Source organism: Carcharhinus amblyrhynchos, chromosome 30, assembly GCF_965287045.1.
Source record: "Carcharhinus amblyrhynchos chromosome 30, sCarAmb.v2.hapA, whole genome shotgun sequence".
Lineage (NCBI taxonomy): Eukaryota > Metazoa > Chordata > Chondrichthyes > Carcharhiniformes > Carcharhinidae > Carcharhinus > Carcharhinus amblyrhynchos.
Window position 1 is genome coordinate 20943411 of NC_137353.1, and position 130506 is coordinate 21073916.

At 40.6% G+C, this 130506-nt stretch overlaps 1 protein-coding gene across 2 annotated transcripts; it reads left to right on the plus strand.

The window, feature by feature from the left end:
• Positions 1-13436: 13436 nt before the first annotated feature.
• Positions 13437-121386, plus strand: capzb (capping actin protein of muscle Z-line subunit beta). 2 transcript variants are annotated; one of them, XM_080214897.1, is made up of 10 exons: positions 13437-13510; positions 36177-36266; positions 66389-66510; positions 81498-81611; positions 86984-87125; positions 89381-89497; positions 106870-106935; positions 112110-112186; positions 114305-114415; positions 120661-121386. In XM_080214897.1, the coding sequence occupies exons 1-9, from the start codon at positions 13508-13510 to the stop codon at positions 114405-114407; spliced, it is 834 nt and encodes a 277-aa protein (XP_080071023.1). In that variant the 5' UTR covers positions 13437-13507; the 3' UTR covers positions 114408-114415; positions 120661-121386. The 2 variants fall into 2 exon arrangements, with proteins under 2 accessions (XP_080071023.1, XP_080071024.1); XM_080214898.1 differs by lacking the exon at positions 114305-114415.
• Positions 121387-130506: the final 9120 nt, after the last annotated feature.

Here is a 130506-nt window from a genome sequence, read left to right on the forward strand (position 1 = left end):
TACTCCTGCTCCTATTTCTTATGTTCTTATGTTCTTATGTCCCTTCTAAATTCAAACGGTAGCCATCCAAACAGAAAATGCAACCTTAAATTCACTAGGAAGGAAAAAAAACTCTCCAAAACATATGACCTGTCAACCACTTTTCCTCCTAACAATGCAGGGTCATAAAATATCCCAGAGTAAAAATAAACAAACCCCCATTTAAACCACTGAAGGAGCAAAAAAGAATTCCTACAAAAAAGAATTCTCAACAAATAGGTTGAGGTTGTGAGGGCTTCAGAAAACATGATTTTCAAAAATTCTTAAAGGTACACTAATGTCACACATGACACCGTTTAACTCCTAACAGCTAGCTATCTCTGTGGTCCCAAGGTAAAGCAACATCCCACAGACATATACCCTTCTTCAAAATTAGGTAGCAGAAAAACAAGTATGTTCACATGATGCTGGATTTTCAGCTTGGTAACACCTATGGACAGATATCCAAGCCAGCTATTTTCAGAGAAAGATAGATCGTCAAAACAGCCAAAGTTCAGAGAGGTAAATTCAGTCTCTGGCAGCTTCCAAACAAAAACCACCCAGACAACAGAATCTTCAACTCTGGAAAAATCACGACTATCTCTCTCAGCTTCAAGCAACTTCTGAAAAACAAAACTAAAACTGGACTTCTCTGTTAAAATAGCTGTCCCTAACCATATGACCTGAATTGTCAATCACTCCCAACCAAGCTCTACTCTACCATCCCAAGGCAACACTGAAACAACAGAACACTACATGAGTAACGATAAAGAACACTGGCTACAGACAACATGGCACCGACAAAATCCCAGGGACTGCTAAAGCATCCTGCAGAGAAACATGATTAAAATATATTTCTTAAAGGAACAGTACTGTCACATATTTTGGGTATAAATTTCAAGTACAAGCCCAGACTCTTAAGAGATGCTAAGAGCTTCAGGTAAATATGTTAATTAAAGCATTGAAAGGCATAACATTCATTGTGCACATTTTATCATGTTATTAGAAATGTATGTAATTTCTGAATCTTTTTATTTTATTTGACCTCTTAGCTGAAGAAATTTTACCTGCTGGGGAAAAAGTGCCTTGTCAAAAGCTTTCAAATGGATAATTTTCAGAAAACAATTTGAGTGTTTTTTGGGAACCCAGAAGTCAGAGTACACAATCAGAGTGACAAATTTATATAGACAAAATCCGTTGTAAATGTGAATATGGGAATTTGTGGTAGGGAAATGCTGACTCAAAAAGCATGACAACAAGAAATCAACTTCTGCAGACAGGAAACACAAGGTACTTGTTATGGGTCAAATTAGTCATAGTGCAATAGAGGAGGAATTTCTGATGCATACTAGATGATTTACTGGAGCAATACATTAAGGAACCAACAAGGGAGCAGGCCACCTTGGGCTGGGTGTTGTTCAAAGAGAAAGGATTAGTTGGCAATCTAGTTGTGGGAGAATCCCTGGGGACGAGTGACCACAATATGGTAGAATTCTTTGTTGAGGGTGGATAGTGATGTCTTTGATTCTGAAACTCAATAAAGGTAACTATGATGGTATGCAGCATGAATTGGCCATGCTGGACTGGGAAACATTAGTGAAAGGAAAGACAGTGGACAGGCAATGGCAGGCATTTAAAGAATGAATACGGGAACTCCAGAAGTTGTTTATTCCTGTTTGGCATAAGAGCAGTAAGGGAATTATGGCCCAAACCATGGCTTACAAGGGAAATTAGAGATAGTACCAGATTCAAGGAAGAAGCAAACAAATTGGCAAGAAAAAGCAATAAGCCTGAGGATTGGGGGCAGTTTAAGATTCAACAAAGAAGGACCAAGAGATTGATTAAGAAGGGAGAAATAGAGTTTGAAAGTAAGCTAGCAGAAAACATAAAAACTGATTGTAAAATTTCTACAGGTGTGTAAAGAGAAAAAGATTGACAAAAATGAATGTAGGCCACTTACAGTCAGAAACAGGAGAATTCATAATGGGGAATAAAGAAATGGCGGAGGAATTACATTTGTGCTTTGCTTCATTCTTCACAAAGGAAGACATGAATAATGTATCAGAAATGCTCAGAGAAACATGTTTTAGTGAAGAGCTGAAGAAAATCAGCATTAGTAGAGAAATGGTTTTGGGGAAATTGATGGGATTGAAGGTGGCTAAATCATCATGTCCTGATAATCTTCATCCCAGAGTACTTAAGGAAATGGCCCTGGAAATAGTAAGTCCATTCATTTCTTTGTTGGTGACCAAAGAAAACTAGTGGATGTGGTTTATTTAGACTTTCAGAAGGCTTTCAACAGGGTCTCACAAACAGACAACTATGTAAAGTTACAGCACATGGGATTGCAGGTAATGTCTTGAGATGGATAGAAAGCTGGTTCCCAGATAGGAAGCAAAGAATTGGCATAATGGGTCTTTTTCTGATTGGCAGTCAGTGATTAGTGGGGTTCTGCAGGGATCTGTGCTAGGACCCCAATTGTTCACATTCTATGTTAATGATTTGGAAGAGGGAACTGGATGTATTGTCTCCAAATTTGCAGATGATACAAAGTTGGATGGGAGGCTGAGCTATGAGGAGGACGCAGCAAGAAGTTTGACAACACCAGGTTTAAGTCCAACCGATTTATCTGATAGTAAACTCACAAGCATATAACAGCACAGACAGTTTACAGATCACAGACAGTTTACAGATTCTAATGAGTAATCTGTAAACTGTCTGTGCTGTTATATGCTCTGTCTGAGGCCAGTACTCTCCATTCACCTGACGAAAAGGCAAACCTCGACATCTTGTGAGTTTACTATCAACTAAATCGGTTGGACTTAAACCTGGTGTTGTCAGACTTTTTACTGTGTTTACCCCAGTCCAACGTCGGCATCTCCACACTGTGAGGAGGATGCAGAGATGCTTTAGTGTAATTTGGACAGGCTGAGTGTGTGGGCATGTGCATGGCAGATGTAGCATAATGTGGATAAATGTAAGGTTATCCACCTTGGTAGCAATAATAGGAAGAGAGATTATTACTTGAGTGGGTGTAAATTGAGAGAGGTGGATACTCAACAAGGTCTTGGAATTCTCGTGCATCAGTCTCTGAAAGTAAGCACACAGATACAGAATGCAGTAAAGAAGGCAAATGGTATGTTGGCCTTCATAGCAAGAGGATTTGATTATAGGGATAGGGATGTTTTGCTGCAATTGTATAGGGCATTGATGAGGCCACACATGGAATATTGTGCGCAGTTTTGGTGTCCTTATCTGAGGAAGGATATACTTGCTATAGAGAGAGTGCAGCAAAGGCTTACCAAGCTGATTCCTGGAATGGCAGGTCTGTCATATGAGGAGAGACTAAGTCAGTTAGGATTATATTCATTGGAGATTAGAAGAGTGAGAGGGGATTTCACAGAAACTTTAAAAAATCTAACAGGGTAGAAAGGGTAGATTCAGAAGGAATGTTCCCTATGGTGCAGGAGTCCAGAACTAGGGGTCATAGTTTGAGGATAAGGGGTAAATCTTTTATAACTGATTTGAGGAGAAATTTCTTCACCCAGAGGGTGGTGAATGTATAGAATTCACTACCACATAATGTAGTTGAGGCCAAAACCTTGTCTGATTTGAAGAAGAAATTAGATATAACTCTTGGGGCTAAAGGGATCAAAGGAAATGGGGCAAGGGGGGGAATCAGGATATTGAATTTGATGATCAGCCATGATCACAATGAATGGTGGAAAAGGCTGGAAGGGCCAAATGGCCTACTCCTGCTTCTAGTTTCTACGTTTCTATGGAAATCGTCAATAGGTCTCCCTATGGGCCTTGTAATGTAACAAGCTCCCCTATTAGGCAAGTGGAGGCTTGTCCAAAAGGCAAGGAGCAGCAGGGGGTTTAAAACCAGCTGGCTCTACTCAAACCAGGAGCTGAAGTACTCTGGGCCTGACCTGGGTACTGTAGGTGCAGAAGGAGCACCTAATCCGCACTGTAAATAAAGGGGATTAATGATGGAAGATTGGCCTTGGTGAGATATCTGCAGTATTTTGTGTTTATAGAAAAATGTCTGAACCATCTGAAATATTAACAAAGGTGGATTGACAAACAGTGGAATAGATTAACTTAATTTCTCTGTTTGTTGAACCATTAAAAAAGGAAGTTTTTGGTGGAGGATGGTAATAAATAATCCAGAATACCCCACTTTACTAAATGCATGAGCTGCTGTGCTTCCAGGTTTGCTTGTTAACTGAGAAGGAATAGCTATAAGAGGGAAGAATTCACACCACATCAATCAAAGTGCAAGCTGTTCCTAACTAGTTCTGACTAGATGTCTGAGCTTTGAGTGTGCTGCAATGGCATATACATACGTACTACATCACACCATGAAGTTACATACAAACATATAAATTACAATAAACAGAAGATCATTTCATCTAAAGCTCATGTGCCTTGTAACTGCATTACAAGAAATAGACACTAAAAATAGTCAGCCAGAACACTCTTTCTTAGTGATACTTAGCAATCAGGCAGAGTCCTCCTTGAGAACAAAAAGAAAAACTAACATGGAAAATCAGTCGCCAAAGACAGAATGGTCAGGGTATGATGTCCAAACTTCACGCATTTTCCCCCGCAGCTATACTTCTGTCACGTTAAAGTTAGTCAATGCAAATTTCCCACTGCCTCAGGAGTTTCTGCATCGGTTACTAAAGCTTTCTGAATTACAAGAAACCTCCGACTGTCTCAAAATGGGGACAAGCTAAGGAACCCTGCGAGTTTCAACAGTGAGTCTACCCTCATCATCTTTGCCGTAGCAGGGTCTTTGCAGGAACTTGCCAGCTGAGTGGTCTGCTGGTCCAGATCTGTGAAAGATTTGAACTTACTAATTCAATTGTCTGCAAGTAAGTTCAAATCTTTCATACATCCAATGCAAAAGAACTAACACATAATTGATATAAAGGCAAAAGACTGCGGATATTGGAAATCAGAAATAAAAGCAGAAAGTTTGGAAAAACCCAACAGGTCTGACAACTTCTGTGGAGGAACAGAGTTAACATTTTAAGTCCAATATGACTCTTCTACAGATTCCAAATGATTGACTTAACTGTTAGAACAGAAATATCATACATCCACAAGTTCCAGCATTGAGTCCCCATCCTGACGAAAGCTAAAGGTGGGTATACATCACACCTAATATTATTGGGAAGTTGATATTTTTTCCCCAATGCTTGTCAGAGAATAAATGAGAGATGAAGTTGGCTAGATAGATGGTGGCGCGGTGGCACAGTGTTTAGCATTGCTGCCTCACAGCACCACGGACCCAAGTTCAATTCTTGGCTTGGGTCACTGTCAGTGTGGAGTTTGCACGTTTTCCCCATGTCCGTGTGGGTTTCCTCCGGTTTCCTCCCACATTCTGAAAGACATGCTGGTTAGGTGCATTGACCCTAACAGGTGCCGGAGTGTGGCGACCAGATGAATTTCACAGTATCTTCATGTTAATGCAAGCCTTACTTGTGACTAATAAATAAACTTTAACTTTAGAAATTCCCCAGACAGAAGGGATTAAATGAGATCGGTCTTTGAAACAAGAGAGTTCTCATTCTATAAAAACTGTTAAATGATGGCATCAGTGGGGATGCGTCCGTTACATGGTGGGCCTCTGGATATGATGGGATCATAATGAATTTTGTCATCTATTGGAAATCTGGTCACCGTTCCCAGAAGTGAACTGATTCATGTTGGCATCATCTCCACAAAAAAGCTCAGTTGTAAGGCTGACTATCCACAAACTAATGAGTATCATGTCGTAGCACTGAATGGAGTTGTTAACAACAGACAAACATTTTCCCCACCCTTGTTTAATTGTGTCTTGAGTGGAGTTCTATGGGCAATCCCTTATTTAAGCCTTCATTGGAGGTAGACAAGAATAGAATGAAAAGGATAGGAGAAAGGCAGGATAAGGCAGCATGAAATAAGATACCAGCTAAGAAGTACCTTTTTCGCCAGAGCTTACAGAACAAGTTGGTCTTTACAGATTTATCAGAAGGGATCTTCATAAAGAGGTTGTAGTTTAGTAAGATGGCCTTCCATAACTCTGGGGTTGATTTTCAAGTTGATGCCTAAGACTGATGTTACAGATTGGTTGCTTGATATTTTCATTTTCAAGTTTTAAAATAAAGAGGAAGAGAGGTGACCCATATGCTGACAAGCACCTTTATAATTATTTGCCAATTAAAGAATCTGGATTCTCCTTTTAATTGTTTCAAAGTGCATTGAAACACAAAACCCAATCAAAGATCAACACACTTCCAAACACTTGACGTCATCAAATGTTCTTACTGTGCACATTTATATTTATGACAAATGCTTCCAGTTTCCTCATGCCTGTATCTGAAGATTCCTGACAGGGAGTGTGTGTGTGGAAATTTTGATTTGGTTTGATTTATTATTGTCACATGTAATAGCATTCAGTGAAAAGTGTTGTTTCTTGCGTGCTATATAGACAGAGCATACTGTTCATAAAGAAGGAAACAAGAGAGTGCAGAATGTCATGTTACAGTCACAGCTAGGGAGTAGAGAAAGATCAACTTAATGCCAAGTAAATCCATTCAGAAGTCTGACAGCAGCAGGGAAGAAGATGTCACTGAATTGGTTGGTACATGATCTCAGACTTTTGGATCTTTTTCCCGATGGAAGAAGGTGGAAAAGAGAATGTTTGGGGTGCATGGGGTCCCTAATTATACTGGCTGCTTTGCCAAGGAAGTGGGAAGTGTGGACAGTGTCAATGGATGGGAGGCTAGTTTGCATGATGGATTGGGCTACATTCACAAACTTTTGTAGTTTCTTACAGTCTTGGGCAGAGCAGGAGCCATACCAAACTGTGATACAAGCAGAAAGAATGCTTTCTATGGCGCATTTGTAAGAATTGTAAAAATAAATGTTGAGCGAGGACTGCACCAGGATAAAGTCCTTGTGGTACCCTGTATCATCTCGTTCATTTGGAATAGGATTCACCCAGTTTGATTTAGAAACATAATATTACTGCAAAGAATGAACAAATCTTTGTGTGTTCGAGTGGGTTTGCAATCTCTTTGCTCTTATTGATAATAAATTGAATCAACACTTCACTGGTACCTGTCTGAATTTAACTTACTTGTAGAAAAGAAAACACTCCTGTTTTGAAGCCTAACTACTAAATTCAGATTCTAGAATCATGCAACGTCAACATGCAAAACTTAAAACACATTTAATTCAAAATCAAAGAGACATAGAGATTTGCAGCATGGAAACAGGCCCTTCAACCCAACTTGTCCATGCTGCTCTTTTTCTTAAACCCATAGGCTAGTCTCAATTGCCTGCATTTGGCCCATATCCCTCCACACCCATCTTACCATGTAACTGTCTAAATACTTTTTAAAAGATAGAAATTGTACTCACCTCTACTACTACCTCTGGCAGCTTGTTCCAGACACTCACCATCCTCTACGTGAAAAAATTGCCCCTCTGGACCTTTTGTATCTCTCCCCTCTCACCTTAAACCTATGCCCGCTCGTTTTAGACTCCCCTACCTTTGGGAAAAAATATTGACTATCTAATTGATCTATCCCTCATTATCTTATAGACTTCTATAAGATCACCCCTCAACCTTCTATGCTGCAGAGAAAAGCATCCCAGTGTATCCAGCCTCTCCTTGTAACTCAAACAACAAATCCCAGTCGCATCCTAATAAACCTTTTCTGCACTCTTTCTAGTTTAATAATATCCTTTCTATAATAGGGTGACCAGAACTTTACAGAGTATTCCAATTGTGGCCTTACCAATGTCTTGTACAACTTCAACAAGACGTCCTGACTCCTGTATTCAATGTTCTGATCAATGAAACCAACCATGCTGAATGCCTTCTTCACCACTCTGTCCACGTGTGACTCCACTTTCAAGGAGCTATGAATCTGTACCCCCAGATCTCTTTGCTCTGTAATTCTCCCCAACGCCCTACCATTAATTGAGTAAGTCCTGCCCTGGTTCAATCTACCATAATGCATCATGTCACATTTATCCAAATTAAATTCCATCTGCCATTGATTGAGATCCTGTTGCAATCCGAGATAATCTTTCTCGCTGTCCATTACGCCACCAATCTTGGTGTCATCTGCAAACTTACTAACCCTGCCTCCTATATTTTCATCCAAATCATTAATATAAATGACAGTGGACACAGCACTCTATGAAGCCAGTGAAGCCACTACCCTGATGGCATAATCAGAGTGATGGCTTCCTGTGATTGCCTTAGCCCCCTCGGATGTTATGGGCAAATTAAACTATGTTGCGTTGTCATACATAGAAATATAGAAGATAAGAGCAGGAGGAGGTCATTCATTATGATCATGGCTGCTCATCCAACTCAATAGTCTAATCCTGCTTTTTCCCCATAATGTTCAATCCTATTCGCTCCAAGTGCTATGTCCAGCCACCTCTTGAATACATTCAATGTTCTGGCATCATCTACATCGGTGGTAATGAATTCTACACACTCACCACTCTTTGGTAAAGAAACGTCTCCCCACCTCTGTCCTAAATAGTCTATCCTGAATCCTCAGACTGTGACCCCTGGTTCTGGACTCCCTCCACCATTGGGAATATCCTTCCTGCATCTACCCTGTCTTGTTCTGTTAGAATTTTATATGCCTCTATGAAATTCTCCCTCATTTGCCAGAAGTTCAATAAAGCAATCTTGATCTCGTCAATCTCTCATACATCAGTCCCGCCATCCCCGCAATCAGCCTGATAAACCTTCGCTGCACTCCCTCGAGAGCAAGAACATCCTTCCTCAAAAAAGAAGAACTGCTCACAATACTTTAGGTGTGGCCTCAGCAAGGCCCTGTATAATTGCAATAACACATTCCTGTTCCTGAACTTGAAACCTCTGGGAATGAAGGCCAACGTGTCATTTTCCTTCCTTACGGCCTGCTGCACCTGCATGCTTACCTTCAGTGGTGCACAAGGACACCCAGGTCCTGCTGCACATTCCCCTCTCCCAATTTATAGCCATTCAGATAGTAATCTGCCTTCTTGCTTTTGCTTCCAAAGTGTATAACGTCACATTTATCCAAATTATACTGCATATGCCATTGGTTTACCCCACAAACATACAAACCAAAGGTTCCCAAATTTGATTCCTGGTCTGGGCTGAATTACTTCTCTCAATCACCAAAGTCTTCCCATTAGGTCTAGTGTCCCAGGGAAGAACATTGCCATTAAGAGCACACTTACAAGTTGGGAAAACATGAAGTACTGTGCTCTCGGTAACAGAGAATGCAGCTTGTGGCTATCGGCCAGATCTTTGATGCTTCTGGAGAAATTGTGCAACCTGTAGGGAGAAACTCTATAAATAACTATTGGAGGGAAAACATCAATTTGGGTGTGTCAACAGACTCAAGAACAGGGGAGAGGGAATAACTTACATAAATGAAGTCTTTGTACCAATGATAAAGGTGTTGAATGTATACAGTACAGCAGCGTATATGATGAAACGTGGAACTTGAAAACATTGTAAAAAGAAATGCATGTGTCATAAAACAAGATATAGAATGCAGTCAAAAGTATGAATATGGAAGAGAGAGGTTATTGACAAGGCTGCAGACAGCCTTGGGGAAAATAGGGAGGATATTTACAGAGTAATGGATATGTGAGTATAGGGAACATTGGAGGATATTTTCATTACAGCAGGCAGTGTGTACGGGGGATTTATACTGCTGGTGGGTGGGTATATGGGGTTATAGGATGTATATTTACAGAGCTGCTGATTGGGTATATAGGGTGTATATTTACAGTGCTGCTGGTTGGATACATGGGGTGTATATTTACAGTGCTGCTGGGTGGGTATATGGGGTTTTAGGGTATATGGGCTTATAGGATTATATTTACTATGTAGTAGGGTGGGTGTATGGGGTTATAGTGTTATATATACAGCACTGCAAGGTGGATACATGGTATTATAGGGTGTATATTTACAGTGCTGCAATGTGGGTACATGGTGTCACAGTGTATATGGGGTGCATATTTAGTGCTGCTGGGTAGTTATATGGGGCTTTAGAATATATGGGGTATATTGGGTTTTTGGAATTATAGAATCTACAGTGCAGAAGAAGGCCATTTGGCCCATTGAGCCTGCACCAACAATCCCATCCAGATCTTATCCCTGTTACCCTACCTATTTACCCTCTTAATCCCCCTGACATTAAGAGGCAAGTTAGCACGGCCAATCAACCTAACCTGCACATCTTTGGAGTGTGGGAGGAAATCGGAGCACTCGGAGGAAACACATGCAGACACGGGGAGAACATGCAAACTCCACACAGACAGTGACCCAAGGATGGATATTGAACCCAGGTCCCTGGCACTGTGAGGCAGCAGTGCTAATTATGCCACCACGTATTTACAGTGTTACTGGGTGGTGTATCAGGATTATATATATATATGCTATTTATTTTCACTGCTGCCTGGGTATATGGGGTTACAGTGTACATGGGAGTATATTGAGTGTATGTTTACAGTGCTGAGGGGTGTGTATATGGGGTCTCAGGATAAATGGGTGTATATGAGGTGTATATTTGCAGTGCTGCTGTGTGGGTATATAGTATTTTATTGTATATCATAGAATTTCTACAGTGCAGAAAGAGGCCATTCAGCCCATCAAGCCTGCACAGACCATAATCCCACCCAGGCCCTTTCCCATCACCTCACATATTTACCCTGCTAATCCCCCTGACACTAGGATCAATTTAGCATGGCCAATCAATCTAATCCGCACATCTTTGGACTGTGGGAAGAAACCGGAGCACCTGGAGGAAACTCCACACAGACAGTGACCTGAGACCGGAATTAAACTTGGGTCCCTGGCACTGCAAGGCAGCAGTACATTTACAGTGCTGCTGGGTGGGTACATGGGAATAGATGGGGTGTATATTAATAGTGCTGCTGGATGGGTATATGGGTTTTTAGGTTATGTGTGGTGTATATTTACAGTGCTGCTGGATGGTATATGGGGTTATAGTTATATGGGGGTATTTATGGTGTGTATTTCAAGTGCTGTTCGGTAGATATATGGGGTTTTAGGGTATTCATGGTTTATACTTACAGTGCAGCAGGGTGAGTATGTGGGTTTTTGTACATTTAAAGTGTTGCTGGGTGGGTAGAGATAGAGTTATAGCATATATGAGGGCATATTGTATATCTACAGTGCTGCTGGATGGGTATATGGGGTTATAGGGTATATGGGTGGTATATTAGTCTATATGCTGGGTGGGTACATGGTGGATATATGGGGTTATAGTTTATATGAGGTATATTGGTTTATATTTACAGTGCTACTGGGTTGGTATATGGGGCTTTAGGGTATATGAGATGTATATTTACAGTGCTGCTGGGCAGGTATGTGGGGTTTACAGTATATGTGGTGAATATTCACACTGCTGCTGTGTGGGTATATGGCGTTTATGGTAATATCAGGTTTATGCTTACAGTGCTGCTGCATAGGTATATGGGTTATAGTGTATGTGGGGGTAATTTGGTGTATATCATTGCAGTGCTGCTGGGTGGGTATATGGGGATTTAGGGTATATTGGTGCATATGCTGAGTGGATAAATTGGATTTTAAGGTATATGGGGGTATATTGATGTATATGATGGGTGGATATATGGAGTTATCGTGTATATGGGTTATATTGGTGTATATGTTGGGTGGGTATATGGGGTTTTAGGGCACATTTGTGTATATGCTGAGTGGGTGTATGGCGTTATACTGTGTACGGGGGTATATTAATGTATAAGCTGGGTGGGTATATGGGATTTAGGGTATATTGATGTATATGCTGGGTGGGTATAGTTGTGTATATACTAGGTTGGTATATGGTTTTTTTGATTTGTTGCTATATATACTGGCAGGTACATGGGGTTATAGTGTGTATGGGGATATATTGGTGTATAGGCTGGGTGAGTATATGGAGTTTTATGGTAATTTGGTGTATAAGATGGGTGGGTATATGGGGTTTTAGGGGATATTGGTGCATATGCTGATTGGGTATATGGGGTTTTAAGGTATATTGGTGCATATGCTGTGTGGGTATTTGGGGTTTAGGATATACTGGTATATATGCTGGGTGGGTATATGGGTTTTTAGGGTGTATAGGTGTACATGCTGTCTGGGTATTTGGGGTTTCAGTGAATATTGATGAAAATGCTGGTTGGTTATATGTAGTTTCAGGGTATATTGGCATATATGCTGCATGGGTATATGGAGTTTTAGGGTATATTGGTGTATATTTTGGGTGGGTAAATGGGGTTTCAGGGTATATTGGTGTATATGCTGGTTGGGTATATGTGGTTTTAGGGTATAGTTGTGTAAATGCTGGGTGGGTATATGGGCTTTTAGGGTATATTTGTGTATATGTTGGGTGGGTATATGGAGTTTTAGGTATGTTGGTGTACATGCTGCATGGAAAATGGGGTTTTAGGATACATTGGTATATTTACTGGGTGGGTATCGGGGTTTTAGGGTATATTGGTGTATATGCTGGGTAGGCATATGGGATTATAGGATATATTGGTGTAAATGCTGGGTGGGTATATGGTGTTTTAGGGTATATTGGTGTATATGCTGGATAGGTTTATGAGGTTTTAGAGTATATTGCTATATATTTATATATGCTGGGAAGCTTTATGTGGTTTTAGGGCATATTGGTTCATATGCTGGGAGGGTATAAGGGGTTTTAGGGTATGTTGGTGTACATGCTGGGTGGGTTTATGGGGTTTTAGGTTTTATTGGTTTATATGCTGGGTGGATATATGGAGTCTTAGGGTAATTTGGTGTATATGCTGGGTGCGTATATGGGGTTTTAGGGTAATTTGCTGTACATGCTGGGAGGGTATATGAGGTTTTAGGGTATATTGGTGCATATACTGGGTGGGTATATGGGGTTTTAGGATATATTGGTGTATATGCTGGGTGGGTATATATGGTTTTAGGGCATATTAGTGTCTATGCTTGGTGGGTATATGGGGTTTAGAGTATATTGGTGTATATGCTGGGTGGGTATATGGGGTTTTAGGGTATATTAATGTATATGTTGGTTGGGTATATGGGGGTTTAGGGTATATTGGTGTATATGCTCGGTGGGTACATGGGGTTTTAGGGGAAATTTAGTGTATATGCTGTGTGGGTATATGGGGTTTTAGGGTATATTGGTGTACATGCTGGGTAGGTATATGGGGTTTTAGAGTATATTGGCGTACGTCCTGGGTCGGTATATGGGGTTTAGGGTATATTGGTGTAAGATGCTGTGTGGCTTTCTGCTGAGCTGCCACTTCCGCATTGTGAGGCCCATACTTGGGCAAGCTGGAGGCTCGGCCGCCGATTGGCTGAGCGCGGGGTTGGCTGCGTGACCCGGATGATCACTCGGGCCCGAGGAAGGAGCCGTCCGCGAGAGCGCCGCCGCCAACCGTCACCGCCGCCATGGTGAGTACGGGGCCGGGGGTGAGAGAGCGAGAGAGAGAGGCACCGGGGGCAGCTTGTCCGGTTGTGCCCCCTCAACCTCGGGGGCGGGGATGTCCGTGTTAGAAACCGCCTCCTTTATTTGTGAGAGAGGAGCGGAAATCGGGGCGGAGAGCCGGCCCGACCTCCATTCTGCTGCGCTCCTGCCTTCCCCGGTCTCTGCTTCACCTTCCTTCCCCGAGCCCGGCCACCCTTTTCGAGACTGTGGTCAACCTCCTTCCCCCCGCTGCCACCCCGTCAGCCCTCCTCTCCCACCCCACCCCCACATTGCGCCTCCCTGTACCAGTGGAGGTAAACTTCCTGCCCCAATGCTGTTCCTCATTCACACCATGTCTGACTGGGGGCCTTGCCTGCAGTCTTCTCTTCTCTGGGAGTGTCAACAAGCCCGCTCTCTGCCAGCAGCCCAGCCTCCTTCAGGGGGCCCCTTCAGCTATTTTGTCGCACCCTATGTTCTGTGGTGTTATGAACGTCCCAACCGCTGAAAGCGAACTTGCGAAAAGGGCAGTTGGGTTCCTGTCTAATTCCTGTCAGGTTATTGTGATCTCTCCAAGTTTCCCATTGTGCATCTTCAAGAAAATGTGGCTCAACACGGGACGAAGCTGCTCAGTCTCCTTCCAGGGCTACTAGATGGGGTTCAGGCAGCTTTCTCTTTAACTGCTCAGTCCTCACCAGTATAATTAGATGATTATCTAATTCATTAGTTTGCAACTTGTGGACAGTCAGATTGTATTGCATCTTGCTCAGGTACTATGTTTCTGGAGTTTATGATCCAGTGGATTCTGATCTTTGTCCTTATTCAATGAATGATATCAACATACTCAAACCATCCACGTTTTGGGGAGGTGATGGCCTAGTGGTGTTATCACTAGACCATTAATCCAGAAAATCAGCTAATGTCCTGGGGACTTGGGTTTGAATCCCACCATAGCAGATGATGGCATTTGAATTCAATAAAATATATCTGGAATTAAGAATCTACTGATGACCGTGAATCTGTTGTCGATTATCGGAAAAACCCATCTGGTTGACTAGTGTCCTTTAGGGAAGGAAATTGCTGCCCTTTCATGTGACTCCATAGCCACAGCAATGTGATTGGAGGGCCGTTGAGAGTCAATGGCAACTAGGGATGGGCAATAAATGCTGGCCAGCCAGTGAAGTCCATGTTCCACAAATGAATAAAAAAAATCCTTGTCTGCAGGATGTTTCATCAGAGAGTTGGATGTGTACATCCTCTGGACACGTGAATGTTTATAATTTGCCTCCTTGTACGTATTATTAAGTATTTTGGCCTCCATTCCCCCTCCTTTAGAGGAGATTTACCAGGATGTTGCCTGGTATGGTGGGAAGGTCTTGTGAGGAAAGGCTGAGGAATTTGAGGCTGTTTTCATTAGAGAGAAGAAGGTTAAAAGATGACTTAATAGAGGCATACAAGATGATCAGAGGATTAGATTGGGTGGATAGTGAGAGCCTTTTTCCTTGGATGATGATGGTCACTGTGAGGGGACAGCTTTAAATTGAGGGGTGATAGATATAGGATAGATGTCAGAGGTAGGCTCTTTACTCAGAGAGTAGTAAGGGTGTGGACTGCCCTCCCTGCAACAGTAGTGGACTCACCAACATTAAGAGCATTTAAATGGTCGTTGGATAAACACATGGATGATACTGGAATAATGTAGGTTAGATGGGCTTTAGATTGGTTTCACAGGTCGGCGCAACATCGAGGGCCAAAGGGCCTGTACTTCGCTGTTATGTTCTATGTTCTTTCATTTCTATCATTGGCACATCAGAGATGCTTGACTGTAAAATGAGGAAGTTATCTGGATGACAGATTGGGTTCATGATTTGCTGGTGATTAACCTATACATATCTTGTAATGTTGAAGATTGTTTCTGCAGGATCTTTTTTCTGAAATCTTTGAATGGCTTGCATTGGGGAAATTCACACTTTTGTTCACTTTTCACCAATTAAATTTTCCAAGATGTCATTTCGTGTCTGCAGTTCCTAGTCTGAAAAAGATCCCTTTGTTGATCAAATGCTTGCGGCAACAGGTTTGTAACTGCTGATGAGTCTTTTAGTCAGGAAGAGGATGGTGGGGGTATTATCCAGGTCATAGCTCAATCTAAACTGTTGGCAGTATTTTTGTCTTTACATGACTGGAATGCATGTAAGGTTATTTACAATAGACCGACATTCCACTTCTGCCTTGATATTTGTCATGCCGTTGTTCTCATTTCTTGCTAGTTTGAATTGAAAGGAATGCTGAAAGCTTTGAATTCAAATAATCCCTTATTCTTAACACCTTTTACACAGACTGAAAGACTCTTCTTGTCATGCTCTTAATATTTTGTTACTAACAGGACTTCAGAAAAACATGATGGGTTTTTGAATCTTTTAATGCCTTTTGCAGTTGAATTCCAAAGTCAGTATAGTGAGAATATAGATTTTGTTTTCTTCAAACTTGGTCTATGTTGGAAGAGTTTTGCAGATTATGACGCTTGTTTGAAGTATTGTTGGTTGTAAATCTCATTTCATGGCGGGAACAGTTTCACATGATGACTCACAACATTGAAGCTTGTAGTGTTTCCTCTATTGTAAGTAAGCCTTGCGACAACACCTCTTCTAATGGATCCTTTTAACTTATTAATCTTGAAGCATTTTTGAGATACTTCATGATGCTTTTTCATCACCTGATTGTTCTTAATGTTCCTCTATCAAATGCTATATATGGATGAGCAGTTTTCATTTTGGTCTTTTAAAATACTCCCTTGAACCCCTTCATCAGGTGTGTGTGTGGCCTAAGAATTATTCACAGTTGCCCAAGCCCTTACTGTGCAGAACCTGGGATGCCTCATCTCTCATTCAGAAAGATCAGTAACTTGGAGGGTGAGGGAAGAACAGACTGAATAAAGGAATTCGAATTTAAGAGTATCTTGCGTGACCATGGGATATCCCAAAGTGCTTTAGAGTCGATGAAAAAGTTTTGCATAGCAGGAATTGTTACAGTGTAGTAAATATGGCAGCGAGTATGCGCACAAAGGTCCCACGAATAGCAGTGAGATAATTGTTTTTTTGTGATTTAGTCTTGACATCAAGTGAACTCCCTGCTTGTTGAAAATGTTGCATGGGATCTTATCCATCTGCTCCAGAGAGCAGAAATGAGCTCTGTTTAACATACAGTTAAAAGTCTGTGTCAGTATTGCGTTGGAACCTAAATTATGTTGTCAAATCCATGGGAAGGGACTTGGACCTACAGTCTTCTGACTCAGGCATAAGTAGTGTCACTGACCCTGTTTGTTTCTATACCTTTTTGAAAAGTCTAGGATGCATACCCTTTTTAAGTGTATATGGTCTGCCTGCCCTTGAATTTCCCTCTAGCATACTCATTTTTTGTGTGGCGCATAATATTTGCGACTTGGACATGAGACTGTTCCACATTTTTTTTGTTGTGTGTGAGGTTGCAGCTGTCCTTCCACCATGAACATGCTTCTCTACAGCCTCTGGCTTCACATCAGTCCCTCAATTAAGGTATTTGAGCACCAAGTGTGGCGGGTGATGGGATTGTCAGAGAAACTTTTTGTGGATTTGCTCCTGGACCTAGCCATTAATGGCTATTCACATGAATAAACCTGTTGGACTTTAACCTGGTGTTGTGATTGTGCCCATCCCAGTCCAATGCTGGCATATCCACGTGTCCAGGTTGGATGTTGTTTTTCGGGGGTGGGTGGTGCTGAAGGGGGGGATTGGCAGTTTTTGCTGCAGCTACCTACCTTTCTGTGCCAGAATAGACCTGGAGAAGCAGTATATGGTGTAAGCTTGAAATTATCTCAAGTGGTGGGTATCTCTAGGATTGTAGAGTGTACTGGAAAATAGATGTATTAATTTTATATTCTTTTGTTTTGTCACTTGATTCATTATTAGTTCTACCCTCCAAAGGTGTGTAGGTTAGGTGGATTAGCCATAGTAAATGTGAGGGGATAAGATGGGAGCAGGTGTAGGCCTGGTTAAGATGATAAAATGCTCCTTTGGAGTGTCAGACAGATTTGATGGTATAAGTGGGCTCCTTTGGCACTGTAGGGATTCTATGATTTGATGGGCTGTCGGGAGAAGGAGTAGACTAATTTTCTTTACTACTTGTTTAACTCTTCTGAAATGTATGTCACTTAAAGTTTGAAAGAGGGAGGAAGGGGAAGATTAATATGGAGTTGGTGGCTGTTTCTGAGCCTCAGAGTTCCTGTTGCTTGACCTTTTGTCAATGACAGAAATTGATTTCTGATGTGCCGGTAACTTTATTGAAAAGACATTGAACTTTTTGTGCAGGTTGACTCACTACTAGTTTGATAATGTAAACTATCTCACTTAACTATTCACATTATATATTAATGATTTGGAAGAGGGAAGTGAATGCATTATCTCCAAATTTGCAGATGATGCATAGTTGGGTGGGACAGTGAGCTGTGAGGAGTGTACAGAGATGCTTCAGCGTGCTTTAGCTAGGCTGTGTATGTGGACGTGGGCATGGCAGATGCAGTATAATGTGGATAAATGTGCAGTTATTCACTTTGGTAGCAATAATAGGGAGACAGATTACTACTTGAATGGGTGTCAATTGAGAAAGATGGGTACTCAATGAGACCTTGGAGTCCTTGTCCATCAGCCGCTGAAAGTAAGTGCACAGACAGCAGGCAGTAAAGGCGGCAAATGATATGTTGGCCTTCATAGCAAGAGGATTTGAATATAGGGATAAGGATGTTTTGCTGCAATTGTATAGGGCATTGGTAAGGCCACACCTGGATTATTGTGTGCAGTTTTGGTGTCCTTATTGGAGGAAGGATGTCCTTGCTATAGAGGGAGTACAACAAAGGTTTACCGGGCTGATTCCTGGGTTGACAGGTCTGTTGGGGAGAGACTAAGTCGTTTAAGATTATATCCACTGGAGTTTAGAAGAGTGAGTTGTGATCACATAGAAACTTAAAAAATTCTAACAGGGCTAGAAATGGTAGATTCAAAAAGAGTGTTCCCAATGGTGGGGGAGTCCAGAACTAGGGGTCATTGTTTGCGGATAACAGGGTAAACCTTTTAGAACTGAGGTGAGGAAATAAATTCGCCAGAGGGTGATGAATGTGTGGAATTCACTACCACAGAATGCAGTTGAAGCCAAAATGTTGTCTGATTTCAAGAAATTGGATATAGCTCTTGGGGTTAAAGGGATCAAGGCATATGGGAGGAATGGGGGAGGGTCAGGATATTGAATTCAATGATCAACCATGATCAAAATGAATGACAGAACTGGCACAAAGGGCCTATTAATGCTTTTAATATCTATTTAACGTCCCAGACCAAGAAAAATGTTTATTTTCTTTCATGCTATACTGCTCTTTGATTTTATTATCCACCCCAGATAATGGCAGTTCTATTATGCTCAAAGCACTTTTATCTGTGTAATTGTGATAAAGCAGACAGCTTTGATTAGATTCAAGAAATTTACCAACTCTTAATTTACATGGAGGTTGTGTTTTGATGTTATGAGAATGTCCTAGGATAGTTTGAGGGTGAGTCAGCCTATTTAACACTATGCTCCAAGAGTGTTTGGATTGTTGTTTAATATTTGTTCAAGACCTGACTAATGCATTCGGATTCTCAATCCCTTATCTCAGTTACGGAATATCGTTTTCTTTTCCAGATCATAATTTTTCCATTATACTTCACCTTTTAGCTTGGTCATTAAACAGCATGTTGCTTCAGACAGCAGGCCTGAATATTTGGTGTTAAAACAAGTGATTTTCTGAATTTATGTTTGGAGCAGCCAGATCTGGTCCAAAGAATGAATTGGAGAACTGAGAGCACCATGAATAGTGCCACTTTTCTTACTGTGTTGTTCCACTGAGATTACTTTATGCATAAAAGGTTAATAGTCATTGAGTTCTAGCATGCTTAAAAGGAACAGATTTGGACCAATGGTTTCCAAAGCTTTACACTTTACTTTGACTTAACTGTTTACTCAAATTCAGGGCCGTGGCAGTTGGAGCCTATCCCAACAAACACTGGCCTTGAGCGAGGTATACCGAGGACAGGACTCCAGTCCGTCACAGGGCACACGCACGTGCACATGCATGCACACACATGCAATTTACCGTGGCCAACCCCAAAAGCTTTACACCATTAAGTTTCCTCACCTCGTATCAGGTCTATTGAAGACCATTTGATAGAAAATGATTCCCATGATTAGTTAGTAACTCCATTATTGTTGTATAATTTGACCACCAGATTGGTTAAGGGCAAACTAGATGGACCTTGGTATACTTCGCCTAGCAATTCTTCTGTTCCTAGTGTGTCCAGGGCTTGAGAACAAAAATCCAGGCTGACATTCTAGTGCAATACTGATGCAGTGCTGCATTGTCAAGGATGCCATCTTTTGGAGGGGACATTAAACCAAGGCCCCATCTGCCTGCTTGAGTGAAAGTAAAAGATCCCATTGGCACTATTTTGAAAACTTGCTGTCTTTTAGCCAATATTTATCCCTGAATAACATCGCAGAAGTAAATTATTTGGTCATATCATATTGCTGTTTCTACAAGTGTCTGTGCATAAACTGGCTGCTGCATTTCCTAGTATCTGTGCTTGAGAAAGTACCTTGTTGGTTACAAAGCACTTTGAAATATCCAGTAAGTTTGACTTTTTTTGTAGGAGGAAATGGGTGCAAGAGTGTTAAGCTAACTTCTGCACACATGCTGTTTGACTGATATTGCTATTTAATACCATAGCAGTAGCAATACGGTTGAGACCACGTATAAAGTTGTGTGTAACCAGCTGTTCAGATCTGTTGGCATGAGGCTGATATAATTGGCCTCCTCTTGGTGAATCTGCTTATGTGGATGTAATGCTAGGAGCAAGCTCTTGCTCTGGCACTGTAAGTAGAACATATTAAGTGATAACTGTTTGCATCCCGCTTTCCTTCCTTCTATCCAATGCTATATACTACATTGGCGTGTAGGTATTATTTTAATTTTCCTTTGGACTTATTACACATTAATTACGCTCTGAAAACCTAGGAGATTTAATGATTCAGACAGGATAGTGTATTTAGTAACTTAATTAAAAATACTGTGGGAACACAAAACAACTGAGGCAGACAGAACGTATTGTATGCTGCCATGAAACCTCAGGAGAAAGCTCAAGATTTGGTTTATTTCCTTTTTCTCTAATAGTGTGCAGTCTCCAGTTTTTAGTTGTCCTAGCATAACCACATTTAACATAGGGAAAATATTTTTCAAAGGCTTTTAACTGTCAGGAAACTACCTTGCATGAAGTGTAAACCCTCTTTACTGGCTACAAATTTGTGTTATTGCCATGAATTGAATTAATCAGAGGTTCATCAGCAAAGATTTGGTATTGTGTGCTGAATATTGCAAGGAATTTTCTTTTTGCCGTATTGTAGATTCTTATGTACATCGTTCAGTATATATTTTAACCAGTTTCGGCATCTCTTTGAGGTCCACGCAGTTCAGCCTTCAGGCCACCTTTTGGAGCCTGTGGGCTGCAAACAATATGTGGTAAAAAAGCTACCTTGTAGGAACTGGCAACACTCTGTAGTTGCATTAATCAATCAGTTAATGGTTGTATTGAAAGTTCCTGGCCTATGTATTTTTTTGCTGGAATACAAGATCCCAAACTGATGTTGAAAACAATTGGCAGTACCTCATGTTTCAATTTGCATTGTGACAATTCCAGTTTAAAAACTTCTGGAACGTGTCTTGCAACTAAAATGGTATAACCAGAAATGTTGCAAGCATTTTGCTGTTTTGAGGAAGTTGCTGTGCAAGATTTTTTTGTGAAGCTTGAGCATACTGCTCTCCTGAAATGTCACGCCTGACGTTCCAGACAGTAGTGAAGGAATGCTGCACTCTGAGGTGGTATCGTTCAGTTGAGATTAAAAACTGAAGTTCTTTCAAGTGGACATAAAGGATCATCACTGTGCTATTTGGCCCTGGTGTTCTGACTAGTATTTATCCCTCAATCTACATAATTAAAATAGATGAATTGATTTACTCAATTGCTGTTTTGTGGGACTTGATGTACAAATTGACTGGTGCATTTCCAATTTATTACATCAGTGCTTTAATAGAATCATAGAATCCCGACAGTGCAGTAGGAGACCATTTGGCTCATTGAGCCTGCACCGACAACAGTCCCACCCAGGCCCTATTCCCTTAACTCCACATATTTATCCTGCTAGTCCCTCTGACATTAAGGGACAATTTAGCATGGCCAATAACCTACACATGTTTGGAGATGTTTAGTTTAAAAGCAATTAATTTAATGTAAAGTCCTTTGGGACACTGAGGGACTGAAAGATACTATGTGAATACATTTCCTTATTTCTGTTGTGAATAGTTAAGCTTATGAAAAGCAATTGGTTTGAATTTTGTGTTCGTTGATCAGGAGATTGCTTGTGAAATGAAATTGAAAAAAATCGCTTTGCACATGCTGTCAATTTCTTGTTCTCCATGTTAATCTTTTGCTTGTTTCACTTTCTTTTCCCAATTTGATTTTGCTAGTGAAAAGTGTAAGGTTAGTGCTATTGAATCTTCATATGTGTAAGTGATTCCAGTAAGTTTAGTTAGGTATCTGCATATTTGCAGTGAAGAGGGAAGCAGAAAGACAAGCAATGGTGAATGGTCAAAATTGAGACTTAACATGGTGAGGAAGTGGATCATATTGTAGCCACGAACTTTAAGGGAGGTGGAAAGCAAATCGATGGTTATCTTGAAAGGTTCTTGGTTTAGTAAGTTCTGGAAATTTTAAACACTAATTAGGAACAGGAGTAGGCCACTTAGCTTTGAGTCTTCTCTGTCATTTAATGGGATGGCTGATCTGATTGTAATCTCAACTTCATATTCCAATCTGTGACCCACCAACCCCCTCCCGGTAACTTTCATCCCCTTGCTTATCAAGAATCTATCTACCTCTGCCTTCAAATATTCAAAGACTCTGCTTCGACCACCTGTTGATGAAGAGCATGCCAAAGATTCAAAACCCCCTGAAAGAGAAAAAAAACTCATCTCTGTCCTAAATGGGCAACCCCTAATTTTTAAACAGTAGCTTCCAGTACTAGATTTTCCCACAAGAGGCAACATCCTCTCCACATCCACCCTGTCAAGACCCCTCAGGATCTTTTACCTGAGGAAATATGCTAATCAAGCTAGATTTTGATTTTAAATTATGGCAGTTTTTTTGGTGCAGCTGATATCTATTTTGTGTTTTCCATTGAGACTCTAGTCAAACTATGTAGTCTATATTTATTGGTCGGACCTGTGGTAGGGAATGAATGCATAAATAACATTGAATAAGTGCTGTACAAAATGCACAGTATATATATTCCTGAGTTGTTTTGCTCCACAATTATGTGGAGGTTGTAAAGGTATTTCTAGTCAGAAATGTAATTATTCCTAATGAATGTACTCAACACACACAAAATGAAACTCTGGGGAAAAAGAAGACTTGGCTTTTAATATTGGGTGTGCCATGATCATCTTTACATTTTCTGGAAAATTTCCTGTAAGCCTTGTATGGTTAATTTTGGACTTGCCCTTTAGTCCTAACAATTCATCATGTATCAAACAGAAAACGCTGGAAACATACAGCAAGTCAGTGAGTGAGACCAGGGGAGTTCACGTTTTAGATAAGTCAATTTTCAGGACACAAATGCAATCGAATTATAAACTTGTATATTATTTGAATGGATGCTGACTGACCTGTATGTTCCAGCATATTTTTTTTATGGATATTTCTCATGTCAGCTGTGAAATTAAAGCCACGACAACTTGAATTAATTCTCAGGAGCAACTATCCATTTTATTGTGTAAAGATCTTGTTATGAATTGCACTTCAGTTTATTTTTCTTTTTAATTCTTTGTCACTGCAGTACAAATGTTAAAGTCTTTCAGCCAGCATTTTATTGTGGGTTACTGATGCCTAGTCTTTTGTGAAAATAATTATCACAAATGTTCTGCAGCTTTAACATTTGTCTTACTGACTTTTCAATTTGCAGTAAGTCTTGAACTTCCTCTTGGAATTCATGCTTGGTAACGCAGCTGATTTTTAAGTTGGTTGATAAAATCTTGTGAATATGCAATTTCTTCAATGATCTGCGAACTCCACAGGAAGTGCTTGAGCTTCTATGCTTTGGTTGTCAACTGCAGACATGCAATTTCCTTGTAAATTGAGGAGTGTTAACAAAATGGTTGTCTTTAGTGGCAGCATTTCTTGGATCCATAACTGGGTTGTTGGCACCCCTTTTCAGACAACTGTCATGTTAGTTGGGGTTTGATTTGTTGTGACTGGAGAAGCTGCAGCGATTGCTAATTGAGGATCTGCCTGCTAGGTAGTTTTTTGAGAAAATGCTTTAGCTCTAGATAAGAGGAAATATTCTGCTAGTGGTAGTATGCTGATTTGGGATTGCACATCACCAGGACATGCGTGCTGATCCCATCCCAGAGGTTTGGTTTAATCGGAGGTAACTAAAATATTGTGGTTTCCAGAGTGGAGCCAGCAATGTATTATGTCATTTACCTGGCGACTGCTTCCTTTTGAATACTTATGAAGTGTGCAGTGTGACTGTCATGTACTCATGAAACATTTGTAAAATTTGATGGATTTTAAGAAATGTATTGAAGAATGCAATATCTACATAACACCGTATAATGTTGCAAATAATGTGTACAGCTCCAGCAATTCAAACGAGTAAGAGTAAAGAAGATAAGCTGGTTTAAAATTTTAGTTTTGAAAACTTCTAAAAAAATATATATAGGATAAGAATATTTCCAGGGACTCAGGCTCAGTTCTAGCCTTGGATGACTGTCTGTATGAGGTTTTTACGTTCTCCCCAGGTCTGTGTGGGTTTCTTCTGGGTGCTCCAGTTTCCTCCCACAGTTCAAAGATGTGCAGGTTAGGTGGATTGGCCATACTAAATTGCCCCATAATGTCTAAGGATGTGTAGATTAGGTGGATTAGCCATGGAAAATGTGTGGCTTCCAGTGATAGGGTGGAGGGAAGAAGCTGGTTGGGATGCTCTTTCAGAGAATTGATGTAGACTCAATGGGCTGAATGGCCCTCCTTCTGCACTGTAGGGATTCTATGGTTTTATTTGTTTTTGGGTGCAATTGGTAGTCTGCGCATACATTTTGAGACTTTAGTTTACCTTGAGTTTCTGCTCAAACTGGTTTCTTGGTAAAGTTTGCTTCATACATTTGGTAAGCTATCTACCATCTACAAGGTACAAGTCAGGAGTGTGGTGGAATTTTAAAATCTTGCTTACCATCACCCTCATCCCCCACTCTACTAAGGCTACCAGTTACGTGTCATAGGTTATCTTTTGACACTGCTTAGCTTTGCTGTGCCATTTACACATTCTGATCTCTCAATGGGCCGCTATTAGCACCCTTCTTAGCCATGTTCACCACTGTTTACATTCCCTTTGTCTTTTTGTCTGGCATCTTTATCAATTCCTACCCCTCTCACATTAACAATATAAATATCACCCTATTTTGTACTGCCTTCAGTTCTGACGAAGGGTCACCCAGACTCAGATACTGTCAGACCTGTGATTTTTTTTCCAGCATTTTCTGTTTCAGGTTGCAGTGTCTGCTTTTGTGTCAGTGTAATGGAATACCCTTCACCTGCCTGGTGAGTGCAGTTCTAACAACACTGAAGCAGTCTGACACCACCAGGACAAAGTTGTATGATTAGCACCTCTTGCATAAACTGTCACTCTCTCCACCCTGGTGCACAGTGGCAGCAGTGTGTACCATCTATATGATGCACACAGGAAACTCACTAAGGCTCCTTAGACAATACCTCCTAAAGCCTCAACCATTTAGAAGGTCAGTAGATACAATGGAATACTGCTGTCTGGAAATTCCCCTCTAAGCCATTCACCATCAAGATTTGGGAAAATATTATCATTCCTTCATTGTTACTGGATCAAAATCCTGGAACTCCCTCCCTAACAGCACTGTGGATTTACCTACAGCACATGGAGTGTTTCGAGAAGACAGCTCATCACCACCTTCTCGAGAGCAGTTAGGGTTGGGCAATAAATGCTGGCCTAGTCAGTGATGCCCACGTTGTATGGATTACCAATGCAAAATCTGAAAGTGGGTTTGGTAAGAAGTCTCACAACAGCAGGTTAAAGTGTAACAGGTTTATTTAGAATCATGAGTTTTTGGAGTGCTGCTCCTTAATCAGGTGAGTGGAGATGTAGGTTCATAAACATGGCATATATGGGCAAAGACACAATTGCAAGATAATATTTGGAATGCAAGTCTTTCCAGGTACACACAATGAGTGCAGAGAGGGATAATTGTAGGTTAGAGGTGTGAATTGTCTCAAGCCAGGACAGTTAGTAGGATTTTGCAAGCCCAGGCCAAATGGTGGGGATTATAAGTAGTGTGACAGAACCCAAGTCCCAGTTGAGACCATCCTCATGCGTGTGGAACTTGGCTATCGATTTCTGCTCAGTGATTCTGCATTGTCATGTGTCTTGAAGGCCACCTTGGAGAATGCTTACCTGAAGATCGGAGACTGAATGTCCTTGACTGCTGAGGTGTTCCCTGACTGAAGGGAATACTCCTGCCTGGTGATTGTCGCGCAACATCCATTCACCCGTTGTTGTGGTGTCTGCATGGTCTCGCCAATGTATCATGCCTCGGGACATCCTTTCCGGCAGCATATGAGGTAGACAATGTTGGCTGAGTCACAAGAGTACGTACCATGTTCAAACATTATCAAGGAAACAAATTACTCCTTTCCACCCGGTACAGTGATGCGAATAGCGGGTCCCTAGGCACAGGACTCAATGAAACTTTACTGCAAAATAGATGGCTGCATCCGTGTTTTTAACTGTTCTGTATTTCAGTGGGCTCCATTCTTCATATTTAGTTGGTAACAGTCTAATAATTTCAGGCAATGTATATGATAAATTTCAATTGAAATTAATGTGATATTTGAGCAGTTAGAATTTTGGCTGATCTGGGTGCTGGTATTCTATCTGGAATCTAGCATTGTGGGATGTTTTCACTCAATTTTTAAAAATATAACATTGCCTAAATGTTAAACTATTCAAAGAGCAAGGTTTAAAAATACATATAGGAGTTGTTCTCTCTCTGAGGATAGGTACACTGCTTGATTTGGTACCAAGCTTTATAGATGAGGATGGCATAAATTCAAGTCTTCATTTGCACTGGAGGGATGGTGTTAGGCAGGATTTAAGGCCATTTCTGTATTATTACACCCAATATGTCACAAAGCTATGTGCTTTTTTTTTCCACCTGTGGTGAAGTCAGCCTATTGTGATATCAGTATTTCATAACAGGCTTAAAGATATTACCATACTGCATTTGTGGGATACGTGCTCTGGAATCATACCAGATCCATGTACTTTCCAGGGACCTCTGTATGATAGCTTCTGATTCCTTAGAATTTGTGTTTGAGCAGGGGAGCTGTGACAATTTGATTTAATTTTTAAAAAAATTAGTCTGGCTAAGAAAACGCATCAATCAGTTGGAGCATTTCATGCTTTTCACTCCAAAATATTTGAACTGGTGAGAAGGTTAGTATGATTTAATTCCTCATTTAACTTAGATTTTTAATTTCTGCCAACATCATAAATTCTGTATAGTTGCAATGTTTGCGTAAAAGATAGCTTGTGAAATTGAGGTCACAGATGTATCAATCTTTTACATAGATTTGGTTTCACTACTGGTAGGAAGAATAGCTGTAGATTTTTTTGTTACCTGCCCCAAACCTCCTCAAAGGAATGCTAGTCTCAGTAAGAAGCAAGAAAAACACTTCATTACTCAAGTTTCACATCTATTATAATTCCTCCACTCTGACAGTTTATTATTAAATGCAGTATGCTGTGTGAAGCAAGAATGGATTTGGCCTCACCTGTAGAATATTTGCAGCCCTATTCCAGGAGACCCAGTTATCCAAGGGGTTGCTAAAATATATCTCTGATCTTTCATCAGGTAATTAGACTGTCAGAATTGGGCAGGTGTTAACTTGCATTTATAAAACGCCTTCTGTGTAGTAGAAATTCTTGAGGCCCTTAACAAGAGTATTCTATCTGACATTGGGCTGCATGAGGAGGCTTCAGCAGATGACCATGTGCTTGATCAGAGAGAGGTTTTCAGGGGCATTTTAAAGGAGGAAATCGATTTGGAGAGATGGTGAGGTTTATGGATGGAATTCCAGAGTTTAGGACTGAGACGACAGCTAAAAGTACGGCCATAAAGGTGGTGCCAAGGGAATGTTAGAGAACCACACAAAGATGGAAGTGGAGGAATGTAGACTTCAGTGACGGTTGTAATCATAGAATCCTATAGTGCAGAAGGATGCCTTTCGGTTCATTGAACCCGCACTGCCTACAATCTCACCCAAGCCCTATCCCCATAATCCCAGGTATCTACCTTGGCTAGTCCCCCTGACATTAAGGAGCAATTTAGCGCAGCCAATCGACCTAACCCGCACATCTTTGGATTGTGGGAGGAAAACGGAGCCCCCAGAGCAAACTCACGCAGACACAAAGAGAATATGCAAACTCCAACAGACAGTGACCCAAGGCGGGAATCCAAGTCCTAGCTGCTGTGAGGCAGCATTGTGCCACCGTTCCACCCTCGTAATGCTGGAGGAGGTTATACAGTTGAAAAGGGTGAGGGCATAGAACCATTTGGGCATTAGAATGAGAATTTTAAATTTGAGGAGTTGGTGGATTGGGAGCCAATCTTTGTTGCCAATCACATGATGGCTGAACAGGACCTTTACAGGTTGGGATGCGTCAGCAAAACTTTGGGTGAACTCAAGATTTATGTAGCTGGGGAGCCAGCAAGGAAAGCAAGCGGGTGGTATTGAGATAAAATCTTGAATGAGGGTTTCAACAGCGGATAGACTCAGGAAAGATTGGAAATGGATGTTATGATATTGTAAACTTGTTCAGCAAGTGAATATCTTGGGTTGCTTCTTCTCAGTTTACTTCATTCCTCCTCCAGGTTGTGTTGCTTATATTGTGGTACAGCTTCATAACTGAAGTGACCCTTGCTCTTTTATCAAAGTGGCCTATCTTTGACCTTGAGTGTTGTGTTAGGTTCTGGAGATGTTGTAATATTGTAGAAGAAGGGTTCATAATTTTGTGTGGACTTTACAGCAGCAGTCAGTGGTAAACCCACTCTTAATCAAGATCCTTTTTGGTCAAGAGTCCCAACAGGTGTAAATCTTTGCCTTTGAAGGGTGCAGTTGTTTAGAGATAATGTTTCCACATCAGAGCTATACGAACAAGGATGGTCCAGTTTCACTGTGCAATCTTGCTAAATTAGTAAATCTCAGTTTGGGTAGAAGCAGAAGTAATATTGTTGGCAGCAGCAATTATTCTTGTCTGCCTGTTTAGTGTGTGTTTGTATTATGTTATATGTGTGCAGATGTGATGTCACAGGGATGTAATTTTAGATTTGTCTGGTCACAAATAATGGAAATATCGGATCCCAGTCTATTTAATTATCATATGTATCTGCATCCTTTGAAGGATTACAGACGAGAGCGATACCAGGTCAGTTTACTTCTGGACGAGGTGTTCTTCATTCCAGCATTGATAGCAGTCGTCTTCCAATCCACGTTCTTTTCTAGATGTTCACGGCTCTAATTCTGGATTTAGTACTGCATTTTCCTAATTTTCGATTCCAGCAGCTTCATACATCTTTTTCTGCTGGTTGTGTGCATCTGATTTGGCCTCTGGGTTATGGTTCTAATAATATAATTGCTATGCTACCATTTTCTTGTAAAGAAGGTAATAAGCATACAGAAACACAAAATACTGGAAATATCAGCAGGTCTGACAGCACCTGTCGGGAGAGAATAGAGCTAACGTTTTGAGCCTGGATGACTCTTCGTCAGAGCTTGTAACAAGCATGCAGATAGGTTTGAATTCTTAGCTTGTGCTGATCTTGTTCTCAGCCATGGTAGCAATTACAATATTAGAACTTGCTGCAGCATGTTTGGGTTAGGGTTTAGCTCCACTTGGATGGCATATTGCATAGAAATGTCAGGAGTAGCTGACCTTCAGAAAAATAAATGGGAAGATGAGAAAACTTAATCAAAGGAAGAGAAAGGAAAAAGCAAGTAACCAGCAATTTGTTGTTTTAGGGCAGGGCAGAAAATAATTGTGTAAAAGAGTGAGTTGTTGTTGCTTAATGCAAATATAAATAGCAGTTTTGTTGCTATCGTTTTTCACCAATGAGAATTTTGAAAATCCTGCAACAGGGCAGTAGACATAAAACTATACTCAACAAACATCAAGAAATTCAAAGTTCATTCTTTATCATCTTGTTCTTAAAGTGCAGCTAATTACCATTCAAAAACTACACCTGGACTTTTCAAGTACTGCAGTAAAAACAATGCAGGAGGGAGATGAAGATCTGAGCATGAAAAAGAGAGATTATGGTAATAGCAGTGAAACCACATGTGAGGTAATGAGCTGCACAATGTGAACAATATACAGTTAAACTGAGCTGAAGCAATGTTCCCTCTCAGAATGTATAGCAACTGAGAAGTTCCCCCATAAGCCATATAAAGATGGAACCCTTTAAGTCACTACCATGTGCAGCTATACAGATATATAAAGGGGCTACACATTTAAACAAATTGCCCACGTACTCCCTAGAAAAATTAGAGGGCCATTGGTTGCTTGTACATGATTTATTCAGCTGGCACTAGAATGATAGGTTGACTGACCTCATTGGCTATACATTTTCTTTGTTAACTAGACCAGCCACGCGCACAATATGGTAACAGCAGCCCAGAAGCTGGGTATTTTGCGGTGACTGGCTTACCTCCTCTTTCTCCAGAGCTTTTCCACTGTTTACAAGACCAAAGTCAGCAGTATGGTGGAATGCTGTCCACTTGCCCAGGTGAATATGGTGCCAACAAGATGCTCAGTACCATCTGAGACAAAAGAGCCCACGTGATAGGCATCCAACTGGCTACTTTCAATATGACCTCCCTTCACCGACATCATTGCATTGTGTGCCATCTATAATATGCACTGCAGCAACTTGCAAGGCTTTTTTGACATCGAAACCCAAGCCTTTACAGTCTAGAACGACACGAGCAGGAGGGATGTAGTAACACCACCACTTGGAATTTGCCCTCTCAGTCTCTCACTATCCTGACTTGAAAATATGTTGCTGTTGGGATCAAGTTCCTAGAAATCGCTCCCTAGCAGCACTGAGAGTACATTCGCCCTAGAAACTGCACTGGTTCATGAAGGTGGCTTACCGCCACCTCCACAAGGGAATTAGTGATGCGCAATAGCAACACCCACATTCTGGGAATGAATAATTGATTATATATATTCATTTGTATGCACTCCATTCTGAGTTGAAGCACACAATTTTTCCATAGCTTCTCGCTTACTGCTATAAATGGCTTCATTGTCCCTTTGATGCTTCTCCATAATTTCTACCTGCAGAAAATCAGAAGGTGAATTGCTTTGCTTTAGTGTTGCTATTTTAGGATTTGTACTTGTACTAATGCAGTCCTTCCAATTCCCATGTTATTGTTAGTTTTGCTGAGTTTTTAAAACTGCTCCACTAAAGTTAGAATTTTTAAAATGATTTTTGTGGTTGTAATTTACTTAATTGTGCTGGCTAAAATTCAATGGAGAAAATACTTTTAATGCAACTGCAAAAGATTTAATACCAAATGCATTTGAGTCAATTCTTGAGTTATTTATCTGAAGTGTGTGTTCAGTTTCTGAGACGGCAATAAGAATTTAAAGGTGGAGGCTGAGATGTTGCTGATACAATTATAGATTTCGTGGTTGTTTGACATTGTGCTGTGATCTTCTCAGAAGAGCAGATTTACTGAGTTCATTTTTTTGTCCTTGTTTGGTTAAGGATCATGCTTCAATTGGCCTATTGATTTATTTGAAATGCTCTTTATGCATTGTTCAGTCTTGGCTAATATGGCTTTCTGCAGGCCTACTTAAACCATACTGGAGGTTTGTGCCAGTATTGTGATTGGCTTTATGAGAGACATTGTGGTTAGAATTCAAAACTTCGTTGTTTTGATAATCCACAACATCGTTTGAATCTCTGGAAAAGTAGCAAATGTCTACATATTTAAAATCTAGGTGCAATTTCTAGGCCAAATAATGGTTGAGTGATTGCTCTGGTGTAATGGTGCCTTGTACTTAGACTTGTTCTGCGGAAAATGCCACCTGCGACAAACTGGAGAGGATGTGACTGCTGGTTGTGACTCAGAATAGGACGTTCGGCAAGTCAAAGTCTCAAAATGGTTTTGCAAATTTGTCAGAATAGTTTTGAGCAAAATTCAGTTGGTAATGCTGCAAAACAGCTGCTGAGTCCTGCATATGAAATGGGTTAAGGAAAATGCACAGAGTTAAGCTTGAAAAACTGCACGTTGTTTTGCATGTGTAAGCAAGTCTTGACTATATTTCTTTCCCTCGGGCATGAATCTAGGTTTAAGATTTCCTTTCAAAGTCTTGTGGTTGATGCTGCTTTCTAGCTGCAACAATGGCAGCAGTTGTGTAAGCTAGTGCAGTTTTTGAAGTTGATCTTAATTTGTTTAAATTGATTATTTCAAAGTTTATATATGGCTATTTAGTACACTTAGGCAAAGCAGTTTACCGCAAGCTTTCTGATTTTGGTATACATAGCAACTATGTCACAATTCAGTAGATTTTGTTCTGTGACCTAGTCTGCTGATTTGTATCAGTTCACATCAAACATTATGAATTGCCAGCTGCAGTATATTTAATTGGGACTCAGGCTAATTACTTTTCATTAACTACATTATCAGTTTACTGATCAATATTTTGTTATATATGTAGCAGCTAGGCTGATCTCCAGGTAACCAGAAGTGACTGCGACTCCCACCTGTCTTTCATGTAATTGCTTGAAATGTTTGCTTCATACTTTTCCACATAAATAAAAAATCAGATTATTGGGAAACATATTGTGTGGATTTTGATTAATCCTCATAGTCCACGGGCATGGTTCAGTCTGCATTCATACTTTTTCCTGATGAAAGATTCCGCTGAAGTTTGTTTGGAAAGGGAATATAATGGGATTTATGTATGAAATTACTTTGTGGGACAGGAAATGAATTAGATAACTGCAGCTATGCCTCAGGACAGTTATTATCCATTACGTTTTTCAATTTGGCTCAATTCAGGGCTCAACTTAAAGAGCATGGAATGTCCTAAATAATTATGTTTATCTAAATGATCCACTTTTTCTGTTGGGATCAAGATTCAGTCGCACACCTGGAACAGATCATGTGTGCGTCATTGCTGTAGTACAGGCCATAGCATGTTTAGCATTCCAGAGATTGTGTTCACTGCTCAATCAGTTTTTAAGTTGCTTTTGAAGCCTCACATGCAAAGTTTTTTGACAGACAATGTATTGCCATTTATTGTAATCTGAACCATTAGATGCAGTACTCTGATATGAGTCTATCCTTGTGGCATCCTTTCAGCTTATGTCTTTTGACAATGCTGGGAGCAGGAGTAGCAATTTTGTGGAGTGTGTACAAAATATGTTATATTTCTATAATATGCGTTGAAATAATACCAATACTTCAGATCATGTGATTCTGTTCAATAATTTTGTGGTATCACTGCCTATATTCTGACTCCTATCATAACAAAAATAACTGAAAATTAAATAATTATTTTATTAAAGAATCGTTTATTTTCCTTCCAAAATGTGTTACATGGTCATAGTCTTTGCAGTCTTTAGTTGGCCTGAGATTTTCTATCTTCATCAGCACAGTTTGACATTATGCTTCCTATGCCCAGTGCTGAATCATCTGTTTATACTTTAAGCAAAATGGACCCAGCACTTATTCCTAAGGTATACCGTTTTTTGACTCTTAAAATTAAGCAACAGCCAGTGATACTTTGCTTCCTGTCAGTTAACCAACTTGTTATCCACGCCATTGCATTTTTTATATGCTTCCTGTATGACATCATCATTCCTGTAACAACCTTTAAAATAGATATGAATTTCACAGTGACCGATTTGAAGGATCACATAAATTAAGTTTTAAGACTTCTACTGTAACACAAACACTTAAATTAATTTAGATTAAACATTATTTAGCTGGCCACTGATGTACAAAATTGCAGCAGTAACTTCCTAACACTACTGAAATATTCATGGTTTGTTTATTCATTATACTGCACTCTCTGTAGAGATGCTGCATTGTGATTAAAGGCCAAAGCTGGTCTCACCTTTTAACAGGATCTCTCCTCCCTGTTTCACCAGGGTGAATCTTCAAAAATCCTGTTAAACAAAGACCCCTTCATTCAACTCTGAGCATTATCAAATGGATTTCCTGTTGCAAGGTGCCTTCTGACGATTATGTGGTCTTTAACCCCTTGTTCCCTCAAGTTACATCCTCATCAGCCTTCCACTAGGTGATTAATCGAAAAGCAGTGTTTTCCTTCTGCCTCGTAAAGCAGTCCCTGTTTATGAATCGTCTTCTCAAAAGTTTTGGTCTGACAGCCTCTAGAGAGCCAAGGCAGCAATAAGGCCAGTGCTGTCTTTTTTTGTGTCCAGGTGTTAAAATGGGCCCCTTCTTTTTCATAAGCTTTGACTTGGGCCCTGTCCCCATGGCAATCAGCTCATATGGGCTTGTCTCTGGGCAGACTTACTATGAGGTCACATGGACATGTTTTGGGCAAATCCTTTTGGGAGGTCCCTTTTTTTTCCTTCCTTCGCCTTCCAAACTACACCATTCCATCTTGAATTGAAACATAACTGTCTTATAAAGGCCATTTGTAACAATAATATCTTACTGAACTCCTTCTGAAATTATATTGTACTTTAAAAAATATATATTATTGTGATATAGAAGTGGCTAGCAAGGCCAGCGTTTATTGCCTGTCTCGCATTGCCTTTGTGTAGTTGGTGATGGGGGAGTTCAGGTGATCGAGGTGCTCGCACAATGATATTGGGTATTGAGATCCAGGATTTTGACCTTGCAATTATATAGGAACAGTTTATATATTATATGTCCAGGTCTGGATGGTGTGTGATTTAAAGGGAACTTGCAGGTGCTGATGTTCCCATGCACGTGTTGCCCTTGTCCTTCTGGGCAATTGAAGCCGCAGATATGGGAGGTGCTGTGGAAGAAAACTTAATAAATTGTTGCAATGTGTGCTATACTTGGTGTACACTGCAGCCATGGTGTACCAGTAGGGACACTGCAGCCATGGTGTGCCATGGAGGGAATTAACTTGGATCTTTATGCTTTGTGTGGGCTATCGATTAAGGGGACTGCTTTGTTTTGGATGGTGTTAATATTCTTGCATGCAGTTGCTGCACCCATTGCAGCAAGTGGAAAATGTTCCACTGCACTTTGGATTTGTGCCTTGAGAGTGATGGGGTGGCTTTGTGGAGTCAGAAAGTGGATCATTCATCCACAGTATTTACTCCATCTATTGCATTTCCTTTATCTGTATCATTTACATCTTTTTAAAAATATCTGCCAAACATTTTGCCTAAGACAAATCCATGGGGACAGTAAAAGCTCTCTTGATGTCAGATTAGACATTTGAAGAGCTTGGTCACATCTGACATTCTTGTCTGTCGTCACTCAGTTTAATCTTACCTCCCTACTTTTGTGTTGCGTTTGTCACTACATAATTATAGATTTGTCTACATTGCTATGACCATGGCCACACATATGGAAAGAGAGAAATTAAAATCATTCAAAGCATTTATGATCCTTTCTTCTCTTGAAATATTGAATTAATATTTAATATTAATTACTCATATTGAAATAGTATCAGTGCACTCGTGTTTCTGTGATTTTTATTATTCATTCTTGGAATGTGAGCTGGCCAACATTTGTTGCCCATCTATAATTGCCTTCAAAGAAGGTGAGCTGTCTTCTTGAGCTACTGCAGTCCCTGTAATGTGGTTACGCTGCCAGTGCTGTTAAGGAGGAAGTTCCAGTTTTTCACCTTGTGACATTGAAGGAGCACTTTATTGATTAGTTAATAATTATGACCATTTGATTGTATTGAGAGCTATAAGGATAGGTACAGGTGATAGCAGAACAATCTACAGAAATGTTATGAAAATGGATATCTATCTGTGGAATGGAATTGTTCAGATTGTTTTATTGATTCGTGGGACATGGGTGTCCCTGGCTGGTCAGTATTTATTGCCCATCCCTAGTTTGAGGGCAGTTGAGAGTCAACCACATTGCTGTGGCTCTGGAGTCGCATGCAGGCCAGACTAGGTAAGGATGGCAGATTTCCTTCCCTAAAAGGTATTAGTGAACCGATGGGATTTTCCAACAATCGACAATGGTTTCATGGTCATCAGTGGATTCTTAATTCTAGATATTTTTTATTGAATTCAAATTCCACCATCTGCTATGGTGGAATTCAAACCCGGGTCCCCTCAGCTGAGTTTCTGGATGAATAGTCTAGCGATAATACCGCTTGGACAGTTTGAACTTGCAGGGCAACTAATTGTTTTTTTGTTCCATGTTTTGCAGCATAAATGCAGATTTCATTATTATTGACATTATCTCATCCTTTCCCTAGACTGAACAACAACTGGATTGTGCCTTGGATTTGATGAGGCGCCTTCCTCCTCAGCAAATTGAGAAGAACCTCAGTGATCTGATTGATTTGGTAAGTCCTGTTTGAAAATATTGACCACTTGATTTGGGTTCAGTAATGCCAGTTCCTACCTTGTGCGCTTTGCACGGCCAGCAGGTAGTCAATGTTAAATAAGAAAAGAACTTCAGATGCAGGTGAAATAAAAGCAGATACACAACATGCCTGTCAGCATCTCTAGTTGGAGGCAGGGAGGGTAGGAAGGGGAAGAACAGCAAGTTATGACAGGTAACTTTGGATCTGGGTTCTTCATTCAAATTTTAAAGGTGTTGACTAACCTGTGTGTCTCTGTTTTGTATGCCGAAATAAACTTGCCAGATTTGGCAGCCATAATAAAATCTAATCTGCACGTTTACTTGTGCTCCAACATTGTGTGGTGTTTTGATTTATAAACAGCTTTATTGCAATGCTTATTCAAACTTTCATTTTCCAGAAATTGGTATAATTAATCTGGTGTCATCACATTCGCTGTAACTTGTTTAAACAGTAACCCAGTTTTCCACACATCAGATTAAAACAATCTTGCTTTCTGTTGCCTAATTGCCACTATAATGTCCAACTGCTTGTTTTCCAAACATGATACTGAATCAAGAATTCTGTTTTCACACTTGATATGATCAGAAACTAATTGTAGCGCTGGAACTAGATGCCATAATTAATTGGTCAGTAAAGCAGAAATACCTTTTCCTGTTTTGAGTCCTCCCCATTTTTAGTTTCATTTTATTCTGCAGTGGTTTATGTTAGTATTAATATTCAACTCATTTTCATTTGGAGTGTCTTAAAATATTTTCTTTTGTTTGCTTGCCACTGAATTGAATTGTATCTGTTTTGAAATCCCTGTTTTTCTTAATCGTTGTTCGTGTATCAACTTTTCAAAGGTTCCGTTTCATTTTAAAAGGCTTTACAAGAACTTTTATGAAAACCCATTCATCTGTGTTTCATCAAGTTGTAACTTCAGGATAAAATAACCCAAATACTTTTGATTTTTCATATCTAGGATAATCTGTCATCTTCATGCACATTATATCAAAGGTAATTGCAACCCAGAAAAATGACCCTCCTCCACTTAGCTCTGTGCCAGATCTTTGCTTTTGTTGGAATCTTTATAGTTTTTCTCCTGTTATCAGTAGGCCTGTGACAATTATAGTCCTGCTACAGTTATTAGTCAATAGCCATGTGTGATATTGTAGTCCAGAGAGGCACAGTGGTTAGCACTGCTGCCTCATAGCGCCAGGGACCAGGGTTCAATTCTCATCTTGGGTCACTGTCTGTGTGGAATTTGCACGTTCTCCCCATGTCTATGTGGATTTCCTCTGGGTGCTCCCATTTCCTCCCACAGTCTAGTTAGGTGCATTGACCCAAACAGGCGCTGGAATGTGGCGACTATGGGAATTTCACAGTAACTTCATTGCAGTGTTAATGTAAGCCTTACTTGCGACTAATAAGTAAACTTTAAAAATACTAATAAAAATTAATAAAGAATAATAAAAATGGCTAATGGAATGTTGCCTTCATCACGGGGGGGGGGGGGGTTTAGAATTTGAGTGAGGAACTGATAGTAGGGACTTGGGCACCACCTAGTGTACTGGGTTCAGTTTGGACAGAGAACTTCAGGAATGATGCATGAAGCAGAAGCAGTATGATGCATGTGCTTGAAGGGCAGTGTTTGAGGACAGGTTGCATAAAATTGTTTCATAGTCCCTTGAGTTTAAAAGGTTGGGTGGTGAGCTAACAGACTTATCAAAATAAAGAGCAAAAGAAAGGTACAGGTACAGAAAAACTATTTTCTCTATTGGAAGAATCCAGAACCTGATACATAATCTTAAAGTTACAGCTTGATGATTTGGGAGTAATTCAGAAACACATTTTCACACACGGTGGCAGAAGTCTAGATTGGCCTTGTCACTTTTGGCCTATCAAGATTTTTTTTGAAGTTTTCTTTATTCTTTAATGGGATGTGGGCAATGCTGGCAATTGCCCTTGAGGTGAATGGCTTGCTAAGCTTTTTCAGAGGGCAGTTAAAATACTGTGGATCTGGACTCGCATCAAGTAAGAATGACAGATTTCTATTGCTAAAGAACATTTGTAAACTGGATATGTTTTTACAACAATCAGTAATATTTCATGGACACCATTACAAATTAGTTTTCAATTCTGGATTTCATTATGAATTTTAAATCCCACCAGCTGATATGAGGAGATTTGAACTCTTGTCCCCAGAACGTTAGCCTGGCTCCTGGATTACTAGTCCAGTGACGATATCACTTCATTACCATCTCCCCTGAGATGATTGTGACGGTCTTTCCATGGTCCATGCCAATTTACAGTTAAGATCTGTACAAGGCTTGGATTTAATCTAGATGATGGGTGACTTGTCAGTCAGTTGCTAAATCAATGGAAACCCCCTCATCACTTCTGTGAGAGAGGCCCAGCAAAACTACTCAGCCTTCAGCCTTCCCTAGGATTTAGGCTGGCAGTACCACTGGAAACAGTGGCTGGTGCCAGTAATCCTCCTGGAACCTCACCAGGATCACTGCTCGATTCCTGGATGCGGGTCACAGGGGTGAATTGGGGGTTGTTGGACAGGATGAGGTGTTTGGAGAGGGAGATGTTGACTTTCAATGTGTCCTTCCTCCCCTTTCCATTGTCCCCCAGTTGGTCACTGTGCACCTCAGTAAGGAGATGGCATTCCCCACCCTCACCTCCACCTCCACCACCACCACCACCTGCACACAAACCTACAGGCTGTTGGGCAGCCTTTTGGAGGCATGCAAGTGTTGTATAACTCCCATTTAATCCTTGAACCATCAGTGAATTCCAGTGACCTCAGGGAAATTGGTGTCAAATGGCTTGTCAGTGGGCCTAATAGACATCCCAGGCCCAAGCAGGTGAGTTGCATGCATCCGCCCCTAACTGCTGTCAACTTGATTGTGGGTGACTTTCTTAGCATTGGCAACGAATGTGCAGCCTCCTGCGTCATTTAGTGGGTATGGCTGCCATGCATTCCACTACAACAGGTGGATTAAATTCCACCCTAAATGTCAGGATCCTTCCTGGTGACATGTTCACAGCAAGGCTTTTAGCACAACTGAAGAATTTTGAAGTTTGTTCAGCCTTTTAGGATTTGAATAATCAATTTTAGGACTTGGAAGGCTAAGCTTACTACAAAAGCATAGATTTGTCATAGCATCTTTAACATAAATCTCCCAAAGTACTTTACAACAGGGTTACATATTACAATGGACATTGAAACACCAAGGGAGTGATTAAAAAGGGTGACTGAGCTTGGTATGAAAGGCAGTTTTACAAAAGTTTTTAAAACTGAATGAAGTAGATAGGTTTCATTAGGTTGTTACAGAGAACAAGTCTTGGCAGCTTAACGCTTTGCCATGAATCAGGTAAAGGGAGAAGAAGCAGATATAAGATCAGAGTATGCACACCAGATGAGATGGGATGAGGTTGAGGGATTTTTAGACAAGAATGAGGGTATAAGTTTCATGAGTTTGACACAGGCTTTCTAACCTTGAGTTTAGAAAGAGATGAAGTTTCAGTCACAAAAAGAAGCACTATTCTAACCCAGACCAAGGAGCAGATACTACTTGAAGAATAACTGCTCGCAGTTAGTGCATTGATGCAATAAAATCCTGGCTGCAGAAGTTGGAGTTGTGGCAGCTTGGTGGAGTTGGAGTACTTAGGAGGCATTTTGTAAAGTTCTTAAATAGGAAACATATTCAAATGATTTCTACTCGCCCATAAAACTGGCTGATTATACTGTTTGATATGTAAACCGTTTGCACTCAGAGTACAAAGGAATCATATACCTGTGGTAGGTAATTTTTTGGTGCTTTGTGCAATACACACGAGCAAGATCAAAAGAATTTGATTGTCACAAATACCAGATCAGGAAGATCTCTACCTTTTTATTGTGAATTCCATATGGTGATTTGCGTAACTAATCTAGTTACAAAACATAGCTCAGTACTAGTCCGTTGATAGTCCTAACATTCACTACTTTGGTTTATAGAAGATGACCTAAAGCTTTTGTTTAATTAAACATGTAATCAGAACAGTCGCTTAATATTCATTTTCATGCCAGTAACAGTTCAGTAAACAAAGTAACTAAACGATCCATAAGTGTGCAGGTTAGGTTGATTAGCCATGCTAAAATGTTGCCCCTTAGTGTTGGGGGATTAGCAGGGTAAATATGTGGATTACGGGGATTGGGCCTGGATAGGTTTTTATTGGTGCAGACTCAGTCGGCTAAATGGCCTCCTTCTGTAATGTAGGGATTCTCTGACTCAAGTCCATGAAATTATATATTTGACTTCTATTTGAATAATCTGTGTTTTAGGCACATGACAATTTATGTGCATTATCCATTGGATGATTTTGGTGCCATCTCTTTAATATGACATTTGTTAATTAATCCTTTTTAAAGAAGATGGCAAGATGGAGGGGATAATACATGGAGAACCAAAGAGCAGTTGTGTCAAGACTACACTCATGCTTTATCCAAGAAATTCACAGAGGAACTCAAAACTTTATTGAAAGAGAATGTTCGGTGTATGGCACCCTACAGTGCTGAATGCTTGTGTGGTAAACATATATGTAATATAAGATTTATCTGCACTGGGTTTGTTTTCTGGTAGAATTAGAGTATGCGGCAAAGACAGTGTTACTATTGTCATGTCTGTGACAAGCCCATGCTCCCTTTTGGATAAAATGGGGTTAATAGAACCAATATGGAAAGGAGAGGAGGTAAGAATTGATTGAGAGATGGGATCTAGTAGGAAAGAGGGTATTTGAGTTGGTGGGTGATAGTGGAGGAAGTTAATATTTGGTGACATTCTCCAGATTGTAGATGTGGCTCCTTTGCGGTTATGTTAGATCCAAGCTAACTGAATGGGTCACAGTGATGGCAAGGATTGGAGTAACTATCTTTGGCAGCATGCATCAGTTATACGGACATGAATTAGCGAGAAGGCAAAAGAGAAATGACAATTCGGATTCTTAAAAATCAGCTATGGACGATCCTTATTTCCTAGCACTTAACCATTATAATAACATGCTAGCAGTTAATGGTGGGTAATAATGGAATTTGACACCACAGCTATGATTTAATGAGGTGATAATTGCTTGCACGTAGCTGTGGATTTTTTTTTGTTTTTAGAAAATCAACCACAGAATTACAACAAATCGTACTGGCTTCATAGACACATATATGGGTATTCTGTCTTGGTTTACAAGTATATTTGTACACTACTGCAATAGACACTTGGCAGACTGCAATACCTCTGACCCACAGAAACTAGGACACCACATGCCTTGCACCAGAAGTCTGGCTAGGAAAGGAACAGCTGCTATGAACAGACTCAATCACCCATAAAGGCACAAGGAACTCAGCCATATTACATTATTAGAAATGTCAAGCAGTTGCTACTTGATCAAATGCTGCGAGTATCTTAGCAGCAGTGGCAATGACATTCTATTGCATTCAAGCTGATTAAAAGCTCTTGAATATTTGTATCTGCAAACTTGCATCACCAGCAAAGGAGCAGCCAGGTCGTTAGCAAATTTAGGTAAATAACTTCCTCCTTGGGGCTCCTTGGAGCAAATGGGCAGTGCTGAGCTAATGCATGTTCAGCTCATTCTGTGCTGCTGAGGGCTATTCAGAATGAGTTATATTGTGCCTCTTGAGTCTCAACAGTTTGTATGATGATTTTGTTAAATTCCAACTATTGTAAATTGAATATGGCTCAATTTAGAGACTAGAACTAGGGGGCTCAGTTTAAGAGTAAGAGTTCTCTCTTTTGAGACAGAGATGAGGATTAATGTTTTCCCTTGGGTCTTTAGTAGTTTTTTTTCCAGAAAGCAGTGAGGGGCTGTGTCAGAGTTAGATTTGTGATGGACAGGGGGAATCGGTGATTATGGGTGGCGGAGAGGAAAGTGAAGTTAAGATCACAACCGAATCAGCCATGATCTTATCGAAGGATGGAATAGGCTTGAAGGGCTGAATGGCCTACTGCTCCCAAATCCTACATTCACAGGAATCATTGAATCCCTACTGTGCAGAAAGAGGCCATTTGGCCCATTGAGTCTGCACTGACCACAATTCCGTTCAAGCCCTATTCCCACAGCCCCACGTATTTACTCTGCTAATCCCCAGACACTGAGATCAATTTAGCATAACCAGTCAACCTGATCTGCACATCTTTGGACTGTCGGGGGAAACCAGAGCACCCAGAGGAAATCCAGACAGATACGGAGAGAACATGCAGACTCCACACAGACAGTGACATAAAGAACATAAGAACATAAGAAATAGGAGCAGGAGTAGGCCATCTAGCCCTTCGAGCCTGCCCCGCCATTCAATAAGATCATGGCTGATCTGTTGTGGCTCAGTTCCACTTTCCCGCCCTCTCCCCATAACCCTTAATCCCCTCTCTTATCAAGAACCCATCAACCCGCTTCTTAAAAATATTTAGCGAGGCAGCCTCCACCACTTCAACGGGCAGAGAATTCCAGAGATTCACCACCCTTTGAGTGAAGAAGTTCCTCCTCAACTCTGTTCTAAACCGCCTCCCCTTTATCTTGAGGCTGTGCCCCCTAGTCCTACTGTCTTTTTTGAGCGGGAAGAGTCTCTCCACCTCTATCCTATCCATCCCATTCATCATCTTATACGTCTCAATGAGATCTCCCCTCATTCTTCTAAACTCTAACGAGTACAAGCCTAGTTTATTCAGCCTCTCCTCATAGCTCAATCCCCTCAACTCCGGTATCAGCCTAGTAAACCTCCTCTGCACTCCCTCCAGGGCCAAAATATCCTTGCGCAGGTGCGGCGCCCAAAACTGCACACAGTACTCCAGCTGCGGCCTCACCAATGCCCTATACAGCTGCAGCAAGACCTCCCTACTTTTATATTCAATCCCCCTCGCTATGAAGGCCAGCATCCCATTTGCCTTCCTGACCACCTGCTGCACCTGCAAGCTGGGTTTTTGCGACTCATGCACAAGGACCCCGAGGTCCCTCTGCACCGTCGCCGCCTGCTGCAGTTTTTCGCCACATAAGTAATAGTCCTTCCTACCATTCTTCCTACCAAAGTGGACCACCTCACACTTGCCAACATTAAATTCCATTTGCCATTTCCTGGCCCATTCGCCCAGCCTATCTAGATCCTTCTGCAGACTCTCCACACCCTCCGCACAATTTGCCTTTCCCCCAATCTTGGTGTCATCAGCAAATTTCGACACCCTGCACTCGGTTCCCTCCTCCAGATCATCTATATAAATGGTAAATAGCTGAGGCCCCAGCACCGACCCCTGGGGCACCCCACTAGTCACCAACCGCCAATCCGAATAGCACCCGTTGACCCCCACTCTCTGCCTCCTATTTGACAACCAATCCTCTATCCACGCTAACACCCTACCCCCAACTCCATGTCCCCTGACCTTCTGCAATAACCTCTTGTGAGGTACCTTGTCAAACGCCTTCTGAAAATCCAGAAAGACCACATCCACCGGCTCTCCTCTATCCACTGCCCTAGACACATCCTCATAGAACTCCAGTAAATTTGTCAGACTCCCGAGGCTGAAATTGAGCTGGGTCTGTGGCACAGTAAAATACCCATTTTGCATTTGGAGGATAGTCAATCAAATTGAATTTTAGCAGCAACTTTTTCCAGAAATTAGAATTTTTCTTTTACAAAGCTTATGGGAGCCCTTTGTCCAATGCTGCTTTTAGAAATATTCCATTATGGTGAAACATAGATTGTAGAATCAATGAATCCTACAGTGTATAAGGAGGCAATTTGGTCCATTGAGTCTGCACCGACTACAATCCCACCCAGGCCCTATCCCCGTTATCCCTTTGCATTTACCCTAGCTAGTCCCCCTGACATCATAAACAAAGTTTAGAGGTTTTTTGATGACTGTGTTAAAAAAAAAATTGTTTTCTGCCTGAGGAACATTTCCAACTTGCTGTTCCCCAAATTTGTTTAAAGCACACAGATGCTTGTGTTGTTTAATTAAACCTCACCTGTGTCTGGCTGGCTGTACACCCATCTGGTTTTTCAGGGAACTATGCTGGTGATTTTGAAAACTTAATCCTTGTACCTTCACTCTAAATATCCTCTGTGTTGCTAAGTGATCCTTGGATGTTGATTGCATGCCTAAATCTAAATTCTCTCGAAGGAATAATATGTGTAAGTTGAATATCTTATTGGATGTTGGACTCTACAGTTGGCAACGTTCCAAAACCATGACTTGGTGGGATTGCCATCATTTTCCTCTGATTTGTGCCCAGTGCACACTAAGTTGTGTAATAATGCCAAGAACTCTCTGCTTATGAACCATTTCTTGTAATCCAATGTTTCTGCCGCTAAGTGAATTGCATCCATATGGATCTTGAAGTTGTGGATGGCTGGTCAGTCAAAAATGATGAGGATTTAACTCTTCTGATTTCTTGCAGTACTTTTGCTAGTACATCCTCCTAATCAAGAGCAGCTGCTGTTTGCACACAGTGAACTAGCTTCCTGTGGCTGTCCGATGCCCTTCAATTCTCCAGGTGGTTTTGGGAGCTTTGTTGATCTTCCTGGACTGTTCTGTGATGCCGTAGATTATTTCTATTCAAAGTCTGTGGAGAAATGAAAGGGCTTGATTAGTTTGTGTGTTTTCTACAACTTTTACTTGTGCCCTATAGGTGCTGATTCATTAAATGATCATTGTCCATTCATGCAACATCTGGCCACTCAGACACATTTTCTTAAGTTAAAATTAGTGGCACTTTACAATACTGGTTGCATTGTTAGACTCTGATTAGTCATTGGTGTGAATATGACTGTTGAAATATTTAATAGAGAATTTAAAAATGGCTATTATTTTTCTCACATGGCAAATAATGTGTACATTTTTTCCTATGGCATAGTCCCTCACAAACACTCACTGTTTTCATTAAGAAGTTGATTTACAATCCAGGATTTAGCACATCTGTTGCTGTTTTTCTATGACTGCAGTCCTACCAATTATAGCTCATTAAAAATGTCAGTCCTGTTGAGGTAAAATGTTCTTGAGAATACGTTCTAATTATTGAAGTATTAGCCTCCAAATATTATGCAGTGCAGTGCTACTAATTCCAGTATGAATGTGGAAAGTAAAAACTGCCTCTAGCACGATATCTTTTAAAATTGCTCTAAAGTACTTTGACCCTGGGACTAAATTGTGACTTATCAACTTGAAGTAAATGTTTGTGTGCAACACACAGAAATATTTGGTACCTGTTATGATTGCGTATGTGTGGAGCCATTAAAGTATTTTTGACAGCTCAGGATGATGGCATGATAGCTCCTATATCATTTAAAGCAGTAAACTAATTGGAGCATTGTTTCCAAACAGTGGTTTCTGGATCCCAAGGCAACCATGAAAGACGTGTTTTTGTAATTTTCAGTTTGCATGCTGACTATTCTTTGTTTAACTTAGTGAAAATCTTATCTGCATGGTTTCTTGCACTTTTTTTTCCTGTTATAAATACCTATGTCTACATTTGCAATGGAAACTGCCAATGCAGACTACTTGCATCATATTTATACCATCAGCAATGTTACTGTGATTTATCAGAGGATGCAGCACACCTAGTAGCTATAGTATCATGAAAATTGGTTTATTTCCCAACCCACACTCACACCATTTTACAGTTTCTCATTCTTGAGGATCCGTGAAGTTTTCCACCTAGAATAACATCAGTTCCTTAGATTCCAACTCCTTATACCAGCTTCCTTTCCCCAGCATATCCTTTATTTCTTTCAGAAATGTTGTTCATCAATTCTCTTACCCTCAAAAAAAAAAGTTCTCTCCATCCCTGTTCTCTCCAGTTTCATCCCTATCTCTAGCCTCCTCTTCCTTTCAGTTTAAAGTTCACGAAAGTCATTGTTACAATTATGATCACATCATTACATGTTCGATGCCCTTAAGTGAAGATTCTGCCATGCTTGCAATACCAACACTTGTTAGTCACAAACATTGTGGTGTGTTACTCCTTTCCTCATCTTTCGTGACCTCTGTGGAGCCTAAATGCTGGCAACCATTCCATCCTGTTTGAAATCCCACCTCCTCCACAAGCACTATTTGCTCATGATTCGTCCCCTACCTGTAGTTTAGTAGATACTTTATTGTCATTAGTGATTTCTTTTTCCACTCCTGCATAGTTTGTAGCATAAGCTTTCCACCTTTAGGCCCTTTCTTTTCATTAATCACGTGCTACAGTTAACATTTTTATATCTATTCCACCTTTAGTCTAGATTGTTTCATCTCTTGTATCTTGCATCACTCTCGGACAAGTTCTTTAAGAGTGCTATCTTAGTCTTGAGATCTAGATAAGCAGTCAGAAACATTTCTCTCAATCTAGACACATTTTTAGTTTGAAGCCAGCTGTGTGATGGTGAATTTTAAGGGAATGGGTGAGATAGTGGCCTGGAAGGAGCAAGCCCTATTCCAGATGAATTCAACAAAATTAGTTTGAAATATTGAAACACAGAAAATAGATGCAGGAGTAGGCCGTTCAGCTCTTGGAACCTGCTCCACCATTCATTATAATCATGGCTGTTCATCTAACTCAGTCGCCTGAAGCTGTACCCCGCACCCACCCCACCTTTGCCCCAAGGGCTATATCTAGGTTCTTCTTGAAAACGTACAATGCTTTAGCCTGTTCCTGTGGTAGCAAATTCCACAGGCTTACCATTCTCTGGGTGAAGAAATTTCTCCTCATCTCAGTCCTAAAACATTTCCCTGTATCCTTTGACTGACACCTGGTTCTGGATACACCTATCATCGGGAACATCCCTTCTGCATCTACACTATCTATCTAGTCTTGGTTTCTATGATATCCCCCATCATTCTTCTGACCTCCAACAAATAGAAGCCTAACCAACTCAACCTCTCTTCATATGTCTGCCACACCATCCCAGGAATCGGTCTGGTAAACCTTCCCTCTCGAGAAAGAATATCCTTTGTCAGATGGACACCAAAGCTACGCACAGTATTCTAGGTGTGGCCTCACCAAGACCCTGTAAAATTGCAGCAAGACATCCCTGCTCCTGCATATCATTTGCTATCTTACCACCTGCATGTTTTCATCAGCAACTGACGTATGAGGACGCCTAGGTCTCATTTCACATTCCCCTCTCTTAATTTATAGCCATTTAGGTAATTATCTGCCTTTATTTTTACTACTAAAGTGGATAACGTTAGATTTATCCCCATTATAATGCATCTGCCATGCATTTACCCACCCGCTGAGCTTGTCCAAATCACACTGATTCTCTGCATCCTCCTCGCAGTTCACCCTCCCAACTGGCTTTATGTAATCCACATTTTTAGAGATATTACATTTAGTTCCCTCATCTAAATCATTAATATATATTGTGCATAACTGGGGCCCATCACCCATCTCTGTGATCACTCACTGCCATTTGGAAAATGACTTGTATATTCCTACTCTTTGTTTCCTGCCTGCCAACCAGTTTCAAATCACACTGATTCTCTGCATCCTCCTCGCAGTTCACCCTCCCAACTGGCTTTATGTAATCCACATTTTTAGAGATATTACATTTAGTTCCCTCATCTAAATCATTAATATATATTGTGCATAACTGGGGCCCATCACCCATCTCTGTGATCACTCACTGCCATTTGGAAAATGACTTGTATATTCCTACTCTTTGTTTCCTGCCTGCCAACCAGTTTCCTATCTGTCTCAATACACCACCCCAATCCCTAATCTCATGTGCTTTAAACTTATAATGCTAATCTCTTATGTGGGATTTTGGATTTTCAGAAGGCTTTTGATGAACAAGCCACATCCATCGGTTCCCCCTCATCAAGTCTACTAGTTACATCCTCAAAGAATAGATTTGTTAAGCACGATTTCCCTTTTGTAAATCCATGCTGACTCTGTCTGATTCTACCACTGTTTACCAAGTGTTTAGTTAAGAAATCTTTGATAATCGACTCTAGAATTTTCTTCACTATCAACATCAGACTGACTGATCTATAATTCACTACCTCCTCTCTACCTCCCTTTTTAAATAGTGGAGCCACATTAGCTACCTGCCAATCTGTAGGTATTGTTTGAGTCTATAAAATCTTGGAAGATGACTACTAATGCATCCACTATTTCTAGGGCCCCTTCCTTAAGTACACTGGGATTAGATTATTACACCTGAGGATTTATTAACCTTCAACTCCATCGATTTCCCCAACACCGCTTCTGTACTGATAATACTAATGATTTCCTTCAGTTTCTCCCTCTCTCTAAACTCAACATTTCTGATATGTTATTTGGTTTTCCAACTCTAGGCTTGAAGGAAAGGAATGGAGCTACTTTTGAACAAATAGAAATGGTACAGAAAAGACTTATGCAAATGGTTCCAGAGATGTAGAAGTCCAGTTATGTTGAGAAATGGGGGATAGCTGTGATTAGAGGTGTTCAAAATAGAATGGTTTGGGAAAAACTGTTCCAGTTGGCAGAAGGACTGAGAATCTTAAGATGCTTGATTAGCAAAAGAGGCAATGGCCGATATGAGGAAAAACTTTTTTATGCAGAGTGATTTGGGTCTGGAATGCACTGCCTGATACTTTGATGTTGGCAGATTCAATTGTGACTTTCCAAAGTGAATTTGATAACTACCTGAAGAGAGAGCATTTGCAGATTCTTGGGGTGTTGGGGATGAAGTGAATTACTCTTGCATAGGGCTGGCAAGAACAATGAACAAGAAGGACCAGATAGCATCTTTCTCTGCCCTAATTGTCTGATTCCATTCTGTAACCTGTCTATGGGAATGTGAAGTTGCTGAAGTAGGAAATAATCACATCAATTGGAATCTTCACACTTGGCTGAGTGAGATAAGATATTAACATCTATGGTTCAAGAAATACAAGGAAAAAGATGTACAATTGTAATTTTTTTTAAAAAGCTAACATTAGATTTGGACTGTGGTTGAATTTCCCAGCCAAGAAGTTTGACCATAGGTTTTCCATATTATGCATTATATCACTATTAAATTGCTTATTTGTTAATGTATTCACTTAAATATTAATTTTTAAAATTAGATATGATTTGACATCCTACACTTTATTGAAGACCAATGTAAGTTTCTGTAGTGACATTGGATAAATAGTAAATTAAAAATAACTAAATTATAAGTTTGTTGTCATGATTGCAGATTTCAAGGCTGGGGGAAAATCACTTGAAGGTAGAGGGAGCTGGATTTCACCCATGAGATCTAAATTGTGACTGCCAACATAATTTGGAATATGGGTAGAAAAGATCTAAAAGTGTAACAACGCTTTCTTTTTACTTTTCCATTTCTAATTTTGTGTTTTTAGTGTCAGTTTCCTTTTTAATGAGATTTGGATTTGGGAGTCAGTTTACTGATTGACATGTTCCAAAGATTCAATCCAATCAGCGATGGGCACTGAATCAAACTGGTCACTTAGTCTGGAACTATTGCTAAATGCAATACAGGAAGGAACATTAAATAGCATCTGGTATGTGTGATATATATTCAAGACAACAGTCACTTTCTCAGACTCAAACTAAATGTAATCAAAAATGTTCTTTGTACACCGATGCTTGTGTAGGCAAGGGAGGATAAATATTGCCTATATAGGGAAGGTAAAGAGGTGAATAACTCTGTTATGGTTTGACCATTCAAGCCATTCCCAATGTAATGAGAGTCTCAACTCCTGGGAGTGAAGTTCCCAATGCATCTCCTGTGTGCTTGCTGCTCAGTTATTGCTTTGAATGTTAGAGGAAACTGAGTGGTTTGCATACCACACAGCTGTGATCTAATTTATTCTTGTCACTGCTCCCTACTTATCTTCAAGTGGAAAAATACTCCCCACATATGCTTCACTGTTTCAACTGATGTTGTGTTTGTGTTCACTGGATTTCCCAGCCTATATTATGCACTAAGTTTGGTTTTGAGGTATACAACGTATTCCCCCGTGCCTTGGCAGGGTCTTTGCGAATTTTGAAGCTGATTTCTTTGCTGTTAATGAAGATGTTGCACAAGGTGAAAAGTACAATGAGCTCCAGCAATAAAAATATCTTCAGTTTAAATGTAATTTTATTAGCAGATTCTTAAGTCACTGGTTTACTAAACTGGATAGTTTAACATACTTTTAAGTGCTGAACAAATTATTATTCAATGTCATTCATTTTGGACTGTAACAGAAATGTTATTTTGGAAGGGAGTTGGGACCCCTCGGCTCAATAATATGTCTTAAAGACTCTGCTTAATCTTGCTGGAATATGCCAAGGTCTACTTTGTGATTTATGATTTTCTTAAGGCCATCTAATTCCTCAAGCCCCCAGAGTTATCGTATAAACACCTGCATCTTGTAGAATCTATTGGAAAGGGCAGTGATTTTGAATGCACAGAGACTTTTCATGGTCTAATGGCTTTGGAAATCCAATCAACCTGCTGTTAATAAGAGCCTAACCAGTTTCTTCTCTTATTAGCAGAAGTCCTTAGGTGAGTTGCGCATGACCTTATGTAGCTCTGGAAATTAACCCAAACCTTTTGTGTTGGATTGACTGCTGTGAGGAGCCTGCAGAACTGATGTATCCAAAAAAACTCCTGAAGAATGAAGTCAGACTAAAAGCGTAACAGCTGCATTCTTTTGAAATAATTAAAGATTTCAGTGTTTGTTATTTGTACCGCTTATACTTTTATTTGGATAACATGTTGAGAGTTTCTTCCTCCCAAATGCTGAAGAAGTTCAAAACAAAATTCAGATAGTGGTAACTTCTTTAAACTTGGACTCAAAGGCTGCATATCCCATAAACTCTCAAGTACAGCCTCCTTAATTATACTGACCGGTACAGTGGTACCGTAAGTAATGAGAACCGTACCATAATATATTACTTGTTCTTTCTCCCCTTTCTAAAAGGTTGCTTGTTTTAATGAAATGCAAATTGATTGTGTGCATTGGTTTCAAGTATTTCTAATAAAGGATCAATCTGAGTAAAAGTAGTTTGTTTTTATTTCTGATATAGTTAGGCTAACAACAAACGTAATCTAATAATGTGCTATTAAACATGCTAAATATAAGCAATTTGTAGTGAATATAACACAAGTTTTGTTCTAAAACATTGACCAATAGTGGAATCATATCTAATATTGGGCACTGTTTTGCATCTTGCAAGCGCAGACTGGTTGGCTACATTTGTTGAGGGTTAGTCACCATCAACTGGTGCGTTTTCCATGACACCGCCTCTACCAATCACAGCCCATTTGTAAACCAATCAGCACATCTTATGCAGTATAAAGTTGTTGTTTCCTCTGACATTGACATTCTTGTAATTGTTCTGATGACTGGAAGGCAAAAGGCTTTGACAAAATGTTTTCTTTCCAGCAATACTGAAGTTCTGTACAACAAGTGATGGAGGACAGGAGAAGGTTAACCCAAGTGTCTTGGCCAATATTTACCCTTCAACTGACCAGATTATTTGGCCATTTTTATGTTGCTATTTGTGGGTGTTTGCTGTGTGCAAATTGGTTACTGTATGGCTCCAGATGTACTTCATTAGCTGTAAAGTGCTTTGATGTATCTGGTGATTGTGAAGGGCACTATAAATGCAAGTTTTTTTTAAACCATTTTTCAGGTTTTTAAACATTCACTTATTTATCAGCCCTGATTTCTTCCTGTTATCTTTAGTGAGTAAGTGTCCCAGTGTCAAGCCATTTGGCACTGAAATCAATGCATTGTTGAAGATGGTTGCACCATAACCCTGTGGTGGGAGGGGCTATCTCTGACAGCAACTTCTTGATTTTGGTGTGATTTCTGTGTTCAACTATACATGTGTACTCTAGAAATCATTGTCCAATTTACTTTGTAATAATGGTGAAGACCATTGCAGTTTATCACTCTAAAATCAGGACCAATTGATTCTTGTTACTTTTTTAAAAATACAGCCCTCTATATATGTTGACAGTAAAGTCTACTTTAAAATTCTGTGGCCAGGTTTTGCAAATTTTCTGTAAGGTGATTCAGGACAGGAAAATTTTCAATTGTTTAGTTCTATTCAACAGAAAAAAGGAATGAAGTGCAAAATTTCAACAGTCAGTAAGCTTGTCTTGTTTTGCTGCTTAATTTACAAAACCTGAGTAAGTCTTTTGATATATTGTGTTACTACTTTTGCATTCTTTAAAGAAAGAAATCCCGACAGGAACAGTTGACTGTAAGATGTTGAATCATTGCATCCTGTTGTAGTTCATTTTTGTTATTGGCTTTTGCCCTGAAAATGCCTCCTAATTATGTTTGGTCAGTACAAATAGAAAGCATATTTAGGCTGTTTGGAGTTTGGGGTCATGGAAGTATTTTGAATATTATTCCAGTTTAAATCTTCACAAAGTTGTGGCTTGTTGAGTGGCCAATAATAACGTCAGTTTTTTACGTATGAATGTATTAGGGTGCAATACTTTTAAGGGTGTCGGGTTTTTTGTGCATTTGTGTTCAGAAGGAGCAAGACAAAGGAGGAAGAATGCATCCTGCTAAGTAAAGGGTAATTAAGTGTAGCCAGCCTTTCAGGCCTGAGAGCCATAGAAATAAGAACAATAAAGCTTGCAAATATTCCAACCTTTTTGTGCTGCAGCTTAAGTTCTGCCACTGTTATTACCTCTGCAGAAGTTGAGCCATTCAACTTTAGCAACAGCACTTTCAGTATAAAAAGCATTTGATAATATAAAATATTAGTGCAATCTTTAGTACACTTTTGTGGCAACAAAAGTTTCTTCTATTATTAATTTGAAGCTTTTGATTGAGTGCTGCAAAAATTAGAAATACCATAATTTATTAAATAATGAAAACATTATTAGCAATACTAATAATAAATAACATGATTAATTGTAAAACAACTACACTGGCCTTGCACAAAAGTTAGCGGGACGTCCAATGTGTTTTGGAATTTAAGCTGAAGCAAAAATTCCAACCATCACATTTTTGAAACAGGTCTTCAGTTTCCAAAAATTCTAACACTAAGAATTAACAATGAAGCAAAATCCAATCATTTCTAACAGCCAAGGTAATTGTTAAACATTTTTTGTAAAATAAAAGGCCATATATGTCGGTTTGCAATGTGCCTTTGCTTTGGCCAAGTAATATTGCAGCCCTGAAATGTCATGGTTAGTTCCCACCAGTTGTTTCCCTTGTGGTCACCTTTGCTTTTAGCAGAAGTTGCATGTAGCAAACACAGCCTTTCAAACTGAGTTTCTAATGAAGGGTCACACATGGAGAGTTGCCTTTTGTTTGTTTCAGATGATGACTGGTTTTCTTTCCAGCGCCCAGCATTCACGTGTTCTTAATTCTAAGATGGGCAATCTGACTTCTTGATTTTTTGCAATGATGCATGATCTGCCTTATCTGTGAATTGCCAGTTTAAAGTTCTGAAATGAGCTGTGAACACTTCAAGCACATTTTTAAGGTTTATGCCCAGTTGAACTTTTACATTATATAACCTAGTGCAAGGAATTCTGCATTTGTGTTTCAACTGGAAACCGTGTAATGCACAAAGAGGTCTGGGTATTTTTAATAGCTTTTGGTTCCACCAAGTGCAAGGCAATTTACATATCGTATAAACTGCATTGATGAAAGTTTGGTATCAACAGCTTCAGCAAAAAACAAATACTGCCAAGTTGAAACTTTTAAAGTTTTTGAGTCAGTGATGCAGATTTGATGAAAAGTGGAAAGGAAATTTGACTAACTTGCTTCCCTACAGAGGTGAAATAAATCTGAGTGGAATATCCTGAGGTAGACTGTGTAGCCAGCTGGTAGACAAGTCTGGAAGAATGGAGCTATTGTTAGCTGACTCTTGTTAGCTGAATAAAGTTTTTTTGTATTTCTGTTGCTGCTTTGTAATTACATTAAAAGTAAATACAATTTGCTTTTTCTTTGCATGGCAAAGGAGCCATGATAAGACATCCTTTTGGGGAAGCTGGAATCATCCCTCGTCTAAGAACAAAGAAGAATACAGAACAGGAACAGGCCCTTTGGCCCTCCAAGCCTGCACCGATCATGTGTTCCTAACTAGACCATCCGTTTGTATCCCTGTATTCCCAGTCTGTTCATGTGCCTATCTAGATAAGTCTTAAATGATCCTAGCATGTATGCCTCAACTACCTTGCTTGGTAGTGCATTCCAGGCTCCCACCACCCTCTATGTAAAAAAAAAGTCCCCGCCTATCTGTATTGAACCTTGTCCCCCCTTACCTTGAACTTGTGACCCCTTGTGTTTGTCATTTCTGACCTGGGAAAAAGCGTTCAATTGTTCACCCTATCTATGCCTTTCATAATTTTATAAACTTCTATTAGGTCACCCCTCAACCTCTGTCTTTCCAGGGAGAAGAACCCTAGTTTAATCAACCTCACCTCATAGCTAATACCCTCCATACCAGGCAACATCCCAGTAAACCTTTTCTGCACATCCTTCTGGTAGTGTGGTGACCAGAACTGGATGCAGTATTCCAAATGTGGCCTAACCAATGTTCAAAAAACTGCAACATCATATGCCAGCTTTTATACTCTCTGCCCTGTCCAATAAAGGCACGCATGCCATATGCGGCCTTCACTACCGTTTCCACCTGTGCTGCCATCTTTAGGATCTGTGGACTTGCACACCCAGATCCCTCTGTATCTATACTCCTGATGGTTCTGCCATTTATTGTATAGCTCCCCCCCCGCATTAGATTTACCAAAATGCATCCCTTCACATTTATCTAGATTAAATTCCATCTGCCATTTCTCCACCCAATTCTATATCCTGTTGTAATCTCTAACAATGTTCATCATTATCCACAACTCCAGCAATCCTTGTGTTGTCCGCAAACTTAATCAGACCAGCTACATCTTCTTCCAAATTGTTTATATATCTCACAATCAACAGACGTCCCAATACAGATACCTGTAGAACACCACTAGTCACAGACGTCCAATCGGAAAAAGACCCCTCCACTGCTACCCTCTGTCTTCTATGGCCAAGCCAGTTCTGTAGCCATCTAGCTAGTTCACCTTTGATCCCGTGAGATTTAACCTTTTGCACCAGCCTGCCACAAGGGACCTTGTCAAATGCTTTACTAAAATCCACATGAATGACATCCACAGCCCTTCCCTCAATCATTTTTGTCACCTCTTCAAAAAACTCAACCAAATTTGTGAGATATGACCTCCCTCGTACAAAACCATGTTGTCCATTGCTAATGAGACTGTTCAGTTCTAAATGTGTATAGATCCTATCTCTAAGAATCTTCTCCAACAATTTCCCTACCACGGACGTCAACTCACTGGCCTACAATTACCCGGGTTATCCTTGCTACCTTTCTTAAATATCGGGGCCACATTTGCTATCCTCCAATCCCCTGGGACCTCACCTGTGTCCAAAGATTTGGACACAGAAACAAAAATTTCTGTTAGAGGCCCAGCAATTTCATCTCGTCTCTCTCAGTAATCTAGGACAGATGCCATCGGGCCCTGGGGATCTGTCTACCTTAATGCTTCCTAAAACACCTAACACTTCCTCCCTTGTAATTGCGATTTGTTCTAACGAGTCTATACATCCCTCTGAGACACTACCAATTAGCGTGTCCCCCTCCTTTGCTCCATGAATGTGCACCTCCAACTTGCTACATAATCTGAATGGTGTCTTCCCAAACCCTAGCTAAACCAGTCTTAGACTTTGACAAGCCTATTACAGGAGTTATTCAGGTAGGAAGCCAGGCAAGAATACTGATGAGATGGCTCCAACTCCCCCGCACGTAGCTGGTGGCTTGAGTTTCCCAAACTTTAAACAGTATAAGGCAGCCCAATTCCAAGGCATTATTGCTTGGATCAGGCTTCCAAAACTTTTGTCTTTGCTTGGAGGTATTCAAGTTTACAATACTGATGCAAAGTATTCATTTAGGATCTTATCTACTTCCTTGGGTTCTAAGGATCCTAGGGACCTGTGAAAGATAGATGAAGTGCTGAAATAGGCTATAGTAGAATGGAATTGGTTTAGGTTGTTAGATGTATTTTAAAGAGCAGAGTCTTGTATTACGCAGTAGTTGTCATGTTGGATGATATAAAATTTGTCAGCCAAATTCTGGAAGAATGTAATCCAGCCCTGGGGAGAAGTATGTCAAAACCAGAGGTGGCATCTTACCTTATCTTGAACCTGCTTCTAGGGGGGGTTCTCATTGCAGGTTACTAATATATCACAGTGAGAATGGAAATCTGAAAACCATTGCCACCTTCAGTGTGATGCAGACTTCTCTCCAATGCCAGGGATATAATTGGGTGCTTCTCTGTATACACTCACTCAAGAAATTCACATGCTGTAGCAAAGAGATAGCTCTATTACATCAGCAAGGTAGATTTTAAGCATGGTGATTATGGCCAAGCTCCTAGCCTTCCCCAGGTAAAACCTTTTCTTCGTATATACAGCTTACCCAAGTTCCGCTTTTGATCATACAACCCGAACTTATGACCTGCCACCCCATCTTCCTTGTGGACAGAATGGGCTTCTGAAATAAATAAACCATAAGGACGTCTCTGTGCTCCGTGAATGTGCGCCTCCAACTCCCTACATAAGCTAAATGTTGCCTTCCCAAACCCTAGCTAAACCAGTCTTAGACTTTGACAAGCCTATTACAGGAGTTATTCAGGCAGGGAGCCAGGCAAGAATACTGATGAGATGGCTCCAACTCCCCCCAAATAGCTGGTGGCTTGAGTTTCCCAAACTTTAAGCAGTATTAGGCAGCCCAATTCCAAGGCACCATTGCTTGGATCGGGCTTCCAAAACTTTTGTCTTGGCGTGGAGGTAATTAAGTTTACAAACTCATAAGAATCTATCCACACAAACTCCTCTTCTTTGTGTACTTTTTGTAATGACAAATTGAAGAAACTGAGATTGACTTTTTTTAGTATGTGAAGACTGAATTTACAGTACTTGGAATAAATCCATCTTTCCTGTGAATGGGTTTGTTCATAATTTTTTGAAGTTTATAAGAATACATGCTGACGGGTTTTGCCTTGTAAATAAATATTATTGCTGTTAGGCACCAGCAGGTTGATCCGTACTGTTTGCAAACTAGATGTTGATCCTGTTGATTTAGTTATTTAGTAAAAACCATCATGTTTTAAACCAAAGCTTCAGGGAGAGAATGTATTTGCATGTTTCACGGTAGTTGCCCAAGGGGTTAGAAAAAAAACCTCACATTTATAAAGCATCTTTCATAGCTGTACGGTGTCACAAAACACTTTTAAGCCTAATAAAGTTATTTTGAAGTATAATCATTATAATAATATAGGAACCATCACAGCTGATTAACGCACAGCATGCTCCCACAAACAGCAATGTGATAATTAATAGGTGATCTGTTTTGTAATTGAAGAAGAATTGTTGGCCCATGATACCAGGGATATCTCCTCCTGCCCTTTGCTTGGTAATGCCAGGGGATCCTAAAGGGTTAACACATTCAGCAGTACAGCACTCCCTCAGTACTGCACTGGAGTATTGACCCTGTGCCCTAGTCTCAGAAAGGGACTTGAACTCCTTATGACCCAGAGGTGAGAGTACAACTGACTGAACCGTGGCTGACGATTTAAAGGCTGGCCTAGGTAATTTTGTGAATCAAGCTTGAATGCATTGTAGAGTCAACAATCATATTTATACTTTTATTAATGATAAATGCTGGATATTCCACAGCACAATTTAATATCTGTAAAATAATTTAAGACTAGAAAATGCATTGCTAAGCTTGCCTTTTAAATGAACCTTGTAATAAAGCATTCTTTGAATGTGTTAAGTGTTTTAAAAACTGCTGAGTGCAATTTCTGAAGTATTGCACAAATATCAATCCTGTGATCTTTCCAAATATAATTCAGCTAGTGGTGGTTATCTAATTTAAGCATCGCAGAAATTGAATCTTGCTGGGATAGATTGCTGGGTTACTAGCTGGCATTAATAGTTCCTCATGGTCACTGATGGGGTCAATCGAAGAATCAGGTTTAAATTATTAAAGGCTGTAACACAACTTTGTGTGTAGAAACGTATAAGGTCCATAGCCTCCATGAGGAACAGTCAGTCAGCAGTCTTTACCATCTGTTGGTGTAATAGTTAGGCTTTTAATTCTGATTGCCATTTACAAATTTGTACCCTTTAAAAACAAGATGCTATTTGTTTATCTTCATAAATCTGAAATATTTTAGCAGAGTGAAGAGCTGTTACCCACAATGACTTGTCAGTTGTTTAAAGTCTTAGTCTGCAAAGTACTCCAAAATTTAAAACTGCTCATTTATTAATCTTTGCCACTGGCTGGCATAATCTAGATTGTGAGTAACCAGAAAAGGCTAAAACGGTCTGATTTTTGTTATGCCGATCACCAGAAAGGGTTGCTCTTCCATGCATCTTCATACCTGTTGGTGATCTAATGGTGCCTTGTAAAAATACTGCTCCAACAATGGGTATTTTAGGCTGGCCTCTGACGTCAACATTTATACGTCCTCTCCCATCGATGTTTTACATGTTGTGATGTTACAAGTTCATGACAACATGACAGTTGCTTTTATCTATTTGGACCAATTTGCTGGCTGTTATGCCGCTGGGTCCCCCTTGTCAACAGTTTCCAGAAACTAGCAGTGCAATTTTAAAGCAAATTGGCATTCTTTTCTCACCAAACTGAACCAAAAAGGTCAAAGGTTAAAGTTTATTAGTGGCACAAGTAGGCTTTTTTAACACTGCAATGAAGTTATTGTGAAAATCCCCTAGTTGCCACACTAGTTGCCTGTTATGGTATACTGAGGGAGAATTTAGCATAGCCAATGCACCTAACCAGCACGCTTTTTAGACTGTGGGAAGAAACTGGAGCACCTGGAGGAAACCCACGCAGAACGTCTGTGCAAACTCTGCAGTATGAACCAATATGGGAATCGAACCCGGGTCATTGGTGCTGTGAGGCAGCATTGTTAACCACTGCACCACCATGCTGCCCAGGCGAAATAGTGGCAACATCATCTGAACTGGTAGTAATCCTGTGATGCAGACTAATGCTTTGGGGACCTTGGTTCAAATCCTACCATGGCAACTGGTGGGATTTAAATGCCATAAATAAATCTGGAATATAAACCCCATCTCAGTGAAATGAGAACGATCACCAATTGTTGTAAAAACCCATCTACTTCACGAATAAACTGGGCTTGTACTCATTAGAGTTTAGAAGAATGAGGGGAGATCTCATTGAGACTTAAGATGATGAATGGGATGGATAGGATAGAGGTGGAGAGACTCTTCCCGCTCAAAAAAGACAGTAGGACTAGGGGGCACAGCCTCAAGATAAAAGGGGGGCGGTTTAGAACGGAGTTGAGGAGGAACTTCTTCACTCAAAGGGTGGTGAATCTCTGGAATTCTCTGTCCGTTGAAGTGGTGGAGGCTGCCTCGCTAAATATTTTTAAGACGCGGGTTGATGGGTTTTTGATAAGAGAGGGGATTAAGGGTTATGGGGAGAAAGCGGGAAAGTGGAACTGAGCAGCGACAGATCAGCCATGATCTTATTGAATGGCGGGGCAGGCTCGAAGGGCTGGATGGCCTACTCCTGCTCCTATTTCTTATGTTCTTATGTTCTAATGCCCTGTGGGGAAGGAAGTTTGCCATCCTTGCCTGACCTACATGTAACTCCAGATCCACAGTAATGTGATTGACTGTTTACTGCTTGTTCTCTGAAGTGGCCAAGCAAGCCATTTGGAATGGGCAACAAGTGCAGGCCTTGCCAGCTATATCCACATTCCATAAAAGAATAAATTTTTATAAAAATGGCCCAAGAAAGATGTAGCAAAATCTGATTGACATTTTTAAAAACAGCTTCAATCTTTCTCCAGTGTAGAAGAATGTTTTCGTAAAAGTCCTCCTGGACTTGCCTTTCTCTTAAAATGTGGTGTACTCTTGAGATTACACAGCAGTCAGGTGGTTAATATTAATTAAAGTGGCATTATTAGGGTAACTAACTGCCCTGAAGGGCTTTCTTACAAGGCAAATAATAGAAGCATTGTCCAGAAATTTTTTTAAGAGGATGGTCGCCTTTTCTTTTCCTTATGGTTTTCTTTATGCTGCTTCTGTCATCTTGCTTTTTGCTCAATGAATACAGCATTACCTTTCCCAGCTGCATATGTCCCAGTGCTATTGGATTTGTACCACACAATTTGAACAGCTGAAGCTCGCCCCGGATAACCCTGGATTTGTTTTTTGTTGCAATGTGGTCCGGATATAAAACTGCAGAGCAGGTCACCCTGTATTTCTGCTGGCTTTCAGCAGCAGAGATATTCAGGTGAACAGTTAAGGAAAATATCCAAAGCTTTACAAATGCAAATGAATTGTGCCAGATTTTTGCATATCTTCATTACCTTGGTTTATCTAGAATGGAGTTTGATACTTGAGACAAACTGCTCTTTTGTCAAGACAGTGCTATTTTATCAAATTAAACCATTTTCTGTTCATTAAAATCTGCTGGATGGAAGATAATTTATTTCTTCTCATATATCACTATACTGGAGTCTTTGGAGCAGTTTCTAGCTCTCTGTCTCATGGCTCAATGAGCTTGTAGTATTCTTTATGCAGCATCTTCTGTGCTCTTTGGCAATCATTGGATTGGGGGGGAGGAACATGGGGTAGTTGCATTGGATCAAGGGTGTGATTTGAAGTATGATGGAGGGCACGTGGGGGAGTGGGTAGTAACTAGTTACACTGAGTTGCAGTTGAGATTAAACAGTTTAACAATCCTAGGTTAAGTATCTGGGTGAACACACATCCAGCCAAAATCTTCCACAGAGATCCATGTAAGAGATATTCTTGGAGTGTCCAACCAGTGCAAATCAGCCTGTTGGAAGTTCAAAGTTCCAGGCATTTGCAGCACTTGTGCATGTTTTAAGACTTAGGTTGGCTTTGGAAGTTCTGCCCCTTTAATTCTGTTTCTTGCTTCCCAGATGCCGCTAGCCCTGATGAATATTTCCAGTGTTTTTTGTTTTTATGTTAATGTGTTCTAATTTTTCCATAAATCCATTTATCAATGTTTCCGTTTAGAAGTGAATCAGAGTGCCATTATGCTGTGCTGGAAATAGCTATCCATAAACTGCTTGAAAGACAGCAGTATTGATAATCTGTATTGAAGGTTCATGATCTTTATTTCCTTAATAGGGTAGAAGCATCATGAGAAACTTGTCAGCATCAATGTATTAATGTATTTTTTAACTGAATCAACTGGAACAGCTCATGCCTTTTGAGTTTGACCCCTTATTTTTGACTAATTATTGGGGACCTATTTAGTGAACGTATTTCACAAGGTTGATTAAGTAATTGAGAGGTTGCATTTGTAAACAGCAAAACTGTTTATACCAGTCTACCTTTGTTTAAAACTGCATGCAGGCTCAGCTAATCTACTTCATGTTTTGTGCCCATGCCTCTTTATTTCAGAAGGGCTGCACTGAAAAATGCTGATGGTTCCTGGGGATAGCAGTAAGATTAATGTTATTTTGGAGAATGATATTTTGAATTGAACCGTAAATGCTGGCCTTGCCAGTGATGCCCAGATCACATGAATGAATCCAGTTTAAATGAAGTTGGAAATGTCGTTATGATTTTCTCAGCGGGGTCTTAGTGCAAAGAAATATTAAAGGAGGACTACGGGCAGCAATACTGCAGAACCAATCCACGTTTCAGAATAAATTACATGTAAGAGGTATACTCATTTAAGAGAATTGCATGCAGAATAAGCCCTATGATTCTAAATACATACTGATCACATACAGTACAGTTTAATCCTAAATCTATACAGATTTTATACAATATGAACCATGTATTCTTAAATGAATTGTATCCAGTGCAAATTCTGATCCTAAATGCATACAGATTGCGTGTAATAAGACCAGTGTGGTCCCAAATACATAGATTGCATCCAGTACAAACTCTGATCCTAAATACTTTACTTTGGTAACATTCCTTCTCAGCTTGATTCCAGCTTTATGACTCCATTCAGAAATCTGGAATACATACTCTAAATCCCTAGGTGTATTTTAAATGGCTTTTCAAACAGCTCTGTACACTGTAGCAGCTCACGATGAGACCATTCAAGGGCACAATAAAAAATATAATGGGATAAATTTATAAAACACTTGTTTGAATGTCCGGTTCTACTTGTATCAGATATTAAAACCCCACGCAGCTGTTGGAGGTCCGCATTGAATTTGAAGTCTGCTAGTGTGTTGTTCGATGTAGTTTTCTCTCAAACCCTTTTATGTGTTATCTCATTGTCAGCCATATTGTTGTGCAAAGGTGACCAGGGATATGTGACAGGACGTTGGTGGTTTTGCTGTTAGCAGGTCATTACCCCTCTCCCATGGAGATGATTTGCTCTGTGGGAAACGATGAGGCTGTGTGTGAGAAATATAATGGAGGATAATTGTTGGAAGGAATTACTATAAAACTTTGTGCCAGATGTATTTTTCCCTTTCTAGTTGTATTTAATTGATTTTTAAGTATTTGATAGAAAGCACGGTGAGAAGGTGAGCTGCGAGGAAGACTTGGAAGCTGCAAAGTGATGGAGACAAATTAAGTGGGAACAAGGTGGCAGATTGAGTATCCTATGGAGAAATGTGAGATTATTCATTTTGGTAGTAAGAACAGAAAAGCAGAATATTTTTTAAGAGGGATTGAAAATTCGAATGGTTATATTCTGCGAGATTTGGGTGTTTTTATGCAAGGAACACAAAGCTGACATGCAGGTGCAGCTAGCAATTATGCATGCAAATGGCATATTGACCTTTATTGTAAGTGGGTTGAAAATCTTGCTACATTTGAACAAGACTATGGTGAGACCACATCTGGAGTACTGTGTGCAGTTTTGGACTCTATTTAAGGAAGGATTCTCCTTGCACTGGAGGCAGTATGTCAGAGGTCCGCTGGGATGAGAGGTTTGTCCAATGATGAGAGGCTGATGATGGTTACCCTTTTGTTTTGTAGTTTAACCTTCTTATTTTCAGATACTATAATTGTTCATTCCATGTACAAAATGTTTCTACATGTTAAACTGCCCCTTGGTATCCAAAATGTGTTAGGTTTGGTGGATTAACCAGATAAAATGCGCAGGGTAACAGGGATAGGGTGGGGGATAGATGCTCTTTTAAAGAGTTAACACAGAGTTGATGGGCCAAATGGCCCCTTGCTGCACTGTAGGGATTTTATGGTTCTATTATCAGCAGTAAATTTACATTCGGCTGAAACGTAGGCAGTCAGATAATTGAGTAGGGAGACATCTGCTGAAGAGTTGGTGCAACTACAAGAGTGAAATCCTTGGACGAATGCTTTGATATTTCACAAGATTTATTTGGAATTTTTTTTGGTGCAAAACAAAGTGACACAATCTAATTGAAATTTAAATCTTTTTAATTAGAGCTTGCAGTATAAAGGATATGGGGGTGTGATTATTGTGAAAAATGCTTTGGCATTGCTGAAGTTCTTGGCTGTTGCCTTTTGCAGTTGACTTTAATCTTCTATCTACTAATTACATAATGTGTATAGACACACAAAAAAGTACTCTGCAACACAATTTTCATCTCCCCCTTGAACCTTTTTCCCAGAACAGCTGGAGCAGACTGCTTAATTTTTTTGTTAACCACCACTTCAAATATTTCCTGTTTAAATTAATATGTTGCATTTTACTTTTTTCCAATTCCGTTCTGCTTCATGTTGCTGCCTCTATCATTTCACAGCTTCACCAAATTCTCGCCAGTAAATCAAGCCAAAAGTTGGCAAGTAATTATAAATTGAATCCTGAAATTGTGAGAGTACAGCACATGCCTGGGGCTGGTGATTTACAGAGCATAAATCATTCGCGTTGTGTTTGCTGTGACTTGGCAGTATGGCAGATAGTCCTTTGGGTTGTTTTTCCACAGTGCCAGGCTGTTGCCCTACTTAAGGGGGAGTTTGGGTATGTGGTACATAATTAATTATGATGGTATGTAAAGTAATTGTTGTTCAGGCAAGTGTGAGATTCACACCAACCTTGAGTTTGGATCATGTATGGCAAAATAAGTTACAATTTCATATAAGGGAACATTACTGGCAAATCTGATTCAGAAAGAACAATAACACATGAAAATAATTAGAATTTTAAAATGTCACACAGATGCGATGATTTTGGGGTATTGCATACATACTAGTTCTGACACATCCTTGATCATGGAAACAGAGTGAGCCCATAGCTGTTATAACAGAAGTACCACATTCTGATGAGAAGTGTAGAGACAATACATTACAGCAGAGATTGAAAACATTCACATGAGTCACAGGTTTTTTTATTCTAAGCAATACCAATCTAATTTCAAACTTGCATGTAATTTTTATTTCCATACATAAATGCAGCAAAAAGTAGGCTGATATAAGTCCATGCAGCGATGATTAAGATTTTGTGAAGCACTGCAGTTTCAAGTGTATTGAATTGAAAGGACAAATTAAAACCACCCTCAGGAAAGAAAAAGAACTTGGGTAGCAACTTATGTCCTGAGGATGTTCCAAAGTACTTCACAGCTACTTAGTTCCTCCTTCCTTGTTATGTAGGTCAATATTCCAAGCAGGTAACATACTGCAAAGTCAGATGAACAGAAATTAGGTTGAATGACCAGCTAAACCTTTTAACAATATTGTTTGAGGGACTTTGCTGCATTTCTTTTGTACTTCACTGAAATGACAGCCAAGATCGAGCTCCCCATTCCTGGTCTGTTGGCTGTTCAGCAGGTCAATAGACATTTCCACATCAGATGCACATCTTGCACACAGCACCTTGTCCAGTTAAGGTGACTTCAGTAGCCATCAATATCTGCTGACTGCCCCTGTAAATACATTCTGGAGAATTGTCCATAAAACCAGTCATGTAGTTTGAAAGTTTATTTATTAGTGTCACAAGTAGGCTTACATTAACATTGCAATGAAGTTACTGTGAAAATCCCCTAGTCGCCACACTCCGGTGCCTGTATGGGTACACTGAGGGAGAATTTAGCATGGCCAATGCACCTAACCAGAATGTGGGGGAAAATTGATGCACCCGGAGGAAAATATGCAGACATGGGGAGAATGTGCAGAATCCGCACAGACAGTGACCCAAGCCAGGAATCGAATCAAGATCCCTGGTGCTGTGAGGCAACAGCACTAAGCACTGTGACACTGTACTGCCCTATTAAAGCTTGCTGGCGATGAAAGTGTAACATGTAGACTTCATACGATATAACGTGTGCCAACGAGAAATTGCAGCAGGGGAAATATGTTTCAATTTCTCTGGAAAGTGAAAATGGAGCAATTGATGCATTATTGTGATTTGTGTTTGGGATAGAGGAAGTGTATCCTTCCAGCAGCACATCTCTGATATACTGTTGGTGCCTATTAAGAGTGGTGAATGCAAAGTTAAAGAAATAACTAATGAACATGCAATTTTCTTCACGTTTTGACATCTTTAATTATAAATGCATGTGATTTTTGCAGATGTTGACTGCCAGGTGGTAGTTAAGTATTTAAACTTTGCTAAATATAATGCATTAAATAATTTGAAGAATGTTAAATGGAAAATGGTGTTTATAATATGACTTTAAATAAAGTTTGGAGTCCAATGTTTTAATTGGTCTTAAAATAAAGCAGGAAAGTGTCTTATGGCTGGGGTACAGTGATTCCACCTATGCGCTATTTGGTGTTCTTCTTGTTCCCAGTAGATTATCATACTCAAAGCAGGGACCTGATGTGTCTGCACAACCCTGAAAGCATGATATCTTAATCTGTGGAGTTGCAGCAAGAGCCTGAGATCCAGCTGTGGTGTTCATTGAAATACATGAGCAAAATTTTTATTTTAAATTGTTAGGTGATTCGAGTGGGACCATTCTGAAAATATGAGCATAGGTATTTCTATTTTGTATTTTTATTTGTTTTCCTGATATATCTGTATTTCTCATTACTTGTGACATTTAAAGGTGATGATGATGTGTCTTAAACTGTCACCAATCCTATTAAGATTATGAAACGGAAAATTCCAAATTACAATTGTTTCTAATGTGTTCTTCTTGATCTTTTGGCAAACAGGTTCCAACTCTCTGTGAAGATCTATTATCATCAGTAGATCAGCCGCTGAAGATCGCCAGGGATAAAGTAGTAGGAAAGGATTACTTACTTTGTGACTATAATAGAGATGGTGACTCATACAGGTGAGTAAACTGAAATGGAAAAAGTCTTGCCAACCTTTTTAAAATCCAAATACATAATGCAGATGTAAAACTTGTATCTGTTGCTCCCCTAGCTATGGCCCAGATAATCCAACCCTTGAAGCCCTGACAATTCAGCTACTAATTGCACTTGCACTCCTCTTTCAATAATTCATCCTGTTTGAATTTGATGAATCTGGAAGTTTAGAATCATTTTAGTACAGCTGTGTAAGAGAAGTTTTGAAAGCAATGTTGCCTCATTGGTGGTTGAATTCTGAATCAAAATACCAGATACTTTGGCATCAGTAGCTTGAGACATAAACAAATTAATGGCTGCATTGATTTAAACTTCATTTGTAGGGGTCACATTATGAGAGTGCAAGAATAGCTGTTTCTGTGAGCTGTGGCACCACTCATCTTTTATTCCTTTCAATTATTGTGCTGCACAGCCCATAATTGCGTAATCCTGGAGTGAAAACTCTGTAGTATGTCCCTGGAAAATTTCTGGTTAAGTATTGGTAACAAAACACCAATAAGTATCGGGAAAATCCTTGATAAAGGAGCAGTTGGAGACAACTGTGGTGGAGCCGAATTCTCAACATGACAACTTGGTTAGTGAGCAGGCTCCTAATCATCACCTTTTGAAGCCATTGCAGATGGTGACTGCCAATATTATTAAAGTTATCGAGACAAACTCGGCTGTTTGGCACAGAATATCAGCACTCAACTGCAGGGTACCCCTAACAGGCTTAATGAAGTAGAAGAAAGAATCTTTACTGTCGAGGATGCAGCTTCCTTGATTGAGGCCTGCTTATAATCCTCGGAAAATCGGCTACATGATATCAGATATCTTGATTGATCCCAAGAACTGGGGTCAGAGAGAGAATATCCGTGTGATCGGTTTTCCAGAAGGAGCTGAGGATAGCTCGCACACAGTTAAATCTTTTGAGAGCTGGCTGCCAGGTTTTCTTAATCTCAACATGAATGCTGAGCGTATTAAACTCGAAGGGGAACATTGCATCCTGTCTCGAGGCCTAGGGTCAGTCAACGACTCTGGGTTATTACCATGCATTTTCATAAATTCATAGATCGCCAGAGCATTGGAAGTGGCCAGACTTCATGGGGCCTTGCTCTATTATGAAACGACGTCTCAGTCTTCCAAGATTTCCCAGCAGTGCTACAACAAAGGTTTTGATGAAGCTAGAAAATGCCTTAAAGCTATTGGGATGCAGAATGCCCTGCAATATTCTACTACTAGGGGTATATAATATAGATCCTTCTTGACAATCCTACTGAGGCTTTGGCCTTTCTAAACTTTGTGGAAAGCAACAATTTAGAATTACAATCGTTAGCCCTGCACTTCAGCTGTTGTTACTTACTAATCATGTGTTACTTATATTGACAGGGATGATTGAGTAAATGAGCACTGAGGCACAAACTTCGCCTGTTACTCTCTCAAAACCATGGATGTCCATTTATCTTTAATGGATTGCATTTCTCAGCTTACTCCTTTTGTTTGAGAAGTGCGCTTTGTGGGCTGTATGGCACTATGTTACTTATCTACTGTTATAATGTTTGCATTTATGATGGTGGAAAATGTTATACAGTGTTTTTTACTCTAATCATGCTAATATGAGTGGTGCAGTTACAGGGAGGTGGATTAAAATAGAGGGTATGAGCATAGCCCTCAAGTCTTTAGAGTTGATGAGGAAAATCCCTCTTAGAACTAACGGCGTGTCACATTTTTTTGTATTTCAGTTATTTTGGGGACAAAAAAATCTCTGACAATCCTGTAAAGGTACAGACAGGGAAAAGACATGTTTTGCTTCAATGGCACTTCCAGTGTAGTTGGAGATGAAGAACTACGTTCTAGTGCATATCCAAGTGTGGTGTGAGAATCTCCAGCTGACCAGTCTTTCTTTTACCTGTGTCAATCTCCTGTGTTCTCTTTGGCTGAATAAGCAATGGCAGTAGCTACTTCAAAATTTTGCACCCAGAATGTGCAGGGAATACATCACCCTATTAAAAGAAAGAAGATTTTATCTCTTCTTAAAAAAGAGAAAGTTGACATAGCTTTATTACATGAAACTTGTCTGGACGACTGAGAGCACCTCACATTGAAGCAGGACTGGGTGGGACAGGTGTTCTTTGCTTCTTTCTCGAACAGTAGTTGAGGGATAGCAATGTTAATAAGAATGTGCCTTTTAGCTTAGAGAATTGAGTGAAGGACAAGAGGGGAACATATGTCATAGTCAAGGGGTGGTATATGGGGAAATGTCTTGTTAATAAATGTATTCCAAATTATTTCCCTGATTTTTGTCACTAAATTCTACATGCACTTATGGAGCATTATTTCTCTTCCTTTAAACTCCCCACTCTGTTGGGGGACTTGAGTTCAACACTTGAGTGCACTGATTTTGAAAGAGGAAGTGGCTTCCACCCTGTGGAAGCTTCAATCCTGTAAGGCTCAGTCTGAGGGTTTTGAATGTAAATTTTACAAGGAATTGAAAGACTTGGTAAGGGATCCTTTAAAGCAGGTCTGCTGCCACAGTCGCTTTGTAAAGCAAATATTTCCTTAGTCCAGAAATCAGGCAAGAATCCTGAGCAGTGTACTCCTAAAGGCCTATTTCTCTTTTGAATATTGATTTGAAGTTGTCTAAGGTCCTGGCAATGCACCTGGAGTCCCCTCCCCACCCCCTGATGATTATCCAGGAAGACATACACACACACACACACACACCCCGCCACCGCCAGGAGTACCAGATGGGGCTTATAAAGGGCCGAACGTTGTGTCATAATGTTAGAAGACTACTTAATGCTGCAGGAACCCTTCCTCCATATGGCTTGATATTGAAGCCATCCAGTCTTTAGACTTCTTGCAGCCTCTCTTGTTTAGAGATTCCAAAACTGTCTCGGTTAAGTGTGAGCCTTTATTATTAATATTAAGAAAGTATAGGGGTGCGGTCCAAAGCTAGAGGGAACGTATCTTCAGCTCTTTTTCTCTCATTCTGGGGAACACGTATTTCCTGACAGGTCTCATGGGCCATGGTTTCAATATCTGGAGAGATTAGAGGTCTCTGGAGGTTGGGATACATGTTTGATGGTGCCTTACTGTTATCTTTTGTGCAGCCATCCCAGCAGTTTAATATCCTGAAAAACTACTCCTCTAGATATTTGCAACTCGGGGACTTTATCTCTAATAAGACAGCTCTTCTCCTTGATACTAAAATTTCCCCAGTGGAAAAAATACTGTCTTAATCAGCAGGTTTTATGATGCTTTATGCTCGAGATTCGATAAGAATACGTTGAATACTCTGCAGTCTTGGGGGGAAAAGACCCAGCAGTGAATATTGATGAGACATGGGGTAATATTTGGGAATGTGCCAATAAAATCTTTGTAATAGAACAAAGGAGACTCGGCTTAAAATATTACACTGGCTGCATATTACTCCAAGATGGGCAGCACAGTGGCACAGTAGTTAGCACTGCTGCCTCACAGAGCCAGGGAACCGGGTGTCTGTGCGGAGTTTGCATGTTCTTCCTGTGTCTGCGTGGGTTTCCTCCCACATTCTGAAAGACATGCTGGTTGGGTGCACTGGCCTGAATAGACACCGGAGTGTGGCAACTAGGGGAGTTTCACAGTAACTTAATTGCAGTGTTAATGTCAGCCTTACTTGTGACTAATAAATAAGCTTTAACTTTAGATTCCTAGGAAGACATCTGAAAAGCTTTAGGGATGTCCACAAACCCTGACAAGGTCAAACATTCCCACCAAGGAATCATGAGCCCCTGACTTGTAGCCAACCCAAATGGAAAAGGTTCACCCAGCGAGGTACCAAAGACAGGCACATACTGAGGTTGAATTGAGGCACCGGAGATGATTTACAAACTTCCCAACAACTCATCTAGCCAACCCTCCGATCACCAACTGTCCTGCATGCAGATCATGCATTGGAATTAACAGCAATCCCACAACCCGTGGAACTAGAGTGGAAGCAAGTCATCCTTGATTCCAAAGGACTGCCTGAGAAGAATGTTAGAGTTACTTGTTGCTATTACATTGTGATGCTTTACATGCAGGTTTTAAGAGAATGAGATAAGAGTGTTGCCACTCAGCTGAGACTGATACCGAGTTAAGACATGTTGCCCATCCAGGCGAAAAACATACATATTCGGTGTCTGGGGAATGGGTTATTTACCACCAGGCCGACACATGATGAGATTTGCAACTTGTCATATATTTGCGTAAGTTTGGGTTTCAACAAACTATTCGGCTCCTGACCTCACTACACCCTTATTAGAGGCATGGACAAGAGTTGAACTCCAGAGGTCGGGTGAGAGTGACTGCCCGCCCTTGACATGAAGGCTGCATTTGACTGAGTATGGCATCAAGGAGCCTGAGAAAAACTGGTGTCAATGGGTATCGGGATGGAAAAACTCTCCACTGATTGGAGTCATACCTAGCACAGAGGAAGCCAGTTGTGTTTGTTGGAGGCTGCTTCTAAGTACCCACCAGGGCTCTTTGGATAGCACCTTCTAAACATGAGTGGTGTGCTCGCAGTCAGCATTACAGTGAAGCAGTCTGGGAATGGTGTCCTGCAATCAGTGTTATGGTGAAGCAGTCTGGGAGGGGTGTCCTCGCAGTCAGCGCTGCAGTCAAGCAGTCTGGGAGGGGTGTCCTCGCAGTCAGCGCCGCAGTCTGGGAGGGGTGTCCTCGCAGTCGAGCAGTCTTGGTGGAGGGGGTCCTCACAGTCGAGCAGTCTTGCGGGGAGGGGGGTGTCCTCGCAGTCGAGCAGTCTTGCGGGGAGGGGGGTGTCCTCGCAGTCGAGCAGTCTTGCGGGGAGGGGGGTGTCCTCGCAGTCGAGCAGTCTTGCGGGGAGGGGGGTGTCCTCGCAGTCGAGCAGTCTTGCGGGGAGGGGGGTGTCCTCGCAGTCGAGCAGTCTTGGGGGGGGGGGGTGGTGTCCTCGCAGTCGAGCAGTCTTCTGGGGGAGGGAGTGTCCTCGCAGTGGAGCAGTCTTCTGGGGGAGGGAGTGTCCTCGCAGTGGAGCAGTCTTCTGGGGGAGGGAGTGTCCTCGCAGTGGAGCAGTCTTCTGGGGGAGGGAGTGTCCTCGCAGTGGAGCAGTCTTGGGGGTGGGGGGTGATGTCCTCGCAGTCGAGCTGTCTGGTGGGGGGGGGGGGGGGGGGGGGGTGTCCTAGCAGTCGAGCTATCGGGGGGGGGGTGTCCTCGCAGTCGAGCAGTCTTGGGGGGGCGGGGGAGGGTGTACTCGCAGTCAGTTCTAGTTGAAAAAAGTTAACTGAGAAGCACCAGGGATAAGTAAAAGTCAGGCCCTGTGTAGTAAAGTGAAAAGTAATTATAATAAGTGATGCAAGGATGTATATGTCAAAGTAGAAGTCAACAAGGAGACTAAGTTAAGATAAGAGGAGAAACTTTTTAGACTAAATATGATTATGTTTAAGACTTGGCAGGTGAGCTCAGCAGGGTGGAATGAGTGGCCTGTCATATGTGGGAAGTAATGGGCCATAACAAGTATCCTAGATGATTACATGTGCACGAAGTGCTCCCAACTGCAGAAACATGAGCTCTGTGTTTTGGAGCTCGGGCTTCAGCTGGAGACATTGTAGCACATTCAGGAGGCTGAGAGTTATATGGATAGTGCATTTAGAGAGGTGATCATGTCATAGATCAAGGGACTGGAGGCAAGAAGGGTGACGACCAGTCAGGCCAAGGGAAGCAGGTAGCAGTGCTAACCACCATGCCACCCCTGTAGGTGTAGTACAAAAGGCATTCAATAAGATGTCACGCAAAAAGTTAATACACAAGGCAACGACTTGTGGAGTTGAGGATATACATTCGCATGGATAGAGGATTAGTTCACCAATAGGAAGCAAAGGTTATGGATTAATGGAACCCTTCACATTGGCAAGCTAACTAGTGGAATGCCACAGAGATCAGTGTCAGGGTCTCAGTTATTTGCAATCTACATAAGTGATTCACACACAGCTTGGTAGGAATACAAGCTATGATGACAAAGGTGCAAAAAATTTATCTAGATTGACTGAAAAACAGAGTGGCAGATGGAGTATAATGTAGAGAAGTGTGAGGTTATTCAATTGGGTAATAAGGATAGAAAAGTAGAATTTTCCTGAAAATGTGTGAAACTTGTAAATGTTGATATTCAGAGCATCAAGGCAAAGGCTCCCTGATTGGCCCATCAATTGGATCTTAATCAGGGAGTTCATACTCCCATAAGCCAATTTATGGCTGGACTGACTGGAATATTGCAGACTGCAATAATGCTTGTCAAAGTAAGCCACAGCCAATAACTCATATCAAATTATACTCTACACTTAATCCATTTGAGGCTTGGCTAGTAACTCTGGGGATAGTTTGTTTTTTCTCCACTCAAAATTAGTATTGCTCATGTTGTTTATGCCCATTCCCACTACACGGTCCACATCAGTTACCCAGCCTCCAGTTATGGTTAAGCTGAGCTGGTACTATTAACAAGTGACTGACTTAAACTGTTATCTGAGCACAGATTCAGAAAAGGTGACACCCAAGCTTGCAGATTGCTCAATTCTTCATTTTAAAACTAAAATTCCATCCTCTATTTTAAACTGCAATGGTGTTGATCAGCTATATTCTAGAATGACTATGAATTAAAAGTCTATTGTTTAATTACTTACCTTGGCTATTGCAAATGTTAATTTTAATTTTGGCTTTCATTTCTTTTTACCTTTTATAAAATTGTCGATTGGCCTGATTGCAGTCATTATAGTTATCATGTAGGTATAGCAAGAAATTAGACAAATGGCATGTTTGGCCTTTATTGTGAAAGCATTGCAATTCAACAATAAGGAAGTATTCTTGTAGGTGTACAGGATTTTGGTGAGATCTGGAGTGCTGTGTGCAGTTTTGGTCTCCATTTTGAGGAGGGAGATGCTTGCATTGGTAGCTGTACAGTGAAGTTCACTAGATTGGTTCTTGGGATGAGAGGATTGTCCGATGATGAGGGGCTGAGTTAAAACCTTCTGATCTGCAGGAACTATCCAGCATCTATACAATTGGAAAAGGACCTCCAATGCGTCCATTATTTCTATAGCAGCCTCTTTCAGCACTCTGGGATGTAGATCATCAGATCAAGAAAATTTATCAACTTTTTCAATCCCATTAATTTCTCCAGCATTATTTTTTACTAATTTATTTCAGTTCCTTTTTCCCATTAGCTCATTTGTTCTTATTTCTGGAGATTTTGTTGGCATCCTCCTCCATGAAGTCAGACACAAAATATTTGTTCAGTTTCTCTGCTATTTCCTTATTCCTCATTATAAATTCTCCTGTCTCTGTCTGTTGTGGGCCCACATTTGGCTTTGCTAGTCTTTTCCTTTGTACATATCTATGGAGGCTTTTACAGTTTTTGTTTCTCGTTAGTTTATTTCATCCTATATATTTCTTTCAGTTTCTTAGTCCTCTTTTGCTGAATTCTAAAAAGCTTGCAATCCTTGGGCTTTTTTTTGGCAACTTTATAAGCCTTTTCTTTGATCTAAGAAAATCTTTTAACTTCTCTTGTTAGCCATGGTTGAGTCACTTTCCTGTTGGGTTTTTGTGCCTTCTGGGAATGTATATATTTGCTGTTGTAAACTGTGTATTCTTTAAACGCTGGTCATTCCTAATCTATCACAGCCAAATTTCCCCTCAAATCTTCGTGGTTTCCTTTGGTTATTTAAGACCCTAATTTCAGATTCAACTACATAACTCTCAAAATTTGATGAAACATTCTGTCATATCGCATTTGCTTTTCCTAAAGTCTCCTTACAAGATTCACAATTTGCCCCAATTCCATTTCACAGTGGGGTTGTGAATTGTTGGAATTCTAAAGTTTAAAGTTTGTTTATTAGTCGCAAGTAAGGCTTACATTAACACTGCAATGAAGTTATTCTGAAATTCCCCTAGTCGCCACACTGGCGCCTGTTCGGGTACACTGAGGGAGAATTTAGCGTGGCCAATGCATTTAACTGGCATGGCTTTCAGACTGTGGGAGGAAACCGGAGCACCTGGAGGAAACCCACACAGACACAGGGAGAGCATGCAAACTCCACACAGACAGTGGCCCAAGCCGGGAATTGAACCTGGGTCCTGGCACTGTGAGGCAGCAGTGCTAACTACTATGCTGCCATTCTCTACGCCAAAGATCTGTGGATGTTCCATCATTGAATATTTAAGGTTGAAGTGGATATATTTTTGGTCTTGCGGGGAGATGGGAGAGAATGGAAAAGTGACATTGAAGCTAAAGATCGACCGTAGTATTGAATGGTAGAGTAGACTTGATGGATCATTTTGTTGATTCCTGGAACATAGAACCCCTACAGTGCAGAAGGAGGCCATTTGGCCCATAGAATCTGCACTAACCGCAATCCCACCCAGGCTCAAACCTCATAACCCCCTGTTTATTTGCCCTATTCACCCCCTGACACAAGGAGCAATTTACCATGGCCAATCAACCTAACCCACACATCTTTGGACTGGGGAGGAAGCTGAAGAACTCAGAGGAAACCCACACAGGCATAGAGAAAACGTGCAAACTCCTCACAGACAGTGACCCAAGCCAGGAATCAAACCTGGGTCCCTGGTACTGAGAGGCAGCAGTGCTAACCACTGTGCTGCCTATTTGTGTTCTTGCGTTTCTTACTCCCTGGGCATATCAGTTTTAAATTTCTGGTATTCCATGCAGTTTGTGGGTAACACTCTTGAAGATCCCCTTGACAGCGACATTTTTGTCTTTGTTTATACATGATCAGGCTTGCAACTCTGTATCTTTGATCCAGCAGATGGCATGATTCTTTGTCACAGGAAGGAAGGCTTAACACTTGGGTTTAGAAAAAATGGCTTCATTGTTTTTCTGATGAAAGGATCCTGGTCCCTTTGGCAATGGTAAAAATCAATCACGCACAAGATTCTTGCTTGTTCCACTTAAAACTCAAGTAACAGGTGGTTTAATTTACACATTTAATGGAACAGGCGTATACTGCTTTTAGTTTTCTGATAGCCTGGTGAGCTTTATGATGTGTGGATGAAACTGGGAATTTTAAGTATCTTGTATATTTCACTTCTTTAAAAGCTTGCGCTAGTTGTAATGGCTTTTGAAAATGTTAATTTCAATTTTGGCTTTCGTTTCTTTTTACCTTTAATAAAATTATCGATTTTTGAATTAAAATGGATTGTCCATAATGTGCAACAAAATGATTAAATCAGGAACTCTGGCATTTAATCCTTTTTTTTAGGAAGCAATGGATTTTTCACTCTTAGCTGTATTCCCAAATATTCCTTGGTGAAAGGAACATGTTTGAATATTAAAGCAATCTTTTCAATTCTATTAATTATATTCAATACTGATGTACCATCTATCACAATATCTAAACTCTGAAAAAATATTGCTTTGGGTTTTAGATTGCTTGTGTTTTTTTTAAGTTTTACACAAGCTTTCTTCCCTGAATCTCTCTTAAATGAAATCCTTATGGAGACACTGGTGCCAGTTACACAGTTTGAAATCGTTAGTTTCAACAAAAAACATTCTCTGAAAATAATACATTTTCCTTATAGTCACAGTGACTAGGGCCATGTGGCCTTCTGCTGCGCACATAAAATGCTCTTTAACTTGTTAACCTAGTTTTTAATCCCTTACCAGTTCTCTATATATAAAATGTTTGTGGAGGGTTTTTTGAGGTTGAATGGCTCCAGATCAGCTCAGGCTGGACTGAAAATTGTATTTCCTGTTAAAATGTATGGACACGTTCCAGGAGGCAGGCATCTCTTCCCTATTGGCAGCATCCCTGGAGTGATGGAGGCCTGAAATATTGGGGTCTCTGCATTGCCAATTAAATACCCTCTTTTAAATGTCTGTTTATGCAACAGAAAGCCATATCGTCCAAGCCACAGTATTCTGGGGGAGGAAAGCAGAATTTGGTCAGTCAGAAATCTATTTTTCCTGCATAGAGAAATGTGGAAGGATATTGAATATAAAGAGCTCCCCCTCAATTTTCCATATCCTTCGAGTTGAAACCTGCACACAATCTGATTTGCATTTGTAAGTTCTGTTTTGAATGGTGTTGTGTTGAGATAGAGGCAAATAGACATTATTTGTGACCTGACTCTAATGTAGCTCTTTCTGTAGAGCTGATCTAATTCTAATTATTAAATGCAGAATGCTTGGCATTTGTTGTTACCATGGCAATTACAGCTCTTGATATAGTTTGCAAATTAAGATGTGCACCATATGCCTACATAATATGCTGGCAGTTTGAAGATTGTATGCTCTTAATCTAAAAGAACATTTGCCAGAATTTAGTGTCTATAAATTTTAATGCTCACTGCAATTTGTGGTATATGCAAGCACTAATGTTTACCAAATGGCTTCAGTCAGATTCACAATTTTCAAAGGAAAAATGTGTATTTGTTTGGAAATTAGAAAAATGTAAAACTTGAGTTTATTTGAAAGCAATTTTATTTTGGTTTTAAAATCTTATGTCAACTGTACCACAGAGCACTCTCCGGGGAGAGGGCAGCTGGTTTTATGTTCTACTTTTGTAGCAGTGTTGTTCTGTAATCACCTACTCGGCGTGAATCTGAGCCTAGATTCTGTTGCCCTCGCTCCCCTCTGCCTGGCCAAATCCAGCTCTTAGAGCTTCACTTTCAGTAAAACTTAATGGAAGTATCTTTTAAGGTGCTTTTGAAAGTGCACTTCCCAAGAAATCAATACCCCGCATTTGTCACCACTTAGAATATTTACTTATTGCACGTGTCTTGATGGTTTAAAGAAAAAATGTGCCCACACCCTCAAAACAAAATTCTTCTCTTGGCAGTTTAAATATTTTGTACCAATATAATGTCAGTTATTTCTTTACAATATCTATGCAATGAATGTTGGGGAAAAAGTCATAGAATTCCTTCAGTGCAGAAGGAGGCCATTTGGCCCATCAAGTCTGCACCAACTCTCCATAGGAGCATCCCACCAAGGCCCTTTCCCATAATCCCTTGTATTTACTATTTTCTCTAAACTACACATCTTTGATTTGATTTATTATTGTCACATGAATTACTGTGCAGTCAAAAGTATTGTTTCTTGTGCACCATACAGACAAAGCATACTGTTCATAGAGACGGAAAAGAGATAATGCAGAATGTAGTGTTACAGTCATGGTTAGGGTATAGGGAAAGATCAACCAAATGCGAGGCAGGTCCATTCAAAAGTCTGAATTAAAGCATTGTTAGAGAGTTTAAAAAGAGTTGGAATGAAGTTTTTGGAATGAAGTTTTAGGAATGCTGGGCACAGCTTGCAAGAAGTAGCCACATTCTGGTGCCATATTGGAACTGCTTTTATTAAAGAGCATCTCGGGATACTAAGGGTAATTTACCATAGCCAGTCCACTTAACCTGCACATCTTTGGACTGTGGGAGGAATCTGGAGCATCCAGACATGAGGATGTGTAAACTCCACAGAGTCACCCAGGTCCTGGCGCTGCAGTGCTGACTAACCACTCTGCCACTGAAATGTAAGAATTCAAAATTAATAATGATCTTTTCAAAACTTTATGGTCAGAGACCGGATCTGTTTTCTGAGTAACACTAACTCGCCATGCTTGACACTCGAGATATCTAAAGCTTGCAGTTAGCGCTTTTCAAAAATGTCTCCAAGTATTTCATAATCCATGAATTATTTTGAAGTACATTGACTGTAGATAAATAGCAGCAGAGCTCTAATAGTGATGAGATGAATGACCAGTTAATGTTTTGAGAGAAATGTTGCCCAGGATTTACTAAGAAGTCTCACTACTCCTCAAACAGTGAACACAGTAAGAAATTGTACAACACCATGTTAAAGTCCAATTTGGTAGCAAACGCCATTAGCTTTCGGGGCTTTTTCCCTTGGTCAGGTGAGTCACCTCAAATAGTGACACAGGGCCTTAAATAGGTACCTTGGGTTCACCTGCCATACTATGGACAGCAACTCTAACAAAGTTGTGCTCCATGAGAAAAGAACCTGAAGTTGAACATGTTTAAACTTGTTGACGTCTTATTTCTGATTAGTCAAATGGATCCTGACTTACTTGAGAGTCAGTTTGCATTAGTTCAGTTTAAAACATTGGCACTAGAAGATAGAGGGAGAAAATTTCCGGCACACTTATGCAGTATGTTGCAAACCTGAACATGGATGAGACTGTTTGGAAACACAATTGAGGAACCAGTGATGGATAAATCAAAAGCAAACTGATTTGGCAAGGAAATCTCCAGTTTCAGAGCACGTGATAGGTGTCTACCTTACTGTCAGCCCATTCCCTGTGTTCGTGCCCAGTTTTGGTCTCCTGATTTGAGGAAGGTTGTGGCATTGGAGGCAGTTCCGAGGAGGTTCACCAGATAGATTTTGGGGTTGAAGGGGTTGACATATGAGGAGAGATTAAACAGTTTGGCCTTATATTCGCTGGAGTTTAGAAGGATGAGAGGGATCTGATTGAAATATATAAAATCATGGTAAATACAGACTAAATGTTTCCTCTTATGGGGCAAGTTAGAACAAGAGGTCGCAGGTATAGCTTGCGAGGTGGTAGATTTAAAACTGAGATGAGGAGGAACTACTACTCGCAGAGGGTGGTGAATTTGTGGAACTCGCTGCCCCATAGCGCATTGGAGTCTAAATTGTTGAATGGTTTCAAGAGGGAGATAGATATATTTCTAATAAAACAGGGATATGCGGAGAGGTGGATTTGAGACCTGGGAGAGATCAGCAATGATCTGATTAAATGGCGGAGCAGGCTTGAAGGACTGAATTTGTCTAGTTCTGCTTTTCAAACAAATTTCAATATCTAAAAAACCTTAAATAGTGATCTTTCAGTGCAGTCTTGGTCCCTGAAACAACTCTGGTTTCTTCACTTTATAGATAGCCAACAGAATTCCTGTTATCGTGGAATCTAATGTGTTAAGTTTGCCAGAATTCCCAACTTATGTTTGTGTGCGTTTGCTTGCTGTGCAAACCTTTCAGTCACTGCAGTTGGTAACATCTGTGTTTAATATTTTGTGTTCTTTCTCTTCTTTATTGTATGACTATATAAATAAACAAGCTTTATGCCACGTAAATAGGGATGAAATCTGCCTGTTGTTTTAACACAACTTTTTAATCATTTGTGCTTTTAAATTGGTTGACAATAATTATTGAGAAATAAAGTCTCATCTTAAATGTTTTAAATGAATACTAATTAAGTATTATCTGTAAATTGAAGATTTGCTGTTAGCAGAATTTTGGTGGGGGAATATTAGTGGTATAACTTAATGTTTTGCTACGTTATACAGTGTTACATCTTCATCCTGTTATTATTAATGCCCAAATGTCTCTTTCTCGAACATGAAAAATGAAGTTTTCAGATTGAAAGACACAAGCCACTAAAGGTCAGGCATATCTTTAAGAAGTACGACAGTAGTTGGAAAGGCAAATAGTAAAATGTTGGGACGTGCAACCAGGTCTGTGGAATATTTAAGTCCAAGAAAATGATGCCAGTATTTATTAAGTAGGACCACCCATGGTGTGTTGTCAAGCCAGGCTTAAGGGAAGGCATTAGAACTGTTTGGAGTACTGCAACTAAGCTGATTTTTTACTTTATTTTCAAGCTACTTTGAGAACCAATGGTAATTAAATTCAAGAAAAAAGGCTAATGGGCATGAATCAAGTTGCTAAAATGAAGACTCTTAATAGACTAATTGTAGGCCAGTACAGTGTAAAATTTATAACAGAAGGTGCAAAAATAAGACCTTAAAATTATTTGCTAGGCTTATTGTAAGAAGTAATTTATAACTCCAATCGTCGTAAAACAGTGCCTTCTGTCAGAAACCTGAAAATATTCACAATATGAGATAACTCGTATGGACCGAATAAAGTTATAAACAGGAGTAAAACCAGAGGTGGGATATTATATAATCAGAACATCACACCCATAAAACATTCATTTTCAGATGATTTTTGCATGGCTGTATTTATTTAAAATCCTCATTGTGATTTTACCTCTGAATTGCTTATGTTTCAAAACATAAAGCATTAGACATCAATTTGCCATGACCTTGTGGCAGATTGTTGGAAAGATCGTGCCAACTGCAAATTGCTATTCTCAGCTCTATTCATCTCCAAACAGTTTGATGAATAGCAACCAAGCATTGGTCAATTATTGGGTATAAGGATATTTTCCCCTTGGTAGTTCAAACAATTTATTTAGGTAAGTCACTCTAACAGAATTCTTATACTATTGTTACCCAATGACATAATGGTTTGTATTTGGTCTGCTTAGTTGGCTGAATGGCTGACCTGTGATGGTGTGACATCAAAAGCGCAGGTTCAAATCCTGTACCAGCCATGGTTATTCATGAAAGCCTGTCATCTCAACCTTACTCCCTCACCTGAGGTGTGGTGATCCTCAGGTTAAAATTGCCACCAGTCAACTCTTCCCCCTCAAAGGGGTAGCAGCTTATGGTCATCTGGAACTGAGAGACTTTATCTTACCTTTATCACTTAGAAGGACAAGGGCAGCAGATCCGTGGAAATGTGATCACCTGCAAGTTCAAACCACTCACCATCCTGACTTGGAATTATATTACTATTCCTTCACTGTCACTGGGTCAAAACCCTGGAACTCCCTCCCTAACAGCACTGTGGGTGTAATGACACCACATGTTGAGCAGTTCAGGATAAAGCTGTTAGATTTTAACCTGCTGTTGTGAGACTTCTTACTGTGCCCATCCCAGTCCAACGCCGGCATCTCCACATCACAGTTCAAGAAGGCAGCTCACCACCACACCCATGGTCAACTTGGGGGAAAAAAAACAATAAAAATGCTGGCTCTACAACTTGTTTTATACAAGCAAACAACTGTGTATTGGTGGATTTGGTGGGTAGTTCACGAGCCTTTGTAATGCCCCCTGTTTTTGATGGCTGTTCCCCTTTCTTTCTTAGGTCGCCTTGGAGTAATAAATATGATCCCCATCTGGAAGACGGTGCTATGCCATCAGCTCGCTTGCGGAAACTGGAAGTTGAAGCCAACAAAGCATTTGATCAGTATCGAGATCTGTAAGTCAGATATACAGTTAGGTTTTATAACATTTCCTGCATTACTTTTAATCTGAATGTAACCAGTTACATTTTGCCCATTGCAAACTTAGTTTAAAATCTCATAGTGCTTTAATATCTCACCTTGGATGAGATTTGGCCTATCTATTTAATGTTGAATTTATTTTCAGATTAGTGCATAATAATCAGTGATGTTACTTTGAAATGATTATCTGGAATTAGGCTGACTTCAGATAGTCACTGCCTAATTGTGGAATCTCTTTTAATGGTGTCTGGAATTCGTACTAAATTCTACAGTGAAATGCCAAGTTGCATGCACCTTTTGACAAGTTGTGTCCCCACACGGTTCAAGTGAGTTCCTGATACAGCAATCTTGCCTCCCTGTTTTTGCAAACCATATGTATGATGTTAGAAACTGTCCAAATGTTACTTCAGATGACTGACTAGGCTGGAATAGAAGGATGCCAATTATGATCTCAGCAGTGGAGCAAGGAACATGAAAATATGGTTTGTTTATTGCTTCACTCATCTGCTGGGAATTGAGTTAATCTCATCCTCCTTCATTTGTTTTGCAATGAAAGTTGAATCATGTTTTCTTTGTTTATTCTCAGACTATAGACCACCTTCATCCCTTGAACCAGTGCAACCCTTGTGGTGCTGGGACTCCTATAATATTGTTAGGTAGAGGATTGCAGAATTTTGATCCAGTGACAATGAAGAGCTAATGGTATACTTCCAACTAGAGTTGGGATGCAACTTAAGTCAGAGATGATAGTAGTTTTGTAACATTGCTACTTTTTTTCTGGGTGAGAGAAACTAAAGGACTCTGAAGTGTCCTTAAAGGAAGATTGATGACTTTCTGCATTGTATCCATTGGGTAGTGTATTCTAACTCACAGTGCATTGCTGGTTAAGATATGCAGTTCATTGGAATAGGGGCTGTTGCCATTGACTACTTTGTTTTACATAGTGTCATGCTTCTTGGATGTTGTTGTGGGTGCATTCTTGCAGCTAACTGAAATCCCAATTACTCCTGAATTGTGAATTTGTGAATGGTAGATGTCCTTTGAAGGATCAGCCAGCCATTCAATGAAAGTACCTAGCCTCTATCCTGCTCTTGAAACCAATATGTTGATGTGGCTGATCCAGAGAAAGTTCTGGTAAGTAAAAACTTCCATGATGTTGATGGTGGGGTAGTTTGTGATTATGCTGCCTTAGGGTTGCTGATGGGACCATTTCTCACTGAAGGCCGGTATTTATGGTAAAAATATTAACCCATCACTGCAACCTATCAAGATTCTGCTGTCGGCTTTCATGTACCACCACGTTATCAGAAGAGTTGTAACTGGAGCTGAGCACTGAATTATCAGCAAATAGCCTCACTTGTGAAAGACAGGGTCCTTTGATTTAAAATCTCATCCAAAAATCACCACCTCTGGATAATACAACATTCTCTCAATGCTGGAGAGTAATGTGCCCATGTCCTGGTATGGGAGCATGAATGTGCAACCTCCTTATTCAGCTGTGTGTGCTACAAGGTCGGTCAAGCTAACAGATGCAATGTTTTCTGCAGTCAAACAATGTCCAGTTGCTAGCAAAATATCTTCAAACCAAATCAGCAATTGAAGTGTAGATGGCTACCCATGGGTATTTGATTCAAACCTGAACTGATTTGTCAGCAAAAGGGGTTACAAAGTAAGTAAGAACAGACTTTGTGTCGAGTAAGATGAAGTTTGCATATTTTACAAGGAACATGACTTGTCTATAAAAACTGAAAATTGCTTTGCCTCGGGTAGATTTTTTATATTTGAGCTAATTTTTTTTGGGAGAGGATTTCTGCAAAATCTGGCATTTGACAAAGCCACCACCGTTATATTATAGAATATTATACATTTAAGATGTGCTGTATCCTGCCAGTATTCTCCCTAGAGTTTAATGCATAACAGATTTTTCCATCTCTGTGATGCTGTGTTCAGTCTATGGCTTATTCACCAAGCAGTAGCATAAAATGAAACATTAAAAAACACTTAATTACTTAATAGGAAGCTAATTTATTCATTAATTTTGGAACGGACTCGTGCTGAAGCATCATCAACCAGATTACACCAGTAGTCATGTATGAAAATGCCAGTATTTTCTAGCTGATGTGCAGTAATTTTGGTGTGTTTATAAGAGAGAGAGAGACATATGTATGTATCTTTGTATTTTTAACTCTCTGCTTGGGATGTGGGCATTGCTGGTGAAGTCAAAATTCATTGCCCACCTCTAGTTGCCCATGAGCTGCCTCCTTGAAATACTGTATTCTGTGTGGTGAGGGTGCTCCCACAGTGCTTTGGGATGGGAGTTCCAGGATTTTGACCAAGCACCAATAAAGGGTACTAATGTGTAACCAAATCATGATGGTGTGTGACATGGAGGTGAACTTGGAATTAGTTGTGTTCCTGTGCATCTATGTGTATCTGTATGTATGTATATAATGCATCTTCACCCCAAATTCATGGTTCATTGCAAAGATATGCTAAGGTGCATTTCATTGTCCCAAACAGATGACTTTAAGACAGGCTTTTTCAAAGTGAGGGTCGCAACCCAAAGATCACCTGACTTGGGTTCCAAGAACTGTACACTACCCTAAATGCAGCTAAATCCTTCTGCCTCAATTTATATTCCTTTGGAACAGTAGTCTGCAACCATAAGAGGCAACAGCGACCAACTCAGCGTGCCTCGGCAAGTACACTTGCACCAAGCTCCCTGTACAAATGTGCTTTTGGTGCAAATTCATTTGGAGGTGAGGTTCTTTTACTTGCAAGCAAAACAAGAGGACTGTGGACATGGATTGCTTTGTTACAAGCGATGGCCAGATTCATTAATAGACAATGTCCCTAGTGGTTGGGATCTCGCATCAGAATCTGCTAGAGAGAGCTGCTCTAGAGAGTATACAGCAGAACATAGCTGTGCTACTGTTAGTTCTGCACAGGTTACCAGGTCCTCCAGTGAACAACCTATGAAGAAGAAACTAAAATTGGGAACAAAGAAGTAAAAAGATGATTTCTTTATGTATGGTTTTGTTAACTGTGCCAGTGCAAATCAGGATGCAAAGCCCATGTGTGTTATCTGCAGTGAAATGTTGATGAATGAGTGAACACAGCATGGATCCTGAAGCTTGGCCAGTTGGCAAAAGTGGGTCCTTGGGAGAAACAATTTTAAAAACACTACCTTAAAGTCAAAGCATTTGAAATGCATTGTGTTTATCAGTGGCCCATGGGTGACGCTAAGTTTTTTAACCTCTTATAGATTGAGCTGATCAGTTCCAGACTTTCACATTGCTCAGCAGAGCCTTGTTTTCCGTGGCTACTCGGCGCTGTCTTGTTCTGTGTTATGAGATATAAAAGTACCAGTAACTTCTTTTCAAGAACTAGCAAGGTTTTTTCTGTGCAAAGGCAGAAGCCATGCATTTCTGTGTTCATGTTAAGAAATTCACAAATTAATTTTAAAAAAAAGTCACTCTTGCCTTTTTTTTGTTTAATTTAACTTTGCATTTGCAAGAGCCACATTGATCTGTTGCTGTTGTTGGTCCAATTGTTTGTCAGAACCAGCTGTTCACTTCCACCATCATTTTGATGCACATTATTTTAACATTCTGAAATTGCCATCGCTTCTCATTTAATGGTCCATTATATTGGATGCTTTGTAGTAATTTCATCTGCTATCCAAAACGCATTACTTTTCAGTAATTGTGCTTAATTCAAGTTAGAACTGTGAATATTCCCAATAGTATGTTAATTTTTTTGTACTTGACAGTGGATAATCTCTTTTGGATTAGTGTACTCCCACTGACAGAGTTTACATTTTCTATAAACTAGAACTAGTGTGCTTTTTGAACCATCAACCCTAGCCACTTAGTGGAATATACCACATCTTTCCTACATGTGGTGAAGAATACGTGCTCAATCTGTCTGCAAATCTGTACACAAAATAACTGACACATTTGTGTAACGTTAGACAGGGAAATGCACAGTTCTCAGTACAAATAGTATGCTCAATGTTCACACTAATTACAAACTTTTCAGTTCTCTTCAAAGTGTCAGATTAGCACAGATGTTTGTACTGCACTAACTCAACATTAAATTGACCCTTAAAAAGTAGTCAGTTCTCTGGCTAGGTTCAAACCCAGGTAGCCTTTGATTGGGTGGCACAGTGATTAGCACTGCTGCCTCACAGCGCCAGGGACCTGGGTTCAATTCGGGCCTCAGGTCACTGTCTGTGTGGAGTTTGCACATTCTCATTGTATCTGCGTGGGTTTCCTCCAGGTGATCCGGTTTCCTCCCACAGCCCAAAGATGTGTGGGTTAGGTTGATTGGCCATGCTAAATTGTCCCCTAGTGTCATGGGATTAGCAGGGTTACAGGAATAGGGCCTGGGTGGGATTGTGTTTCGTGCAGACTCCATGGGCCAAATGGCCTCTTTCTGTACTGTAGGAAGTCTATGACAGCTTTCTGGTTGCATGATTACCAAGATATATTTCTAAATTTCTTTAAAAATCTCCTAGAAAAATGGAAACTAAAAGTTAGCATGCTTCAATCTTTGCTGGTTGGATATTCATAGGACCCTCCTTAAAACATCTACTTAAGTACAAATCTAATCAGCCCGATAGGATGCATATAATGGAATGGAATGGCTCGATCCATTGAGCACTTCCAAATATTTGGAATGATCTGTGAGGCATATCCCTATCTAAGAGCAAAGGCCATCTCATTGTTACAGGCATGATCCAATTAATGCCTGTTAGACCACTGTGAACTTAGGCAATAGTATCCATGTACTAGTGCCTTTAGAATGGCCTTCTTTTGTTCTCTGTAACTCTTTCAAAAAAGATGGCACCACCTGATTTTCTTCCTGACCACAACAGTAACCCAAAAAAGAAATTCATCAAATAATTCATAAGAGACAAAATTATTGTTGTCACCTTCCATATCATTTAAAAAAACAAATTTGAAAACTTGTTTCTGAGGCATTTTCATTCAAACGATTATTAGCAATTCTCTGTGCTTCAAAGGTGTTGGTACCACTTGTAACAGAGCAGCTGATAAAGAAATACAATGTTATGTGAGACATTAGCATTTACTTGTTTAATTTCAGAAATGTTATTGAATTTTTTAAATTGCCAGAGAAGTCTTTATGGAAATTTTAAGAAGTTTTCCGCTGGGAGCGACGGTTATTGGATTGTGGGGAATGATGTAACATAGAAGCCTTCCGCTTATGTACTTGTGCTTCTTTTGTGTATGAAGCTTGGGCTGAGAAAAATGTATCCAGAATTTAACAGTGTATTCTTGAGGCAGCCCTATTCTATTAACTTACATTTCCCTGTGACTGACAGATATTTTGAAGGAGGGGTTTCTTCTGTCTACCTCTGGGACTTAGACCACGGTTTTGCTGGTGTGATACTCATCAAGAAAGCTGGTGATGGATCAAAAAAGATCAAAGGCTGCTGGGACTCCATACATGTGGTGGAAGTTCAGGTAACGTCTTTGAGGAAAATTGGTAGTTGCTGGGTAGAGGTATCTAAATTTAAAAAAAAATTCTTGCGATGAACATCCCTGGCAAGACCAGTATTCGTTACTCATTTGCAGTTGCCCTTGAGCACGTGGTGGTGAATTGCTTGCAACCACGTTTAACCACATATAGGCCAGACTGGAAAATTGTGGCAGATTCCTTACCCTGAAGGAATGAAACAGGTGGATTTTTACAACAATCTGGTAGATTCGTGATTGTTTCATTCCAAATTTTTTTTAGTGACTGAATTTAAATCCCTCCAGCTGTTGAGGTGGGATTTGATCTCTTGTCTCCAGATCATCAACTCAGGCCTCTGGTTTACTAGTCCAGTAGCAATACCATATGCTACAGTCCCCCTTGAAGATAATTCATTGTATTCTGAGAACTCAAGAATTGCTATGCGCTTCAAAGGTTTGATTTTAAAATTGTGTTGACTGGTGCATTGCTTGCTATTTAAATCTAACCTCTTGCCATGATGTAGTTTCACATCGCTCGTGTCCCACTAATAGCGTGGTGCAATAGTCTTACCATTTACGCATTGTCGTGTAAAGTGGGTGAACCAACTCATCTCATGACCTGATAGCAGATCTTTATTCCCATCAGTAATTGCTCTTGTGGGAGCATTTAAGAATCAAGCATATTGCTGCTGTTGTGGAATCACATGTAGGCCAGACCAGGTAAGAATGGCAGATTTCCTCCCCTAAAGGACATTTGTGAACTAGATGAGTTTTTATGACAATCCCCAATGGTTTAAACTTTAACTCAATTCAAATTTCACTATCTGGGGATTCAAGCCATGATCCACAAAGCATTACCCTGGGTTTTGGGAATCCTAGTCCAGTGACAATACTACAATACCACTGCCTCCCCCAATATAATAGTTACTATTTTATAATATTTATATGTTATATTATAAATGTGACCACAGCTTCCTATGACTAGGGCACACTTTTTCCTATTCACATATCAAGACTCTAGAGTTAAAGAATCATAGAACAAAATCATAGAATTGCTACAGTGCAGGAGGAGGCCATTTGGCCTATTAGGTCTGTACCGATTCTCTGACGGAGCATCTTACCCAGGTTCACCCCCACTCTGTCCCAGTAACCCCATGCATTTACCCTGCTAATTCCCCTAATCTACACATCTTGGGACACTCAGGAGCTACTTAACATTGCCAATTCACCTAATCTGTGCATCTTTGGACAGTGGGAGGAAACCCATACAGAGATGGGGAGAATGTGCAAATTCCACACAGATGGTTACCCAAGGCTAGAATCGAACCTGGATCCCTGGCTCTGTGAAGCAGCAGTGGTAACCACTGTGCTGCCCCAAAAAAACAATATTCTGTTCCTTTTCATTATTTTTGTACCTATCCACTAGCTTTTCTAATCTCTGACGCACTGACTCCTACCATCTTCTGCTTCTCCTTAGTTCCTAGTATCTCACCAATTAGTCTAACTTGCCTGTCTTCGATCCAAAATAGACGGACTAATGCGTCCCTATGTTGAACTCTATTTATCCAGTTGCTTTGAAAAGTCCTGTCCCCACCTACATAATGCCATCTTTACCTGGTCTGGCCTACATGTGATTCCACATCTGCAGCAATATGCATGACTCTTACATGCTCCCTCAGGGGCAATTAGGGTTGGGCAATAAAGATCTACTATCAGGCTATGAGATTCACCCACTTCATGGCAATGCGTAAATGGTAAGAATATTGCACCATGCTATTAGTGGGACACAAGCAATGTGAAACTACATGTTACAGAGGTTAGATTTAGATAACTTTTTGTCATTTGCAAACTTGAATGTGCAATCCCCTTTCATCCAAGCCATCTTTTTTCATAATCCAAGTGCAAATACGTCTGTCACTGAAGTACAACATTTTCTTAGTCTTAGCATTGTTATCAACTGCAACGTCCTCCTGTTTTATCAGGCTTGTGATAATAGAGCTATAGATGTTTGCAACACAGAAGGAGGCCATTTGACCACTTCCATCGGATCCAGCTCTTTGTTTGAATCCAAAAATATTCCCATTGCCTGTATTTTTCTGTTTCAAATGCTTACCCATCCTTCTCTTATGCAGTTGTCTGCATCTCTTACTCCCTGTGGCCAAACATTCTACATTCAAACAACCCTCAAGAATAAAAGTGCTGATTGTATATGAAAAAAGCTGTTGGACTTGTGATGGATAATCCTCATTTCCCTCCATCTTTAGGAGAAATCAAGTGGACGTACTGCTCACTACAAGCTGACCTCCACAGTTATGCTCTGGCTACAGACAAACAAGGCTGGCTCTGGCACTATGAACCTCGGTGGCAGTCTGACCAGACAGGTATGGAATTGTAGTATGTTTCTGCCTCAGGGTTAATGCTTTTCAAGATTGAGATTCCCCCCCCCCAAATAAGAACATAAGAAATAGGAGCAGGAGTAGGCCATCTAGCCCTTCGAGCCTGCCCCGCCATTCAATAAGATCATGGCTGATCTTAAGTGGATCAGTTCCACTTTCCACAGAAATAAGTTACTCCACAATCTCCTCCACAGATATAAGTTACTCTAACCTTTTATTAAGGAGGGTTGGTCAACTGAAATGAGATACAGGAGGCTCTAGCTGCCTTGTATCTTCTGACAGAAAATTATCAATGCAGAACAATTCTGCATGTTAGTTGTTTTGGGGAAGAATTGCTCAGGCAGGTGAGACTTAAAGTGGGGTGTTGGGGGGGACAGATTTTTAAAAATATATATAAAATGCAAATTATGTGTTGTTCTGTTCAGTTAGCTGTGACTTCAGGGACTATTTAAGTGGTTCGTTTATGTCCCCTGTCTACCATTGACAGTATGCTTATTGGGAGAGATGTTTGGCACCTAATGTACCTCCAGAGACTGGCTGAAGGAATAACATCTGTTAGCTTTACGATTGCACACATTCTAATATGCCCATAAATGGAATGGAAACAGTTCAGCCAAAGTTGCATCTTTTGGGCTGAATACTACATCATGTGATGTTAACATATACTGATACAGGCAGACTGATGTAGATAAACATATACTTATGCAGGCACACTATTTCACTGATCACTATATTCGGCGATTGTAGTTGATCCCCACCTCACTGATTTGAAGTTACGAAACTATTTTTAGTGAGTTTTGAGTAGATTTGCTGTTAAATTATGTTGGTTCATGTGTGAGCAATAATGTCTGTTGTGTAGCTGTAAATTAAATTGGTTTGAAAAGCATGCCTGTAGGCACTGTATAGTCTGAAATTTACTTTGACAATTTTCAAACATATTTTTCAATTATAGAATCAATTTTTCAACTATACATGATAAACTGCTTCTGATGTAATCTCTAAACAATTGGTGTTTGCATTAGTATCTGCAATTACTAATGGCAGGGAATTCAGATTTGTACATACCACGCAGCATATAAGGGTTATAATCAGGGAATCAAATTTGTAACTTTGAGACCTCAAATAGAGTGAATAAACTTTGTAGAATTATGTTTGTAGTTAATGGCAGCTTTTATTATTGAAATTGAATGATCGATTGTCCATTATTGCAAATGGTCACTTGTGTTGACTTTTCATACCATGCAATCAGCCATTTCCACCTTGTGGCTCCTTTCAAAGCCACTTGAGAATGGCGGTGGAGAATTGTGCAAGGAGCTAGGTAATGGAATGCAGCATATCCAAGTACACACTAATGGGTTTACCATGCTGCCATAAACTGGTGCTGGTGAGTGCACTTACAACAAGGTCCTAACTTTCTGTGCTATTGGGGAAAGTATTGAGGAGAAAGCAATGCTTATTTGGAAGAAGTGGACTTACAAGGCATCACTTAAGGCTGCTCTTGTGAACCTTCTAGTGGCCAGCTAAGTGGCAAAGGCAGGATGAAAAGAAAAATGTTAATGTCATATGTAGATTGTGCCACGTTTTCGTACACCTTTCAGTTTACACTGAAGTCACATCATAATAAACAAATTTTGTGGAATAAACCTAACAAACAGTTGGATATAGGAATTCATTCATTGCAGAAAATGGAATCCTTTGCCATTTATCCCTGTACAGCAATTAAGTCTGTATGCTTATTCCAGTCTTTGAAAGAGATAGCCAGTTAATTCGACTCCCCAGTGATTTCCCCCATTGCCCTGCACTATTTTCCTATTCAAGTATAATGTCCCTATTGAAAGTTTTAGACAGTGCATTCCAAATCATACTCACCGGGGAAAAGAGAAAACTATTTTTCTTCACCTCCCCCTCCACCCCTCCCCAGTTCTTATTCCAATCATAAATTTGTCTCCTTTTTTTAACTAACCTTCTTGCCAGCAGAAGCATTTTCTCCTTACCTATTCTATCAAGGACCTTCATAAATTTTTTGAATACCTCTGTTAAATCTCCCCTTTACCTCCTGTGCTGTGAGGAGAATGGTCCTGGCTAATACCATCTCCCACATAGCTGAAGTGTTTTAGTTTTGGGACTGTTCAGTAAATCTCTTTGACATCCTTGCAAAAGTATGCTGCCCAGAATTGGGCACAATACTCCCAACTGTGGTCAGACCAATATTTCTCAATTGTATTTATAAAGCTGAAATTTTTTTCATAGCCTTGTCAACTTCTACCTTCAAAGGTTTGTTCCTCTATCTCCTTGAAAATATTTTTTGTTTTTTTGATGCAAGCATTTTTTGCAGTTTATTGTGTTACATTTGAAGTGTTCATTCCAACTACATATAACTGTTAGTAATCGGTGTAATTTGGAAGTGTTCCACTGTTTTTAAGTTTGTTGTCTATGCCTTTAGGAGAAATGAGAGTTTGGGGATAAAAATTCATCCTTGTCTGTACAGTATGAAAAATCTGGATGAAAGTGAATCTTCAGTGGAGCTACTCTATTGGAAGGTTTTTATTTTGAAGTCTAAAAAGTAAATCATGAATCTTTAAACGTTTTCTCAAATTCTTCCCAAAAGGCTGAAATGTGTAGCATCCAGATTTTGGTAATCACAGCAATTCCATGGTGCAGAGTGAGTTAAATGGCAAAATGGCTGCCTCCAGCCACGTAGTTTAAGTATCAAGGGACTGCTCGATTATTATGTTTTCAGTTCGTCAGTAGTGGTAGACATTAAATGTTGAGTGACGTCAAGTAGAATGCAATGGAATGCGATACAGCATGAAGGCAAGATTGAGCACCAAATATTTACGGACGTAAAGGAGTTTTTTAGAAATTAATTTGGGGGATATGGGTGTCACTGACTGGCCAGCATTTATTGCCCATCCCTAGTTACCCAAGAACATTACTGTGGCTCTGGAGTTGCATGTAGGCCATACAGGGTACAGATGGCAGATTTCTTTCCCTAAGGGGCATTAGTGAACCAGTTTGGTTTTTCTGACAATTGACAATGGTTTTATTGGTCATTAGATTCTTAATTCCAGATTTCTTCTATTGAATTCAAATTCCACCATCTGCTGTGGCGGGATTTGTACCTGATCCACAGATCATTAGCTGAGTTATTGGATTAATAGTCTAGGGATAATACCATCTAGGCCATCATCTCCCCTGTTAATGCAATCTTATTGAGGGACATTTGGGAAGCAAAGTGCAGCCCTGGAAGTGCTTTCAAAGTTTAATTCAGAAGATTTACAGTAAAACCATGGTTTATTGAATGGCTGACTGCATTTTGGGAGAAAATAGATGATGTATATTCAGTATAGTTGAATGGTTTACATGAACAGTTGATAGTTTATAATGCATCCTGACTGGAATTAGAGAGAACAGAAAGGTAATTACTGTCTGCTGTACTGGAATTAGAAAGAACAGAAAGGTAATTACTGTCCATTTTATTGGAAAATGGATTTTAATATTCAATAAGTTCCATCTTAAAATATGTATAAGCATCCATACTTTCTGCTTAACACTTAGAAAATAACATCTTAAGTATAAACTACATGAAACAATTTTGAATCCTGAAGGGTTAAATTATAAAGTTTTTAAAATGTCAGTGAAACCTTGTGTGGTGTAAATATTTGATAGAAATGAAGCATAAACACTTAGATTTCTCAAAGAATATAGCCAAAAATCATAATTACTGCTGAGCTGTGGATCTTGCCAATAAAAACACTTCAGGGAAAATGGATGTTTTTGTGCTGCTTGCTGTCAACTGTGCAAAGATTAACTTTAACATATTGTTCATTTGTCACCTTAACTTCTGCTTTCAATTCCCTGTGATATATAAAATCTGTGAAGATTGCCTTTCTGATTACTAATAAAAGCTATGAAAGGTACCCATGGCATGATATGAGGGTATAGCACTATGATTCTTGGGTCCTTTTAGTAGAGAATTAGATGACATGAAGCATCAGTAAGATGATTGAGCCTTTTGGAGAATGACTCTCTGGCCCAATCTGATGGAGATCAGCATCCGCTCGAGCGTACGTGACAAACTTTATTTTGACCCAACGTGTGCAAGGAGCTTAGGTTTAGAAATGAAGAGGTCATATATCACAAATTTACTGGAGATGGGTAAGGTGTATTTGAAATGGTAGGTAATGGCTGCCTGATTCAGTGGATTTTATTTACCATTTTAAGAATTATTGATGAAGTTCCATAATTGGGGCTTGCGAACAAGCTTAGAAATCATGGAACCAATAGCAAATTGCGAGTTAAATTGAAAACTGGCTTGATAATAGAGATCAGGTAATGAATGGAAAAAACAAGTGGCCTGCACACTGGCTAGTAATCTGCTCTGTATCCCTGGTACACTCTCAAATTATCTAGAGGAGAGTTCTGTTTGTGGCATAAGGTTATGCAACCAGGTAACAAATCTGAACTAGGAATTGTAACCATTGTTTTAACTGTATGTGAAAGTAGGTGAATGAATTTATCGCAGTTGAGTCAGAAGTCCTTATTTTTCTTTGAATCTGAAAGACTTGCCTGAACTTGTCTAACCCAAAAACAGTAATATCTGCATCAGGCACATCAAAAATTACTGTCTATCCAAAGAAGCAGCTGGAAGGGAATGGAGTTAATGGGTGTGTTGCAAAAGTCTACAAATGAAATCTTTGCATGCTATGTTTAAATCATTTAGATTTATGTCATCGATGGATTAAGAATCTTCAGTTCTATAAACAAGCAAGCCAGATTTTCCAGCTTGAATAACTTTTGCTTTTTATCCTGCTTTGTAGAGAAATTAGTAGTATTTAATTTCTGTTTGACAGTGAACAGGCTACAGCAAAGGGAAATGATGAATAGTTTCAAAATGCATTTTGACAGCTAATTACTTGAATTGCAATCCTATTATACAAATTAGTATTTTATTAATTGTCTAGTTCTTTCAGGATTGTTTCATACTTAGCAAAATGAAGATGGTTGTGGCATTTGGAGCCCAGTTATCTCAGCCCATGAGATTGTTTTGGCAGATAAGACAAAGGAGAATCCAAAGAGTTTCTACAAATACATAAAGGGCAAAAGAGTAACGAGAGAGTAGAGCCTGTTAAGGATCAACAGGGTCATCTATGTGCGGGTCCACAAGAGATGGTGAGATCCTAAATGAATATTTCTCATCAGTATTTACCATTGAGAAAAGCATGGATGTTAGGGAACTTGGGGAAATAAATAGTGATGTCTTGAGGAGTGTACAGATGACAGAGAAGAGGGTGCTGGAAGTCTCAAAGTGCATCAAGGTACATAAATCCCTGGGATCTGATGAGGCGTATCCTAGAACATTTTGGGAGGCCAGGGAGGAAATTACAGGTCCCTTAGCCGAGATATTTGAACTATAGAACCCTACAGTGCAGAAAGAGGCCCTTCGGCCCATCAAGTGTGCACCAAACACAATCCCATCCGGGCCCTATCCCCATATCCCTACATATTATACCCACTAATCCCTGTAACCTACTCATCCCTGGACACTAAGGGGCAATTTCTTAGCAAGGCCAATCAACTTAACCTGCACATCTTTGGACATCATTTGAATCATCGATAGTCACTGGTGAGGTGCCTGAAGATTGGAGAGTAGCAAATGTTGTGCCTTTGTTTAAAAAGGGCTGCAGGGAAAAGCCTGGGAACTACAGGCCAGTGAGCCGCACATCTGTGGTGGGTAAATTGTTGGAGGGTACTTTGAGAGAGAGGCTCTGCAGGCATTTAGAGATGCAAGGACTGATTAGGGACAGTCAACATGGTTTTGTGAGTGGAAAATCATGTCTCACAAATTTGATTGAGTTTTTTGAATGGGTAACCAAGGAGGTAGGTGAGGGCAGTGCAGTTGATGTTGTCTAAATGAACTTCAGCAAGGCCTTTGACAAGGTACCACATGGTAGGTTGTTACGTAAGGTTCAATCTCCCAGGATACAGGGTGAGGTATCTAAATGGATATAAAATTGGCTTCTTGACAGAGCTAGAGGGTGGTTGGAGAAGGTTGTTTTTCAAAGTGGAGGCCTGTGACCAGTGGTGTGCCTCAGGGATTAGTGCTGTGTCCACTGTTATTTGTAATTTATATTAATGATTTGGATGAGAATATAGGAAGAATGGTTAGTAAGTTTGCAGATGACACTAAGATTCGTGGCATAGTGGCCAGTGAAGAAAGTTATCTCCAACTGCAATGGAATCTTGATCAATTGGCCAGTGAGCTGACGAATGGCAGATGGAGTTTAATTTAGACAAATGCGAGGTAGTGCATTTTGGTAGATTGAACCAGGGCAGGATTTACTCAGTTAATGTTAGGACATTAGGGAAGGTTACAGAACAAAGAGATCTCGGGGTACATGTTCATAGCTCCTTGAAAGTGGAGTCACAGGTGGACAGAATGGTGAAGAAGGCATTCGGCATGCTTGGTTTCATCGGTCAGAACGTTGAATACAGGAGTTGGGACGTCTTGTTGAAGTTGTACAACACATTGGTAAGGCCACACTTGGAATACTATGTGCAATTCTGGTCACCCTACTATAGAAAGAATACTATTAAATTAAAGTGCAGAAAAGATTGATTAAGATGCTACCAGGACTTGATAGATTGAGGTGTAAGGAGAGGCTGGATAGATTGGGACTTTTTTCTCTGGAGGCTGAGGGGGGTGATCTTACAGAGGTCTATAAAATAATTAAGAGCACAGATTAGCTAGATAGTCAATATCTGTTCCCAAAGGTAGGGGAATCTAAAACTAGAGGGCATAGCCCTCATGTTTGACGAATTTATTGGATTTCTATGAGGATGTGACTAGTGCGGTAGACATGGGAATCGGTGGATGTGGTGTTTCTAGATTTTCAAAAGGCGTTTGATAAGTTGCCTCACAAAAGGTTGCTTCAGAAGGTTAGGGTGCATGGAGTTGGGGGTAAGGTGTTAGCGTGGATAGAGGATTGGTTGCCTAATAGGCAGAGAATTGGTATCAGTGGGTACTATTCTGGTGGTTGGTGACTAGTGGAGTGCCGCAGGGATCGGTGCTGGGGCCTCAGCTATTTACCATTTATATAGATGATCTGGAGGAGGGAGCTGAGTGTAGGGTGACGAAATTTGCTGATGACACAAAGACGAGTGGAAAAGCAAATTGTGTGGAGGGTGTGGAAAGTCTGCAGAGGGATCTGGATAGCCTGAGCGAGTGGGCGAGGACCTGGCAGATGGAGTACAGTGTTGACAAGTGTGAGGTTATCCACTTTGGCAGAAATAATAGTAGGAGGGATTACTATATAAAGGGCGAAAAGCTGCAGCATGCTACGGTGCAGAGGGACCTGGGGGTCCTTGTGCATGAGTCGCAAAAACCCAGTCTGCAGATGCAGCAGGTGATCAAGAAGGCGAATGGATTCTGGCCTTTATAGCAAGGGGGATAGAATATGAAAGCAGGGAGGTCTTGCTGCAACTGTACAGGGCACTGGTGAGGCCGCAGCTGGAGTACTGTGTGCAGTTTTGGTCGCCGCACTTGCACAAGGATATTTTGGCCTTGGAGGGTGCAGAGGAGGTTCACTAGACTGATACCGGAGACGGGGTTGGACGGAAGAGAGACTAAATAGACTGGGTCTGTACTCGCTGGAGTTTAGAAGGATGAGGGGGGATCTTATAGAGACGTATAAGATAATGAAAGGGATGGATAGGGTAGAGGTAGAGAGATTCTTCTGCTTAGAAAGGATAGCAGGACTAGAGGGCACAGCCTCAAGATAAGGGGGGAGCAGTTTAGAATGGAGTTGAGGAGGAACTTCTTCACTCAAAGGGTGGTGAATCTCTGGAATTCTCTGCCCGTTGAAGTGGTGGAGGCTACCTCGCTAAATATATTTAAGTCACGGGTAGATAGGTTTTTGACAGACAAGGGAATTAAGGGTTATGGGGAGAAAGTGGGAAAGTGGAACTGATCCACTTCAGATCAGCCATGATCTTATTGAATGGCGGGGCAGGCTCGAAGGGCTAGATGGCCTACTCCTGCTCCTATTTCTTATGTTCTTATAGGTGTAAGGCGAGAGGGGAGAGATACAAAAGTGTTCAGTGGGGCAATTTTTTTCAGAGGGTGATGAGTGTCTGGAGCAAGCTGCCAGAGGCAGGGAAGGTGAATATTTAGAACGATAGTTCATGTGTCAAAGGTGCTATCAAGTTCTCTTATTGTGTGGAGCTGCGCTCATCCAGGCAATTGAATCCATGCATTGCAGATGGCGGACAGGCTGCGGGAAATCGAGTTGAGTTACTCACCACAACAGTCCCAGACTCTGACTTGCTCTTGTAGTCACAGTATTTACATGGCTGGTTCAGTTACTTTCTGTCAATGGTAACCCCCAGGATGCATAAAATGGAGGTTTCAGTGAGGGTGATGCCATTGAGTGTTTTGGGGGGAATCTCTCTAATAAGAGATAGGCATTGCCAAACATTTTTGGAGTAGAGGCAGGTATAATTTTGTATTTTAAAAAGCATTTAGATAGTTACATGGGTATGATGGGTATAGAGGGATATGGGCCAAATGCGGGCAATTGGGATTAGCTTGGGGGTTTTAAAAAAAAGAGCGGCATAGACAAGTTGGGCCCAAGAGCCTGTTTCCATGCTGTAAACCTCTGACATTATTGCAGGAGTTCCTTGAGCAGTGTCCTCAAACCAATCATCTCCAGCTGTTCCAAAAATGACCTTCCCTCCAACATAAAGTCAGAATTGGGGGGATGTTGCTGCTGTTTGCATGGTGTTCAGTACCATATGTGACTCTTCAGATACTGAAGTAGTCTGTGTCTGGACATCATTCAGGATTGGGCTGATGAGTAACATTTGTGCCTGAAGTGCTAGGCAATGACTATTTCTAATAAGAGAGATTCTCCCTAAAACATTCAATGGCATCACCCTACTGACCAAAAAGTAACTGAACCAGCCATGTAAATACTGTGACTACAAGGGCAAGTCAGAGTCCGAGACTGTTGTGGTGAGTAACTCAACTCTTGATTTCCCAAAGCCTGTCCACCATCTGTGATGAATGGATCCATTTGCCTGGATGAGCGCAGCTTCACACAATAAAAGAGCTTGATAGCATTGAGAATACTTCTTTGACACGTGAACCATCATCCTAAATATTCACTTCCCTCACCCTTGATGCACAGCAGCAGTGCATACCATCCACAAAGTACACTGCAGCAGCTCACCAAGGTCTATTTGACATCACCTTCCCATAACAACCTTTACCATGGGTGAGAACAGGGGCAGAAGGTACCTGGGAGCACCACTAACTGCAAGTTTCCTTTCAATCATCTTGACTTGGGAGTTTATTACCAAACTTCACTGCAGCTGGGTCAAAATCTGAGAATTGCTTTTGTAACAGCACTATGGATGTAACTCTGTAACAAGGATTGCAGTGGTTCAAGGCCACCGGCTGCTCCACGGCAATTAAGGGTGGACTATAAATACTGGCCTTGTCAGCAATGCTCTCAACCCATGAATGAATAAAAAAGATTCTTCATGTCTCCAATTTCTGTATCAGAAAGGAAAATCATTTGGGATATTTGTGCAGTTTGATAACATTTATGGTAGTTTTTTTAGAATAAGGTTTTCATAGAATCATAAAATCCTTATAGTGCAAAAGGAGGTCATTCAGCCCATTGAGTCAGCACTGACTCTCTGAAAGAGCATCTTACCCAGGTCCAACACGTTCACCATCCCATTCCTATAACTCCACGCATTCACCATGGCTAATCAATCTAACGTACACATTTTGGGAAACTGAGACACAATTTAGCATGGCCAATCCATCTAACCTGCACATCGTTGGACTGTGGGTGAAACCCGGAGGAAGCCCATACAAACATGGGGAGAAAGTGCAAACTCCATGCCCTAGGACAAAATTGAACCTGGGTCCCTGGCACTGGGAAGCAGCAGTACTAACCACTGTGCCACTTTCTTCACCTTTCATCTTTCAAGAGATGTTAGTGTTGCTTTGCCCATCCATAATTGCCTTTAAAATGAATGGCTTGTGAAGCCATTTTAGAGGGCAGTTAAGAATCAATCACAGTATGTTGGTTTGTAGTCACTTGTATATTGGACTGGGTATGGATGGCAGATTTTGTTTCCTAAACTTGGATTTGAACCACTGTCCCCAGACCATTGGCCTGGATCTCTAGATTACTACTACAGTGACATTTCCACTGTGCTACCATCTCCTAATGTTATTACGGAGGTTACGCTACGGCAGCTTTTGTTGTGGGAAAGGAAATTTCTATCTGCCATCTGTCTCTAGCTGCAAAGTTATTTCACAAAATCCCTGTTAAAGAAAATTAATAATTAATAATTAAAATTAAAAATTAATAATTTGGTGGCATAGTGCTCAGCTCTGAGACCTGTTTCTGACTATCACTTTGAACCCTTGGCATCCTGTGCTGAGGGATTAACTGACAGGTCAATTTTGGCATGACAATTTATAGAGCTTTTGGTTGTTACCTAAATTTTTGAAGTGCTGTCTTAAATGGTTCTGTTTAAGCAGAGATCACTTGAGCATATAAATAACTCCTCTTTCGAAGTTATCTGAAAGTAGCTATCCAAATAATTTCATAAACGTAACGGCCATAATCTGATGGCTGTCTTTAATACTGCAATACTTCAGGCTGACTGGGACATCTAAAGAACTGTAGAATGGTTAGAGCATAGGATGCCATTCAGCCTATTGTGTCCATTTCTGCTCTCTGCAAGAGCGACTCACCCAGTCCAGGTCTCCCATCTTTTCTTTGTAACCCTGCTGATGTTTTTTTCTCTTCTGATAATTATCCAATTCCTTTTTGAAAGCCACATCACAATCTCAGGCAGTGTACTCCAAAGAGGTGCAGGTTCAGTGGATTGACCAGATTGAATTACCTCTTGGTATCCGGGGATATGAAGGTTCGGTGGTTTAACCGTGGTGAAATGTGCAGGTTATGGAGATTGGTGTGGAGGAGGACCTGGGTAAGATGCTGTTTTAGAGAGTCAGTGCAAACTCAATAGGCCAAATGGCCTCTTCTGTCTTCTGCACAGGGATTCAATGATTCTAGATTCTAGCTACTCATTGCATAAAATGTTTTTGCTCCAGTTGCTTTCTGTGGCAGAGAAAGTTGTTGCTTTCTCTGCCAATTGCCCTAAATGCCCCCTCTTTCTGACCCTTCTACCAATGGAAACAATTCTATCTGCTCTGTCCAGACCCCCACCGCCACCACCTTGATTTTGATCTCTAATCTATTCATGTAACTTAATTTCCTCATCCCTGGAACCATTCCTGTGAATCTTTTCTTGTACTCTTTTTGTAATACCATCTCATCCTTCCTACAGTGTGGTACCCTGAACTGAACACGTTACTCTTGTTGAGACTAGTGAAGCCCTTGTCTGTATTCACAGAGTCCAATATCCCATATGTTTTACTAATCTGCTTTCTTAACCTGTCCTACCACCTTCAGTGATTTATCCATCTATACCTCTGCTCCTGCAACTTCTTCAGAATTATACCGTTTATTTTTTATACAGTCTTTCCTTGTTCTTAACAAAATGAATCACTTCGCATTTCTCTGCATTAAGTTTCATCTGCACGTTCTATAACTTGAAGTTTAACACTCATCTTCCTCACAGTTTACAATACTTAGTTTTGTACCACCTGTAAATTTTGAAAACATTTATTAAGAAAAACAGCGGTCCTGACACCGATCCCTGGAGAACCCCATGTCTAAAAAAACAACCATTTACCACTCCTCTTCTGATGACTCAGCCAATTTTATATCCATGCTCCTGTGTCCCTTTCCTTTCAAGGGCTCTAACTTTGGTTCAATAGCCACTTCAAAAGTTACTTCATTATCTAGGACTGCAAGGGACAATATGAAAATTGTCTTTTTACAGTTATCATTCAGGTTTGAATGCTGCCTCCTCTGATAAGTAAAAAGGATATGACCATAATGTAAAAGTAATGACGGCACAACTCAAAGAACAAGATCTGCAGCTAGAATAGAAAGTCACCAAGGGGCAAAACAATGGCATAAACAAATCATTCTGGGAAATGTGAAGTCCACTTTGATTTGGGAAAAAAGATATCAGTATATTTTCTGGATGGGTGTGAAGGAGCAAAGAGATTTTGATGTTTTGTGCACTGAACCTTAGGAAGGATATATTGCCGTTTGAAAGGGGTTCAGTTTCACCAGCTTGGTGCCTTTAAATTATGATGGAATATAATGCTTGTATTCCTTTGTGTTTAAATGGTTGCAATAATACTTTAAATGATGAATGATTCAAAAGGGTAGATAGGGGGAGACAGTCCTCCTCCTAGACAGGGAATTTGGAACAAGAAGGAGGAAACTTAATTGGACTCAGGTCAGTTGGGAGTGAAATCAGGACATGCTTATCATAATGGAAATCTGGAACTCTCAATTGAGTCTAGATTAATTAAGGAAAGACAGCAAGCATTTGTTCAAAGTACTTGATTGTGGTTTTAATCAGGCTAATGCAGTTGAGGCAGCCTAACTGGACATTTGAAAGATGTATGAATAAAAGTGCCACACAACGTGCTTGCTAGCAAAGTTAAAGCTGGTGGAGTAAAAATAGTGACGCCATAGATATGAAATTGGGCGAATGGCAGAAAATGGAGTGGCGATGAATGGTTTTTTCCCGAATAGTGGAGGGCATGCAGTGGGGTTCTCCAGGGGTTGATATTAGGATGACTGCTTTTCTTGATCCCTATTAATGAATTAGACTTCGGTGTACAGGGCACAATTTCCCACAAAATCTGAAAGTATTGTGAACTGAGAATAGTGATAGAGGTCAAAAGGGTGGAATGGGCAGATACATGGAAGATTAAATTTAATAGAAAAATCATAGATTTTGGCAGGAAGAATGAAGAGAGGCAATTCAAAACAAAGGATATAATTGTAGAGGGGATACAGGAACAGAGAGACTGAGGATACCGTGCTCAAATCGTTAAAGGTGGCAGGGCTGGCTGAGATAGTGTTTAAAAAGGCATACTGGATCCTGGGCTTTATAAATAGAGGCATGCAGTACAAAAACAATAATGTTTATGATGAACCTTTATAAAACACTGGCTCAGCCTCAACTGGAATATTGTGTCCAATTCTGGTCACTGCATTTTAGGAAGGATGCAAAAGCCTTTAGAGAGAGTGCAGAAAAGATTTATAAAAATGGTTCTAGGAATGAGGAACTTCAGTTATGTGGCTAGATTGGAGAAACTGTGGTTCTTTTGGAGATGAGATTAGACAGAGTTAAGAGGAGAATTATTCCCAGTGACAGGAGAGTGGAGAGCCACAGGACACACATTTAAGGTGATTCACAAAGTCAAAAGTGACATGAATTTTTTTGATAGTGGTGAGTGATTAGGCATTGTCTGAGCGGGGTGATGGAGACAGTCAATCACAGCTTTAAAAGAGGAATTGGATAAATACATGGAGAGAAAATGTGTAGGGCTGCGGGGAAAGGGCAGGGCAGTGGAATGAGTTCAGTTGCTCTTGCTACGAGCTAACATGCACTCAGTGGGTCAAATGAGCTTTCTCTAATTTGTATCCATTCTTCGATTCATTTCTTTTCCTCCAGTATTGAACTTTCTGGTTCTTAAGTGTCCAGCTAATAGGATGCTGGTAACAATTAGAAGCAGGAGCTTTAACTGGTTGCCTCTCCATCCCAAGTACAATGAGGCAATTGCTGCATCCCTTACTGCCACCATGGATCAGATCAGCACAAAAAAGGGATTAAAACCCAGGACCTTGGATGAATTAAGTCTTAAAACATTTGATCATATTATAAATGTGGACTGGGGGAGCGCGTTGGAAGGTAGGTCTGCTGAGGAGCAGTGGAGGATCTTTAAGGAGATCTTTCTTGGTGCTCAGCAGAAATTTATTCCGATGGTTAAAAAGGACAGTAGGAAGAGAGGTAATAAGCCGTGGATAACGAAGGAGGTGAAGGAAAGTGTTAAATTAAAAGCGGAGGAATTTAGAGTAGCTAAGAGCAGTGGGCGAGAAGAGGATTGGGAAAGGTTTAAATGTCAACAAAGATTGACAAAAAAGTTGATAAAGGAGGGTAGAAGAAGCTATGAAGCTGGGCTAGCGCTTAATATAAAAAAGGATAGCAAGAGTTTTTATAAATATATAAAAAGGAAGAGGCTGGCTAGGGTGAACGTTGGTCCCTTAGCGGATGAGAAAGGGGACCTAGTGGTAGGGGATGGGGATATGGCTAAGGTCTTGAATAACTTTTTTGTTTCTGTCTTCACGGAGGAGGACGTGAATAATTTGCCGGGTGTTAGCGATGGAAAGGTGGTAGGACTGGAGGGTCTTAATGACATTACTGTTACTAGAGAGGTGGTGCGCGACAGACTGGAGGGGCTGATTGTGGACAAGTCCCCAGGACCGGATGGAATGCATCCGAGGGTTCTGAAAGAAATGGCGGAGGTGATAGTGGATGCCTTGGTGGTTATTTTCCAGACGTCGCTGGATTCCGGGGAAGTGCCGGAGGATTGGAAAACGGCTAATGTTACGCCGTTGTTTAAGAAGGGTGCCAGGCAAAAGGCGGGGAATTACAGGCCAGTTAGTTTAACGTCTGTGGTAGGTAAAATGTTAGAATCCGTCATTAAGGAGGAAATTGCGAGGCATCTTGAAGGGAATTGCTTGATAGGGCAGACGCAACACGGTTTCATTAAAGGGAAGTCGTGTCTGACAAATTTACTGGAGTTCTATGAGGATGTGTCTAGGGCGGTGGATAGAGGAGAGCCGGTGGATGTGGTCTTTCTGGATTTTCAGAAGGCGTTTGATAAGGTACCTCACAAGAGGTTACTGCAGAAGGTCAGAGGACATGGAGTTGGGGGTAGGGTGTTAGCGTGGATAGAGGATTGGTTGTCAAATAGGAGGCAGAGAGTGGGGGTCAATGGGTGCTATTCGGATTGGCGGTTGGTGACTAGTGGGGTGCCCCAGGGGTCGGTGCTGGGGCCTCAGCTATTTACCATTTATATAGATGATCTGGAGGAGGGAACCGAGTGTAGGGTGTCGAAATTTGCTGATGACACCAAGATTGGGGGAAAGGCAAATTGTGCGGAGGGTGTGGAGAGTCTGCAGAAGGATCTAGATAGGCTGGGCGAATGGGCCAGGAAATGGCAAATGGAATTTAATGTTGGCAAGTGTGAGGTGGTCCACTTTGGTAGGAAGAATGGTAGGAAGGACTATTACTTACGGGGCGAAAAACTGCAGCAGGCGACGGTGCAGAGGGACCTCGGGGTCCTTGTGCATGAGTCGCAAAAACCCAGCCTGCAGGTGCAGCAGGTGGTCAGGAAGGCGAATGGGATGCTGGCCTTCATAGCGAGGGGGATTGAATATAAAAGTAGGGAGGTCTTGCTGCAGCTGTATAGGGCATTGGTGAGGCCGCAGCTGGAGTATTGTGTGCAGTTTTGGGCGCCGCACCTGCGCAAGGATATTTTGGCCTTGGAGGGAGTGCAGAGGAGGTTTACTAGGCTGATACCGGAGTTGAGGGGATTGAGCTATGAGGAGAGGCTGAATAAACTAGGCTTGTACTCGTTAGAGTTTAGAAGAATGAGGGGAGATCTCATTGAGACGTATAAGATGATGAATGGGATGGATAGGATAGAGGTGGAAAGACTCTTCCCGCTCAAAAAAGACAGTAGGACTAGGGGGCACAGCCTCAAGATAAAGGGGGGGCGGTTCAGAACGGAGTTGAGGAGGAACTTCTTCACTCAAAGGGTGGTGAATCTCTGGAATTCTCTGCCCGTTGAAGTGGTGGAGGCTGCCTCGCTAAATATTTTTAAGAAGCGGGTTGATGGGTTTTTGATAAGAGAGGGGATTAAGGGTTATGGGGAGAGGGCGGGAAAGTGGAACTGAGCCACGACAGATCAGCCATGATCTTATTGAATGGCGGGGCAGGCTCGAAGGGCCAGATGGCCTACTCCTGCTCCTATTTCTTATGTTCTTATGTTCTTAAATGTAAATAACTCTCTATTATTTAATTATAATTTGGGTTTTCATAAGATCACAGTTGATCATCATTAGTGAACTAGCTATCATGGTCTAAATTAGACCATGAGCTCAGATCCTACCAGGCAGCTGGGGGATTTGCATTACATTACCAAAATTTGGGAAAAAAACAATCAGTATTGGTGACCATAAAGCTACTAAAATGCCAAAAAAACCTGTCTGGTTTAGAATTGTTCTTCAGGGATGGTATCTGCTATTCTTACTCAGTCTGGCCCATTATCTGACTCCAGACCCACAGCAAAGAGGTTAACTGTTAACTACCTTCTGATAGGGCGTTGGTGAGCTGCCTTTTGAGATTAATTAGGGATGGACAATGAATGCTAGCCTTGCAGCAGTTAAAACACCTGGAAATGAATGAGAACTGCTTTGTGAATTGCCCTGTTGGGGTCTTTCTCCTTACTCAGACTACCTTTCATGATATTGCTTCCTTTATTTGTTATGCGGTTCAGCCATGGGATGATTTCTAAATGATCCATTATTGGGATGCAGCATAAGGCAGTGCATCAGTGGGGTGCTTTACTTGGTCGTGTCTGCTCATAAAAATGATAGTTTATCCCAGAGAGATTTATGATGTTAGATATGTGTATTTGCATAGATAAATATTTCATTACTTTGTTTTTAAAAAGTTTGGGATGGTAAGTATTTTGTACTCCAGTGCTGCCATTATGAAGAAATCTCCTGTTGTGAATTGTCCTGTTGTGCGTCGTTAGAATACGATAGCCTGAATGTGTAGACATTGTTCTTAGCAGACCACCCATCTAATGCAGCATAATGAGCCATGTTAATGCACTTGTATCTTTGTTTTTTTTTGTTAGTAATTGTATGAATCATGGAAAATGTTTGGACACCAGCTATCGAGTTGCTTGCAGCTGCAGAATTGGGTCTTTTGAAAAATCCCATGACCTGATCAATACCCCCATTGTACATCAGCCTGCAGGGCCTGAAGGCGTCTAGTTTCATGAACCTTTGCAACTGTCCACCAAGTTACATCTATAATGTGCAAACAGATGGCCAAATAAATGATGCAGCAGTTGCTTTGGCAGTAGACTGTGGTACTTGAAAGCTTTTGTTTAGAGGGAGTGACTGATAAACTGCATATGGGCCTTGGCTGTAAAAAGAAACCTACAAGCAGAGATCATCTGTGACGCAGAAAGGTTGAGAGTAGGCTTTGTTTCTGAGAGTTTATTCACTGTTTTGAGTATGGTCGTGAGCTACAACCTCACTCGTGGAAGATTTTTTTTTCCTTCAATCTAACTCACCCATACTGAATTTTTGTTTTCACAGATGGAGAAAGATGAGAATGTGAGTGAATCGTCACCTCACATTGCTAACATTGGGAAGCTGGTCGAGGTAGGTGGAGCAGCTCTTAATATGTAAATGACACAAAAACATTCTAAGACCCATCTGAAATTTCACAATCATCAGCTGAACAGATTTAAGCCTGACTAACTATATAGATCAGTATACTGTGAGGGAATTTAATATAAATACTCTACCACGTGTAATCATGGATCTTTTGATCATGCCAAATATTGTTCCACGTAGATTTTAGGATGCCTCCACTTTGCCAACGAATTTAGGGGGTTTCTGCATGGTTTTCCCTGAAATGTGATCCACACAATCACAACCTTTTCTATTCCTGAGAACTGTACTTCTATTTTAATACCCGTAGTATTTAAGATATTTTCAGAAGTTTAGGTTGGACAGTTAGTCTGATCATTTTAAATGAGAATGCATGTCTATAACATGCATTTTTTATTGTATGTGCTCCTCGTTCTATCTTGTCATGAAAATATCTTTAATAATAAAATCTTTCACCAGAACCTGTGCTGTTGTTAAGAGGATTGCCACTGAATGCGATGGGCATCAATTGCCTGAGAAAAAGAAATGTTACTGCATTTTTGCAGAAAGTTCATCTGATTTCTTGGGATTGGGCAGCTCCATATAGACAGCCTGGTTGTTCCAAAGTCATCATTCCTGCATTTTCATTACACTGAAAGGAAAGGCATGGAGCTCTTCTAAATTGAACATTTTATTGACTCTTAAGTGTTTCTTTTTAAGGAGTGCATTAGCACATGTGCATTGCACCATTGAGAAGCAAGCATTACTGATTCTCCAAGCTGCGAATTTATAATCTTGAAAATGGACTGGCTAAAGTCCACATGTCTGAGTAGCAGATTAGTGTGTACCATTGGCAGAGCATGAGGAGCTAGTGTCTAAGTTCAGTGGCTCTGGTCAGCTTTGGTAGGAAACTACATGGAAGGAAACAAATTGCAGCAATTTTTTTTAGCCCATTTGAAACACTGCTGGAATGATGCAAAGTTTGCAGGTCCAGAAGGAACCATTCATCTGAGTCTCTGTAAAAAGCAGTTTAGCCCTGTAACTCTCATATTTTTTCTTTAGATGCTTATCCAATAGCTTTTGAAAAGCTATGAATGAATCTTCCTCCACCATCCACCACCCTTTCAGTGGTTAGCACTGCTGCCTCACAGCGCCAGGAACCTGGGTTCGATTCCCAGCTTGAGTAAATGCACGTTCTCTCCGTGTCTGCGTGGGTTTCTTCTGGGTGCTCTGGTTTCTTCCCACAGTCTGAAAGACGTGCTGGTTAGGTGCTTTGGCATGCTAAATTCTCTCGAACAGGTGCTGGAGTGTGGTGACTAGGGGATTTTTACAGTAACTTCATTGCAGTGTTAATGTACACCTAATACAATAAACTTTAAAAAGGGGTGCGTTTCAGATTGTAACCACACATTGTGTTCAAAAAAAAATACTATTTTCTTATATCCATTTTAGTTCCTTTCCCAATAACTTAAAATCTGTATCCTCTGATATTGGTCCCTTTCTCCTTATCTCCAGCAGTTATTTTTAAATTGTCATTTTTTGGTTAATCTATAAACTTGAACACAGTTTTGAAACTATAAATACATTTGATTTGTTGATTTGCATGGTTTGGTGACAATTGTCCTGAAATTGTGTACAAAGGCTTCTACCTAAATGTGGCGTCAAAATATCAGTTGTGACGAAAATCAACATCCCACCCATCCATCCATCTACCAGCACTTGTTAAAAACTATTGTTTCAATTTCAGTGCTGACAGAAGCATGGGTTAATATATTGACAGAGTAAAACTTACTTGGATGCAAAATTTGTTGGATAAATATTTCAGAGGCCCTATATCAAGAGTACAATTAGTAAAATGCATTTCTCCCCCCCCACTGGTTCTGTCAAAGGGAGGGAAATTTCCAGGCAACACAGAGGCTAGGGGTCCTATTTCATCAAAATAGCAGGGTCACTAAAGCTTTGTGCTACATGAGATTTGAATCTGTTTCTAAGCATGCTAACTCAATCAAATCTTCTGAACCTGTAGATTTAAAGTGAGAATGTTTTGAAAGGGAATGTTTCAATTCCACAACTATAGCAGTTGTTTTAGTTTGTGTATTAAAATACATGCGTTAGTGGTGGGTCCACCTCTTATTTTGCAGGTGACTGAAACTTCTCTCACAACCCATCTGTCACTTTGGCTAAAGATTTAATGCTCACCTCAATTTGGCAGGCAATGATCATTTTTGTGAAGGTCGAGCTGTACTCAAAACAAGATTGCCTAATGTTTTTGTGTCATTTGGTGAGACGTGTATTACAATCTTAGCAACACAGAATCCGCATAAAATTCTGGTTTATGTACTATAGTTGTGGCAGTGTAATAAACCAAACAAGTTTCTCCATTGTGCCAAGAAGCAAGGTATCCTGGTATTTTGGTTTTAATCCAGCTCGGGCAGATGGCTCTGAAACTTTTCATCTGTTAAAGAAAACCTACCTTTCCAAGAATTGCATGTTTCAGAGCAGCTCATTGTTTCTGATACCCTGCAACACAACAGGAAGCTGCAGGTTTATGCTGGTGATTTTCAACACAAGCTTCTGATCTGGGCTGGACTGTTCGCAAGGCAAGCGATCAGAAAGGAAGGATGCCAAGGCGATCTTAGTCTGTTTGCAAGAGGCTGGGAGGTTAGTTAACTGCTTAGTCAATGATGCAGAATGTTTGGACAGGAAATATAAGGAGGGATGCAAATTGATTATTAGAGGAAGCATGATTAACTGTTGGCCAATTCACCTTAAAAATTATAAATTGCTCCCCTTGGGCTGAGTCACGTTTCTCTGCAATGTGAAAGAATCCAGCTTGTCGCAGTACAATTTTTTTTTGCTCCACCAGGAGAATAATTTTGTTTGCCTTCATGGAGTGCAGTCTGGATTGGAAGACGTCACTGTGGCTTGCCTGTGTTCTGTAGCTGTACTATAAAATTTTCCACAGAATTCTGGCTCATGTACAAAACAGATATTTATTATTTTAAGAGCCAAAATTCTTTGGAAAGTTCAATAGCAAAGGAGGCAAGCTGCCTACAATTAAATTGACCCAACAAGTATGCATTGCATATAAAGAGGACCAACTGTGGCTCCTGGTGGTAAAAGGAAGTCACAACATGCCTGAAAAAATTGGTACACGTCGAGTGGAAAGCTGTTCCATTATCGTGATTCCATTGAGAAGGTTCAAAATAAAAGTAGCTTATGGAACTCTTGGTAATGTGTAGGCTTTGCAGTTTCAGGAAGCCATCAATAAAGCCTCGCATGAAGTATAATAAAACTAAAATCCAAGGGAATAATACTTAGAACATGGATTACATTGTTTAAAAATAGAACTAAGGGATGGATAAAAGTTAAAGCTTTATTTATTAGTCACAAATAAAGCTTGTATTAACACTGCAATGAAGTTACTGTGAAATTCCTCTGGTCGCCACAGTCCGATGCCTGTTTGGGTCAATGCACCTAATCAGCACATCTTTCGGAATGTGGGAGGAATGGTGGTTCATTTTGGCAGGGCAAATGGGATGATGGAATATAATATTAAGGATAAGACTCTTAGCAGTGTGGAAGACCAGAAGGATCTTGGGATCTGGCTTCATAGGATGCTCAAATCAGTTTCGCAGATATAGGATGTGGTTAAGAAGGTGTATGGTATTCTGGCCTTCAATCGAGGAATTGAGTTTAGGAGTCAGGAGATAATGCTGCAGCTGTGTAAGACCCTGGTCAGACCCCACTTGAAGTACTGTGCTCAGTTCTGGTTGCCTCATCACAGGAAGGATGTGAAAGCCATTGAAAGGGTGCAGAGGAGGTTTACAAGAATGTTGCCTGGATTAGGTGGCATGCCTTATGAGGATAGGTTGAGAGAGCTTGGTCTTTTCTCCTTAGAGAGACAAAGGATGAGAGGTGACCTGATTGAGGTGTATAAGATGATGAGAGGTATTGATCGAGTGGATTCTCAGAGGCTTTTTCCCAGGGCTGAAATGGCTGCCACAAGAGGACACAGGTTTAGGGTACTGGGGAGTAGGTACAAAGGAGATGAGGGGTAAGTTTTTTACTCAGAGGGTGGTGGGTGTGTGGAATCAGATTTGAAAAGGTCTTTTAAGAGACTTTTGGATGAGTACATGGGACTTGGTAAGATAGAGGGTTATAGGTAAGCCTAGAAGGTAGGGATATGTTCGGCGCAACTTGTGGGCCCAGGGGCCTGTTTGTGCTGTAGTTTTTCTATGTTCTGTGAAACCCACACAGACACAGGAAGAATGTGCAAACTCCAAACACAGCGAGCCAAGTCAGGAATCGAACCCAGATCCCTGACACTGTGAAGCAGCAGTGCTAACCACTGTTCCGCCATGCTGCCTAAGTGATAAGCAAGTGAGCTGAGGCAGGGGTGGAATTGGATGGGAATAGGCAGTTTTAGTGGTGGCATAGGTTTGGTCAGAAGCTCATTTTAAGGTTACGTGTGACACCGAGGTTGCAGAGAGTATGGTTCAGCCTCAGAAAATTGCTGGCAGGAAGGATGGAATCAGCTAGGAAGCAAAGTTTGTAGCAGGGACTGAAAACTGGCTTTAGTCATCCTGGTGTTTGTTTAGAGCTAATTTCTATTCATTAAATAAGCAGTGATAATATAGAGACGGTGGAGTGGTCGAGGGTGGTGAGGTAGAGCTAGGTGTCATCAGCATATGCTTTGTTTTCAGTTATTGCCACCGAGAGGCAGCGTGTAGATGAGAAATAGGACGGAGCCGGGCCTTAGATCCTTGCAGGAACAGAGTAATAACAGTGTGGGAGTGGGAAGAGAAGCCATTGCAAATGATTTTATGGCTTTAGTTAGATAAGAATAGATGCAGTTGTGTAAAGTCCCATCCATGATGAAGATGGTAGAGAGGCGTTGGTGGAGGATGGTGCGGTCAACAATATTAAAGACTGAGGACAGGATAAGGAAGGATAGCCCAAGTAGCAGAGCCAAAGCGATGGATCCCTAATCACTGCAGGTCGACTGGTATGTACTGCTGAAGGCCATTCACTGAATATCAGCCAGACCCCCGACATACAGAAAATGCTAGGATGATGATTCCAGACATGGTGTTTGCCTGACTCCAGTTGTGCTAAAAATCTAATGAAGATTTTGCTCCTTTTGATTTGGATTGATGTATTTTAACATTTCTCTTTCATAGGATATGGAAAACAAGATCAGAAGTACATTGAATGATATCTACTTTGGTAAAACAAAGGATATTGTGAACGGACTAAGGTAATGCATGGAATTCTATTTGTGTTTTAACCATGTAGAAGCAAGAACAGTTTTATAAACAGTGACGTTATATAGCAGTTTTAATACATCCCTATATGCTTCAGAGGTGTAAACATAAAATGGATGTTAAGCCCAAGGAGATATCAGAAGAGTTGGCCAAGAGGTAGATTTTAAGGAGGGTCTTAAAGGAAGAATGAGGGTTTAAGGAGGAAACTTAAGAACATAGACTGAGATGGCTCAAAGAACAGACAGCAACGATGGAGCAAAGGGAGGGTTCACAAGCACAGAGTTTGCATATGTGGGTTATAAAGGGGTTTGAGGAAATTAGTGTTAGAACAGGGGAAAGCCATCATTGGATTTCAACATGCAAAATACATTTGAAACACTGGGAGACCAGGACACAATGTAGATCAATGAGGACTGGGTGACCAACGACTGGTATGTGACGTGAAACAGAATCATTGTCAAATGTACAAAGTAATGTGGTTGGGCCCAAAGACAATGGCTTTTACTTTCCCAAAGTGGAAGAAATTGTGGTTAATCTGAGACGGCTGTTGGACAAACAGTCTGGTTACACAAGAATGGAGAGTTGAGGAATGTCGAGCAGAAAGACTAGCCTTGCATGACAATGTAGGGGCAAATGGAACTGGGTGAGTCCCACAGGGCTGGACAATGAAGAAGTGGTATTGGAGGAAGCCAAAGGTTACAGAGGTGCCAAGGAGTAATAAACCACAGACCCCATCATGTACATTCCAACTTCGAAACATAAAAGCTAGCTTTCTGCTACTGCCAGAGTGGAACCTTGCCCACCAAGCACACTAGTTAGGAACTTAAGCAAACAGTGCCACCATTTTTCAAGCATTTAAAAGAATCAACAATTCTTTGGCCAATTCAATTCCGTGATTTCAACCAACAAGGCAGAAAAAAAATCCCAGGCTCATCTGTATGTGGCTTTAATTATGACAAACCTTTAATGTCAATATTGCTTAGTTTGCATCTCCATAAATCTTTAAAAGTGCTTGTAGTGTACACTCTCATTTCAGTTTAGAAACTTCAGGTTTAATGAACTGATTTACTTTGGGATTACACATAATATGTGGTTAAAACACACATCTGCATGTTTGATACGATGCAGGTTTCATGCAAAGGGCACTTCACTCATGATTGTCTCCTTCATGAGTTATTTGGGGAAGCACTATGGGGGTGTAAGCACGGGACCAGTTTGAGTGCAGAGAAAGTTAGGAGGGAGTTATTGTGTTTTATATTTGGTGGAGTGAGGGGAATAGAGGGAAAAATCTATTACCAAATGTGATTGCCACTTTTCCAAATGAACCCCAGTGTTTAGATGTCAGCTGCTGTTGTTATACATGCAAAGACATGTGGCTGGAAATGGGAGGTCATGTTTCAACAAATGTAATTCATTGTGTTCAGTAATTTCTTGTGCATGTTTAAAAAAAAAGCTTCTCTTGCCCTCCCCTTTCTTGGGCCCACTATCCAACCCCTTCTTTCAATTCCAGACCAGATGCTGTTTGGACCACTTGATTTATTTACTGTATTTTGTCAGCAGAAAAAGCTGAATTTGTAGCCTAGATCAAGGCCCTTACGGCTGTGGCCTTGTGGAACATTCCCCTGTTTACGATTCTATCCATGGCATGAGAGGTTCTTAAAGTTGCAGTGTCCTGAGTCATCCTCTATAGTTCTGAGGTTCCTATCTGTGTGAGACTTGTTTATGAAATTTATTTAGGGGGTGATGAGGAAGACACCTATTGTGAATATATATTTTTGGAACTCCTCTCTATGTCATGGTGGCAACCCTGTGATTCCGGCATATGCGGAAACAGTCCTCTGAAAACAAATCAGTCCTTGAAAAGTGCTTTTCAAAATAATCAGACAAATGTAGACAAAATTTAGTTCCTGAGTTTTAGCTTCTCATTTTTGAGAATGAGTTATTCAAAAGTAAAATATTATTTTGTTTAAATGGATTTGGTATATTGACAGCATTCTGGAGGTTTGTATGTAGCTGTCTCCACTTCTTGGTCTTAATTTTGTTGTTTAATTTCTGGATTTCATCTCTCCTTTTCTCCTTGTTGTTCACGTAAAACTAAACACTTTTTATAGATCAGTTGATGATTTACCAGACACCCAAAAGCTTAAGCAGTTACAGAGGGAACTGTCTCAAGTACTGACCCAACGCCAGATCTTCATCCAGCCTGATAATTAAATGCCCAGGTATCTGCCTGTGAGGCTTACGATGTGATTAACCACAACTTAACTAGGCCGACACGATCAGCCTTTCTCCTTGCATGAATTTTTACTGGTAAATCTAACCTTTAACCCACCTCACACAAAGCATCTGCTTTCTACTGCAAATTGAACACAACACTTGCAAGATATGGTCTGTGAAAATGCTTCAAAGGCTTTAGATCTTGATGTGCATTAGTTGTGTTGAATGATTTTACGTGATATTTTACAGTACTTTTAAGAACATGTAGATGAGTGAGTTCCAAGTTCTGAAGGACCTTTACTTGAAATGTGTTTGGATTCTTAAACTAATGAATTGTGTAAGGGAACATTAATGGACTGTTTTACTAATCTGTGTAACTTTTTTTATTTGGACTTTTTGAAATGTGAATATTCTCCATCTGACATTCCCAACAGAATTGCGTTTCCTCTATCACCCCGAGTGATAAATCCATTGTCCTGGTTTCATTAGAAATTTGTGTTTATATAGGAAAGTGTCTCACTATCTTTTGTAGCTCAAAGTCAAATGCAAGCGGAGCTAGAAGAGAATACTATTACTCAATCATATGGAACACAGGACTACTTGCATGCCAAACAGTGGAAGCAGTAAACGATAGACAAAGCCTAGTGATTCCATATTCAATAGATTAGATCAAAATACTGTAGTTCTGCCAAATTAAACATCTCACAGGAATTGTTGTTGTTTTCACAAATATCCCCAACGTCAAGGATGGGGGAGGCCGGCATGTTAATGTGAAAGACATGGCTGAAGCATTTGCAACCATCTTCAGAAAAGTGATGATCATCATCACCACCTCTTGAAGGCACTGGATACTGCAAAGACTATGAGCCCTGACAACATCCTGACAATGGTACTGTAGACGGGGCTCCAGAACTAACTGTGCCCTTTTAGATACCAGCATCTTCCCAGCATTGTGAAAAGTTGCCCAGGTGTGTTGTGTCTACAAAAAGCCAAGGCAAATCCAATCTGGCCAGTTACCCTATCAGCCTCCTCTTGAACATTAGCAAAGTGATGGAAGGTGTTGTTGACAATGTTATCAAGAGATTCAGAGATGCTCAGTTGGGTTCCCCCAGGCCACTTGGCTCCTTGCAGCATTTGTCCAAAAATGAATAAAAGAGCTGAAGTCAAGGGGACTGTTCTTTATGTCAAGGAAGTAGTTGACTGACATCAAAGAGCCTTGGTAAATTGAAGTCAGTGAAAATCGGTGGAGTCATCCATAAAGGAAGAAGTGGTTATTAGAGTTCAGAAGCTGAACCCCAGGGCAACATTGCAGGAGTTTCTCAGTAGTATCCTATCTTCAGCGTCTTCAAACACAGCCATCCCTCCATCATAAGGTCAGAAGTGGGGATGTTCTCTGTTGATTGTACGGTATTGTGACTTCTCAGATACTGAAGCTCTGTGTCCATATTCAGCAAGACTTGGACAACATTCAGACATGGGCTGATAAGTGGAAAGTTACATTCCTACCATTCGTGTCGGGCAATGACCATCTCCAACAAGAGAGCATATAGCCATTTTCTGTTGACTTTCAGTAGAATTATTACTATTGCTGAATCCCCCGCTATTAACGCACTGGGTGTTTTCATCAACCAGAAGTTGAACTGGACCAGCCATATAAATACTGTGGCTATTAGGGCAGGTCAGAAACTGCTAATTCTGAGGCAAGTAATTCACCTCCGAACTCCCCAGAGCTATCCACCATTTACAGGACACAAGTCAGGAGTGTGATTAAAATACTCTCCACTTGCCTGAACGAGTGCGGCTCCCAACAATACTCGAGTTCAACACCATTCAGGGCAAAACAAATCATTTGATAGGTGCCCTTAGCAATGCTTTTAAGAGAAGAATGGAGGGGAAGACGCTGGTGGGTGTCGTCTATAGGCCCCCGAATAATGATCTGGAGGTGGGGCGGGCTGTTAACGCGCAAATAAGTGCGGCGTGCAGGAATGGGACGGCAGTAGTTATGGGGGATTTCAATCTGCATATTGATTGGTCGACCCATGTTGGACGAGGTGGGCTCGAGGAGGAGTTCTTGGAATGCTGCCGGGATAGTTTCCTGGAACAGTGTGTGTTGGAGCCGACGAGGGAGCGAGCTATCTTGGATCTGGTGCTATGTAATGAGGCGGGTAGAATTAGGGACCTTGAGGTGAAGGATCCTCTTGGAGAGAGTGATCATTGTATGGTGGAGTTTCTGGTGCAGATGGAGGAGGAGAAAGTGGGTTCCCGGACACGTGTCCTTTGTTTGAATAGAGGGGAGTATGGTAGGATGAGAGAAGAATTGGCGAATGTGGACTGGGGGAGCGCGTTGGAAGGTAGGTCTGCTGAGGAGCAGTGGAGGATCTTTAAGGAGATCTTTCTTGGTGCTCAGCAGAAATTTATTCCGATGGTTAAAAAAGACAGTAGGAAGAGAGGTAATAAGCCGTGGATAACGAAGGAGGTGAAGGAAAGTGTTAAATTAAAAGCGGAGGAATTTAGAGTAGCTAAGAGCAGTGGGCGAGAAGAGGATTGGGAAAGGTTTAAATGTCAACAAAGATTGACAAAAAAGTTGATAAAGGAGGGTAGAAGAAGCTATGAAGCTGGGCTAGCGCTTAATATAAAAAAGGATAGCAAGAGTTTTTATAAATATATAAAAAGGAAGAGGCTGGCTAGGGTGATTAAGGGTTATGGGGAGAGGGCGGGAAAGTGGAACTGAGCCACGACAGATCAGCCATGATCTTATTGAATGGCGGGGCAGGCTCGAAGGGCCAGATGGCCTACTCCTGCTCCTATTTCTTATGTTCTTATGTTCTTATGAAAAAATAATTTACTTCCCCCAGCTGTGTCTGCCCTTTTAAAAGGGTGCATCTTATATGTTTTAAGATGTTTTAATTGAGTGCTGCTCCTTGTGAGTAAAAGGTTTTCAGTGTCATGCCCCTCATTGCTATTCATTCTTTGTGGCAAAACCCCTCCCTGTTTGTGCAGTTCTGTGTACAAGTTGCATTAGAACTGGCATTGTAATTTGAGTACTGTTGCTGTTATATGCTCTGTCTGAGGCCAGAACTCTCCATTCACCTGACAAAGGGGCAAACCCCGAAAGCTTGCGAGTTTACTATCAAATAAATCGGCTGGACTTAAACCTGGTGTTGTCAGACTTCTTACTGTGTTTACCCCAGTCCAACGCTGGCATCTCCATCCACATCATTGTCATTTGAGGCAGCAGGTAGCATGTATTCTAGCAGGATGGCTGAGCATGGGTGTCCAACTTTGTATCATTGATTTGTATTTGGTGCAGAGAAGTGACATTAATGGTTGTTATATATGGTTGTTAGGGGTATTAAATGAAATGGTTGAATTGTCGAGTCTCTGACACATTGCATCATTCGGACACTACTGAATGAATCCCTGAGGGAATGTAGGAAATGTTCTGAAAAGGCAAAAACAAAATCAAGGTTCCAATGCAAGGTGGAAGTCCTTTCTGTCTTTAACAGAAAAATGACCTTGAATAGCTGCTTGCTGTTGCATGGCAAAATTCAAAAGACTGGTGGACTCAATGTTACCAACTAGATGAGTCTGATTGAGAGAGAGAAAATCTTCACACAGGAGCTTGTCAGTTTGGGTGTTCCAAGCATGGTTTGTTCTGCATGTAGCGAAGACTAATTTGTGCACACAATGTTTGGATTTGAAAAATGCAGCACAATCTTTATTTCATTATTTTTCATGATTGACAACTTTTGAAACACATTTTCTTTGTAACCCAAAGCAAATGATATTTGTGTAGCTGAGTCTTTTCCTACACTAATCGTATTCCAATGGCCACCACATCAATAAAAATATTTGCCATTGGCATTCGACTTTTGAATGCTTGTGCACACAAACCCCATACCGCTGAAACAGTTATATTGATCCATGTTACTGCTACAGACACATGCAGCACAAGCTCCTATACCAGTATATGTTATTGCTGTATATATACCAATTTGTTTCAGTTACTCATGTTGGAATTCATATATTTGATTAATATACATCATAATCTCTAAACTCCCATTCTGTTTATAGGCCTTGTGACAACTTTTACACCAGCCTTCCATTGTCTTGGTTTCCTTGTCTTAAGTTGGTGTAATATTTGGTCTAAATGTGTCACTAAAATGTTCAAGAATTGTCAAAGTTAATATCAGGCCATTCTTGTCAGCTGCCGATGTTGAAGGCTGGTGTGTTTAGTTCTCAGGATACAAAGTTTTTTTTCAATTGCTTTGCTTGTGTCTCTTCTGAAAAGAGGAATTCCAGCCACCGTGTTTGCTCAGTCTCAATCTTTGAATGCCAAAGGAAATTCTCTAGTGTGAGTCGAGCTGCTGTTCGATCAGACGTTTTAAAGGGATGGTAGTTGAAAAAGTACAAGGGGAATCCTTCCCCTCTTTTTGAAAGAAGTATTGTTCTTCAAACTGTTAAAACTGTACTACGTGACCAAAGCCAATGAGAGTTCCAATCTGCGTTCCTATACTATGTTTTGCCAAAGATCCTGTGTTTACCAGGAACACCCAGTGAATATGTAAGATCACTGATATTAGTTTGGAACAGTTCCTTTAAATTGCCTGCTACAATTTCTCGACAACATTCACATCGCGTTAAAATTGCCAGTATGATGATGCTTAGTATTTGAGTAGCAAGTATTCAGGAGGTAACAGACATGAAAGTTGATCACTATCAACGCCTCCTCTTCAATGATAAAAGGACCTAGCTGTGGGTTACTGGGAGACAAGTCACACAAGGCCAGACTGTTGGTATCTCCATTTGAAATGTCATCCTGAATTTACTGCCTATTAAATTTGAGCTTCTTCAAGCAATTCCATTTAATTTATTTAAGGTCAGTGGTGCGAATTAAATTTATTCTGGAATCTTTTAGTAGCTGGAATTTGGTGGAATAAATATCTCAACTTAAAACAAACTTCAGAAGGTGCAAATAATTCATTTGTCCATGTAAGGCCCATTTTTAAAATTAAAGCTGTGTTTAGTGAAAAAGTTCAAATCTGTTAAATTCCAACATGGGCAGCACAGTGGCCCCACAGCGTCAGGGACCCAGGTTCAATTCTATCCTTGGGCCACTGTGTGTGCAGATTCTGCATGTTCTCCCCTTGTCTGCGTGGGTTTCCTCCGGGTGCTATAGTTTCTTCCAACAGTCCAAAGATGTGTAGGTTAGGTAGATTAGTATTGGTGAATGTGCGGGGTTGTGGGAGGAGGATGGGCCTGAGTAAGATGCTCTTTCAGAGAGTTGATGCACACTGGATGGACCAGACGGCGGCCTCCTGCACTGTAGGGATTTTGAGGTTCCCTGATTCTACTGGGCAAATAGCTGGAATAAGAAATTTGACCAAACTCACTGTAAAGAGAGCAAGATAACATTCTTACATCATGATGAAATCAATTAATGTTCTTATCAAATTTCTGTAAAGCTTCATGTTGCTCATTAATGATATCTACAACTTCCTCTAGATGTAGTGGACATGACATCTAAAGGTAGCATTGTTTTGCATGTTGTGTGAGCTGACAGATGATCAATAGAATCTAATTTCTACACCAGGCCTAATAATTCTAATTAATCAATTTTCATCCATCTTAACCTTTCCTTTACAGAGACTTCAGTTAAATCTCTTATTCAGGCTATTTGCCCAGTTTTTGCAGAATCAGTCTAAACAGTTGGATTTGCTGATCTGAAACTAGACAGTAATCATGCACTCTGCTTTCCGGTTCCTCCTTCAGTAGACATGCTGGCAGTTCCCAAGATCTAAATGTTTTCACTAAACTTACAGCTTTAACTTAACAAAGGGCCTTAAGTGGACGTGATTGATTTGCATCTTCTAAAGTAACCTTTTCAAAACAAAAACTAGCTCAGTTTCATGTGATACTTTACTGTATTCTGCGATAATGGACACCGTACAATGGGCCCATCCTCCAATGTAAAGATGGGATTTTTTTCCGAAAGTGGAGGGAATGCACGTCTTAGGAATCTTCAACTTGCAGCAATGACATTAAAATAAGGTTGGAATTCAGGAGGACAGAAGAAGCTAAGCTGGTGGCTACAATCCATCTGTAATCACACCATGCATCTCGAATGACACCACCTTTAACCGTTCATATTGCTTTATGTTTAAAATGACTGAGTTATGCTGCAGATCTGATTTTCACAGCAGGCTATTGTGCAGTCCTTTGCCAAGCTAACTGTTCCTTTGTTTCACAGGTCTGTGGCGTCACTTGCAGACAGATCAAGCCAGGAAGCTCTGCTAACTAATCTGGCTGAAGCTTTGAAGAAAAGACAGCAACCTCATTGATTCTTCAAGCTAACTGACAAAAGCAAAGCACTGTCAGTTTTGGTTACATTATTTTCTTATATTTCTTTGGTTCAGTTTAATTTGTCCCATTAAAATTTGCCTAAACTATTCTACACGTTTAAAAGCCATTCTAACCCTGTCAAAATTGTATAAAATGCTGTTTTAGCTTGTAAACCTAGCTCCTTCTACACAAAGGCTTATTTCACAATCAAACACGAGGAACATTTACAAAAAGGCATCTTTATACTTTCATTTTTATTGGTCACAATGGTTAAACACAACCCCAACCTGGCAATTTCTTTGTTCAGACACTGGTTACAATTTCTGTAAAGCAAGGACCTGAAATTGACCTGCAGACAACTATGGCAAACGATTCACTAGAGTAAAAAGTTATACCAGTTGATAACTTTCCAAGGAACAAGGGTTGTATGTTCAGTATTGTACTATAGAAAAGATGTGATATAAACTGTCCTGAAATTCTACAAGTTCTAACATATTTGCCTTTAAGGTTCTCCCGTGTCAATATTTTGAGGAATGCAAGGGTTTTTTTGTAAAGCTTAAAATTGAAATGTACATCTTGTACTTGAGCCTCCCAGCTAAAAAAAATAAATAGAACTAGTAACTCATAACGAGCAGCAGTTGTGTATGAATTCTGTTTCTTTTCAGAAATACATTTCACTAATTTTTAAAAATGAAACGTATGAACCGGGAGGGGTGGGGGAGACCCAGAGGAGGAGCAATTTCTTCACTCAAGGATCCTTTGGAATTCTGTACCTCAGAGGGCTGTGATGCCTCAAGTCATTGACTGTGTACAAGACAGAGATCATTAGATTTTTACATACTAAACATATCAGGGGATATGGGAATACTGCAGGAAAATGGCATTGAAGTGAAAGATGGCAGAGCAGACTTGAGGGGCCAAATAGTCTCCTGCCCTATTTCCTAAGTTCTTAGCCCTTCGAGCCTGCTCCACTATTCAAGCAGATTTCAGTTGATTTGTATCTGAACTCTTATTTACTTAGCTAGGCTTCATATCTTCATTGGGTGGCACAGTTGTTAGCACTGCTGCCTCACAGCACCTGGGACCTGGGTTCGATTCCCAGCTTGGGTCACTGTGCGAACTCTGCACATTCTCCCCCATGTCTGCATGGGTTTCCTCTGAGTGCTCAGGTTTACTCCCGCAGTCAGAAAAATGTGCTGGTTAGGTTCATTGGCCTTTGGTAATTCTCCCTCAGTGTACCCGAACAGGTGCCAGAGTGTGGCAACTAGGGAATTGAAATTGTTTTTAAAATCTGAAACCCTTAGCGAATGAAAATCCACCTACTGAAAGCTCAAATTGCCCCAAAATGCATAAAGAGAAAGGGTTAAAGCTGTCAGTAGCTCATTAATACATAAGATCCCAACCTTAAAAGTTAAAGTTTCTTTATTGGTCACAAGTAGGGCTTACATTAACACTGCAATGAAATTACTGTGAAATTCCCCTAGTCACCACATTCCAGCACCTGTTGGGTAAATGCACCTAACCAGCACATCTTTCAGAATATGGGCAGAAATCCATGCAGACATGGGGAGAATGTGCAAACTCCACACAGACAGTGGCCCAAGCCAGGAATCTAACCCGGATCCCTGGCGCTGACCGGAATGTTATAATTGGCCTTGGTATCTTTAGAGGGTTAACCCTTCCTGTTGTGCAGAACAAGCTCCTTCAATAGAAGAAGATTGGAAAGAAAAATTAATACCTGATGCTGTGCACTACATCACTGCATTAGCTCTGGTTACCCTGTTCACTGTTTTGACTCTGGGATTGTTTTAATTGAAGCTCCCATACTTTGAAATATTTTGCACAGTTCCACTGGTTCCCCCTAATCAGCTTCCCCCACCCCTCCCCTTTACACTCCTCCTAATTCCGCTCCTTTTTAAAGACTATTAAGTCCCTTCATTCCCCTCCCCCTAAAAGGATCTTCTGAAGATCCTTGACTCTCTAAAGGTCATTCACACACCAACGCTTTACACAGACTTCTTACTCTGCCCACCCCAGTCCAATGCCGGCATCTCCACATCATCTTTACACAGGTGGCAGCTATCCATCTGACTCTGTTGACAGATAATTTCTAATTATCTGAAGCCAATTCAATGTTTTGCATTCTAAGTGCTTTTTGCTTGAACATCGGCTGCTTTCTGTGCACTTGAGCCCTAATGATGTGCATCAGTTTGAACAAATCATATCTACAAAGGTTAAGGGGGCAGCTCTGGAACGCTCACAGTAACCCTGGTAACGGCATGGTTACTGCATGCACAATTGTTAACAAATCCAACAATTAGCTTGGCAATGCTTTCAAGATCCGTAACAAATTTTGTCTTCACAATTTGAAACACTTGGCATGTTCTCATTCCCTGCTTTGAAATAGAATCCCTGTCCTTTCAGTTGCAGGTTAAAGGGTTTTTAAAAATTAACCTGTCAACCTAAATAATTAAATCATTATTTGCATATTTGTTACCCTGCGACTGATAACCTGTTATGGGCTATTTGCAATACTCCAGATTGTATATGAAAGTGAGTCAAGCATCAAACACCACTCACTGTCCGCTGTTACTTAGAAGTCATGAAGTAATAATGGCACAACAGGAGACCATTTGGCCTAGAGGCCATGCCTATTCTTCTGCCAATGCATGAAAATAATAAACTTGCTGCAACTTGATTAATTACTTTAATTTCAACTCTTCAATTTTTTTGCTATTTTTTGTTCACAAATATAAATCAAACAAACCATTGATACCTCATGCATACAGTATACCATTGGGAACAGCTTACAGTGTGTACCATTTGGAGCAGTTTACAGTGTGTACTATTTAGAGCGGCTTAGTGTACCATTTGGAATGGCTTACAGTGTGTATCACTGGGAGCAGCTTATAGTGTGTACCATTGAGAGTGACTTACTGTATGTACCATTTGGTGCAGCTAACAGCGTGTATCACTGGGAACTGCTAGTGTGACACTGATTGTCTCCATTTTTCTATTCACTCGCCCACTCCAATTGCCTCCCTCCGAACATTCAGCACACTTTTTTTCAGGTCCAACTCTAACCTTAAACCCACCGACAGATCTAAGTTCACAAATTTACCCTGCTAATCCCCAACACTAAAGGGCAATTTAGCATAGCCAATCAAGTTAACCCACACATCTTTAACTGTGGGAGGAAACTGCAGCACCCAGAGGAAACACACAAACACGGAGAATATGCAAACTCCACATAGACAGTGACATGAGGCTGGAATTTGAACACGTGTCCCTGGCACTGCGAGGCAGTAGTGCTAACCACTGTACCACCGTGCCGCACTGTAACTGTCTCATCATTGAATGGTTCCTTATTGATGACTTAGAAGTGCGGGTCCCTGCTAGATTATTTAAACATTACGGATCAATCTTCATGGATAAGAAACACAAGGTTGTGCTGACAAGCCTGTCACACAATGTTGAAAATCTCAAAAGCGATTTTTTTTTTAAAAAGTGAAAATGATAGCAGATTGCTTTGTTTTTTGGCATTAAACATTAACCCAAATTTCAAACTTCACAGCCCACTGTGTTATCAGAATGGCATCCAGGTAAAATGAATAAGTTTTGCTATGTAGCTTTGTCAAAACGCAAGGAACTACAAAAGATCTTGAACAAAGCCCAATCTATCCCGCAAACCAGCCTCCCATCCGTTGACTCTATCTAACCTTCCTGCTACTCGGAAAAGCAGCCAGCATAATTAAGGATCCCTCACACCCTAGACATACTCTCTTCCGCCGCCTTCCATTGGGAAAAAGATACAAAAGTCTGAGGTCACGTACCAAGTGACTCAAGAAGAGTTTCTTCCCTGTTGCCATCAGACTTACCTTGCATTAAGTTGATCTTTCTCTACACTCCAGCTATGACTGTAACACTACATTCTACACTCTCTCGTTTCCTTCCCTATGAACGGTATGCTTTGTATAGTATGCAAGAAATGATATTTTTCACTTCATACATGTAACAATAATCAAATTCAAATCAGAAATCTGTGTAGGTTACATAGCAGGATCTAAAAATGAGGCAAATAACTAGTTTAATTGCTGTTTGCCTGTCAGTAATCTACAGTCTGCAATTCAGATCCTGTTCATCTTGGTCTCATTGATTGCCCTCTCACCTGGAAGGTTGTGTGTTCCCCAACAGGAATTAAACACAAAATTTATTAAGGGGTTAAGTACCTTATTGGCAGAGGCATTGTTTAATTCAATCAGTCTGACAGGCTACAGATCGTCCCAGTAGGGGACAGAGGAGGAAAGGTTCTGTTCAAGTGGCCATCAATGTGCCAGAAAAAAATGAAGAGCCAGATCGTTTTAAAGTTTTTTTTAAGTTAAAATTTACTTATTAGTGTCACATGTAGGCTTACATTAACACTTCACTGAAGTTACTGTAAAAATCCCCTAGTCACCACACTCTCTGTTTGGGTACACAGAGAGAATTTAGCATAGCCAATGCACCTAACCAGCATATCTTTCAGACTGTGGGAGGAAACCCATGCAGACACAGGGAGAACATGCAAAATTCACACAATGACACAAGCCAGGAATCAAACCCAGATTCCTGGCAGTGAGGTAGCAGTGCTAACCATTGTGTCATCATGCCACCCTTATAGGATTAGAGCAAAAAATATTCTGTTTCCCACAAAAAGGCTCCTCACTCGAACCCATGCAGGTTCTCATGGCAACATCTTTTAATTGGACGAAGTGAGTGGTGTCAAGGAAAAGTCGCTTAATACGAGTGAGGTGGAGGGTGGGGAAAATGGTTGGGTTTCTAATCAATGAACCAGAAAGCCCCTCAGACTGTTCTGGTAAGTGTTAGGGTGTAAAGGGATGGGCCAAGAATGGTGAGAGGGGGCTGGTTAGGGTCAGAAAAGTGGTAAGTGTTAAAGAGCGTCAGAAGTTGCATTGTTGAGCAGAGACTGGACAAAGATAGAATGGGAGATAGAAAAATAATCAGTTCCGATTAGGGCCAGAATTATGTCTACCACGGCTCTTCTTTCTGGACCTTGGGAAGGAGGTAGAAATGGTTTATCTTTAGTGAACAAGCAGAAAACATGGGATTGAGCAATGTTATAAAGCCACACTTGAAACATTAACCTAAATTGCAAACTTAGGAAATTGGCTGAGTTACCGGAATAGCACCTATAAAAATAGCTAATGATGTGGGGCTGGGGGGATGGTGGGGGAATACTGGACAGCTGGACACTGGGGCTAGAAATCTCCAAGTCTGGGAAACAATGGCTTGTTGTAGTGGGGGAAATCATTTTTGCAGGGCAGCAGATGGTGTCAGAGCTCATGGGGATAGGGTGGGATTGTTGTCAGTGCAGGCCAAATGGCCTCCTTCTATACGGTAGAAATCCTATGATTCTTGTTAAAGGTTAATGAAAAATTACCAATTAATTTGTACTTAACTTACTTTTTATAATGATGTGCTTCTTTCTGTTAGATAAATGTATCTGGTACAAAGGATGGATTTTTTTTCTAAATGAGGCTAAGTGGCCCAGTGCTTAGCACTGCTGCCTCATAGGCCCAGGGCCCTGGGTTCAATTCTGGCCTTGGGTAACTGTGTGGCGTTTGCACATTCTCCCCATGTCTGCATGAGTTTCCTCCAGGTGCTCCAGTTTCCTCCCACACTCCAAAGATGTGTGGGTTAGGTAGCTTGGCTATGCTAAATTGCTCCTTAATGTCAGGGGTATTCAGAGGGTAAATATGTGAGGTTGCAGGATGGGGGGGTCTGGGTGGGATTGTTGTTGGTGCAGGCTCAATGGACTGAATGACCTCCTTCTACACTATGGGGGTTCTATGATTAAGGCAGCATGGTGGTACAGTGGTTAGCACTGCTGCCTCACAGCACCAGGGAAAAGGGTACCACAAAAACCATTAGCATTAAAGGCTTACAGTGGCGCAGTAGTTAGCACTGCTGCCTCACAGCGTCAGGGATACAGATTCCATTCCCAGCTTGGGTGATCACATGCAATTTGCATGTTCTCCCCATGGTCTGCATGGGTTTTCTGGTGCTCCGATTTCCTCCCGAAGTCCAAAGATGTGTGGGTTAGGTTAATTGGCCGTGGTAAATTGCACCTTAATGTCAGGCGGTCTAGCGGGGTGGTTATGGTTTCAAATCGATAGTTTGAGAGTTGTTCAGTTTTATCTTCCTGGTTATGTTCAATACAATTGGGTCTTGTTGCATTGATCAGCTGAACACATTCTTTTATGTAAAAGGTAGAATGTGATGAGCTGTACCCTTTGGTCGTATTTTTGCTGACAGAAGGCAGACAAGTGATGCACAGGGACTACAAAGCAGCAGGGTAAAGGAAGACGACAACTGCATATTTTTGTGAAAGTATTAGTCATTCAAGGCTCATCAGCAGACAAAGTCTTATTAAGTAGCTCCAATGGGTGTTAAGACTCTGTTCCTTCTCCTGTTCTGCAGGAAAGATGTTGGAAGCAAATGATGAAAGATTTCTGAAAGGCCGCTTGTAATGGAGATGTAAGAACATTGTGCTCCAGCTGTGCTTTACATTCCTCTTAACAAATGAGCCTTTTACCTGCACCCTTCACCATGCAGACACACCATGTTGAGTGTGCTGCATTCAGACAATGTTCTCCAGTCCTGATTAAGTGACTATGACCGTTTGTTACAAAATTGAGTTCACTTATCGGGAATAACCTCTTTGTATTCAAGTATCAACATTTTATAACCAACTGAGATCCATGTTGTTAAGCAAGATTTAAATCTCTTTAACATGGTTAGCACTGCTACCTCAGTACCAAGAACCCTCATTCAATTCCAGCCTTGGGTGACTGTCTGTGTGGACTGTACACGTTCTCCCTGAACGTTTCCTCCAAACATCTGCAATGTTAAATGGACTGCACATGCTAAATTGCCCCTTAGCGTTGCAAGAGGTCTAGGTTAGGAGGATAAATGTGTGGAGTTATAGTGGCGCGTGAGCCTGGGTTAGATGGTCTGTCGGCCTAGTGCAGACTCGATGGGCCAAATGGCCTCCATTTGCACTGTGGGTAGCGAGAAATTGATCGTTTCTGTTGTGTGGCTCCGATTTGTGGTTCCGTCAAGGAGTGCGTGCCTGGTTGTGTGTTCATTCGTGCAAATGAATCTCACCTTCTCTATGATTCAAAACGCACGTTTTGCTGTTCAACAGCTAGGTGATCATAGCACTTGATTATAACGGAGAACATTTGCTCCAAGCATCAGCTCCTGTAATATTGTGCTCGCAACCAAGTGTATGCATCTCTGTGGAAGGAAGATTTTGTTTTAAATTTGAAATGGCAGAGTTTTAAATGAAGCACTGGTTTACAGAAAATGCTGAGAATTTCTCACACTCCTTACACTCTCCAGCTCAGTCAGACTGTTCACAACCTCTGCGTCCTTTTTAATCCTGAGCTCAGCTGCAGATTACACATTCTTTCCATCATAATATCACCCGTCATCGCTCCTCCCTCGGACCATCTGCTACCAAAACCCTCAGCCATGTCTTTGTCATCTCCAATTTCAACTATTCCAGTGCTCAGGCCAAAACAGAGTACTGTGGATACTGGAAAACCAGACAGAAACCAGATCATCTGGTTCACTAATGTCCTTTAGGGAAGGAAATCTGCCATCCTTACTCAGCCTGGCCTACATGTGATCCCAGAGCCACAGCAATGTGGTACTTAACTGCCCTCTGAAATGACCAAACAAGCCATTCAGAGCAAACAGGTAGGGGCAATAAATGCAGACTTAGCCAGGGCTGCCCACATCCCATGAAAGAATAAAAGATGTCAGGCAGCATTGTTGCTAACTATCTGATGCTCTTCTGGCCAGCTTTCAACCATAAACCCTCCTTAATATTGAGCTTACCAAATCTCTTGCCCATTTTAAGCTCCTTTCAACTTTCACAGACCTTCTCAGACTCCCAACCCATCAGCACCTCAATTTAAAACATTTGCATGTTCATATGTTTCTGTCTCCCCCCCCCACCTTTCTCTAATCTCCTGAATCCCACAACCCTCAAAGAATTCTGTGTTTCCCCAACTTCTGGTCACCTGTGCATCTCTCTCGCTCTCCGCCACCACAGCATTGGTGTCCTTGCCTTCAGATAACCTGCTGGAAGCTTTGGAATTCCCTCTTTATTCCTCTCAGTCCCACTCTGTCCTTTGGTTAACACAGCCCAAGGGACTCAGCTTCGGTCACTGTCTGTGTGGAGTCGGCATGTTCTCCCCGTGTCTGTGTGGGTGTCCTCCACGTGTTCCGGTTTTTGCTCCCACAATCTGAAAGACATGCTAGTTAGGTGCATTGGTTAAAGTCTCCCTCGGTGTACCCGAAAGGGCATTGGAGTGTGGTGACTAGGGGATTTTCGTAGTAACTTCATTGCAGTGTTAATGTAAGCCTACCTATGACATTAATAGATAAACTTTAAATTCGACCTCTCCGACAAAGCTAGTAGTCACGTATCCTAAAGTCTTCTTTATTAGCTGAGTGTTGATTTCCTGTGAAGTATCTTGGGTTGTTTTACTATGAGAAGGATGTAATATAAAGGCTACTTGGCCTGTAAGATAATAAAGACAAACTTGCTGACTACATCAATGTAGGCTCACCACAAACTAAGCAAGTTGCTTCAGGCCTTTTTTAAAGTGCAATAAACTTTCAGCTGTTGCCAGTTGGAACAGTATATTCTGTCTTAGCCGAATGAGAGAGAGGCGTATATCTCTGCCATTCATCTCATTGCTATGAGGTGGGGCAGGTGTTCACACCACAGGGCAGTCAATGAAGCTTGCCAACCACTTACCCTTTGATATGTGAACATGAGACACTCAGACATACCCAGCCCCTGGTTATTTGAACAGAATAAGATGACTCCTGCTCCAATCAAGTGTCCTAAAAGTCCCATTTATTCCCAGTAGTCTGTAATGTTTGTGTGGTCCCCTCTGACAGCTAATCAATACTTTAAATCCCTATAAAAGCAGTAAAGTAAAATTTATTTATTAGTCACAAGTAAGGCTTAGATTAAACTGCAACTAAGTTACTGTGTAAATCCCCTAGTCACTACATTTGGGCACCTGTTCAGGTACACTGAGGGAGAATTTAGCATGGCCGATGCACCTAACCAGCACGTCTTTCAGGCTGTGGGAAGAACCTGGAGCACCCGGAGGAAAGCCACACAAACACAGGGAGAATGTGCAGATTCCGCACAGACAGTGACCCAAGTGGGAATCAAACCCGGATCTCTGGTGCTGTGAGGAAGCAGTGCTAACCACTATACCACTCCGGTTTCAAACTGTTAGCTTATTGTTGAAAGAAGTGTTGAATTTAACATTAAAGAAATATTCTAAGTTTAAAAATTCACCTCTGGCAAAAATGGGCCTAATCAATTGTTCCTTTTCTATACTTTTTTATATCTCTTACTAATTTTAGCCATTATGTGTTTACTTCATTTTTAAATCTCCTTTTGCACTAACTTAACTCCTCTAATTATTCTCACCTGTTAGTTAAATAGGAATCTACTTCTATTCAAGATTTAACCTGTACCTTATCCAATTTAATTATCTCTCATTGTCATTCCAATTTCACCCTTTTGAAACAAATAAATTTCCAGTCTTACGATGTAATTTTGACCCAAGTTTATATTTACTTCAGTTGTCAAATACAGCAACTAATTCACAGCATTACCAAACTGGTGCAGCAATTCTGAGGTGACCATTCAGCCCCT

Bases quoted from the DNA above. Each gene is read 5' to 3' on its own strand.
- capzb (XM_080214897.1), top strand. The intron at 36,267-66,388 runs GTAAGTCCTGTT...TTTGGCAAACAG, and splicing joins TCAGTGATCTGATTGATTTG to GTTCCAACTCTCTGTGAAGA. The intron at 112,187-114,304 runs GTAATGCATGGA...CACTTTTTATAG, and splicing joins GATATTGTGAACGGACTAAG to ATCAGTTGATGATTTACCAG.